We start from the raw sequence: 144,179 nt of genomic DNA, 5'->3' as shown, positions 1-144,179 counted from the left end.
AAGAGAGAGAGAGAGAGGGGGAGAGCTAGAGAGGGGGAGAGGTAAAGAGAGAGAGAGGGGGGGAGAGGTAAAGATAGATAGAGGGACAGATAGAGAGAGAGGGGGAGAGGTAAAGAGAGAGAGAGAGAGAGAGACAGAGAGAGAGAGAGGGACAGAGAGAGAGAGAGAGAGAGAGGGACAGAGAGAGGGGGGGTGAGAGAGAGAGGGGGTTGAGAGAGAGGGGGGGTGAGAGAGAGAGAGGGGGGTGAGAGAGAGAGGGACAGAGAAAGGGACAGAGAAAGAGAGAGACAGAGAGAGAGACAGAGAGACAGAGAGAGAGACAGAGAGACAGAGAGAGAGACAGAGAGACAGACAGACAGACAGACAGACACAGAGCGAGAGAGAGAGATAGAGAAACAGAGATAGGGGGGGCAGAGGGAGAGAGGGACAGAGAGAGAGGGACAGAGAGAGAGAGAGAGAGAGAGAGAGAGAGAGAGGAGAGAAAGGGGGAGAGAACAAAAGAGAATATGCAAAACATTAAAAAACATTGTACATTTAAAACATTTTTTATCATGGAATATAGATAAACCTAATTCCATTTGTCAGAGAGAGGGACGGGGGGAGAGAGGGATGGGGGAGAGAGAGAGAGAGAGGGATGAGGGGGAGGGAGAGAAAGGGGGGCAGAGAGAGAGGGACACAGAGAGCGGGACAGGGAGAGAGGGGGACAGAGAGAGAGAGGCACAGAGAGAGAGGGACAGAGAGAGAGAGAGAGGGAGGCACTGAGAGAGAGAGGGGGACAAAGAGAGAGACAGAGAGAGAGAGAGGGACAGAGAGAGAGGGACAGAGAGAGAGAGGGACAGAGAGAGAGGGACAGAGAGAGAGATAGAGAGAGAGAGAGAGAGAGAGAGAGAGAGAGGGGCACAGAGAGAGAGAGAGAGAGAGAGGCAGAGAGAGAGAGGGGGACTGAGAGAGAGAGAGGGACAGAGAGAGAGAGAGAGGGACAGAGAGAGGAACACACAGAGAGAGGGACAGAGAGAGAGGGACGCAGAGAGAGGGACAGAGAGAGAGAGGGGGAGAGAGAGAGAGAGAGAGACAGAGAGAGAGAGGGACGCAGAGAGAGAGAGGGACAGAGAGAGAGAGAGAGAGGGACAGAGAGAGAGGGACACAGAGAGCCAGAGAGAGAGAGACAGAGAGAGAGGGACACAGAGAGAGAGGGGGGACAGAGAGAGAGAGAGGGACAGAGAGAGGGACAGAGAGAGAGAGAGAGGGACAGAGAGAGAGAGAGGGACAGAGAGAGAGAGAGGGACACAGAGAGAGGAACAGAGAGGAACACAGAGACAGAAAGAGGAACAGAGAGGGAATTAGAGACAGGGAGAGGAACAGAGAGGGACACAGAGAGTGAGAGGAACATATAGGGACAGAGAGAGAGAGAGAGAGAGAGAGAGAGAGAGAGAGAGAGAGAGAGGCACAGAGAGGGAGAGAGGGGGACAGAGAGAGAGAGAGAGAGAGAGGGGGGGCAGAAAGAGAGGGACAGAGAGAGGGACACAGAGAGAGAGAGGGACAGAGAGAGAGAGCGAGAGAGAGAGATGGACAGAGAGAGAGAGAGGGACACAGAGAGAGAGAGGGACAGAGAGAGAGGGACACAGAAAGAGAGAGAGAGAGGGACACACAGAGAGAAGGGGACAGAGATAGAGGGACAGAGAGAGAGAGAGAGGGACAGAGAGAGTGAGAGAGAGGGACAGAGAGAGAGAGAGAGAGGGACACAGAGAGAGAGAGAGAGAGAGAGGGACACAGAGAGAGAGGGACACAGAGAGAGGAACAGAGAGGAACACAGAGACAGAGGAACAGAGAGGGACACAGAAAGAGAGAGAGAGGGACAGAGAGAGAGAGAGAGGGACACAGAGAGAGAGAGGGACACAGAGAGAGGAACACAGAGGAACACAGAGACAGAGGAACAGAGAGGGACTCAGAGACAGAGAGAGGAACATAGAGGGACACAGAGAGTGAGAGGAACATAGAGGGACAGAGAGAGAGAGAGAGAGAGACAAAGAGAGAGAGATAGAGAGAGAGGGGGGACAGAAAGGCGAGAGGGACAGAAAGGAGAGAGAGGGACAGAAAGGGGAGAGGGGGACAGAAAGGAGAGAGAGGTACAGAAAGGAGAGAGGGACAGAAAGGAGAGAGAGAGGGAAAGAGAGAGAGAGAGAGAGAGGAACACAGAGAGCGAGAGAGAGGGACACAGAGAGAGAGAGAGAGAGAGAGAGAGAGAGAGAGAGAGAGAGGGACACAGAGAGAGAGGGGGACACAGAGAGAGAGAGGGACACAGAGAGAGGAACACAGAGGAACACAGAGACAGAGGAACAGAGAGGGACTCAGAGACAGAGAGAGGAACATAGAGGGACACAGAGAGTGAGTGGAACATATAGAGACAGGGAGAGAGAGGGACAGAGAGAGAGTGGGGGGGACAGAAAGGAGAGAGGGACAGAAAGGAGAGAGGGGGACGGAAAGGAGAGAGGGGGACAGAAAGGAGAGAGGGACAGAAAGGAGAGAGAGGGACAGAAAGGAGAGAGAGGGACAGAAAGGAGAGAGGGACAGAAAGGAGAGAGGGACAGAAAGGAGATAGTGACAGAAAGGAGAGAGGGGGACAGAGAGAGGAACAGAGAGGGACAGAGAGATAGCAACAGAGAGGGACAGAGAGAGAGAGAGGATCAGAGAGGAGGATAAAGAGAGAGAGAGAGAGAGAGAGAGAGAGAGAGAGAGGGGAGAGAGGGGGAGAGAACAAAAGGGAGTATGCAAAACATTTAAAAACATTGTACATTTAAAATTTGTTTTTATCATGGAATATAGATAAACCTAATTCCATTTGTCAGAGAGAGGGACGGGGGGGGGAGAGAGAGAGAGAGAGACGGGGGGAGAGAGAGGGACAGGGGGGGAGACAGAAAGGGGGTCAGAGAGAGAGAGAAAGGGGGAGCAGAGAGAGAGGGGGGCAGAGAGAGAGAGAGAGGGGGCAGAGAAAGAGAGGGACAGGGAGAGAGAGGGACACAGAGAGGGACACAGAGAGAGAGAGGGACACAGAGAGAGGGGGAGAGACATATGGACACAGAGAGAGACAGAGAGAGAGAGAGGGACAGAGAGAGAGAGAGAGACAGAGAGAGAGAGGGGGGTGAGAGAGAGAGGGACAGAGAGAGAGGGACACAGAGAGGGACACAGAGAGAGAGAGGGGGAGAGAGAGATGGACACAGAGAGGGACAGAGAGAGAGAGGGGGACAGAGAGAGAGAGACAGAGAGAGAGAGGGGGGTGAGAGAGAGAGACAGAGAGAGAGGGACAGAGAGAGAGAGAGGGACACAGAGAGAAGGGCAGAGAGACAGAGAGGGACAGAGAGAGAGAGAGACACAGAGAGAGATCGGGGGCACAGAGAGAGAGAGAGAGAGGGACAGAGAGAGGGACAGAGAGAGAGAGAGAGAGAGAGAGGGACACAGGGAGAGAGAGAGGCGCAGAGAGAGAGAGAGAGGGGGGCAGAAAGAGAGAGGGGGCAGAAAGAGAGAGGGACAGAGAGAGAGAGAGAGAGGCACAGAGAGAGAGAGAGACAGAGAGACAGAGAGAGAGGAAAACAGAGCGAGAGGGACACAGAGAGAGGGAGAGAGAGAGAGGTACAGAGAGAGAGAGGGGGGCAGAGAGAGGGACAGAGAGAGAGAGGGACACAGAGAGAGAGAGGGACAGAGAGAGAGGGACAAAGAGAGAGAGAGGGACAGAGAGAGAGAGAGAGAGAGGTACAGAGAGAGAGAGGGGGCAGAGAGAGGGACAGAGAGAGAGAGGGACAGAGAGAGGGAGAGGGACAGAGAGAGAGGGACAAAGAGAGAGAGAGGGACAGAGAGAGAGAGAGGGACAGAGAGAGAGAGGGACATGGAGAGAGAGAGAGGGACACAGAGAGAGGGGGGAGAGAGGGGGGAGAGAGGGGGGAGAGAGGGGGGAGAGAGAGGGACACATAGAAGGACAGAGAGAGAGAGAGAGAGAGGGGGCAGAGAGAGACAGAGAGAGATAGGGGGAGAGAGAGAGGGGGACAGAGAGAGAGAGAGAGGGGGGGCACAGAGAGAAGGGCAGAGAGAGAGAGAGGGACAGAGAGAGAGAGAGGGACAGAGAGAGAGAGAGAGAGAGGGACAGAGAGAGAAAGACAGAGAGAGAGAGAGAGAGAGAGAGGGACAGAGAGAGAGGCAGAGAGAGAGAGAGACACAGAGAGAGAGAGAGAGAGAGGGGGGGGGGACAGAGAGAGAGAGAGAGAGAGAGAGAGAGAGAGGCACACAAAGAGAGAGAGAGAGAGAAAGAGTCTATGTAACCCTTTACAGAGACTTATGCCCATTCCCCTTTATATTACCCATTACCCTTCCCCCTTTTCCCTATACAAACTCAACTGCTTTGGCTATGCTAACATGTATTTGGTCCTGCCAATAAAGCTTATTTGAATTTGAATTTGAGAGGGGCACAGAGAGAGAGAGAGGGACACAGAGAGAGAGAGGGACACAGAGAGAGAGAGGGACACAGAGAGGGATAGAGGGACAGAGAGAGAGATAGAGGGACAGAGAGAGAGAGGGGCAGAGAGAGAGAGAGAGAGAGGGGGGGCAGAGAGAGAGTGAGGGACAGAGAGAGAGGGACAGAGAAAAAGAGAGGGGCAGAGAGAGAGAGAGATAGAGAGAGAGAGGGACACATAGAGAGGGAGAGAGAGAGGGAGAGAGAGAGAGAGGGACACAGAGAGAGGGACAGAGAGAGAGAGAGAGGGACACAGAGAGAGGGACAGAGACAGAGAGACAGAGAGAGAGGAAAACAGAGCGAGAGGGACACAGAGAGAGGGAGAGAGAGAGAGGGACACAGAGAGAGGGACAGAGAGAGAGAAGGGCACAGAGGATCACAGAGACAGAGAGAGGAACAGAGAGAGACACAGAGACAGAGAGGAAAAGAGAGGGACACAGAGAGTGAGAGAGAGAGGGACAGAGAGAGAGATAAAGAGAGAGAGGGACAGAGAGAGAGAGAGGGACAAAGAGAGAGGGGCAGAGAGAGGGCAGAGAGAAAGGAGAGAGGGGGACAGAGAGAGGAACAGAGAGGGACAGAGAGAGAGGGACAAAGAGAGAGAGAGGGACAGAGAGAGAGAGAGGGACAGAGAGAGAGAAGGACATGGAGAGAGAGAGAGAGGGACACAGAGAGAGGGGGGAGAGAGGGGGGGAGAGAGGGGGGAGAGAGAGGGACACAGAGAAGGACAGAGAGAGAGAGAGAGAGATGGGGCAGAGAGAGACAGAGAGAGATAGGGGGAGAGAGAGAGGGACACAGAGAGAGAGGGGGACAGAGAGAGAGGGGGGCACAGAGAGAAGGGCAGAGAGAGAGAGAGGGACAGAGAGAGAGGGACAGAGAGAGAGAGGGACAGAGAGAGGGGGACAGAGAGAGAGAGACAGAGAGAGAGAGAGAGAGAGAGAGAAAGGGACAGAGAGAGAGGCAGAGAGAGAGAGAGACAGAGAGAGAGAGAGAGAGAGAGAGAGAGAGAGAGAGGACAGAGAGAGAGAGGCACACAAAGAGAGAGAGAGAGAGAAAGAGAGAGTCTCTGTAACCCTTTACAGAGACTTATGCCCATTCCCCTTTATATTACCCATTACCCTTCCCCCTTTTCCCTATACAAACTCAACTGCTTTGGCTATGCTAACATGTATTTGGTCCTGCCAATAAAGCTTATTTGAATTTGAATTTGAGAGGGGCACAGAGAGAGAGAGAGGGACACAGAGAGAGAGAGGGACACAGAGAGAGAGAGGGACACAGAGAGAGATAGAGGGACAGAGAGAGATAGAGGGACAGAGAGAGAGGGGGGCAGAGAGAGAGAGGGACAGAGAGAGAGAGAGAGAGAGAGGGGGGGCAGAGAGAGAGTGAGGGACAGAGAGAGAGGGACAGAGAAAAAGAGAGGGACAGAGAGAGAGATAGAGAGAGAGAGGGACACATAGAGAGGGAGAGAGAGAGAGGGACACAGAGAGAGGGAGAGAGAGAGAGAGGGACACAGAGAGAGGGACAGAGAGAGAGAGGGACACAGAGAGAGAGACAGAGGGACACACAGAGAGAGAGAGACAGAGAGACAGAGAGAGAGGAAAACAGAGCGAGAGGGACACAGAGAGAGGGAGAGAGAGAGAGGGACACAGAGAGAGGGACAGAGAGAGAGAAGGGCACAGAGGATCACAGAGACAGAGAGAGGAACAGAGAGAGACACAGAGACAGAGAGGAAAAGAGAGGGACACAGAGAGTGAGAGAGAGAGGGACAGAGAGAGAGATAAAGAGAGAGAGGGATAGAGAGAGAGAGAGGGACAGAGAGAGAGGGGCAGAGAGAGGGCAGAGAGAAAGGAGAGAGGGGGACAGAGAGAGGAACAGAGAGGGACAGAGAGAGAGGGGCAGAGAGAGGGCAGAGAGAAAGGAGAGAGGGGGACAGAGAGAGGAACAGAGAGGGACAGAGAGAGACAGAGAGAGAGAGAGAGAGAGAGGGGGGGGGAGAGAGGGGGGAGAACAAAAGAGAGTATGCAAAACATTTAAAAACATTGTGCATTTAAAATATTTTATTATCATGGAATATAGATAAACCTAATTCCATTTGTCAGAGAGAGGGAAGGGGGGGCAGAGAGAGCGAGAGAGAGAGAGCGCAGAGAGAGGGGACAGAGAGAGAGAGAGAGAGAGAGAGAGGGGGAGAGAGAGAATGAGAGAGAGAGAGAGAACATTTACAAAATACAATGATCACGACAATTTTGAAATCTTCATAGATAATTCATGGTTTTGAAAAATCAAAGCCACTTGTCTTTGCAATCTATAGGAAACAAAAATAAAAATTAAATTTGAAATTTAAAATAAAATACATTTAATCAATGCATGTTGAGATAGTGTGGGAGGTTGTGTGCATGTGTGTGCATGTGTGTGCATGTGTGCATGTGTGTGCATGTGTGCATGTGTGTGTGTGCGTGTGTGTGCGTACACACACACACATACATAAATATAGATACACAATCTATTTAAAAAAAAAAAAAATTACCTGCAAATGAGCTGTACACTAACGCTCCGAGACGGATTTTTTAAAATATCTTCGGTAGGTCTATAACAAAAGAATATAACGTTAGAAACTAAAAATGAAAATATATAAAAAAAAAAACGAAATTACCTGCAACTCAGCTGTACACTAATGCTCCAAGACAGATTTTAGAAAATGTGTTCAATATATCTGTAACAAAATAATCTAAAATTAATAAATAAAATTAAGCATTATCAATAAAAACGATTGTAAAAAAAACAAAAAAAAAAACAAAAAGGGGGGGGGGATAAAAAATAGATTTGCAAATAAAATGCAGCGAGCAGTGTAATTGTACGTGTAGCATACTTTTAAAAAATCTAATATAAATATAAAACAAAAAATATTTTATTTTTTTAAATAAAATAAATAAATTCCTCCTACAATTTTAAAAAGTACACAACCAAAGGGTAAAAAAAAAATGATTATTAAAAACTAAAATATAAATAAGAATGTACTGAAATAAAAATAAATGCAAAAAAAAAAAACATTTCTAAAAAAGGCAATATTAAATTATATTTATTTTAACATTTGAGACACTAGTATAATATTTTAATAGAAATTGTTAAACTTACCTTGATTTAGCAGATTAGATGTTAGTTTCTTTGGAATGAAAACTGGCTCCTCGCGGTCCTCGATGTCCTCGTGCTCCTCGTTGTCCTCGTGCTCCTCGTTGTCCTGGTGCTCCTCATTGTCCTTGTGCTCCTCGTTGTCCTCGTTGTCCTCGTGCTGCGTCTGGTCTTCACAGGTAATACTGATTCAAATAGCGGTTTGTGAACCGCCCTCTGAACGTGGGTGCCGTCATGACGTCACTTCCCTTTTCTTCCTCGCGCAAGAACTCGAGCCTGGATGCCGCACAGACTCCTGGGAAATAGAAAAAACGATCCCAGGAGCCCGTGCGGCCAACGGGAAGCGCTGACCTGCCGCTGAAGCCCCGCCCATATCCACAGCAGCACCGCCCCTTTCCGGAAACTCCAGGAGCAGAAGATTTAAAAAAAGAAAAGAAGAGAAGATGATAGCAGCAAGGTAAGGGGGATATCCAGCGATTAGATAACCAGATAATCCCATAGGTATTGGAGTAGGAATTCGGGTGGAGCTCCGCTTTAAACAAACCCCAGCTCTTTCACCTCTCAAAAATGCCCCCCCCAGCTCTCTCTCCAATGCCCCCACCCTAGCTTTCTCAGCAATTCCCCCTGGCTCTTACAAATCCCCCCTGTTACTAATAACCCAAACCCCCAGCTCTCTCGCCAATTCTTCCATTCTCTCTTAGTAATGTGTGCAACACTCGGCATCACTGGGGGGGGTGGGGCAATGATGTCGGCAAGGTCAATTTGGCAACACCCAATGTTAGCTATGCTATGCTCACAGCATTACTTCTCTCCCTGGGGCACCCAAAGGTGTCCCAGGCCGGTAAAGTGTGTGGGTTTGGCTTGAAAAAAAGGTGGCAACCCTAGCCCAGCACCCCCACCAGCCAGGGCCGGATTAAGAGCATCATGTGTTTGGTGCTGAGGATTTTGGTGGGCCTTTTATGGGGCACCCTTCTGTGTTTCTAAGAGCCTGTGTTGGCATGAGCCCAAACTCTAAAGGGCACATGCAAACAAGGGAAGCCTGGCATTTGATTTGCCAGGTTGCCGTAAGGGCCATACATTGGCATGCACTCTGAGCTGAAAGAGTACAGCCGAGCAGGCCTAACACTATGGAAGCCCCATATTTCTGCAAGAGCCCTGCATTGGCATGCACCAGGCTTCCATTAGGACTGCTCATGAGGTGCCCATTATCAATCCAACCACCCTGCCCAGGTGGTGCATGCATAATGCAGGGCCCGTCAAGGGAGAACTCTGTTGGCCCATTGCTTTTCTTGAGCAGTGTGTTCTTTTTGGGTGGCTGGACCTATATTAAGGTAGGGGCCTGGAGCTGCAGCTCCAATAGCCCCTACGTTAATCCAGCCCTGCCACCAGCACAGTATGTAACCAAACCAAGGTGACACAGATTTACAGCAAAACCTGAACATGTTAAAGTTTTAAGTCTAAGTCTAAGTTCTAAGCAACCCTACCGGACCCATGGAGAGAGAGCAGAAGAGCTAGGGGTCAATGTGTACAGATAAGCATACGCTCACCCAAACCCAATACACAGGGAACAATGACACAGCACAGGAAAGAGAGAAGCCACTTACCTGCTATCACCCAGGTTCGTACAGGATCATCACCTGTTGGTAGAACAGGCAAGTCCTACTAGCACTCCAGTCCTCTCACGTGCAGTCATTGTATACAGACAGGAGGACATAAGGCGCATTTGTTCCCGAACCTAAAGTGTCTTATCCACACAGGACTTTCTGCGCCCCTTTGAAAGTTGCCTCAGCTGCCTCCCTCACTGCACTTACCTTCCACAAGCTACTGAGAGGCAGCATAGAGGCTGTTGGCACACAGGATCGGGGCCGCTAAGAGCCTGCATAGACGCCGCTGATCAGGCGGTATTGGGAGCCGAAGATGGGGAGGAGCTGAGAGGCCTGCAAATTATGTCATCGGTTGCTATGACACCGGCGGTCCTAACAACCAGTGACTGCATTGGGGGGGGGGGGGGATCAAAAATTGTGGCCAGCTTTTTTCTCAGGAATACTCAATGGGTGCTGTGTGTGAGAGCACACATTGCATCCATTGAGGATACCACTACTGACCGGAGCCCAGGGATGGAACAAGTTCCAGCTCTGGATTCCGGGACTTCAGCTCAGATCTGCGGGACCCTGGGACTTACTTCAAATCCGGGGCGGTTGGGAGGTATGGATAGGACAATCTGCAACTCCATACATGCTCCTTAAATTAGTCCTAATTAATTATATCTCCATAAAGATAAAAGTACAGCAGAGGTAGAAGCGCTTCAGCCACAACGGCCGTGTCCACAGCATTAACCACTAGGCGTCCACCCTATAGCCGAAAGACGGCTACAGTGCAGACTCCAATTGCTGGGAGGATGTCCTCCTGTTTACTTCCCCAATGCGTGCCGCCACGGGCGCACATTCGGAAAGTTCTGTGTTGGCCCTGTCCCTTGGACACAGCCAATCACAGATTGTGCTAAATGGCAATCACAGCGGCCATTTAGCACTCGATCGCAGTGTCCAATGAGAGATGATCTCATATGTAAACATATGAGATCATCTCTCATCGCCGGCTCTCCCTCCTCACACAGAGACCGCATGTGAGGAGGGAGAGCAAACGGCTGCAGCTTGTGAGTAAAAAAATTAAACAAGGGGAAAATAAAGTGCCTACAGCACATGTCAGTGCCATCTGTCTCCAGTGCCACCTGTCCCCACTTCCATCTGTCAGTGCCATCTGTCCCCAGTGCCACCTGTCTCCAGTGTCATCTGTGCCCAGTGCCACCTGTCCCCACTTCCATCTGTCAGTGTCATCTGTCTCCAGTGCCACCTGTCTCCAGTGCCATCTGTCCCCAGTGCCATGTGTACATGCCATCTGTCCCCAGTGCCATGTATAAGTGCCATCTGTCATCAGTGTCACGTGTCATTGGTGCCACCTATTAGTGTCATCTGTCATCAGTGTCATGTGTCATCAGTGCCACGTATCAGTGCCATCTGTCATCAGTGCCACCTGTCAGTGTCACGTGCCATCTGTTATCAGTGCCACATATCAGTGATACCTCTCATCAGTGTCATGTGTCATCAGTGCCACGTATTAGTGGCATCTGTCATCAGTGCCACGTATTAGTGCCATCTGTCATCAGTGTAACGTATTAGTGCCACGTGTCATCAGTGCCACATGTCAATGCCACATATTAGTACCATCTGTCATCAGTGTCACATGTCATCAGTGCCACATATTAGTGCCATCTGTCATCAGTGCCACATCAGTGTCATGTGTCACCAGTGCCATGTATCAGTGCCATCTGTCATCAGTGCCTCCAGTGTCACATGGCATTGTCCTGGTGCTCCAGGGCCTTCAAAAGTGCAATAGGTAGTCAACAAGTTAGAAGGCTTTCACACCAAGCCACCCATAGCATCGAAAGAAAGGGTTAAAACTGCCCTCAATGCACTGAAATAGTAGTGTATTACAGTGCTGCCCCATTGATTTCAATGGGGAGCAGTGGTGGAGGAGCGGTAAACACACCGCTCCTTCACCGCTCCAAAGAAGCTGCTGGCAGGACTTTTCCTTACGCCCTGCCAGCGCACCGCTCCAGTGTGAGAATCCTCGGGCTTTCACACTACAGACAATGGAGCAGCTGTTTGAGGGTGGATTGATGTGATTAATTTATGCTCCTAGAACACCTGATGGCGCTCCCTGCATGTTGGGCCTCTCTATGTGGCCAGGCTGTAGAAAAGTCCCACACATGTGGTATCATAATACTCAGGAGGAGTAGCAGAACGTGTTTTGGGGTGTCATTTGTGGTATACACATGCCATGTAAGAGAAATAACTTATTACAATGATAATTTTGTGGGAAAAAAATCATTTTGCAAAGAATTGTGGGAAACAATGACAACATCAAAAAAAATCACCATGCCTCTTACTAAATACCTTGGAATGTCTACTTTCCAAAAAGGGGTCATTTGGGGGGTATTTGTACTTTCCTGACTTGTTCGGGTCACAAGAAATGAGATCGGCCACCAGTACATCAGGTGTGATCAATTTTTGTATGATTTGCACCACAGCTTGTAGACTCTCTAACTTTCACAAAGACCAAATAATATCCACTAATTTGGGTTATTTTTACCAAAGACATGTAGCAGTATAAATTGTGGGCAAAACTCATGAAGAAAAATTATTAATTTGCAAAATTTTATTACAGAAACAAAGAAAAATGCGTTTTTTTTTCAAAATTCTCTGTCTTTTTTTATTTATAGCGCAAAAAATAAAAACACAGAGGTGATAAAATACCACCAAATGAAAGCTCTATTTGTGGGGAAAAAAGAGCAAAACATTAATTTGGCTACAGTGTTACATGACTAAGTAATTGTCATTCAAAGTGTGAGAGCACTGAAAGCTGGAAACTGGTCTGTTCATGGGGGGGGGGGGGGGGGGGTAAAGTGCCCAGTAGGCAAGTGGTTAAAGTACAAAACAGCACAAAATCTATACTTGTAATATTCATTGGTCACAGAGACTTCCAATTAGCCTCTTAATCCTCAAATTGATGCAATGAGACCAGAAGGAAAGGAGGATTGAAAGTTGTTCTTTAAGAAAGCAAAAAACAATAAAAAATAAATATAGAATATATGTAATTCATAATAATAATAATAATAATAATAATAATAACAGTAAATGATAAACAATAATGTAAATGGCCAAGGGGAAAACAAGATAGGACAACATAATATGAGAAGTGGTGGAAGAAAAAATGAACACAACTTGGCCCCCAGCTACATCACTAGCCAAGTCTCAGAATACCATCCTAATCATTCTCCGCATTCCTCCCGAGACCTCCTGCCCTCTAACCCCGTTGTCACCTCCTCCATGACTTCTCCCGAGCCTTTCCTGTCCTACGGAATGCCCCACCCCAGTCTATCCAACTATCTCCTACTCTGTCTACTTTTAGGCAATCCCTGAAGATCCTTCTCTTCGGAGAAGCCTATCCTTCCTCCACCTAATAGCTCTACATTTATGTTCTACATCAGCAAATAGGGTGACCACATTTCCAAACTGCCATTCAGGGACATTTTGGTGAAGGACCAGGGGGCTCGTGTTGAATGTAGTCTCGGGGTTGATGGGATTTCGTCAGCGAGTGATTTGTCAGACAAATGGCTGGTTTTAGCACTTATATCATCCCAACACCATGCTTGATATTTATTTATATTATTATAATTTAATAATAGACCCCCCCTCCCTTAGTACAGATCCCCCTCTCTCAGTATAGACCACCTCTCCACTAAATATAGATCCCCTTTCAGTACGGACCCCCCTCTCCACTAGGTATAGTTCCCCTCCCTCAGTATAGACCCCCTCCCTCAGTATGGACCCTCTTCCACTAAGTATATACCCCCTCAGTAAAGATCGCCCTCTCCACTAATTATAGCCTCCTCTCTCAGTACAAACCCCCCTCCCTCAATACAGACCCCCCCCACTAAGCACAGAGCCCTCTCTCTCAGTACAGACCCCCTACAGTACAGACCCCCTCAGAGTACTGACCCCCTTCCCTCAGTAAAGACCTCCCCAACAGTAATGACACCCCTCCCTCAGTACAGACCCCCCACAGAACTGACCCTCCTCCCTCAGTACAGACCCCCCACAGTACTGACCCCCCTACCTCAGTACAGACCCCCCACCATACTGACCCCCCTCCCTCAGTACAGACCCCCCCACCGTACTGACCCCCTCCCTTGGTACTGACCCCCCTACAGTAATGACCCCCCTCCCTCAGTACAAACCCCCACCATACTGATCCCCCTCCCTTGGTATTGTCCCCCTCCTTCGGTACTGACCCCCTCCACAGTACTGACCCCACTCCCTCAATACAGGCCCCCCTACAGTAATGACCCCCCTCCCTCAGTACAGACCCTCACACAGTACTGTCCTCCCTCCCTCAGTACAGACCCCCCCCACAGTATTAACCTCCCCTCCCTCAGTACAGACTCCCCCACGGTACTGACCCCTTCTTCCCTCAGTACTGCCCCCCCTCCCTCAGTACAGACCCCCCTACAGTAGTGACACCCCTCCCTCAGTTCAAACCCCCCACACACAGAACTGACCCCCCTCCCTCAGTACAGATCCCCCACAGAACTGACCCCCCTCCCTCAGTACATACCCCCCACAGTACTGACCCCCCTACCTCAGTACAGACCCCCCCACCATACTGACCCCCCTCCCTCAGTACAGACCCCCCACCGTACTGACCCCCCTCCCTTGGTACTGACCCCCCCACAGTACTAACCCCCCACCGTACTAACCCCCCTCCCTTGGTACTGACCGCCTCCTTCGGTACTGACCCCCTCCACAGTACTGACCCCCACTCCCTTAGTAAAGGCCCCCCTACAGTAATGACCCCCTTCCCTCAGTACAGACCCTCACACAGCACTGTCCTCCTTCCCTCAGTACAGACCCCCACAGTATTAACCTCCCCTCCCTCAGTACAGACCCCCCCACCGTACTGACCTCCCTCCCTTGGTACTGACCCCCCCACAGTACTGACCCCCACTCCCTCAGTACAGGCCCCCCTACAGTAATGACCCCCCTACCTCAGTACAAACCCCCCCACCGTACTGACCCCCCCTCCCTTGGTACTGACCCCCTCCTTCGGTACTGACCCCTCCACAGTACTGACCCCCACTCCCTCAGTACAGGCCCCCCTACAGTAATGACCCCCTTCCCTCAGTACAGACCCTCACACATACTGTCCTCCCTCTCTCTCTTTTTACCCTTTTCCTGATCACTGTCCCTGTCCCCCTCCTCTGTTTATCTACATACATATAATAATATAAGCTTAGAACAGACCTCAGATCAGCACCAGAAATGCACAGCGGTTTCCCCGCTTCGGCTCCTCTGTACATGAAAACAGCCAAGGAGGCGGAGGCAGCTTCAGTCCTCTCTGTGGGAAGAGGCAGGGATACAGCCAGAGGCAGAGCCAAGGAGATCCTAAAGCCCCGTACACACGACCGGACTTTTCAACATCCAAAGTCTGACGGAATGATTCCGGCAGACCATTCGATCGTGTGTGGGCTACAATGGACTTTTGATTCGCAAAAGTCTGACAGACTTTAGAAATGAACATGCTTCAAATTTTTCCGCCAGAACTCTGCCGGACCCAGTTCCTACCGAGAAATTCGCTCGTGTGTATGCTATTCCGACGGACTAAAACCGAAGCTAGGGCAGCTATTGGCTACTGGCTATGAACTTCCTTATTTGAGTCCAGTCGTACGTCATCACGTTCGAATCCATCGGAGTTTGGTGTGATTGTGTGTGGCCAAGTCCGCTCATTCGAAAAGTCCATCAGAACTCTGTCGGAACTCCGTCAGAACTCCGTCGAAAGTCTGTCAGACTTAATCCCTGGTCGTGTGTACGCGGCATAACCCAGACTGCAGCACCGGTGGATTTGTTTTTTTTGGGGCTGCCCCCGCTGACAGCCACATCCGGCATGGTGGAAAGTTAACTCCTCCTCCGCTTTGCTTGCTGGGCAGAGTCGCGGCTGTGACGTCACTGGTTGCTAGATTCCAGGCCAGTGGCCAGAGTCTCAGGTGGAGCTGGAGGCGGAGCAAGCTCCAGCACTATGGCGGAGTTTGTTCACTCTGTCAGTTCATTCCGGGACACTGTATTGTCTTCAGGAATGACGGTGCCCGGGACCCGGAACCCGGGACAGACAGGCTAATTGCAGGCTTGTCCCGGGAGATCCGTGACACGCGGGAACCCTATCAGCCCATCCCTTTTGTATCAATTTACAATCCCTCCTAGATTGTAAGCTCTAACGACCCGGGCCCTCTGATTCCTTCTGTATTGAATTGTATTGTAACCGTACTCTCTGCTCTCATGTTGTAAAGTGCTGTGCAAACTGTTGATGCTTTGAAAGTCCTGAATAGGGATGGCCAAACGGTTCGCCCGACGGTCGGTTCGCGGCGAATGTTTGCAGTCCCCCCGATCGGCGGACTATTGCCGCTGTTCGCCCGGCGGACTTCCGTGTTTACTGTGTAAAAGAACTTTGACCTATGATGACACATCCATCATGGGGTACAGGACAGCCAATTGAGACATTACAGCACATGGACACTTGGACATTCCCCCTAACTTAAATACACCCGATCCGGTGTCCATTTTACATTCTTTCGTATGTCACTATAGGGATAGGTTGCTGTGTGGAGCAGGGAGAGACTGCAGTGACCCAAATCGCTAGCTATTAGGTTCACAAAAGTTATTTTAAGGACTGGTATGGTATAGGTGTTAGGTGTAGTTCAGGATATAGGTTTGAGGCACTGCTATTCAAATCATTTTGCAGCAGCCTGTCTTTTGTCAGTGTAGAGAGAGGGACAGGATGCTGTGTGCAGCAGGGACAGTCAGTTTAATCATTAGCTGTTACTATTAGGTCCACAAAAGTCCTTTTCAGGACTGGTATTGTAAAGTAGTACAGGATATAGTTTTGAGTGCTATTCAAGTTATTGTTGCAGCAGCCTGTGTTTTGTCAGTTTAAATAGGGACAGGCAGGAAGCTGTGTGTGGCAGTGAAGGACAGTCAGTTTAATCAGTAGCTGTTACTATTAGGTCCACAAAGGTTCTTTTCAGGACTGGTATGGTAATAGGCTTGTACACGAATAATATTATTTCTTCCACATATAGAAAGAATATTATACTTGACTGCTGCCCTTCTGCTGCAGTAGTCCTTTATGAGTATAGGGACTGAGGTACAGTCTGCTAATCATAACCTACTAGTTACACAAAGGTCCTTATAAGGACTGGTAAGGTATAGTGTACTACAGTATATAGGGTTGAGTGAGGTACAGTCTGCTAATCCTTAAGGACTGGAATAGGTCCACAATATATAGGGTTGAGGTGCACTACTGCTGACTGCTGTCCAATTCTGCAGCAGTCCTTTATCAGTATAGGGACTGAGGTACAGTTTGCTAATCACAACCTACTAGTTCCACAAAGGTCCTTATAAGAACTGGTAAGGTATAGTGTACTACAGTATATAGGGTTGAGTGAGGTACAGTCTGCTAATCTTTAAGGACTGGTATTGGTCCACAATATATAGGGTTGAGGTGCACTACTGCTGACTGCTGCCCTATTCTGCAGCAGTCCTTTATCAGTATAGGGACTGAGGTACAGTCTGCTAATCACAACCTACTAGTTCCACAAAGGTCCTTATAAGGACTGGTAAGGTATAGTGTACTACAGTATATAGGGTTGAGTGAGGTACAGTCTGCTATTCCTTAAGGACTGGTATAGGTCCACAATATATAGGGTTGAGGTGCACTACTGCTGACTGCTGCCCTATTCTGCAGCAGTCCTTTATCAGTATAGGGACTGAGGTACAGTCTGCTAATCACAACCTACTAGTTGCACAAAGGTCCTTCTAAGGACTGGTAAGGTATAGCGTACTACAGTACATAGGGTTGAGTGAGGTACAGTCTGCTAATCCTTAAGGACTGGTATAGGTCCACAATATATAGGGTTGAGGTGCACTACTGCTGACTGCTGCCCTATTCTGCAGCAGTCCTTTATCAGTATAGGGACTGAGAGTTTTGTCAGAGGGTCATTTAAAAAATGACAGGTAGAGGAAGAGGCAGGCACTTCCGCAGGGGTGGTAGGGGTAGGGCAGGAGCAACAGGCTTAAGCCAAAGTGGGAAATTGCAGAAGGTGCGTGCGATTACGTCAAAGCAAGCACCAGAATTAATTGACTGGCTCACTCAGCCTTACTCTTCTGCACCCTGCTCATCCTCTCGATCTGCACCCTCTTCTTCACTCTCTGCTATGAGCACCCCCAAAGACACTACCACCAACAACAACACCACCACATACCTTCCGCTTGAGTCACAGGAATTATTTTCCGATCCATATCAAGACATTTCTGATGCGCAGCCACTCTTGGCATTGGATCAGGAAGATGAGGTAGCAACGTCCGCCACTCAGCAGTCTGATGACAGTACCCAGATCAGCCCAAGGAGGAGGTTGGTCCCCGGTGTTGCAGCCTACTCCGAGATCTCTACTTATAGCGGTGGGGAAGGTGACGTCGATGATGACCTGTCTAGTGATGTCACGTGGGTGCCCACAAGAGAGGAAGAGGAGGGGAGTTCAGAGGGAGATATGGACCAGCAGATAGGGAGGAGAAGCAGGAATAACTTACATTGCACAGGAGGGACAAAGCAGACTGCAAATGTATCAGGAGCGAGTCATCGACCATGTACGGTCACATCTGGCGCTCCCAGGACACTGGCACATGGCTCCACAGTGTGGGCTTTTTTTAACGTGTCCGCTGCTGACAATAGTGTTGCCATCTGCAATCTTTGCAGTCAACGCATTAGTCACGGTAAGCCCAACACTCACCTAGGGACGACCGCCTTAAGAAGGCACACAAAGCCACACTCCAGGCTCTCACCGTCCAGCCTCGTCTTCTACTTCTCCTTCTCCTCTCTCCTCACAATTGTCCTCCACTCCACCTTCCATCACGCCAAGCTCATGTTTTTCTGCAAAAAGGCAGGCTTCCGTGGGCCTAATGTTCGAGCGTAAAAAAATCATGACGCCGGATAACCCTCTTGCCCAATGGTTGACGGCTGGCTTGTCAGAACTGATAGCCCGCCAACTACTGCCATATAAACTGGTGGTCTCGGAGGCCTTTCGAAAATTTGTGGCCATTGAAACACCACAACGGAAGGTCCCAGGAAGGAAGTATTTCTCACAGAAGGGCATCCCACAGTGTCGGTGCCAAGATACATCTGACCACAGACACGTGGTCTAGCAAACACGGGCAGGGAAGGTATATCACTTTTACTTCCCACTGGGTGAACCTTCTGTCAAGCCGTCAAGCATGTAACCCGTGGCACCTGTGTAGATTTGGTTTTACCGCCACTGATTGCATGCAGGCCTGGCTCTTCTTCTCCTCCTCCTCCATTCTCCTCCCTCTCCTTCTCGGCTAACTCCTCCTTTTCCGCTGCTAGCATCTCTTCCACTGCGCTGCCCAAGATCCCCAGAACCTATTCGACATGCCAGGTGAGACGTTACCATGCCATGCTGCGTCTGTTGTGCCTGGAAGCCAAGAGCCACACTGGCCCGGCACTCCTTTCAGCTTTGCATTCACAGGCAGATCAGTGGCTAACACAGTTGGTAAAGTGGTGTGTGACAACGGTGCCAATCTGCTTAGCACAATTACAACAGGGCAAAATTACGCACGTGCCATGCATGGCACACGTCTTAATCTTGGTCGTGCAGCGATTCGTTGTCAAATACCCTGGGGTCCAGGACATCTTGCGGCAGGCAAGGAAAATCTCGGCCCATTTCAGAAGATCTTACACGACCATGGCTTGCCTTGCTGACATTCAGCGACAACACAATCTGCCGGTCAGACGTCTTATTTGCGATTGCCCGACGCGATGGAACTCAACCTTCTATATCCTTCATAGGCTGCTCCAGCAGAAACGTGCAGTTAACGTCTACCTGTATGAACTCTGCGGCAGAACCGGTTCTGGGGAGCTGTTTTTTTTTTCACTGCGCCAGTGGCTGCTCATGCGCGACGCATGCAGACTTTTGCTGACCAGTTTGGAGATCACCAAACTGGTCAGTCGCAGCCATGGCGCCATCAGTGACATGGTACCTTATGCCTTCTTTATGGAGCGTGCATTGCGTTGTGTCATTGATCAAGCTGTGGAGGAGCAGGAGCGGGAAGATGAGGAAGTCGCAATGCTGGATGAATTCCCAGGGGGGGCTACTCTATCTGAGACAAGGGAACAACAGGAGTCTGAAGAGGAGTCAGAGGAGGATGGTGCCGGGGCGGATGAGGAGGAGCAAGAAGAGCATGCTTTAAACCTTTCTGGAATCCCTGTTGTGCGTGGATGGGGAGAGGAGAATGAAGAGGACAACATTATCCTGGATGATGAGCAGGAGCCAGGCCACCACACCGCTTCCAGTTTAGTGCAAATGGGGGCCTTCATGCTCCAGTGTTTTAATAGGGACCCCCGTATAAAAAGCATAAGGGTCAAGGACCAGTACTGGGTGGCAACGTACTTAGACCCCCGGTACAAACACAAAATGGCGGAAATGTTACCGCCGTCACAGAGGGATGTCAGAATGGAGCACTTCCAGGCCTTGCTTCGAGAAATGCTGCATTCTGATTTTGCGTGCGCTGCCAGAGGAGCAATTTTCACACCCAGAGAAGGATTTGCGGGTACCAATCCAACAGTGCCTGCAAGAAGAGGCCGGTTTGAAGATGTGTTGGTGACTTCTGATATGAGGTCATTCTTTCAGCCGACCCATCGACAGGTGTCATCCGGATCCAGCATCAGGGAATGCCTAGACCGTCAGGTGTCCGACCACATCGGGTTAACGGCCGATGTGGATGCTCTGAGGAGTGATGAACCCCTGTACTACTGGGTGGGCAGGCTTGACCTCTGGCCAGAGCTTGCCCAATTTGCAATCGAACTGCTGGCTTGCCCCTCGTCCAGTGTCCTGTCCGAAAGGACGTTCAGCGCAGCAGGGGGGATCGTGACCGATAAGCGTACTCGCCTAGCTCACGACAGTGTTAACTACCTCACATTTCTAAAAATGAATGAGGCATGGATCTCGGAGGAATTCAACACGTGTGACCAGTAGACCATGTTTATGTCTATAAACAATTTTTTTAATCGAGCACACAGACCTTCTTTCTTCATTTGGCTCACTTCCTTGTCCAAAAAAAAACACACCGTACTATATGCCTGTACCCTCCTGTTTGAAGAGGTTGAGCAGTGTCATATTTCTACTGGGGCTGCTTATTATGAGGGGCTCCCACCATCCCTGTGCTGTGCTGACTTCCTCCTGGGGCTGCTTATTATGAGGGGCTCCCACCATCCCTGTGCTGTGCTGACTTCCTCCTGGGGCTGTACCTCTGCTGTGCATATTATGAGGGGCTCCCACCATCCCTGTGCTATGCTCATTATGAGGGGCTCCCACCATCCCTGTGCTATGCTGACTTCCTCCTGGGGCTGCTTATTATGAGGGACTCCCACCATCCCTGGGCTATGCTGACATCCTCCTGGGGCTGCTTATTATGAGGGGCTCCCACCATCCCTGTGCTGTGCTGACTTCCTCCTGGGGCTGTACCTCTGCTGTGCATATTATGAGGGGCTCCCACCATCCCTGTGCTATGCTCATTATGAGGGGCTCCCACCATCCCTGTGCTGTGTTGACTTCCTCTTGGGGCTACTTATTATGAGGAGCTCCTACCATCCCTGTGCTATGCTGACATCCTCCTGGGGCTGCTTATTATGAGGGGCTCCCACCATCCCTGTGCTGTGCTGACTTCCTCCTGGGGCTGTACCTCTGCTATGCATATTATGAGGGGCTCCCACCATCCCTGTGCTATGCTGACTTCCTCCTGGGGCTGCTTATTATGAGGGGCACCCACCATCCCTGTGCTATGCTGACTTACTCCTGGGGCTGTGCATATTATGAGGGGCTCCCACCATCCATGTGCTATGCTCATTATGAGGGGCTCCCACTATCCCTGTGCTATGCTGACTTCCTCCTGGGGCTGCTTATGGTGCAGGTGTCAGTGCTTTATATCACGGTGCTGGTGTCAGTGCTGTATATCACGGTGCTGGTGTCAGTACTTTATGTCACGCTGCTGATGTCAGTGCTCTGTATCACGGTGCTGGTGTCAGATCACTCTATCACAGTGCAGGTGTTATTGCTGTATGTCACGCTGCTGATGTCAGTGCTCTCTATCACGGTGCTGGTGTCAGATCACTCTAGCACGGTGAAGGTGTCATTGCTGTATGTCACGCTGCTGATGTTAGTGCTCTCTATCACGGTGCTGGTGTCAGATCACTCTATCACGGTGAAGGTGTCATTGCTTTATGTCACGCTGATGATGTCAGCGCTCTCTATCATGGTGCTGGTGTCAGATCACTCTATCACGGTGCAGGTGTCATTGCTGTATGTCACGCTGCTGATGTCAGTGCTCTCTATCACGGTGCTGGTGTCAGATCACTCTATCACGGTGCAGGTGTCATTGCTGTATGTCGCGCTGCTGATGTCAGTGCTCTCTATGACGGTGCTGGTGTCAGATCTCTCTATCATGGTGCAGGTGTCATTGCTGTATGTCACGCTGCTGGTAATCATCTCCTGCACCCTCTTCTTTGTCTACCCTGACCTTCCCTCTCCTCCATTGCCTTCATGCGCTCCACAGTCCTGAATTGTCACAACAATTTCCCAAATTCCCATATAAAAAAAGAATGCTTGTAGTTGTCAATCCCAGATTCACCTCATACATGTGTTATGTCATTGGCCATGTGGTGGGACTATGTTTGCACAGCTAGTAATTATTTTGTGGCTGCAAATTTGACCTGTAGGTTTGCAAAGTTCGCCTCCCATTGAAGTCAATGGGGCCCGCCACGAACGTTATATTGCAGCCATTTTCTAAAATCTTTTAAGTTCATTTTTTTTCCTCATTAATGTACACACAGCACCCCATATTGACAGAAAAACACAGAATTGTTGACATTTTTTGCAGATTTATTAAAAAATAAAAACTGAAACATCACATGGTCCTAAGTATTCAGACCCTTTGCTCAGTATTTAGTAGAAGCCCCCTTTTGATCTAATACAGCCATGAGTCTTTTTGGGAAAGATGCAACAAGTTTTTCACACCTGGATTTGGGGATCCTCTGTCATTCCTCCTGGCAGATCCTCTCCAGTTCTGTCAGGTTGGATGGTAAACGTTGGTGGACGGCCATTTTTAGGTCTCTCCGGAGATGCTCAATTGGGTTTAAGTCAGGGCTCTGGCTGGGCCATTCAAGAACAATCAAGGAGTTGTTGTGAAGCCACTCCTTCGTTATTTTACCACCATGCTTCACTGTTGGGACTGTATTGGACAGGTGATGAGCAGTGCCTGGTTTTCATCACACATACCGCTTAGAATTAAGGCCAAAAAGTTCTATCTTGGTCTCATCAGACCAGAGAATCGTATTTCTCACCATCTTGGAGTCCTTCGGGTGTTTTTTTAGCAAACTCCATGCGGCTTTCATGTGTCTTGCACCGAGGAGAGGCTTCCATCGGGTCACTCTGCCATAAAGCCCTGACTGGTGGAGGGCTGCAGTGATGGTTGACCTTCTATAACTTTCTCCCATCTCTCGACTGCATCACTGGAGCTCAGCCACAGTGATCTTTTGGTTCTTCTTTACCTCTCTCACCAAGGCTCTTCTCCCCAGATAGCTCAGTTTGGCCAGACGGCCAGCTCTAGGAAGGGTTCTGGGCCTCCCAAACGTCTTCCATTTAAGGATTATGGAGGCCACTGTGCTCTTAGGAACCTTAAGTGCAGCACAAATGTTTTTGTAACCTTGGCCAGATCTGTGCCTTGCCACAATTCTGTCTCTGAGCTCTTCAGGCCGTTCCTTTGACCTCATGATTCTCATTTGCTCTGACATGCACTGTGAACTGGAAGGTCTTATATAGACAGGTGTGCGGCTTTCCTAATCAAGCCCATTCAGTATAATCAAACACAGCTGGACTCAAATGAAGGTGTAGAACCATCTCAAGGATGATCAGAAGAAATGGACAGCACCTGAGTTAAATATATCAGTGTCACAGCAAAGGGTCTGAATACTGAGGACCATGTGATATTTCAGTTTTTCTTCTTTAACAAATCTGCAAAAATTTCAACAATTCTGTGTTTTTCTGTCAATATGGGGTGCTGTGTGTACATTAATGAGGGAAAAAATTAACTTAAATGATTTTAGCAAATGGCTGCAATATAACAAAGAGTGAAAAATTTAAGGTGCTCTGAATACTTTCCGTCCCCACTGCACCTGCTCTGTGTAGTGGTTTTGCACAGAGCAGCCCTGATCCTCCTCTTCTCGGGTCCCTTTTTGGCTCTTCCATCCCCTCCCTCCTGCTGAGTTCCCCCGCAGCCAGCAGCTTGCTATGGGGGTGCACCCGAGCTGAGCTGCAGCTCCATGTGTTCATTCAGACACGTAGCCAAGGTTAGGCCCCACCTCCTCTCTCTCCTCATTGGCTAGTTGATTTTAATTGCCAGCAGTGGGGACCAGTGGAGCTGCTGCTGTGTTTCAGCCAATCAGGAGGGAGAGTCCGGGGTGGCTGAGGCACTTGTGCACATCGGTGGATCGAGATGGGCCTCAGGTAAGTAATTAGGGGGGGGGGGCGCTGATAACACAGAAGGTTTTTTCTTCTTATCTTAATGCATAGAATGCACCTTCTGCCTTAGAATCACTTTAACCACTTGCCACAAAACGACGTACCTGTTCATCGCTCTGAGAAAGTGGTTGTCTCGGGGCGGTGCCGGCAGCTGCGTACTTAAGCTCGGCATTGTATTTTTAGAGCTGGCCATTGGCTTCCTGGTGATAATAACCGATGCGGCCATTATCACAAGGAGCGGCAGGGGACGTCCCACCCCGCCGCCTTCCACCGCTCTGCCCGGATCTCCTGTCCCACAGAGAGACTCGAGCGACCAGCTGGCACATCCGCTGGCTGGCCGGAGTCCCAAACAAAGCTGGAATCGGCTTGAATTGGGTCTCCAATGTAGTAACGTCACAGTGTCACTCAGGGCTGGTAAAATTTGATGGAGGGAGGGGGGCACAGGTGAAGTGCCCTCCCAAAGCCCAGTTGCCAATGATGCCCCTCCCGTGTGCGCTCCCCGTCAGCAAATGATAGGAGCCACGAGTGTGTCTGAGGAGGAGAAACTGCACTGCCCCCCTCCTATGTGCTTGAGGGGCCGCTGTCAGGAGAGGGCTCTTTTTCCTGCCCATTCCCTCTCCCTCCTTCGGTCAGCAGCGGGGAGAGGGGCTGTGTCTCTGTGTGGAGAGAGCAGCTGCTGGATCTTCTTCCCTCCCCCTCTCATGCTGCTGTACCCGGGAGCGGGAGCAGCGTCCTCTCCTTTCTGTTGGGCAGGAAAAAAAAATTGAAAAAGGAGCACAAAGGAGTATCATGGGACATGTAGTCCCGAGGACTGGCCCATTGCAATCCTAAGAGGGAGCCCCCAGCATGCTCAACTGATGGAAAGGAGAGAGAGCCAGGCTATGGATGGCAAGTGATACGTTTCATCTGGCAGCAGGTGACGGTGGTGACATGATTAATCTGGCAGCAGGTGACCGGGTGGGGTGCAGTCTGCCATCTTCGCCCTGGGCACCGAATGCCCTTTTTCTGACACTGGCGTCACTTCCGGTTTGCTCTGCTGCCAACAGTGCCAATTAAAAAAATTCCTAGTATTCAAAAATGCAGATTTTGTAAATCCCAGATCCCTTCATAAAGAGTACCTGTCACAACCTATTACTGTCACAAGGGATTCCTTGTGACAGCAATAAAAGTGATCAGAATTTTTAAAGAGGGACAGTGTAAAAAAAAATAAAAAAAAATAAATAAGAGATTTTTTTTTAAAAGCTACCCCATCCCTACGTTCTCGCGCACCAAAGAAAACGCGTACGTAAGTTGTGCCCGCGAATGTAAACTCTGTTCAAATCACACATGTGATGTATCGCTACCATCGTCAAAGCAAGAGCACTTATTCTTACAAAAGACCTCCTCTGTAACTCTAAACTGGTAACCGTTAAAAAAATGCTAAAATGTCACCTATGGAGATTTTTAAGCACCATTTTTTGTCGCTATTCCACGAGTTTGCGCAATTTTAAGATAACAAAAAACATTAAAATAAACCTATGGGTTCAGCGCTCTTTCCACTTTCCTCAACTAAGAGTGTGATAAAGGCAGCATTTTTTACGATCTTGATATCTTACTGGGACTTGCCAGTAGCCACTCGCCAAGTCAAGGGTAGAAATGTACTTGGCCTGCCCCAAAGCCATCAATAAATTCTCTACCTGAGGCAACGGTCGGGCAGCCCTGTGGGTGCCGGCATTTAACTTTTGATAGTCCACATAGAACCGTAGACATCCATCTTTATTTCTCACCAGAACCATGGGAGCAGCCCAAGGGCTGCAGTTTTCCTGAATTACTCCACTTTGTAGAGTGCTGTGAAGCAAGTACTTGACCTCCTGCCACAGAGCTGAGAGTACCACTCTGAGATTGATGTATCTTCCCCCCTGTAAGAACTGGGTGGTAAATGGCCTCTGTGTACCTGTAGTCCTCTGAGCTGGCAGCAAAGTCCAAAAGGTGCTTCTCTATCAGTGGGTATAGCCAGGGGTCAAGTCCTGGGAAAAAAAGTGTGGGAACTCCCACCCAAGATCCATTCCCCCACCAAAAAAAAAAAAAAAAAGGTACGCTCATATGCATATATACTTCACAGAAAATACAGTACAACATTTATTGTAAAGTGCCAGTTTACAAAAACAAAATAACGCGTCAAACAAAACAATCAACACAATGGGTGATGATCTTTCCCTCGCAGGGAATTTCTACCACAAATACACCCTGTTCCAAATTCTGTTACACAGCCCATTAGAAAATATCCCACAAACAGGAATAAGTATTGGCAGAGTATTGAAGAGTATTGGCAGGGTATTGCAGAGTATTGATAGGGTATGTATTGAAGAGTATTGGCAGAGTATTGCAGAGTATTGGCAGGGTATTGCAGAGTATGTATTGGCAGAGTATTGCAGAGCATCGGCAGGGTATTGCAGAGTATTGGCACAGTATTGCAGAGTATTGATAGGTTATTGCAGAGTATTGGCAGGTTATTGCAGAGTATTGGCGGGGTATGTATTGTAGAGTATTGGCAGAGTATTGTAGAGTATTGGCAGGGTATGTATTGGCAGGGTATTGCAGAGTATTGATAGGGTATTGCAGAGTATTGGCAGGGTATGTATTGCAGAGTATTGGCAGGGTATGTATTGTAGAGTATTGGCAGGGTATTGCAGACTATTGGCAGGGTATTGCAGAGTATTGGCAGGGTATGTATTGGCAGGGTATTGCAGAGTATTGATAGGGTATTGCAGAGTATTGGCAGGGTATTGCAGAGTATTGGCAGGGTATGTATTGCAGAGTATTGGCAGGGTATTGCAGAGTATTGATAGGGTATTTATTGCAGAGTATTGGCAGGGTATTGCAAAGTATTGATAGGGTATTGCAGAGTATTCGCAAAGTATTGCAGAGTATTGATACTGATAGGGTATTGCAGGGTATTGCAGAGTATTGATGAGTATTGGCAGGGTATTGCAGAGTATTGATAGGGTATTGCAGAGTATTGGCAGGGTATTGCAGAGTATTGGCAGGGTATTGCAGAGTATTGGCAGGGTATTGCAGAGTATTGATAGGGTATTGCAGAGTATTGATAGGGTATTGCAGAGTATTGATAGGGTATTGCAGAGTATTCACAGAGTATTGCAGAGTATTGATACTGATAGGGTATTGCAGAGTATTGGCAGGGTATTGCGTATTGCAGAGTATTGGCAGGGTATTGCAGAGTATTGGCAGGTTATTGCAGAGTATTGATAGGGTATTGCAGAGTATTCACAGAGTATTGCAGAGTATTGATACTGATAGGGTATTGCAGGGTATTGCAGAGTATTGATGAGTATTGGCAGGGTATTGCAGAGTATTGGCAGGGTATTGCAGAGTATTGGCAGGGTATTGCAGAGTATTGATAGGGTATTACAGAGTATTGATAGGGTATTGCAGAGTATTCGCAGAGTATTGCAGAGTATTGATACTGATAGGGTATTGCAGGGTATTGCAGAGTATTGATGAGTATTGGCAGGGTATTGCAGAGTATTGATAGGGTATTGCAGAGTATTGGCAGGGTATTGCAGAGTATTGATAGGGTATTGCAGAGTATTGATAGGGTATTGCAGAGTATTCGCAGAGTATTGCAGAGTATTGATACTGATAGGGTATTGCAGAGTATTGATGAGTATTGGCAGGGTATTGCAGAGTATTGATGAGTATTGGCAGGGTATTGCAGAGTATTGATGAGTATTGGCAGGGTATTGCAGAGTGCAACTTACACACTAGTGACTAACCTGGTATTCTCTTCCCTTCTGTTCTCCGGGGAGAAGTAACCTGGAAAAGTGCAGCGTGTGGCCCCAGGAGGCCAGGACTGACTGGCACTGGGTAGTGGGGAGGAGGGGGGGACAGTCCGGAACTCCGTATCCAAGCAGGCGCGCAGCGTGTGTCAGCCTGCCCACTGACTCGCGCCAGTGCGTGCCCACGTGCACGGCCGAAGTCATGTGACCGGTTGCTAGATGCGGAGCGGCCTCTGCCTAGCAACCAGTCACTCGGCGGCTGAGGAGCGGCGGTGAACTACGCGCTGCATAGCCTCAGCCCTCAGGCAGCTAATGGGAACGGCGTTCCCGCTGTGGGAATAGTACGGGAACGCCGTTCCCATGCGTTCCCGCAGGACTCGAGCCCTGGGTATAGCATCCTTTAGTGTGGCAGGGGATACTTCTGGAAATTAATGTCCAACTATTCCAGCAGTAACTTGTATTGTGACTCACCTCAGGGCCTCTACCCCAGGCTGTGCTTCTGAAATGCAGTAACGAGGAATTACGTACAGGTCCACTAATGTAGCATGGTTGGGGAGTGTAATAAGAGTTGTCCCCAGGTTGATAAGTACATGGACATTCCCCTTGTGAATCTTAGACAATGTGCGTGCAACCATCCATTCCCTGGGCGCCACTGAGTCTTTGCAGGGTTCTATGTTCATGATGACCCCTTGCAGTCTCTTGTGGGCCCATATGGGAAGGGACTAGACTATCTTTTAAGGGGGGCCAGTAGTATATTCTATTTAGGGGGTGAACGGACAATCCCAATTTGCTTGGAGTATTCCGTGGCCACCTCCTGTTGAGCTTCACAAGCTTGGATGATGTTGAGCCATGCCACTTTCAGTCCACAACCCTGTGCCTGCTGGCTAGAACATTCAAACATGGCCAGCAAGCAGGGCAAGTCCAAGTTCTTTAACATGTTTAAGCCCAAGCAGTGGCCACTTAAGAGCTGTCTGGGCCACAGGTCACTACCACTCCTACCCGATCCACCACCCAATTCTTGATCTGAATCTTCACCCAGGCCATGCCTTCCACCAGGATGGGCAAGTAATTGGTGTCTTAAGGTATACTAAAGGGGGCCAGTTGGTCTCGTATCCCGAACCGATATATATAGAAGTCATACTCCTTGACTGTGATTTCCAACCTGGGGTCAATCAGGCAATTTGTGATGAGATAGCCACTCTACAGAGACCTTCCCCACACTCCACCATGTCCAAAGGTACACACAATACTTCTCTCATTACTACAGTATAGATGAGGTTGCTAAACTTTTTTCTAATGCCCGTCTAAACAATCGCCCCCTGGACCCTGTTTCAGTCACCCTCTGACTCTATTCTACACTCTCTAACTCACATTTTCAATGTCTCTCTCTCTCTCCTCTGGCATCTTACTCTAAAACACGAACCGATCACCCACCAATACTTTAAAAGCCCTCATTAGATCCCACCACTCTTAACAGCATGTCTCATCTGCTTGCTCCCCTTTTCCTCCAAAGTCCTTTAACGTTTGGTCTATGACCGACTGAGCCTCCACCTCACTGAGAATAACCTTCTTGATCCCCTTCAGTCTGGATTTCACATTCAAAACTCCACAGAAACTGCTCTCCTAAAACACACAAATTATTTACTGATTGCGCAGTGAGACTAACGTGCCCACTGATTGGCTCAGAGATAAAGATTGTTACCCAATGCGTCCAAACAGACTGCATTCCATAGCCTCCCACAGGTGTACAACCCCACCTATGACCAGGCAGAACTTCTATACAGCCCAGCCAAACTGATACCAAAGTACAATTTAACACAATTAACCCCAACACTCACTACAGTTTTGGGCAAAAACGAAATTTAAACACATAGCGTGTACTCGTTAGGAGTACCGGCGCTACGCAAGCTATTCTCTGGAACTCCCTACCCAATCTGTGCAACTATCTGCTACTTTGTCTACTTCATAGGTGATCCCTGAAAATCCTTCTCTTCAGAGAGGCCTATCCTGTCTTTACCTAAGAACTGTACTTTTATTTTCTCCATCAGCTCACCCCCCACAGTTTTTACCTTTTTTATCAATTGACCCTCCCTCCTAGAGTGTAAGCTCTAATGAACAGGGCCCTTTGATTTCTCCTGTATTGAATTGTGTTGTATCTGTACTGTCTGCTGTACAACTGTATGTTGTACAGCGCTGCACAAACTGTTGGCAATATGAAAGTCCTGTACAATAATAATATAGTACAGTATAATATAATAATTTAATTTAAGTACAAAAGAACCTGCTCTGAAATGTACAGCTTGTAATGGAAAATACAAAAAAACACATTGTATGAATAATAGCACGCAGCTCGAGAAATGCAAAGTTTTCTACGTTGTAGTTACTTTCATTTCCTTAAACGTGTTTCTGAGTGACTTCCTATTCATATTATTATAGCTGTGAATAGAACAAGACGTGGAGATTGTGGGATAAGGAGGACTGAAGAATTCACAATGCACCCAGGTAAGTCGGGATGTAATCCAGGGGTGGACATGCCAGTTGTTGCAGAGAGGCCCTCTGAAGCCCTTGTACACACGGTCGGAGAATCTGTCGGAATGAGTCTTATCGGACCGTGTCGTCGGATAATCCGACTGTGTGTGGTATGCATCGGACTGATTCCGTCCGAATCTCCATCCGACCCAATTTTCCAACATGTTGGAAAGATTTCCCGACCAACTGGGCCGGACGGACCTAATCTGATCATGTGTAGAGCATTTTCATCGGACCAAGTGCCACGCATGCTCAGATCAAATTCCTACATCAAAGCTATTGGCTACTAGCCTGAATGTAGTCCCATCGTAACGAAATTACGCCATCACGTTCTGAATGATCGGATTTTTCACCAACTTGGCCCGACCGTGTGTATGCAACAGTTTCGGACACAATCCGTCAGACTAAATCCGACGGGCAAAATCCGACGGATTTGGTTGCCAAAATCTCCGACCGTGTGTACGTGGGCTGAGACTTAGTGCCGGTTACCACTACAGTGACCTGAAAGGCGGCACGACTTTGCCAGGCAACTTCGAGGCAACTTTGAGGCAACTTGGAAGGAACTTCAGGGAATTCCTGGGTAATCTTCCTGCAATGTCGGATCCAAATCACAATTTAGATAAGGATCCGACTTGGAGGCAACTTCCATTGAAATCTATGGGTACAAGTCGGCTGCATGTAGATTAGGGGCCTGACGCATGGATTGGGGAGGAGGTGCCCCTGTGCCCCATATGGATGGGCCGCCACTGCCTGTAGGGGCTTTTAAAATGTCACCAATGGAAAATGCAGAGCACTGAACATTATCGCCATTTCACGGACGTGTACATTTCTAAGCCTTGACATGTCCGTATTTTTTCATTAAAATTTAGCATTTCACAAGCCTTTAAGCTAATATTGTGTGATGTAAAAAAAAAAAGGGAACTTCCAGAATTGTATTCTTTAGGGTCTTTGACAGTTTAGGGGTTTTAACTAATCTTCAGGCATAAACTAACTTTATTATCATGTTTGCAAAAATGGCTTTGGCAGTAAAAAAGGCTAAAGCTGAACCTTTGTGCAGCCTGACGGAGGATTCAGGTGCTCACACTATAGATGGTTCCTGCATGTGTGTGGTCTACCTCCTCTCTCACAGCACTACAATACGTGGCGTTGGCGGGACATTGGCTGGCTGGCAGGTCCATCTCTCTACCATCTCTCATCCAGGGACCTTACCTCACTTCACCTACACGTGGTTATTGTATTTTCACTTCACAGTTCACTGCGATTCACTTTTGGTATCTGATATGCATGCCCACTGCTCGTGTTTTCTTTTCTTCTATACCAGGGATATGCAATTAGCGGACCTCCAGCTGTTGCAGAACTACAAGTCCCATGAGGCATAGCAAGACTCTGACAGCCACAAGCATGACACCCAGAGACAGAGGCATGATGGGACTTGTAGCTGGAGGTCCGCTAATTCCATATCCCTGTTCTATACCAATCTCAGTTTCTCCTTTCTCTGCACGGTGGGATCTAATCCTGCATTGCTCCATCACTCTTCATTATTCCCCATCTTACCCCCCTCCCCCGTAACCTTTTATATTATACTTACCTGTATATATTTTTTATATATTTACACAATATTATGTATTACAGCATACTCCTCGGGGTCATATTCACCCCTCATAATTTTGGAATGGGGGAGTCCACTTCTACACTTTTACACTATTCCTATGCCTGTTTGTGGTTTCGCCCTTCCGCCGCAGTGTCTACCGCCTCAGCTCCCGGGGGGGGGATGTTCATTCCCATCCCCCGATGTCCTCCATTATACGTATATTAACATACGCTATTTTATACCTTTACCAGATACCCATAGGTAAGAGTGTTAGGACCATCTTTTGGTGTTCCCTCTCTTTCCCATGCAAATGTTATCATTTATAATTAATTATATACATTATACTCCATTACAGGCATTCCCAGACTGTTTGCTCCTGATGAGTGGATATTACTCCACGAAACGCGTCGAGATTATACATTTGGTGATAGATCATGGTATCCATGTATATACTATGGGTTTTATTTCGGCTGAATCACTAAGAATTTTTCTCGAATCTGTATTGTTTTTACTTTTATATCTGTGCCTATCTTTGGGTATATTTTGATACGTATTGTACTATATGTTACATTGTCTACTATGCTATGAATTGTACATTGTTATGATGGTATAATTTAGTTTTGAATATGTACTGTATCTAATTATCTATCTGATTAAATTCTTTACCAAACTATTATAATATGCCCATGATAGCCACTTATTTAACCGGTTCCCGACCAGCGCACGCCGATGTACGTAGACTGAATGGCACGGGCAGGCATATTGGCGTACAGGTACGTCCACTCTTCAATGCCGCCCTGCCATCGGGAGCATACCGGCGGCGGCGCGCTGGTCGGGACCCCCGTGAGTCTGGTCACAGGACCCGCGGACTCGATCGCCGCGGGCATACCCGCGATCGTCTCACGGGACGGCTGAATGGAGGAAATGCCGTGTAAACAGCATTTCTCCATTCTGCCTAGCAACTAGTGACGCTGATCTCTGCTCCATGTGATTGGAGCAGAGATCAGTGTTCACTAAATGAAAGCCCAACCCCCCCACAGTTAGTAACACACCCCTAGGAACACTTAACCCCTACACTTCCACCCACTGGTTAACCCCTTCGCTGCCAGTGTCATTTACACAGGAATCACTGCATTTATATAGCACTGATTACTGTATAAATGACAATGGTCCCAAAAATTTGTCAAAAATGTCCGATGGGTCCCCCACAATGTCGCAGTCACAATAAAAATCGCTGATCGCCGCCATTACTAGTAAAAAAAAAAATAATAAAAAATTATTAATAAAAATGCTATAAAACTATCCCTATTTTGTAAATGCTATAACTTTTGCGCAAACCAATCAATAATCGCTTATTGTGATTTTTTTTACCAAAAATATTTGTGGGGAAAAAAGGACGTCAATTTTGTTTGGGAGCCACGTCGCACGACTGCGCAATTGTTAGTTAAAGCGACGCAGTGCCGAATCGCAAAAAGTGGTCTGGTCTTTGACCAGCAAAATGGTCCGGTCTGTAAGTGGTTAATTACATATACTATGTCTACTGTAATGTCTCATCCGACCTGAGTGGTGTGTTTCATATAAAGTCCCAAATTTCCCCCATTCCCCCTTTTTCCTTTTTATGTTTTTCATATAAACAGGGATGGAGACCTGTGTACCGGATGGTCATGGTCTCATACAAAGTCCCAACATTTCCTCCTTTATGCAAAGCTGAATTGTTAACACGTCTGCAATTTGACTACCAGAATTGTGTGGAAAACCTGATCTCATTCAAGGCTTGCATAATCCCCTTGGTACGGCATTTTCTATATATTATTTTATGTGCTTTTCTGCTCACAGATTGAAGTCTTCCCATAATTACACACACAGTGCCATTGTTTAGGTTGACCTCCGGCCTTCCCTTCAGTCTTTGATAGTTTTACTGGCACTTCTCCTGCACTGAAATGGCTTCCTCTGATATCACTTTACAATGTAAAAACTTTTTTTTTTTTTTTTAAAGCCTGTTCACTGGGTCATACATACACTATTTTACAAAAAGTATTGGGACGCCTGCCTTTTACATGCACATGAACTTTAATGGCATCCCAGTCTTAGTCCGTAGGGTTCAATATTGAGTTGGCCCACACTTTGCAGCTATAACAGCTTCAACTCTTCTGGGAAGGCCGTCCACAAGGTTTAGGTGTGTGTCTATGGGAATGTTTGACCATTCTTCCAGAAGAGCATTTGTGAGGTTGAAGGAGAAGGTCTGGCTCGCAGTCTCCACTCTAATTCATCCCAAAGGTGTTCCATGGGGTTGAGGTCAGGACTCTGTGTGGGCTAGTCAAGTTCCTCCACCCCAAACTCGCTCCTCCAGGTCTTTATAGACCTTGCTTTGTGCACTGGTTTGCAGTCATGTTGGAACAGGAAGGGGCCATCCCCAAACTGTTCCCACAAAGTTGGGAGCATGAAATTGTCCAAAATGTCTTGGTATGCTGACGCCGTAAGAGTTCCCTTTACTAGAACTAGAAGGGGCCAAGCTCAACCCCTGAAAAATAACCCCCACACCATAATACCCCCTTCCCCTCAAACCATAATCCCCCCTCCACCAAACAATTTGGACCAGCGCACAAAGCAAGGTCTATAAAGACATGGATGAGCGAGTTTGGGGTGGAGGAACTTGACTTGAGTCCTGACCTCAACCCAATAGAACACCTTTGGGATGAATTAGAGCGGAGACTGCGAGCCAGACCTTCCCGTCCAACATCAGTGCCTGACCTCACAAATGCTCTTCTGGAAGAATGGTCAAACATTCCCATAGACACACTCCTAAACCTTGTGGACGGCCTTCCCAGAAGAGTTGAAGCTGTTATAGCTGCAAAGGGGTTGGCCAAATCAATATTGAATGCTACAGACTTAGCCCCCATACACACGGTCGGAAATTCTGACGGAAAATGTCCGATCGGATTATATTGTCGGAAAATCCAATCGCGTGTGGGCTTTATCGGACTTTTTCTGTCACAAAATTCGGACGGAAAAAATTTGAGAGTAGGATCTCAAGTTTTCCAACAACAAAATCTGATCGTTTGTAGAGAATTCCGATCGGACAAAGTGCCACGCATGCTCAGATCAAATTGCGAGACCAAAGCTATTGACTACTGGCCTCTAGGTAGTCCCGTCGTAACGAACGAATGCCATCACGTTACCAACGATCGGATTTTCCGACAACTTTGTCCGACCGTGTGTATGCAACACCAGTTTCAGACAAAATCCGTCGTAAAAAATCAAAGGGGATTTTTTGGTCGGAATGTCCGACCGTGTGTACAAGGTCTAAGACTGGGATGCCATTAAAGTTTATGTGCGTGTAAAGGCAGGTGTCCCAATACTTTTGGTAATATAGTGTACATAGCACTAGTTAGGAACCTCTGGGAGAAAAAGTAGCATATCTGTTAATGTCCTTTGGTCTTAAATGGACTCTTGTATTGGATGGGCCCCATAACTGTACCCCACCATTCCCCCTTCTGCAGCCTTGATATTAGCAGCACTCTCTGGATATTTCTGTTTGTAAAAAAATTAATGTTAAGTTCTGCGTTTTTTTAGGGAGAATTCAGAATAATGTTTACGCAAATTCGAGGGATTTCAATGCACAGAGGATAGAGAAGAGGACCAAAGCCAAAGGTAAGGTGTAGGACATACTGTCTCCTTCCATTATGGATGAGGACACCTGTCTGTGTTTATTTGAGCTTCGCATTCTTCTACTATCATGTGTATTGTATAGTACTAGCCGTCAGGGCCAGGACAAGGGATAGGCAGAAGCGACAGCTGGCCTGGGCACTGTGGTATTATGGGAGGTGGGGGAGGCCTCGAGATGGGGGGGGGGGGAATCTGTGTTGGGATGGGGAGTTTGGAGAGTGGCAGGGGGTAAGAATTGTTCTAGGAGGGGAAATTATGGGTGTGTGCTAGGAATGGTAATTTGGGGGATTTTTTTGGGGGGTGGATTTGTGCTAGTAGGGGCGATTGGAAGATATTTATGCATAGCATGAATCTATCCATGGCCTCCGCTAACACCCCCTATCCAGGTGCCCGGCCCCTTTTTGGGCGCCTGAATTATAGACCATAGGCTCTAATAGGTGTCAAAAAAGGTGACCTGCGAGCGCCATGCTTGGTGCTCACAGTCCACCCAGGTGTGTTAGAAAAGTGAATGAATATTCGCTTTCCTAACACTGAACCGCCTCTCTGCCAATTAGGTGCTCGGGTCTGTTACTTGTCACCTGATTGGCTGAAATGGCAGGCACTGTGATTGGACGCCTATCAGGAGGAGAGGACAGGAGGAGACGCATGGAGGACACTGATCGCAGCCGTCACCCGCTGCCCCACTGAGACAGGGTAAGTGCCGGGCCAACAGCGAGCAGGCAGGGGATGTCACAGTGGCGGCATTTGCTGGAGCAGTGGCAGCATTTGGACACAGTGGCAGCAGTTGATTGGCACAGTGGCAGCAGTTGATTGGCACAGTGGCAGCAGTTGATGGGCACAGTGGCTGCGTTTTATGGGCACAGTGGCTGCGATTGATGGGCACATTGGCTGCAATTGATGGGCACAGTGGCTGCGATTGATGGGCACAGTGGTTGCAATTGATGGGCACAGTGGTTGCAATTGATGGGCACAGTGGCTGCAATTGATGGGCACAGTGGCTGCCCATCAATTGCCCCCATGTTGATGGGGACAAGGGCCTCGTCCCAGCAACCCCTTCTTGGTGGTTGTGGGGGTCTGCGGGCAGGAGGGGTTCTCGGAATCTGGAAGCCCCCTTTAACAAGGGGACCCTTAGATCCTGGCCTCCCCCCCACGTGAATTGGTAACGGGTACCCCTACCATTTCACAAAAAAAAAAAAAATGTCAAAAATAGTAAAAAACAGGATACATTTTGGGACAAGTCCTTTTATTAAAAGATAAAAAAATAAAAATGACCTGCGATGTAAATCTATCTCACGCCGCCAACGAGCTGAAAAAAGAAAGCCGCAACAGCTCCGCCTCCATGGGAGGCTCTCGCTGAGTGGTGCTTCTTCTCGGTGACAGCTTTTATATAGCTGAGGGCGGGGCCACCCAGTGACATAAATGGGTGACCCCACCCCCTCCCCCCGATGCCACGTGCCAAAGTGTCTCCTGTCTTTTTTACTATTTTTGACACATTTTGTGGGGAAATGGTAGGGGTACAATTTACCTGTTACCAATTCACATAGGGGGGAGACAGGGATCTGGGGGTCCCTTTTTAAAGGGGGCTTCCAGATTCCGATTAGCCCTCCGCCCGCAGACCCCCACAACCACCGGGCAAGGGTTGTGGGGATGAGGCCCTTGTCCCCATCAACATGGGGACAAGGTGCTTTGGGGGGATACTCAAAAGCACCCTCCCCATGTTGAGGGCATGTGGCCTGGTACGGTTCAGGAGGGGGGGCGCTCTCTCGTCCCCCCCTCTTTACCTGCCAGGTTGTGTGCTTGGATAAGGGCCTGGTATGGATTTTGGGGGGACCCTTACGTAATTTTTTTTTAAAATTTGGTGCAGGGTTCCTCATAATATCCATACCAGACCTGAAGTGCCTGGGGGGACCCCCCAAGCAATTTTTTTTTAATTCTTGGCCCCTTAATATTCATACCAGACCCAAATGGCCTTTTTTCCTTTAAAAATGTCATTTTACTGTGGTATTGTTCTAAACACAGGAAAACTGCGCCACTTTACAGGCATACTATAGACACCCCCCAGGTACAATATTTAAAGGAATATTTCATGTTTATTGTTTCACTTTAAGCATTATTAAAATCACTGCTCCTGAAAAAACAGTCGTTTAAAAAAAAAAAAATGTTGCATTGATACATGTCCCCTGGGGCAGGACCCGGGTCCCCAAACACTTTTTATGACAATAACTTGCATATAAGCCTTTAAAATTAGCACTTTTGATTTTTCATGTTTGTGTCCCATAGACTTTAACGGTGTTCGTCCAAATTTTTTGCCTGTTGACATGTTCTGGTGTGAACCGAATGGGGGGGGGGGGTGTTCGGCCCATCCCTACATACCAGATCATTCACGAACCCCTTCTGTCTATATTTATTATATTTATTTCAGAGCCTCCAGCTGCCAATAATCCCCAAGGTTGGGTTATCATCACCCTGGTTGTCCTCCTAATCTTGATATTTCTTATTTTGCTCATCTTCACAAGTCTCCTGTTTGTTTTCTGTAAGTATTATACTATTATATATATATACTATGGTTATATATATATTTTTTTTCTTTTCGTTGTTTTAGTATTGAAGAAAGGAAACATTAGCTTTACCCATTTAGCTTGCATCCAAAATTCATATTGTAAGATTTTTAACAGATTGTCAGATAGCTTTAAGGTAGACCTGATCTCAAAGTGAAAATTTGCACTTTAATAAGATACGGAATACTTTTTTAAAAATTGAACAAACTTTGGGCTCCTTGCCTCCATTTATTGCTCCTGCCTTCTTCCTCACCTGTGTGCCAATCTTTTTACTGGGTATTTTGCACCACACCTTTAGCATCCTCTAGAAGTGCTGGGTTTAGTGTAGGAAAATTTAAATTTAGCTCAGGGCTAAGCCTGAACTGTGAATCTGGGTCAGGGCTCAGTGACTCAGGGCTGGGTGACTCATCCTTGCAGCTTCTCTGGTACCTCCCCCTGTTTTCTGGGACATTGAAGAATGTTCTAGACATAGTGGGTGGAGGTTATGGGGATCTGCTTGGAATATTTGTGAAGGCCTCAGCCAATCCCCAGTAAAGGGCTGGCAGGGGGCAGGCCAACTCATAAATAGGCATGAGTCTTACCTGCTCCTCTGACCTAGCCATGGCTCTCCTCTTACTAAACTGTGAGCGTTGGCCCAAGAATCACCTCCCCTTCATGCTTCATTGCTTGACAGCTGCTAAAAAAATCTATCGCTTCCTGCTGGAAACAACAAGACCCTCCAGAGTTGACCTCCTTTTCGATGAACCTCAACATTCAGACCCAATTTGAACTTATGTTCTCCTTGAAAAATGGCAAAAGTCAACTCTTTAGTACACAGTGGTTGGCTTGGCTCCATCATTCATTATGTAGTGCTCATCTGTAATGGTGACAAGACAACCCCATCGGTTTCCCTTGGGACATCATCCTTGAAGTCTAGCCATTTTCCTTAATGTCTTTCACCTCCGTGTGAACAGAAAGATTGTCCAGATGGCTGCACTCCAAAAATAAATGCCTTTATTAAACAATGCTCTATACAAACATTGGATAAAATCAAACGCGTTTCACACCATTAGTGCCGGTGAATAGTCAAAGCTATGACTAAACACGGCACTAATGTTGTGAAACGCGTTCGTTTTTTATCCAATGTTTATACGGACCATTGTTTAACCACTTGCCGACCAGCCACCGTCATTATACTGCCGCAGGTGGGTCACGATCCTGCGAGCCGTCATAGCTGTACATCAGCTCCTTTAAGCAGGATAGCAGGTGCGCGCACCCTCTTCACTACGGGAGTGCTGATGCTCGTGACCGGTGGTCGTGATGACCACCGGCCAAGCAGGATCGTGGGCATGAGAGGCAGAACAGAGATGTGTGTATGTGGTAAACACACACGTCCCTGTTCTGTGAGGAGAGGAGAGACAAATCGTGAGTTCCTAATAGCTAGGAACGACAATCTGTCATCCCCTCTAGCCAGTCCCATCCCCCTACAGTTAGAACACAGTCAGGGAACACAGTTAACCCCTTGAGCACCCCCCTAGTGTTAACCCCTTCGCTGCCAGTGACATTTATACAGTAATCAGTGCATCTTTATAGCACTGATCGCTGTATAATTGTTAATTGTCCCAAAAATGTGTAAAAAGTGTCCGATGAGTCCGCCATAATGTTGCAGATTGCCGCCATTACTAGTTTAAAAAAAAATATTAATAAAAATGCCATAAATCTATCTCCTATTTTGTAGACGCTATAACTTTTGCACAAATCAATCAATATACGCATTTTTTTTTTCTACCAAAAATATGTAGAAGAATACACATCGACCTAAACTGTGAAAAAAAATGTTCTTTTTAAAAAAAAAAAAATTGGATATTTATTATAGCAAAATGTACAAAATATTGTGTTTTTTTTTTTTTTTACTCTTTTTTTGTTTATAGCAAAAAATAAAAACCGCACGGGGTGATCAAATACCACCAAAAGAAATCTCTATTTGTAGGAAAAAAAGGACGTCAATTTCGCTCGGGTACAGTGTCGCACGAAAGCGCAATTGTCAGTTAAAGCGATGCAGCGCCGAATCGCAAAAAAAATAAAAATGGCCTGCTCATCGAGCGGCCAAATCTTCCGGGGCTGAAGTGGTTAATCAAGGCGTTTATTTTTGGAGTGCGGCCGTGCAGGACAATCTTTCTGTCCTCATGTATTTGCAGACTGAGCCAGCACCCTTTTCTGCCGAGGGAGGTGATATTTTGGCTGTGTGACCTGGTGCGCTGTTGTTTGCCCGTCTTTCACCTCCAACCTTTTCTCCACCTAAGAGGTGTACCCAGCGAATGTTCTCTCGCTTGTATTCCTTGACATTTTATATTATATATATATATATATATATATATATATATATATATATATATATATATATATATATATATATATATATATATATATATATATATATATATATATATATATATATATATATATATATATATATATATATATATGTGTGTGTGTGTTATATATTTTATATATAACATTTGAATTACAATACTACGGCGATATGCAACCCTAATTAACGACAAAAATCCTATCATAATTAGCAAATACACCCATAAATGTGCAAATTTATACACAGAGATTAAACAAAAGGATCATGTACCAAAATAACAATAAGAATTAATTTAAATTAGAAATCATGATACAAAAAATATATATTTTTGTGATAAAAATATTATTAGTGCATTAAGTCCAACATGTAAATTCCGTGTAGTGTGTCCAATCAAGAACTAAAAAAAAATTCATGCAGAGGTGTCATTAAAGTTTCAGTGATGAAATCACAATCCCACCCTTGGAAAGTGCCGTGAAACAAAGCAAATACCACCACCAATAAGCTTGCTGGCCGCTTAGCAGAACTACCGGTCCCTGATTTATGGGACCCAAGAGCGCAAATGGTTAACCCCCAGGGCTGACGGTCAGGATGGCGAACAGGCAACCCCTCACTCTCAACAGCGGGATAACGAACAGCATAAAGCAATTTTCCATATATAGAAAAAAGAGAATGCTCGCATAGCATAAAACCTTTGAGATTTATTCATAAAAATGCATACAATAAAAGACTCACATATTCCGAATAAGAAATGGCCACAAAAACATACGAGCCGGCTGGCTCTCGACTACCACCCATTACTTTGCAGAACGCGGTGATGTCAGCACGCCGCTCCTCCCTACACGTTCCGTCACTCAAAGGATCCCGTGACCAAGCCCTTTGTTTACTGGCCCACTGTCGGTATCATGTGCTGTGACCAATCACGGCAGATCACAGGACAAATGTACACAATGGAAGGCTTCAATTTATGCCATTCGTTGTGTGCTATTGTGTTACATATTTACATAGTAGGTGAGATTGAAAAAAGACACAAGTCCATTAAGTCCAACCTATGTGTGTGATTATATGTCAGTATTGCATTGTATATCCCTGTATGTTGTGGTCGTTCAAGTGCTTAGCTAATAGTTTCTTGAAACTATCAATGCTCCCCCGCTGAGACCACCGCCTGTGGAAGGGAATTCCACATCCTTGCCACTCTTACAGTAAAGAACCCTCTATGTAGTTTAAGGTTAAACTTCTCTTCTTCTCATTTTAATGAGTGGCCGCGTGTCTTGTTAAACTCCCTTCCGCGAAAAAGTTTTATCCCTATTGCGGGGTGTTGATTTTATGGTACAGACAGGGCCAATCATAGCCCTATCTATACCATGTTATTAGCTGGGGCTAATCACAGCTGATCACAGTAGTAAACACTGATTTCATTCAGAAAAAAATGGTGGCTTATAACACTGAAATTCTCTGTTATAAGCAATCATAGTGTGCAAAAAAAAAAAGAATCCTATTCATCTTCCCAGAGTAGTACAGTGTTATGTAAAAAAATAAATTAAAAAAAACGTAAAAAATACATTTTTGAAAATAATATTACATTTTCATTTTTTATATATATATATATATATATATATATATATATATATGTATGTATGTATGTGTGTGTATATATATATATATATATATATATATATATATATATATGGTCACCAGTCAGTGTTCCTGATCAACGCCACACCAGTTATATGATCACACTGTACTGCACAGGCGACGGTATATAAAAAAGAAAAAAAATGTGAACATTTTTTTTCATCCAATAAATTGGGAGAAAAAATTACTACTTCAAAAAACTTGCCATGCTTCTAAGGACTGTCTACTTTTCAAAAAAGGGGTAATTTGGGGGGGGGGGGGGGGTATTTATAGTGTCCTGACATTTTCAGGCCTAAAAAAATAATAAGCCATCAGTACATCAGGATTGATCGATTTTCAGATATACTGTATATCCCATAGTTTGTAGTCTCTATAACGTTCCTAAAAACTAAATAATATACACAGATTTGAATTATTTTCACCAAAGAAATCTTACAAATTGCATTTTGGCCTAAATTTTTATAAAGAAAGATTTTTTTTATTTGCAACATTTTATGACCGAAACAAAGAAAAATGCATCTCTATTTTAAATTTTTTGTTTTTTAGCAAAAAATAAAAAACCCACTGGTGATTAACCACTTCAGCCCCAGAAGATTTTACCCCCTTCCTGACCAGAGCACTTTTTGTGATTCAGCACTGCGTCGCTTTAACTGACAATTGTGCAGTCGTGCGACGTGGCTCCCAAACAAAACTGACGTCCTTTTTTTCCCACAAATAGAACTTTCTTTTGGTGGTATTTGATCATCTCTGCGGTTTTTATTTTTTGCGCTATAAACAAAAAAAGAGCGATAATTTTGAAAAAAAACGCATTCTTTTTTACTTTTTGCTATAATAAATATCCCCCAAAAAAATATAATAAAACATTTTTTTTTCCTCAGTTGAGGCCGATGCATATTCTTCTACATATTTTTGGTAAAAAAAATTGCAATAAGCGATTATTGATTGGTTTGCGCAAAAGTTATAGCGTTTACGAAATAGGGGATAGTTTTATGGCATTTTTACTAATATATATATATATATATATATATATACATACATACATACATATATATATATATATATATATATATATATATATATATATATATATATATAATTTTTATTTTTTATTTTTATGATGGCGATCAGCAGTTTTTATCGTGACCGCGACATATGGCAGACACATTGGACATTTTTGACACATTTTTGGGATCATTGTCATTTATACAGCAATCAGTGCTATACAATTGCACTGATTCCTTTGTAAATGACACTGGCAGTGAAGCGGTTAACCACTAGGTGGCAGTGTAGGGGTTTAGTGTGTCCTAGGGTCATCTTTCTAACTGTGGGGGGAGTGGCTGTGTGTCACGTCACTGATCTCTGCTCCGATCACAGGGATCAGTGACACTGTCACTAGGCAGAACGGGGAAATGCTTGTTTACATTATCATCTCCCCGTTATTCCTCTCTGTGAGGTGATCACGGGAATCCCCGGGACAATCGAGTCCGCGGGACCCGCGACCTGACTCACGGAGCTTGGCACGGGCGCACGCTCCTACTGGCCGCCTCTTAAAGGGCCACGTACAGGTACGTTAGTTTGCCTGTACAAGCCATTCTGCCGCCATATATCGGCGTGAGGCGGTCGGCAAGCGGTTAAAGAAGAAAAAATTTGAAAATTCAAAAAAAAGAACAAAAATCCAAAAATAAGAACGGAAATTCGGAAAGAACGAAAATTGTAAAATCTGAAAGAACAAAGAACACTCTTATAATTAACCACTTCAGCCCCGGAAGGATTTACCACCCTTAACCCCTTGCTGACCGGCTCACGCTGATATACGTCGGCAAAATGATGCGTAGAGGCATACTAACGTGACACTGTTTCTAGGCAGAACGGAGAGATGCTTGTTTACATTAGCATCTCCCCCGTTCTTCCTCCCTGCCACCCGACTCACGAAGCTTGCCGCGGGCACACACTTGCACCCACTGGCCGCCTCTTAAAGGGCAACGTACAGGTACGTGATTCTGCCTGTACGAGCCCTTCTGCCAACGTATATTGGTGCGAGGTGGTCGAAAAGGGGTTAAATACCACCAAAAGAAAGCTCTATCTGTGTGAAAAAAATTACAGTGTAGCATGACCGCGCAATTGTCATTCAAAGTGTGACAGCGCTAAATGCTGAAAATTGGCTTGGGCAGGAAGGGGATGAAAGTGCCCGATATTGAAGTGGTTAAGGTGTTAAAAGTGTTCTAAGGAGACAATGGCATCAGGTAGCTCCTGGTGGTGGGCTGAGTTCTTTACGCTCCACTCTCAGTACTTTGTGCCATAATTACATTTTAAGGATATCATATTGGCGCAATGATTGTCACATTAAACAAGGTGCCAATGGGCTTTAATAGGCATCACCAATGCTTGACTTTTTTTGAAAGCCCGTCGAAGCTTAAATTTGAAAGCGTTTAAAGTGACAGCCAGAACTCTCTTTGCCCTTGTACACACGGTTGGACATTCTGACAACCAACTCCATTGGATTTTGTCCGACGGATTTTGTCCGAAACTGTTGCATACACACGGTCGGACAAAGTTGTCGGAAAATCTGATTGTACATAACGTGATGACGTTATTTCGTTACGACGGGACTACGTTCAGGCTAGTAGCCAATAGCTTTGTTCTAGGAATTTGGTCTGAGCATGCGTGGCACTTTGTCCGTCGGAGTAGGCCACACATGATCGGAGTATGTCCGATCGGAGCATTTTGTGGGAAAATTTTACCGGCAAGTTGGAAAACTTGGTCCGTCGGATATTCCGATGGAAACAGTCCGATGCAGACCACACACAGTCGGAATATCCGACAAAATGGTCCTATAGGAAACATTCCGTCGGAATCTCCGACCGTGTGTACAAGGGCTTAGAGATCTGTGGTTACCAGACTGGAACTGAAGGTTTCAACAAATCTGCTGGAAGCTTGCAGAAAGCTTTACAGATGGCTTGCCGTACACCCTGCTGTTCTGTAAATGAAAGCTTGTGTGTTCAAGGTCTAACAGTTTTGCTTTTTTAAGAAGAAGCCCCCCGCGGTGTAGAAGTATGTGTTCACTATAGAAGACCTTCTCAAAGAGTTATTCATTTAATTCATGATTCACTGGTCACTTATCTGAAAGAGATATATCTTTTTTTTTAATTTCTACATATATACTGCTCCATCTGTTAGGAAATGTCTTTATATTGTTTTCTGTTTCCTTCCCCAGATAAGAGTATCACGGAGGAGCAGTCCCGTCTGAACGACGATGGTATTTCCTTCCTCTATTTACAGCTGTATAAGTTTCAGTGTGAAAATCTGCGGTTTTCAGATATATGATAATGTTGCTGTACAGGAAGGGGGTGGGATGGTAGACACCGTCCCCAGTTCCTTCACCAATGATGGTTTTTGTGTAGGTTAACCACAGGAGGGGGGGGCGGCACCCGGGCGCCCCCCTATGGACGGGCCGCCGCTGGTCTCATGGAATGTCCGGGGACTTAATTCTAAAGTGAAACGCTCACTGATGTTTGAATATCTGGCAAGACATCACCCACCCGAATGTGATCCTCCTCCAGAAGAGAGCAAAAATTGCCTACGCTATACACTCCACATATTCCACATATGCCAGGGGCACATCAATCCTTATAGCTAAATCAACACCTATCAACATTAAACATATAAAAATTGACCCTAATGGTTGCTTTGTCATTGTTGTACTTGAACTCTAAGCCCTTGTACACATGGTCGGACATTCCAACAACCAAATCCGTTGGATTTTGTCCGAAACTGTTGTATACACACAGTCGGACAAAGTTGTCGGAAAATTCGATCGTTCAGAACGTGATGACGTTATTTCGTTATGACGGGACTACGTTCAGGCTAGTAGCCAATAGCTTTGATGTATTAATTTGATCTGAGCATGCGTGGCACTTTGTCCGATCGGAATTCTCTACACATGATCGGACAAGGTCCGATCGGATCATGTTGTCTGAATTTTTTTTAGCCAAGCTGGAAAACTTGGTCCGTCAGATATTCCGATGGAAACAGTCCGTCGGAATGTCTGACCGTGTGTACAAGGGCTTATGCCACGTACACACGACCAGACTTTTTGACAGCAAAAGCCAGACGAAACAGGTCCGACGGACAATTCGATCGTGTGTGGGCTCCATCAGACCTTTGCTTGCCAAAAATCCGGCGGACTTTAGAAATAGAACATGTTTTAAATTTTTCCACCGGAACTCCGCCGGACCGAGAAATTCATTCGTGTGGATGCTAGTCAGACAGACAAAAACCGACGCTAGGGCAGCTATTGGCTATGAACTTCCTCATTCTAGTCCGGTCGTACGTCATCACGTTCGAATCAGTCGGACTTTGATGTGATTGTGTGTGGCCAAGTCCGTTCATTTGGAAAGTTCGTCGGAACTCCGCCGATATTCAGTCGGAAAGACCGTCGGACCTAGTCCCTCTAAAAGTCCGGTCGTGTGTACGTGGCATTAGGCAAGCCCTACACCATTGATTCTCAACCAAGGTTCCATGGAACCTAAAGCCCCGTACACACGAGAGGACTTATGTCCGACAGACTTCCGAAGGAGTTCCGTCGGAGTTCCGACAGAGTTCTGACGGACTTTTCGGAGGAGCGGACTTGGCCACACACAATCACACTAAACTCCGACGGATTCGAACGTGATGACGTACGACTGGATTAGAATAAGGAAGTTCATAGCCAGTAGCCAATAGCTGCCCTAGCGTCGGTTTTAGTCCGTCGGAATAGCATACACACGAGCAAATTTTTCAAAGGGACCGGGTCCGGCGGAGTTCCTTCGGAAAAATTTGAAGCATGTTCCATATTCTAAAGTCCTTCGGACTTTGGCGAGTCAAAAGTCCGTTGCAGCCCACACACAATCGAATAGTCTGACGGAATCAGTCCGTCGGACTTTGGATGTTGAAAAGTCCGCTCGTGTGTACGGGGCATTAGGGTTCCTCTATAGGTTGCTAGGGGTTCCTTCAGCATTGGACAATTTCTGCCTCTCAGATAAGTTCCCACTGACACCATTGACCTTTTTAGCTATCTGTAAGGAAGTAATTCTTCCCAAAGCCCACAAGTGTAAGGACCATTCTTCCCACTGACCATCACACTAATGTATCACGAGTTGTAGAGTTCTAATTTTTTAGCAGCGGTTCCTCGAGACTGGAGAACTATTTGAAGGGTTCCTCTGTGTTGAAAATGTTGAGAAAGGCTGCCCTACACGTTAACTAGCTTATATGTCCCACCACCCTTCACTTGACTATTCTTTGTACGGGTGATGAGCTCTATACTGGCTCTTCATTGATAGCGGGTGACTTTAACGCAGTACTCGATAATTCCATTGATACAGTAGGTGGTGCCGATATTGTGTTTCTAGCACGATGGGATTGGAAATCACCCCTGCGAGCTGTGCTTCTCGCACTCCGGAACGGGAGGAGCGACATAGCTCGGCGCTGGCTCCCGCGACGGGGCTAGCGGGTGTCAATCTCGCTGCTAACAGCGGCGAGATTGACACAATATCGGCAGGACACCCACTGTAGGTTCAAATGCTCTACGATACCCCCTACACCGCTGTGTTCCTTTCTAACCCAATTCGATCTGGTGGAGGCCTGGAGGTGGAGGCATGCGGATGGGAGAGAGTACTTGCGTCAGTCTGAAACGCACGGTACTTTGTCCCGGACTGATCTGTGTCTGGTCTCATCTGACCTGCTAAACAGGGTGACTGGGGTTAAATACCTCCCTAGCGCAGTGTCTGATCATTCCCCTTTGATGGTGGACCTCGCCCTGGGACCCCCTCTCCACCTATCGGATGTGGCGACTAGGCCCGTTGTGGCTGGCTGATCAGGCCTTTGAGGGGACTGGTTCTGTATCTTATTGTCAGCTATTGCTGGACTACTGCAATTATGATCCCGTCATTGACTGCCTTTTTCAGACCCATATTGCCTGACCTGAATTCTCTCTCTTGCCTGCTGTCTGCCTTAACCTCGGCCTAGACCTGACCCCTTTCTTATCTGCCACCTTGTGACCATAGCTCTTTTTTGTTCGGGAACCCCCTTGGTGGGGTTGTAGGCAGGTGTAGTCTGCTTTCTCCACTGCAGGCGGCGCTCTTCCTCAGCGGCATTGCAGCTGGAGAGGAAGTCAAGGGGTACATGGATTTTTTATGGTATCCTGGGCCACCGAGGAAGCAACCAATTGGATGCTTCCACACCATGTGACTCTAGCAGCCACCTTTGGTCAACCAGAGCCTATTTATGGCCTTGACTCCTAGACTTGGCCCACCTTTTGCATGCAAGTGGGTAGAATAGGGACAGGTACTCTGCCTGTTAGGGAGAGTACTAGTGTTGGGGAAAGGTTCCTGACAAGGAGGGAAAGCGTAGGGCTTGCAGCTGCTTAGGCATGAGACGGCCAGGCCACATTTTCCCCTTTTCAATAGGTGCAGTAAGTTTGGCTGAAACCTGCTCTCTGCACACTGTGTTCCCGGTTGGGCTGTCTTCTCACTGGGTTTATTGTGAACTGTCTTTGCATTATTTCAATACAAGCTCTTTAATTGCAGTTGGATTGTGTATGTTATTTCCGCCGCACCACATTGCACCCCACCTACAGGGTGATCCTGATGGCCATTACCTGGTGCTACTTTTCAGCAAAAAATAAAAACAGTGGCCATTAGAGTTTCAGAGCCATGAAACCTTGATCTTCTGAAGAACAACAATTACTTTTTGCCTAAGGTGAGCCCACGTCGCTTGCCAATGAGTACTGTATTGCTGCGTACACACGATCTGCAATTTCCAACAACAAAATCCTGGATTTATTTCCGACGGATGTTGGCTCAAACTTGTCTTGCATACACACGGTCACACAAACGTTGTCGGAAATTCCGAACATCAAGAACGTGGTGACGTACACCATGGTCGACAAGCCAAGAAAAATAAAGTTCAATAGCCAGTGCGGCTCTTCTGCTTGATTCCGAGCATGCGTGGAATTTTGTGTGTCGGAATTGTGTACACACAATCGGAATTTCCAACAACGGATTTTGTTGTCGGAAAATTGGAGAACCAGCTCTCAAATTTTTGTTTTTGGAAATTCCGATAAAAAAAATGTCTGATGGAGCCTACACACAGTCGGAATTTCCAACAACAAGCTCCCATCGAACATTTGTTGTCGGAAATTCCAATCGTGTGTACACTGCATAACAGTAAAGCCGTGTTCTCACGGTCGGACTTTCCAGCAGTAAAGGTCTGACAGAATCATTCCATCGGATATTCCGATTGTGTGTGGGCTTCATCTGACTTTTTCTTTCAAAAATTTTGAAGGATCTAGAAATAGAACATGTTTTAAATCTTTCAGACGGACCCAATTCCTATCGGAAAACCGTTTCGTCTGTGTGCTTTTCCAATGGACCAAAAAGGGCAGCTATTGGCTACTGGCTATTGAACTTCCTTTTTCTAGTCCCGTCGTATAAAATTGCGTTCTAAACGATCGGACTTTCGTGTGTAGGCAAGTCCGTTTCAGCGAAATCCTATTGGAACTCCGTCGGAAAGACCGTCAGATTTTATTCTGACGGAAAAAACTGTCGTGTGTATGCGGCCACGTCAGTTGCCTGCTGGAGACAGAACACCTCATAAAGGGCACAGTGGGTATACAGACCTGTGAACTCAGCACAGGAATGGTGGGAACCCCTTATTAAGGGTACAGTGGCCAGCAGGTGTACAGACTGGGGAACTCAGCACAGGGATGGTGGGAACTCCTCATAATGGGAAAATCAGGTGTACAGACCCAGGAACTCAGCACAGGGATGGTGGGAAACTGCCATTCCTCTCCTTGACAGCGAGGTGAGAGGTTGCTAGTTCCTTTGCTCCTGTGCTTCCAGAGACCAGGGGCTAGAGTTACTCCTCTGCCCCAGGAAGGATGCTGGATCCTGGGGAGGACCCTGGCGGGGGCCCCCTGGATAGACCTCAACCTGTGGAAGATTCTGGGCCTGGCCCAAGGAAGGATGAATCTCTGTCTGCCTTTAGACGGAGGATTGTGGAAACGCTGAAGCGGATTGAGAAGGAAGAGGAGAAGTTGGGAGCTCTGAAATCTGAATTTAAAAAGAAAAAGCAGATTTGTGCTAAAGTCTTCAGCAAGAAGAGACCGGCTCTGAGGCCTGAATTGAAGGACCTGGAACAAGCTCTGCGGAAGCAGAAGGAATTGGTGAGTTCTCTGAAGGAGAATAGTGGAGCTTTTAAAGAGAAATATAAAAATGAGGAGCGATTTAACCAAATGAGGAAAGGAGCCTCTTCCTGCATGGAGAGCGAGGAGATGCAAGCAGAGAGTGAGAAAGTGGGCCCGGAGGATGAGCCCAGCTGTTCAACATCTCGGACACCTGCTGAGCCCTCAACGGCGGAGGCCTCTGTCCCCTTCCCTCCCCAGCAATGTGGAACATCTGAGCAGGAGGATGAAGGTTCTGACATGCTGGATCTGATCAATAAACTAGAGTCCAGTCCAGATTCAGCTCCCCAGGATGGTGAGGAGAAGATGGACACCGTTCCTATTCTTGTGGAGGAAAGACCTGTGGAGAGAGCAGGTGCAGGTACTGTGTGTGTGCAGGATGGTGGGATCTTTATTGACAATGGGCTTGCTGAGGGTTGTAGTACTACAGACAGTCAGCCCAGACCCATAGACAATGTACAACAAGCAATAACATCTGCTAATAACTGTCAGCTTCAGTCTGCAGAGAGGTCCATGGACAATACAGAGACTTTGCCTGGACCAGGCACAGAGACTGTTCCTGTGAATGGTGGAGGAGATGCTGGGAGCAGTAGTACTACAGCTCTCCAGGAGTCTACAGCAGCCAAGACTGTGATGGCTCCCAGGATTGAAGCTGAGTGTTCGGGGGAGGGGTTGGGTCCTGCTAATCAGAAGACTGCTATCCCAGCTGATTCACACTCTCTGCCAGCAGGTTTGAATATATCTGAGGACAAGACTGCAAAAGCTGGTGGTGGAAGAAAAACTTATGCTGGTGTTGCTGCCACAGGTTCTGGGAAGGGGGAACAAGCAGGGAAGGAGCATGGGGACGTTCTATCTTCCTCCCTGTTTAAAAGGAGGAATGGGAAGGTGATGGAAACCCCCCACATAGGAGGGTGGTGGTGGATAAAATCCCGCAGATGGGGTTTAGACCTGCAGATATCTTCGCCCTGATCAGTCCGGCAGGTTCCTATGAATATGATTTGTCCTTTATCCGTCCCGAGTCTCTGGACATATTTTGGGAGAAGTTTGAACACGTGTGTAGGGGCCTGCCGGACTGGAAAGGGCTCATCCCCAAACTTATATCACGCCAGCCCCTCATTAAAATGGTGACAATACTTGTGCGCAATGAATCTATACCACAAGGGGATCTGACTGTATGGTTGAGGTGGTATGGGGACGTCCTGAGCCCCCTGAGAAAGATTTTGGATGATCGGGGAATATGGACAGGGGGATGGTCTGTGCAGCTGAAACTAAAGGTTATTGACAATGTTGTCCAACATCTGCCATCCTCAGCTTTCCTGGGGAGGGACAGGCTGACCATCTTCTACCCGGGCCAGCCAAAGCTCTGCAATAAATGTGGAGATAAAGGGCATCTTGCATCCTCCTGTCCAGTGATGAAGTGCTCTCTGTGTCAGGGTATAGGACATTTGGCAAAAGACTGTAATATTATAAGGTGTAATCTGTGCAATGCAGTGGGACATCCTTACAGTCAGTGTCCTGAGGCAATGCACAATAAGCCTGAGCTCATGAGGGAGTTTTTCCGTTTGGACATGGAGGATGCACAGAGCTCAGCAGCTGGAGGGCCTGTGATTCCATCTGAGTCTGTGCCAATACCCAATGTGTCTCCCCAGTCTGTGCCAATACCCAATGTGTCTGTGTCTCCCCAGTCTGTGCCCATACCCAATGTGTCTGTGTCTGTGCCCATACCCAATGGGTCTGTGTCTCCCCAGTCTGTGTCCTCCCAGTCTGTGCGTGTACCTAGTGTGCCTGTGTCTTCCCAGCCTGTATGTAAAGTTTCAGTTGCCAAGAATGTGTCCAATCCTTCTGTGTCTTATCCTTCTGTGTCTTCTAAAATTGCAGAGGCAGCAAGAGGTGCTGAGGCTGGTGCATCAGGTGTGGTGCCAGTCCCCCTCCCCCGACGCTGCAGGGTTTCTATTGCAGATCGTGGGGGGCAGAGGAGTGGGGAAAATAGTGGGGAGGCTGGCCTGGTGGTAGATAAGGGAAGGGAGAGTGGGGGGGAGGGGGTTGAAGGGGAGGATAGGTGTAGGGAGGCTGGTTGTGGTTTATCCAAAGATGATATGGAGTGGTTGGAGGATAGATGGAGGAGGGGCAAAAGAAGGAAAAAAAGGGGTTCAGTTCCCTTCAAACCTGAAGTTTTGCCTTTGAAAAATAAGTTTAATGTCCTGTCGGACGATGATGATAATGGTGATGATGATGATGATTGGGACTCGTTCAGTTCACCGTCCTCTATGGACGATGAGTGCCAGGGCGCAACAAAGCGTGCTGGTTCTCCAGGGAGAGGAAGTAGTCAGGCTAAGAAACGTCTGCCTCAATTACCCTAATGGCAGTTCCCACTCCGATAAAAGTGGCAACCATTAATGTTGCCAGCTTAAGATCAGTAAGCGCTCGTCATATGGCCTTATTTTTGCTCAGCGAGTTTGATGCTGACATTTTGTTTTTACAAGAGACCCATCTGAATAGTCTGGCTGATATACATCTGGCAAAGAAGGAGTGGAGACGTGGTCCCTCATTTTGGTCTCTTGCAGCTGAGCCTTACAGCGGGGTTGCAGTCCTTTTTTCTGGTATGGTAACGTGCCGGCGGGTAATTGAGGTAGAGATTGGGAGATGCATGGTCTTGGACGTCTCTGTAAGGGGGCAGGACTTGCGCCTGATTAACATCTATGGTCCCCAGACGAAGTGGGACAGGAAATGCCTCTTTACAAAGATTAAGCCTTTTCTTTTTACGGCCCAGCAGGTTATCTTTGGAGGTGATTTTAACACCATTACTAGGTCTAAAGACAGGAGAGGTTTCAGAGATAAGCTGGGCTATGACACCCTTTTTCTCAATGCGATAGTTATGGAAGCAGGTCTGGTAGATGCGCACATTAAGCGTTGCCCAGACAGCACGGGGTTCACTTTTCAGAGAGGTAGTAGTCAGAGTAGGATAGATAGGTTTTTTTTTTATAGGGAGACTCTGCTTTTTCGGCACCTGTGTGTCGGGCAGTGGAGTTTTCTGATCACTGTATTTTATCTGTGACTCTGAATGCCTCAGACATGCCACCTAGGGGGAGGGGTATCTGGAGATTGAATTCGGCCCTCCTGGAAGACGAGAGAGTAAGACAATCCTTTGAGGACTTTTTTCAAGCACAGGTAACGATCCTAGACTTTTGCAACAGCAAGTCAGAATGGTGGGAGCTTGTAAAACAGCGGACTGTTAGACTTTTCAAGGCCATAGGAAGAAAGAAGCAGCAAGATAAGTATATCACCTACCAGCGTTTGCGGAGGAAACTTGACCGCCTTGTTTCGAATGGAGGAGATTGTGGGGCGATCTCTGAGGTGAAGCTCCTCCTTAGGAGACATGAATATGACCGGCACGCCTCTTTGGTTCAGGAGAGGGATTACGGGAAATACCATTCGCCTGACCCTTACCAGAACTGTAAACAGAGCGTAGCAGTTAAGACTGTCCATGGCCTGAAGGACAGTACGGGCTCTCTGACGAAGTCTAGGTCAGGGATCCTGGAGGTGGTCAGGTCATACTATGCCGATCTCCTGGGAGGAAGGAACCTTGATCGGACAAGGATGTTGGGTTTTTTGGACTCTACACCAGGACTGGAAAGTAATGTTCCTTTGATGAATTTGACAGATGAAATCACTGCAGATGAGGTAGTCCAGGCTATTGATAAACTGGCCATCAAGAAAACGCCAGGGCCAGATGGGTTGACAGCTGAGTTTTATAAATGTTTTAAGACGATCCTGGCTCCCTACCTTGCGGAGGTTTTTAATAGCTGTTTGTATGAGGGTTCTCTCCCTCCCTCCATGAGGCAATCTGCAGTGATCCTTCTGTCAAAGGGTAAAGATCCTTCGATGATTGAGAATTGGCGCCCCATTGGCCTTCTTTTTTTTTTTTTTCAAAAAAAATTTTATTCACATTTTTATCAAACGGTTACAAACATTGGTTACATATTGTGAGATAAGTCACTTTTGTAGTATAGAAATACAATTGGCTGTCATAGTTATAGTGAAAATGAAAAACTGTTGGAATACTTCGATGAGAAATCTAAGAGAATGAAGCGAGACACAATATAATAAGATCAGATAAACTAAAGTCAAATAAAGGAAAAATGAAATAAAATAAAATAAAATAAAATAAAATAGATTCTGTTGCAAATGTACAGAAGCCAAAGAAAGATACAAACGGTTATTCCCTCCTAATGTGAGGGTAGATATCACTGGGTCAAGTAGCATAGATAGGTTACAAAAGAAATCAGTACCTCAAAATGCATCAGTATTTAAGGAAAGAGCATGACATTAAGATTATAGTCTATACATCATTGAGTCTAATGTGCATAAGATCATCTCCGGACACCCCTACTGGGATCTGACTGTGACCGGCGACGGAATCGGTTAGGGATTCCTATAAGAGTGATTAACAACACCCAACTGTCAATGACAGCACGTTATGGTTAAGTCAAAAATTATACAGAACAGCTGTCCTCTGGAAGGGAGGAAAGAGAAAAGAGGGGGGGGGGGGGGAAGGGGATTCGAAAGAACCAAGGAGTTACGGGAGAGGCGAAGTGTGGTGCACATGAGGGGGAATGTGAGTTAGAGTAGGTTGGGTTAGTCCTGCTAGCCCAGAAGATCTAAAGTGTTTCCATACAGCCCAGTATACCGTGGATATAACATGTCTTTGAGGTTCAGTACTAGCACATAGGGATTCAAAGGGTGTAAGATCTCTATGCCATTGAGCACCAAGCTTCGAACTTTGGAAGAAGTGTCTCAACTGCAAGTATTTGAAGAATGGGATGTTGTAATCTGGGAAGGTGGAGACCATACTTTGATGTGAAAGGAGTACGCCCTTATGGAAAAAGTTAGAAGCTCTAGGTTTAGGGCTAGATGTATTAATGTGTGGTGAACGAAGAGGAATATCCGGTGGAAATTCAGGGTTTTGAGTCAGTGGGGTCAGTGGGCCATACGCAGGAGCCAGCTTTAGAGGTGAGCATGCTTGGTGAAACCGCAGAAGGGAAGCTTGTATACAGGGGTGATTGGAAAGCTCGCGTGGAATGTGGGATTTATGTATCCATGGTAGATTGTCTAAAGGGAGGCAAGAGAAGGCTTGCTCCAGTCCAACCCAGTCTTTGTGGGATACGTGGGAGTGCCAATCTAGAATTCTATTTAAGTGACATGCTAGATAATATTTATGTAGATCTGGGACTCCTAGGCCTCCAATGTTTTTGGGGAGCGTAAGTTTTTGCCAGCCAATTCTAGGGTGTCCAGACTTCCAAATAAAAAGTCTACACAAGTTATTGTAGGAACGAAAAAAGGAAGATGGCAAAGTAATAGGTATAGCTTGAAGCATGTAAAGAATCCTTGGTAAAATGTTCATTTTTAGAATGGCCAATCTTCCAAACCATGAGAAGGGACCAAGTTTCCATTTTTGTAGGTCAGCTTGAATAGAGAGAAGAAGAGGTTGAAAATTTTTAGTGTATAGGGAATGCAGGGTGGTTGGGATTTGTATGCCCAGGTAGGTAATGGATTCCCTTTCCCATTCAAAGGGAAAATTGCGAGTACATTGAGCCACCAAGGAGGGTGGTAATGAAATGTTGAGAGCTTTGGATTTATTGAAATTAATTTTTAAGTTAGAAAGGAATTGGAAATAATTAAAATCACTTAATAAGTTGGGAATAGAGGTAATGGGGTCCGACAGGAAAAGCAGGATGTCATCAGCATAAGCTGCTATTTTGTACGTTTTGTGTTTAATTGGTATCCCTTTTATGTCCGGATTGTCTCTGAGTTTATGGAGTAAAGGTTCCATCGTGAGAATGAAGATTAGGGGTGAGAGGGGGCATCCCTGGCGTGTACCGTTGAGGATGGAGAAGGCGTTCGACAGGCGGCCATTGATTTTAATTTTAGCTGTGGGGGACGAGTAGAGTACCATTATCATCCGCAGTAAATGTTGTGGGATTCCTATTGCCCTAAGGGATTCCTCCATGTAGTCCCAAGCCACCCTGTCGAACGCCTTCTCCGCGTCAAGGGAAAGCATAAAGCCAGGATTGGCCGTGGTGGTGAGCCAGTGGTGGATATTAATCGCTTTCGTGGTGTTGTCCCTCGCCTCTCTACCAGGGACAAAACCAACTTGATCCATATCGATTAGTTGAGGGATGTGGGGCAAAATACGATTGGCTAAAATTTTGGCGTATATTTTGAGATCCACGTTAAGTAAGGAGATAGGGCGATAATTATTAACTAATAAGGGGTCTTTGTTGGGTTTAGGTATGAGGGTGATATGAGCTTCTAAAAATTCTTTTGGTAAATCCTCGGTAGTTGGGAGGTGATTGAAGGTATTGGTCATATGAGGGAGTAAGTGTTCTTGAAAAGTTTTATAGTAGCCTAGAGGGAACCCATCGGGTCCTGGGCTCTTTCCGGGCTTCATTTGTGTCAGGGCATTTAAAGTTTCAGCGAAAGAGATTGGGGCATTCAAGGCTTCAGATTCCTCACTAGTGAGGGGGGTGGGAGCATATTGTTGCAAGAACGTGCGAATAGTAGTCTCTCGATCTGTCAAAGAACTAGGTTGATGGGGGAGGGGGAGGTGATATAGCTCTGAAAAATAATGGACAAATTTGTCCATAATATCTTCCGTCTTTGAGATTTTATCACCTATATTAGTTCTGAGTTCGTGTATAGTGTGAGTTGCCTTTTTAGCCTGGAGAGCTCTGGCTAACAGCTTTCCTGACTTATTACTGTGTTCGTAGAAGAACTTCTGGGAGAGGGCAAAATTTTTTTTCATTTTCTTGTGAAGCACCGTCAGAAGTTCTTCTCGTGTGTTGGTCAGTTCCGTTAAAACGTCCGCGGCCAGGGAAGCTTTGTGTTTTTTTTCCAGAGTGTGTATGCGTTTAGTTAGAGCTTCAATGTGAGCTTTTCTAAGTTTATTTCGTGAAGCGGACAAGGACATAAAGTCCCCCCTAATAACGCATTTATGAGCAGCCCATATTGTAGTTGGGGTGGAGTCTCCTCCAGAGTTCTCAATGAAGTAATTTGACAGGTTGTTGGAGATTGATTGGACAATTTCGGGATCTGTTAGTAATGAGTTATCTAGGCGCCAAATGCGAGTGTGTGCTTTGATATTCGGGAAATTCAGTGTCATGGATATTGGGTTATGATCTGAAATGATTTTGGGTTCAATGGTTGCTTTAGTCAAAAAAGACAATTCATTTTGGGATAGAAAGAAATAGTCCAATCTGGAATATTTGTTGTGAGGAGGTGAAAAAAAGGTGAAATCTTTCACGTTGGGATGTAGCGTTCGCCATGTATCATGAAGTAAAAGATCATGGAGTTGCAATTTTATCGCACGTAACGTTTTATAAGCTACTGTGGTGGTGCCAGAAGAGGAGTCAAGGGAGGGGTTAAGGGCAACATTGAGGTCTCCGCCTACAATGAGAGTACCGGATTTAAATAGGGAAAGGTGTTGGAAGGTGTCTCGAACGAAAGTAACTTGATGTGTATTAGGAGCATAGACATTAGCCAGGGTAATGGGCTCGTTGTGAAGCGAACCTTTTAGGAATAGAAACCTGCCCTGTTTATCTTTCAAGACGTCATCAACCTTGAATGGACAGTGTCTGGAGATTAGAATAGAGACACCCTTGGATTTGGCATCTAGGTTAGGAGCGTGAAAGGCCGTGGGAAAATGTTTGCTGAATAATTTGGGTATGTTATCTGCTCTAAAGTGAGTTTCCTGGACAAAAACAATCTGCGCTTTGGAGTGATGTATTGCTGAAAGGAATTTTGTACGCTTTTCAGGCGTATTGAGACCTTGGATGTTAATGAAATAGAGTGTGAGCTGTAGGTGGGAAGGGGTGTCTGGATGCAATGAAGAAGACGAGCTGGGGTTCATGTTAGCCATCAGTTGGGGTGCGGGGGGGAGTAGTGTGGTAAAGCTGCTTTAAAAATATTTCTAGAAGAAAAAAAAAAAAGGGGGGGGGGTAGAAGGTACCAAACCGATGAGACAATAAGGTTAGGGGCAACCCCTGTCTCGAAAAAATGAGGATCGGTAGATGTACAATGTGGCGACCGCAGATCCTCCCTAAACCGGTAGGACCTACAGTAGACACACACTGAGTGGGGGTTAGCACTAGTTTGACCAGAGAGATGGGCAGGAGAACAAAATAAAGAGAAGATATGAAAACAAATAGGGATATATGACACTGCTATGCTACCTCACAGTAATATTAGAGAATTATGGAAGAAAACCTTGCAAAACAATAAGAGGGGATACATAAGTATTAGTCAAGAGTACCCAGTTGTCAATCTATATCATAAGAAACTTCAAGGTATCACAGCGTTTCAATGTGAGATCTTCTGGGATGAAATTTCCAGCGAAAAACAATTGAAACCCACCGACCAATATATGGGCAACGCTAATCCCGCTTAAGCGGGAGTAGGAACAAGCCCAACTGAACAACAACTTGAGATAGAAAGAGTGCTCTGACGGGTACCAATAAAGCTATGTGATGCCTATACACCAGCACAATTGATCAGTATAACATATTGAGTACAGAAACAGTCTATGATCCCGTAAAGGGATATGTTGATTAAACCTATAACAGTTAAACTAGGATTGAAAACCAGAAAGACAAAATAGAAAGTAGTTATAGCCATTTCCTATAGCTGAAAACTAAATCTGAATAAATTGAACATAAGTGTGAGGAAACAGAGTTCAAAACAGAACCATCAAACAAAAATAAATAAAAAAGAGTCCTGCGCAAATAATACCACAAAAAATGAATAATGTATATAAATGTGAAAAAAACAAGAGTCAATGAAAATATTTCAAAATAAACACACCAATAGTGTAAGTGTGTAGTGAAAAAACACTGGAGAAAGAACAGGACCAAATGTTCCAAAAAATCAGGCTCCCAGAACTCTCACCTCAGAGATGGAATAATAAGGCAAAAGAAAATAATTCCAATGGACTTCTCCTTCACTTCTCTGTGCACAATCATCAAATGGTATAAACTTCTACCACTAGAGGGCCGATTCAACCTCTTATGAGTAATACTGCAGCATATGTATCCTCGTGGTGTGAAACTTAAAGAAAACACAGAGGGGAAGGGGGAAGGGAGAGAGAAAGGGGACTCCAATAGTGTAGTGGTTTCCAAAACTGAATACATTTATTTAAGAGAAAGCAATGGACTCTCACATTTAAAAAGAAAGTATCAAACAGAAAGAGATCTGGCGTGTACAGCCAGTCTTACGCTTGTTCCGGTATTCCTACGGCCACTCCCTACGCGTTACGTCACCACGTGACTTCTTCATGAAGAAGACAGGACGCATTGGTGTTTACGTCATTCGATATGAGCCAGTCATCCCGGTGCATGGAATTATGGGGATTGTAGTATCCGTCATATCATGAACATTGCCAAGCGTAGTGATATTGAAATACATGGGTATAGATAGAATGCAGAGGAATATAGAAATATCTTGGGTAATTGAACAGTTATCATACCTCCGTAGGTAAAGTCTCACCGAATGTAGAGGTGTATGATTTAAACGCTAAATAGAGGTAGAATATAACAGAAAACGAGCCAGAAGTGAAGTGAGCAACATAAGAGATAAACTGCAAGAATAGAATAAGACCTGCGAGGGATAATCCATGCTAGCAGGGAATTGACGGGCATCTGTTATCGCGATCAACGATCCCTTCTAGCTCTCCGAGCATTTGGGGTGGAGGTCGGGCTATGAGCACAGTGCGATCTTCTAGGTGAGTTGCGAGTATCCGTGGCTGATGGAGATCTGCGCCTCCGAGAGGAGCCTGATTGCGCATCCATTGGTTCGATTGACGGAGAGTAGTTTTGTACCGCCGAACGCCTGAAGTCTGCGAACCAATTCGGAACTTCAACCAAAGGGATGTTTAGGCTGTTGCAGAAGTGAGGTAAATCTTCGGGGACTCTCAGATTTGCAGAGCGGCCCTGTGCTGAGGCTGAAAGGCAAAATGGGAATTTCCATTTGTAGAGGATGTTATTTGCTCGAAGCACATCCAGTAGAGGTCTCAGGTCCCTCTGATGTTGCAGTGTAATGCTGGAAAGGTCCTGATATATTTGGATAGAAGAACCCTCATGAGTAATTTGCGGAGTCTCCCTGGCATTTTTGAGGATATCTTCTTTCAGCTTGAAATCTTGTACACAACAGATAATATCCCTTGGAGGATCTGTGGGTCTACCTTTAGGTTTTAAAGCACGATGGATTCTATCCATAGCAATGGGGGTAAGTGGCGGTCTGTTCAGTAAGTTATTAAAGATGCTGGTAACAGCCGTTACCATGTGTTCACCTTCAAATGTTTCTGGGAGACCCCGCACCATTAAATTATGGCGTCGTCCCTTGTTGTCGAGGTCTTCTATGCGGATATGAACCGATCGGAGTTGTAAAGTATGTGTGTCCACATGTCGTGTTGTTTTCCTAATTTGGGATGCTTGTTTAGAGAGATCGTCTTCCACGACTAGTACCCTATCAGTCAGGGAGCGAATATCCAGGTGGAGTTCCGAGATGGCCGCCGAAAGTGTGTCCTTGATGTCCGCAGCGATGGTTCTCAGATCATTTATGTTAAGTTGCGGTTGTGAGGATATTCCGGTCGGTTGAGAGATATCGGGATCTCCTCCCGGCGTAGAGAAGGGAGATCTTGGCGCGTTGCGGTGAGGAGACGGTTGCTCTCGCCTGAGGCCTTGGTGAGGCGTCGCCATGTTCCCCCTGTTCGCTCGGAACAAATCCGGAATAGTGTTCGTGGAAGCGCGTGAATTCCCTCGGGGAGAACGGGAACGTGAGGTCGAAGAGTTTCTCGAGGCAGTCCCCATCAGATAAGGCGTGAAAAGAGACGGTAACCTCCGGTAATCAGATAGCTTTTTCGTGAGGTAGCGGGAGCGCAGGGATTAAGCGTCCATCTTCCAGTCAGACCAGGCCACGCCCCCCCCATTAGCCTTCTTAATGTCGATAGAAAGATACTGGCAAAGATTTTTTTCTGGCGATTATCGCCAGTGGCAGGCAGTTTGTTATCCCACCACCAGCACTGTTCGGTCCAAGGTAGAAGCACTTTCTCAGCAGTGTTAGCTGTCCGGGAGGCCTTGGAGCGTTGTAGGGCTGCTGGTTGGGGTAAATTTTTGCTGACATTGGATCAGGCTAAGGCCTTTGATAGGGTTAATCATGAGTACTTATGGCTCGTTCTTGGCAGATATGGCCTGGAGGGGGGTTTCATTGATTGGCTCAAGATTTTGTACAAAGGGGCTGAAAGCTTTCCGCTGGTTAATGGTTGGGTCGGGCAACCCTTTGTGGTCGGCTCGGGTGTGCGTCAGGGGTGCCCATTGAGTCCTCTGTTATATGCATTTGCAATTGACCCCTTCATCAGAAGGCTGGAGAATGGGCCATTGTGTGGGGTACCTTTGGGCATCCCTGGTGAGCCTCCTTTGAAAGTTGTGGCCTATGCTGATGATGTTTCTGTTTTTGTCTCTGGGACTGGGGAGGCGCAGGAGGTGGTCTCAGTGATAACGCAGTATTCAGAGGCATCAGGTTCAAAGGTCAACCAGGACAAGTGTGAAGCTTTCTGGATGGGCGTGGAAGGTGAGAGCTTTGTTCTCCCGGATGACTTCCCGGAGCCCCAGCAAAAAATTTGAGTTCTAGGCATTGAATTTGGCCCAGGTGACTATGGTCATGCAAATTGGGTGAACAGGCTGGAGAATGCCGATGCCAAGGTGGCAAGCTGGAAAGGTTGGCAGCTTTCCTTGAGGGAAAAGGTTGATCTAATCAAGACTTACCTGATTCCGATTTTTCTATATGTCAGTTTTGTTTGCGTTTTGCCAGCTTCTCTCTATACCAGGGTCTATACTTGTTTCTTCCAGCTGTTATGGGGGAACAGAATAAACCTTGTCAAAAGGAATGTGACTTACCTTTCTAGGCGGGAGGGTGGTCTAGGGATGATCAACCCTGTAGTCTTTTTCTCTCTGATGTTTGTGAAGTACAATCTTGGTAACATGTTGGCAGAGAGACCGCCTGGGTGGGTTGGTATTTTCCAGTCCTGGTTTAGACCCTTTCTGCGAGACTGGGAAAATGGTGGGCCAGTGAAAAGCCTGAGGGTCAAGCATGATAAGCTCCCGGCTTATGTTGCCCCGTGTTTGAAAATACTTCGGCAGTGGCAAGTAACGGCAGGAGAAGTCAGATCTCTTCCAAGAAAACTTCTTGAGAAGCGGATCATGAGCTCTGCTTTTTGCGAGCCACTGGCCTTGAGGGATTGCCCAAGCCTGGTTTTGGTGGTGGGTTTGCGGTTGATTCATTTGGAGAGAATCCCAATGAAGTTTAGGGATCAGGCTTGGCTTGCCTTTCATGGAAAACTATATGTGAAGGGCAACTTGAAGTTTCTTTCCATGAGTGATCGGGGCTGCCCGAGAGTGGAGTGTGGAGGAGTGGTGGAGTCCATGGATCACTTTCTACTTCAGTGCCCTTTTAATATAGAGGTGTACAAGAGGGTGGGGAGGGCTCTGAGTATACCCTTCCTCCCCCATATGAGTTATGCAGAGTGGGTGTATGGGGCTTTCCAGACTCGTCGGGATTATGATTTGGAAACACTTTTTTTAGTTAGTTTAGTAGTCCGTTATTTCACGTGGAGCGTACGGTGTCAGGTATCCTTACGGGGTAAAATCCTCCCTGTGGAAGTGGTGGTGCAGAACATTCTGGGTGAGGTTGGGAAGATTTGGGGTCTTGAGAAAGACAGGTGGCGGCAGGAGGCCTGGATAAAGGCGTGGAGGAATATCAGGGCTCTGTAGCGGCTGCCTGTTGATCTCGGGGTGTGCGGCTTTCTTTGTATTCTTCTTTCACTCCCCTAGATTTTCAGATCAAATATGATTTTGATAAAAGGCTCCATGCATGGTGATGGTGATGTTCCTTAGTCTGGCTCTCCCATAGGGATTATGTAATGTGCAATTTGTTTTGCACCGTTTATTTTGTTCTTGTTCTTTCTGGTTTGTGTAATTATATTCATTTATTTTGTAAATATGTTTTATTTATTTATTATGTTTTTATTGTATATAAATTGTTGTTTGTAAGATTTTCAATAAACAAAATTAACCCCTTATAATGGGCACAGCGAGCGTACAGACCTGGGAACTCAGCACAGGGATGGTGAGAACCCCTCATAATGGGCACAGCAGCCAGCAGGTGTACAGGGATGGTAGGAACCCCTCATGATGGGCACAGCAGGTATACAGACCTGGGAAGTGCACAGGGATGGTTCTGGGTGGACTGACCCTTTAAGCTGAGATGCAGCATTTTCTGAATGTACTGATTCTGCGCAGCATCAGAATATTATATTTGTTTACACTCCACAGCACGGGTACGGGGACAGAACCTCATTTTTTTTCCTTGTGCACAACTTCCACTGTAGCAAACATTCCGTCATAGTCTGTCAGTTTTTTTTTTTCCACCGCGGCCTATTTTTAGGACTTGTGTGCGAATTTTGAGCACCAGCCACCACTGGACAGTTCTCTGCTTGATCAACTCTGCAAGCAGATTTCTATACAAGAGGTCCAGGAAGGGTATTTTCAGTTAAAGGTCTTCGCTCAATCACAGTCTATTCATTCCACGTTGTCTGCTGGTCTTTCAGCTATTCCCACCTTACCTTTGCCTTCCTCTCCTGAGCCCGAGGAACCTCTTCTGGATTGTTTCTCTATGACCACTGCCAGTTCAGGAACCGTTGCGGTGCTTTTTTCCTACCAAGACCATTGTTGACAAACAAACCAGAGTGGGCACCATAGTTTCCTTCCCTCAGGGGTAGCCTCAGGCACTGGTCAAACTTTAAGCCCTTGTACACACGGTCGGAGATTCCGACAACCAAATTCGATGGATTCTGTCTGTCAGATTTTGTCCGAAACTGTTGCATACACACGGTCGGACGAAGTTGTCGGAAAATCCAATCGTTCAGAACGTGATGACGTTATTTCGTTACGACGGGACTACGTTCAGGCTAGTAGCCAATAGCTTTGGTGTAGGAATTTGATCTGAGCATGCGTGGCACTTTGTCCGATCGGAATTCTCTACACATGATCGGAGTATGTCCAATCGGACCAGTTTGTCGGAAAATATTTCGAGCAAGTTGGAAAATTTGATCCGACGGATATTCCGACGGAAACAGTCCGATGCATACCACACACGGTCGGATTTTCCGACAAAATGGTCCGATAGGACACATTCCGACGGATTCTCCGACAGTGTGTACAAGGGCTAAGATGACACTGGCCGAACCGCCACTGCAGAGGCTTCTTTGTTGAGGTGTTTATCTCTGACTTTCGTAGATATATTGTGGACGCTCAGTGAAGGATATAATCTCAGAACAGTTAAAGTTTCAAATTAGCTAGGGTTGGAATCCCTGACACACTAAATGAGCTTTCCTGACTTTCTAGAAAGATCAACAGCCACCTCAGGGATCGAAGCATGAAAAGATGGAGGCGTACCCGTCCTCTTGCCAAAAAAGACAATGACTCCATCATTCTTGATGACTACAGATGTTCCTGACCCAATGCAATTGGGCATTGCCTGACCACCCTTGACCTAAACCAGTGCCTGCATCATCAATAGGCTAACGGTTGTCTCTACCTCGGTCTCTACCGTGAAGCCCAGATTCATTTTCTTCACAGTTACTCCATTAGGTCATCCGGTAGGCAAGCCACTGTCACCACCCAACCTACCCCAGTCCTCTTTCATCATCCTTTTCTCTGCAGACCACAAAAAGACCACTGAAGTTCAGGTCATCATTGATTGTAGTGTGTGTAACTGCTTTCTGAACATGTCCCTTACCCATCAGTTATCTCTGCATCTCTGCTTCAAGGCCAGTGCACTACCCATCTGGCAAACGGTTCCACCATTTAGTCTGGGCAAGTTAGACAAGAGACCTATGAACTCCTGGCCGCTGCTTCTCAGGGTCACCAGGAGTATCTCAACATTGACATCCCCCCTGTTCCCTGTAACCCCCGGGGTACCCTGGTTGCAGGCCTACACCACCATCATCAACTGAACCTTTGCTTTCACTTAGATTACTGCTGCCTGTTTTATTTATTCAACCCTGGAAGTCTCTTCTGCATTGATCTTCCATAGTTACATAGTAGGTGAGGTTGAAAAAAGACACAAGTCCATCAAGTCCCACCTAGGTGTGTGATTATATGTCCGTATTACATTGTATCCCCTGTATGTTGCGGTCGTTCAGGTGCTTATCGAATAGTTTTTTGAAACTATCAATGAGATATGTCTCTGCAGAGGAGACAGCCAGGTTTCTATACTCACAAGTCCTAAAGCAGCCAGCTCATACTGTAGTTGAAAATCACAAGATGTCCCAGAATGGTTAAATTCTTATAACTGGGAACCATGAGTCAACTCCAGAATGCCTTCTGTGTGCAGCAGCCCCTCTAATACTTACCTAAGCCCCCTATAGATCCAGCGATGTTGCAAAAGTGTATAAGCTGCTCAGGACTCCCCTCCTCATTGGCTGAGACAGCAGCACAGCTCCATTGGCTCCTGCTGCTGTCAATCAAAGCCAGTTAGCCAATGAGGAGAGAAAGGGGGCGTGGGCCACTGCTCTGTGTCTGAATGGACACAGGGAGGTGTGGCTCAGTTCGGGTGGCTCCCATAGCAAGCTGCTTTCTGTGGGGGCACTCAATAAGAGGGAGGGGCCAGGAGAGCCAAAGAGGGACCAAAGAAGGAGAGGATCGGAGTTGCTCTGTGCAAAACCACTTCACAGAGCAGGTAAGTATAACATGTTATTTTTATCACTTTAACGCTCAAATCTGCTACCATTTCTATTAAGCATAAATAAAAAGCAAGGTAAAGACCTGAAATATGACAGAATTATTGATAAAAGAGTGTTTTTACATGAAGCATTTACAGATGACAATTGTTGTTCATTGATTTAAGATTTAACACTTTATCTCGCTCTTCAAGAAAAAATTTACTTTTTTTGCAGTCAAAGAACTCAACTCACAACTAGAAAACAATGAACAGAAAACAAGTAAGTCCATGATATTTATCATTTTATTATATGTAACCATAGTTCTGATCCATATATCAAATGCTGATGCACAGGCTTGTAGGTAGGTACAGTCTACTTTCTCTATGACAGATGGCGCTCTTCTGGAACGCCACTGTTGGAGGAGGAAGTCAAGAGAAACAGGGCTCCTCTTCTCGGGACATTGGGGAAGCTATCCTATTGGATGCTGCCAACCCATGTGACTCTAGCAGCCATCTTGGGTCAGCCAGAGGCTATTTAAGGCCCTGGCTCCTGGGTTTGGCACCCTTTATGCTAGTGAGTAGTGCAGGGAAAGGTACCCTGCCTGTCAGGGACAGTACTAGTGGTAGGCAAAGGTTCCTGATGGGGTGTGAAAGCATAGGGTTGATGATTCCTTTGGAAATCTTCCCGTTTGGGTACAAGATGGCCAGGCCGAATTCTGCTCTCTTTCCAGATGCTGTCAGTCCTGCAGGGAATCACCACATCCTCATTTCTGTGAACGGTGAGTGTACGGATAGGCAGATTTCCCATCCCCCCTCATCCCCGGGTTCTTCTACTGCATTCTTCAATAAAAGTTCTTTATTGCACCCTTCTCTATGATCGCACCATGCTGCAACCCCAGCTACAGACTCCAAAGAGCATCTACCTGAATAAGCAGAACAATCTGAAATGCTGGGGAGTTGCATTTCTATAGGTGTGAAAATGTCATTGGTTATTTCCATCCAGATCTAAAAGCAGTCTTGTATGTCAAAGAAGCAGAATTAAAGTCACAGATTACAGATCTCTGTTTATAAGGTGGTCTGGACAAGTTAGAAGACCTGATTCTTTAATGAGGAGGCCTTGTCAGTAGGGATGAGCCGCCCCCCCTCCCCCCTTCCGTTCGCACCAGAACCTGCGAACGGACTGAAAATTTGCGCAAACTTTAGAACCCTGTTAAAGTCTATGGGTCTCAAATGTTCAAAATCAAAAGTGCTCAATTTAAAGGCTAATATGCAAGTTATTGTCCTAAAAAGTGTTTGGGGCCCTGGCTCCTGCCCCAGGGGACATGCATCAATGCAAATAAAAGTTTTAAAAACTTAGTTTTTTTTGGGAGCACTGAATTTAATGACACTTAAAGTGAAAAAAAAATGAAACATTCCTTTAAATGCTGGGGGGTGTCTATAGTATGCCTGTGAAGTGGCACGTGTTTCCCATGCTTAGAACAGTCCCTGCACAAAATTACATTTCTAACAGAAAAAAACGTCATTTAAAACTGCTTGCGTTTTTAACCACTTCGCGCCGGGTGGACATCCAGGGACGGCCTCGGTTTTCAGTGGTTATATCTGAATGATGCCTGAGGCCACAGACATCGTTCAGATATCGGCATTTTCAGCGATTCCCTGCAACATAAGAATGATCATAGCGGCTGCACCACCAAGTTAAGGACGTGAGCCAGACAGGTCACATGGGTCAGTTGTCCCTGTCGGAGGGCGGAGAGGAGGTTGGTTCCATTGTTGCAAACCACCATTCCTGGCTTAAGCGGGCGTTTCGTCAACCACCTCCCAGGCTGCCCCAGTGTGGCTCCTGTCCCCCAAGCACACCAGCGCAAGCAAGGCATGGCATCGTTTTGCCTGCGTACTTGCGTAGCCCATTGAATGCCTAAGGAGCACTGCTGGTTCCAAGGACAAAGCACAGGAAGAGGCCGTGGAGGAAGAAGAGGAGGAGGGGTGGAGGAGAGAGGTGTGTCAGAATCACCAGTAGTAGCATTTTGGAGGCGTGGTGGCGGAACAACCTAAAACACTACTGCACCTTGTCCTGCATCCTTCCCAGCTGCCAGAAGAGTCACGCAATGCGCCGTGAAAGACAGGTAACGTCCCTGTCCATGCCTGCTGGACCATGAGACAGCGGTAATATGCACCTTACCACTGATCGCCCTGTCAGCAAGGCCAAGACATTGCTTTCCATATGCCGGTAGAGAGCCGGAATTGCCTTCCGTGAGAAAAAGTGGCGTTTGGGAACCTGCCACTGAGGAACCGCACATTGTACAAACTCATGGAAGGGGGCCAAGTCTACCAATCCTGCACATGCGGAGCTCTGCAGTGTGATGCAGTCGGTGTGCTGCCCTTAAGCTGGCCCCTGGAGGGCACGCTGCCTCGTTGGAGATGTGCCTCCTCCTCCTCCTCTCTCCTATCAAGCACCCACGTGGAGTCAGTGACCTCATCGTCCCCTCCCTCCTCATCACTGGAGCAAACCTGGCAGTATGTTGCAGCTTGGGGAACATGACTGACAGATTGCTTTCCTTCTTGGACATCCCCTCTCTCTGGGCTCACGTTACTGCCTTCGCTTTCCTTCTTGGGCATCCCCTCTCTCTGGGCTTCATGCTACTGCCTTCCTCTAGCTGGGTATCATCATCAGAGCCTTCAAAACGCTGGACATCCTTATGGAGCATGTACCCAACACTGTGCTCAAACAGTTCTGGGGAGTCCTTAGGAGGAAATGGTGGGGCTAGGGAAGGAGTGACTGATGCCATTGAGCTGAAGGAAGAGGCCACGTTGGCAGCTGCTTTGCCAGTACCCTGAGCCTGGATGAGAGAGGATGAGGAGGATGAGGACAGCTTGGTCATCCACTCTACCAAGTCTTCAGCATGTTGCGGCTCAACACGTCCAGCTGCCGAAAATAAGGACAAGCGTGTCCCATGGCCACGTGCTGATGAGGATGCACCATGTCCATGACCAGCACTGTTGCCTCTAGCATCAGAGCCTGCTTGCCCTCTTTTATTGGCTTGTGACTGTCTGCCTCTCCTTGTTGGCCTTCCAGACATACTAATGGCCTGCAGGGAGATGTAGCTGTATAAAGCTGGGACGTATATACTGATATACTGCTAGCAGAATCATATGCCTACCTGTAGTATTATTAGTATGAGAACACCAGCAATTGGGGTAGCTTTATGTGCACACTGCAGAGTACACAGTACACCAACTGTAATTAACTGCAGATGCCTGCACTATAGGATTAGCAGAACACCAGCAATTGGGGTATCTTTAGGCACACACTGTGCAGATGACACAATACACCGACTGTAAATACTGCAGCTGCCTGTCTGTGGTATAGGATCAGAAGAACACCAGCAATTGGGGTAGCTTTATGTGCACACTGTGCAGATGATACAATACACCGACTGTAATTACTGCAGCTGCCTGTCTGTGGTATAGGATCAGAAGAACACCAGCAATAGGGGTAGCTTTAGGTACACACTGTGCAGATGGCACAATACACCGACTGTAATTGCTACAGCTGCCTGCGGTATAGGATCAGCAGAACACCAGCAATTGGGGTAGCTTTATGTGCACACTGTGCAGATGACACAATACACCGACTGCAACTACTGCAGCTGCCTGCCTGTGGTATAGGATCAGAAGAACACCAGCAATTGGGGTAGCTTTATGTGCACACTGTGCAGATGATACAATACACCGACTGTAATTACTGCAGCTGTCTGCGGTGTAGGATCAGCAGAACACCAGCAATTGGGGTAGCTTTAAGTGCACACTGTGCAGATGACACAATACACCAGTTGTAATTGCTACAACTGCCTGCGGTGTAGGATCAGCAGAACACCAGCAATTGGGGTAGCTTTAGGCGCACACTGTGCAGATGGCACAATACACCGACTGTAATTGCTACAGCTGCCTGGGGTATAGGATCAGCAGAACACCAGCAATTGGGGTAGCTTTATGTGCACACTGTGCAGATGACACAATACACCGACTGTAACTACTGCAGCTGCCTGCCTGTGGTATAGGATCAGAAGAACACCAGCAATTGGGGTAGCTTTATGTGCACACTGTGCAGATGATACAATACATCGACTGTAATTACTGCAGCTGCCTGCCTGTGGTATAGGATCAGAAGAATGCCAGCAATTGGGGTAGCTTTAAGTGTACACTGTGCAGATGAAACAGTACACTGACTGTAATTACTGCAGCTGCCTGCGGTATAGGATCAGCAGAATACCAGCAATTGGGGTAACTTTAGGTGCACACTGTGCAGATCGCACAATACACCCACTGTAATTGCTACAGCTGCCTGCAGATAGGATCAGCAGAACACCAGCAATTGAGGTGGCTTTAGGTTTACACTGTGCAGATGGCACAATTCACAGACTATAATTGCTACGGCTGCCTGCGGATAGGATCAGCAGAACACCAGCAATTGGGGTAGCTTTAGGTGTACACTGTGCAGATGGCACAATACACCGACTGTATTTGCAACAGCTTCAAATTAAATAAAATCACACTGTTTCGCTGCCTATCTCTCTCTGCTACTGCAACACACTACACAAGGCCGCCGCGCAGGCGGCCTTATATAGTGTGGGGCGTGTACTAAACCCCCTGAGCCATAATTGGCCAAAGACACCCTGGCTTTGGCCAATTACGGCTCTCCATTTTTTCTGCGATGTGATTGCCCAAAGCATGCGGGCCATAGTGCATGCTTGGCCAGTCATCAGCCAGCAATGCACTGCGATGCCGCAGTGAATTATGGGCCGTGACGCGCACCTCGAATGGTGGCATAATGTTCAGAATTCGCCGAACGGACGAACAGATGATGTTTGAGTCAAACATGGGTTCGACTCAAACACGAAGCTCATCCCTACTTGTCAGGATGCAGGTGGTCAGCACAATTGTAGGGAACCTAAAAAAGCTTGATTGATTGTTGGTTTCATAAATGGTCAGAAAAATGGTAGTTGCAGGAAGTATTGACCAGAATGAGCAACTGGAAATGGTCTAAAGAAAGGCCAGGATCAGCAGACAGATAGGTCAAAAATAGTCATCTTTAAGTAGTCCTTAAGGAACCAAATCAATAAACAGGATAAAGTCAGTAACCGTTCTAGGTTATGAGAAAAGCAAACACGAACGTTGAATCCGAAACTTGAGATCAGAGTCAAAGTCTTCACAACCTAAAGGCGTATTTCTTATATTTTTATTTTTCTTCCATAGATAACAACTTCACAATAGCAATATCACATCTGAGGAGCAATGGTAAGGGGTTTAGGAATCTGTATTGCTGTTCACATATTTATTTTTTCCTACTATATGAAGCAGAACCTGTGTCTGAAGGTTCAGTGTATGAGGCATATACTAGTGTATATATATATATATATATATATATATATATATATATATATATATATATATATATATATATATATATATATATATATATAAAGAAGAAAATTGCACTAAGTGTAAGTAAATATTGTTTTCAAGTGAATAAACCCAGTGAAAAAACAAGTGAAAAAAACAGCAGCACTCACACACATGTACACATCATAACAGAAAATACGCCATGAGCAATATATAGTCTGCACAGAAGTCCATCCATAGACATGTAGTGAAAAAGGGAAAAATAAATCCACAATTCCAACAAAGAGTCCATATAGTGAACTTAAAGAAGTGTCAATCCAATTTCGATCGGCGCAGACACCCGGTGCTCCCGAGTCCCCACAGGATAAATATGGTAAAATAGATTTGCTTACCAGATATTAAGACTTCTCAAGGTCTATAAGCACTTCAGTGAGCATTCACCCCTCACTACAGGTATAACCACTTTAGCTGTCCAGCCAACTTGATTGGATTCCAGAGAGATATCCCTCACAGTAATTACCATTCAAAGGAACTCCAGAGTCCGACCATTCCATAGACTCATTGCACAACAATCGTTTAAAAGGCACACACGAGTTTATTAAAAGTTCTACTTACAACAGATCCAATAACATAGGCTTATATGTAAACATTAGTTCATCCGGCACCCTCCACGGGTGTACCGAGGTCACCGCTTCTCCATGCCCAGCCTGACCTACGTTTCGTCCAATGGAACTTCTTCTGTGAGGGACTTATTCTGCCTCACAGAAGAAGTCCCATTGGACGAAATGTACATCAGGCGAGGCACAGAGCAGCAGTAGGGGACGGAAAGTATTCAGACCCCCTTAAATTTTTCACTATTTGTTATAATGCAGCCATGTGCCTCATTAATGTACACACAGCATCCCATATTGACAGAAACACACAGAATTGTTGAATTTTTTTTAGATTTATTAAAAAAAGAAAAACTGAAATATCACACGGTCCTAAGTATTCAGACCCTTTGCTCAGTATTTAGTAGAAGCCCCCTTTGGATCTAATACAGCCATGAGTCTTTTTGGGAAAGATGCAACAAGTTTTTCACACCTGGATTTGGGGATCCTCTGCCTTTCCTCCTTGCAGATCCTCTCCAGTTCTGTCAAGTTGGATGGTAAACGTTGGTGGGCAGACATTTTTAGGTCTCTCCAGAGATGCTCAATTGGGTTTAAGTCGGGGCTCTGACTGGGCCATTCCAGAACAGTCACGGAGTTGTTGTGAAGCCACTCCTTTCTTATTTTGGCTGTGTGCTTAGGGTCATTGTCTAGTTGGAAGGTAAACCTTCGGCCCAGTCTGAGGTCCTGAGCACTCTGGAGAAGATTTTTGTCCAGGATATCCCTCTACTTGGCCACATTCATCTTCCCCTCGATTGCAACCAGTCGTTCTGAATTCATTCCATGGTAATAGAGCTTTCCAGTGGGACCTGGCCAAAGTAAACAATTCCAGATAATAAACTCTTGCCCCAACGGGAGTTTCCACCTTTACTTCACATACAAATGAGAAAAGACATTAGCCTCCTGGCTCGCTCTTGCAGGACCGCAGCTCAGACCTCAAACGCAGACCTTTTTCTGGTCCCTCCAACCATTGCACAGCACTGCTGTGCTTGCGTACACCTCCGTACCTCTCACAGCTCCCTGCTGCACTCACTGGATTCACTTTGTGCTCTCATCCTGGTGTGGACAAGGGACCTCCTGTCTCCCAGGTGGCACCCTGAACTATGGCAAAGGTCCTAGGATTGACGTAAAGGCTGTGTACGCCTGCAAAAGCAGCCTGCTGGTCTATGGTAAGACCCAGACACAGGATTAGGGACTTCTTCCTTCCCAAAGCTCTTTGAAGCCTCTGGACTTTAGACCCCCGATCTGGCAGTCACAAAACCCAGAAAAACACAAAAAGATCAATTTTTCTCCACTCTGAACAGACCTTCTGGAGCCCTTCAATCTGTGTCCATGAGAACCCTGTGTCATTGTTGTCTATTCTAATATAATTCAACCCAATGGCAGGTCACGGCAATGTGTACTGTATGTATATATATTTTGGTTGTAAAGAATTGGATTAACTACATTGCCGCCCACGCTTTAGCTGAAAGACGGCTGCAGCACAGGCCTTAATTGCTGGGAGGGCGTCCATGGACCCTGCGGGTCTCGCGCGCCACGCTCTGTGATCAGCCGAGTCTATGAGACTAGCTGACCAGCCCCCAGGAAGGCTATGGCCTGGGGTGCGGATCCAACCGACTGTAATGCCTCAGGTCTGGCTAGCCCAGGGCAAGGAAACAAAAGGAGGATTCTGAGGTCGTTGGGTGCTGTCTCCGGTTTGGGAGAGACCCATTGTACTTTGAGCATTCCAAGGGAGGACTCTTTAGAAGAACACCATGTATGGGTTGGTTTTCTTAACAAGAGCCTGGAAGGGCTGAAGTTACCGAAATAATCCGTTCTTGTGGATGTCGCCAAGCAGGCTGAAAGATCCAGGAATCCTACAAGTGTTCTACAGTTTAGTTTCCCTACATGTTCTGCAACAAGCACCTTGTTGCAGAACAAGGCCTTGTGAGAGAGGGACTGTCCAACCTGAGTGATCATCCAGCTGTGAATGGCTATTCTCTGGATGCAGTCAAAGTAAGCAAGTTCTTTAAAGTTTTTGGACTTTGACTTTGAGAGAACCTGAACTTTCCTTTCCAACCCTCTGATCCCAAGTTGAAAGACTGTTCAATGGTTTCAGTTTTGCAAATAAAATCCATTCAAGTGGATCTATTGTCAGTCTCAAGTTACTGGGCCACCTACCACGGGACATCCCCTAGACATGCAACAAGGAGAACGGAAGGTAACGGTAAGCCCAAAAATAACCAGCAGCTCCTCCGGGGGTTAGTGCTACATATATATATATATATATATATATATATATATATATATATATATATATAGAAAAAAATTTCCCCATAAATAAAATATGATAGGAGTTTTGCATCCAAAAAGTAATGCTTAAGTGATTACTGAGCAATAGTGCTACAGTCTAGTTTGGCTGTGAAATGGCGCATCATATACCTGAAAATTCTTCTGACTTTTACTATATAATATTCTCTTCAAGTGTTCATTATTTATTATGTTATTTTTGTTAAATTATCAATTATTTCTTTCTTTTCCAGTCCAGGAACTCACTTCACAACTAAAACAATCTAAAGAGGAAACAGGTAAGTCAAAGATATGCAAATATCATAATTTAGCCAACACCTAAAAATTTTCACCACCGATTTTTTTTTTTTTCCCTTTTATTGGTTGAACTAGATGGACTTCAGCAAGACTAACTATGTAACTACATTATATTGTCAAAATATAGTGTATATCTTAAGGTCTGTCTCCATAGACCTTTTTTTTTTTTTTTTTTTATCACCACCATATGTATGTACCTAGAACTGCATAAAAAGCTTGAGATAGGCTGGTCTAACCCATTAATACTCTAACCAAAAAAAAACAGAGATGAAAACAATCAATCTGTCAATCAATCAAGTAGTAATATACATTTTACCACATAGTACGTACATTTTTTTTTTTTTTAAATAAGCCTGTAACTAGGGATGAGCCCACGGTTCGACTCAAACATAAGTTCGACTTGAACATTGGGTGTTTGCCCATTCCTCAAAACATTATTGAGCATTTGCAGGAAATTCGACCATATTGAATTCGTACCATAATGAACGGCGAGACCGTCAATGCACTGCGGGATCACAGTGCATTGACAGCTGCTGATTGGCCAAAGCATGCACCTGACCTGCATGCTTTGGTCAATCACAGTGCGCTCTGCTGTGAGAGCCATGAGTGGCCCCACGCTATGTAATGCTGCTTACACGGCAGCCGTAGATAGCGTAATGAATAAGAACAGCAACATTACATTTGTAAAGGAAAAAATGTAATTTAAAACTGCTCATGGCTGTAATGTGTTGTCGGGTCTCAGCAATATAGATGAAAATCATTGAAAAAAATAGCATGGGTTCCCCCCAGTCCATTACCATGCCTTTTTGCTCTGGTATGGATATTATATGGCAACCCCTCACCCATTTTTTTTTTTTTACAAATTGCTTAGGGGTCCCCTCCAAAATCTATACCAGGCCATTCAGGTCTGGTATGGATATTAAGGGGGACCTTGTGCCAAAATGTAAAAAAAAAAGGTGTGGGGTCCCCCCAAAATCCATATCAGACCCTTATCCAAGCAGGTAACCTGGCAGGCCGCAGGAAAAGGGGGGGGTGGTAAGATAGCGCCCCCCCCTCCTGAATGATACCAGGCCACATGCCTTCAACATGGGGAGGATGCTTTGGGGTCCCCCCAAAGCACCTTGTCCCCATGTTGATGGAAAGCTCTCATCTGTCTTTTGCTGGCCAAATTTCCGATCGCGTGTACGCGGCATTAGAGTCTGCAAGAGATTTTTAGACATGGACATGGATGCAAAGTCTTGCAGCTGTAATTGCAGAGAAAGGAGGTTCTACAAAGTACTGACTCACTTTTCACATATTTATTTGCAAAAAATATTGAAAACCATTTATCATTTTCTTTCCACTTCACAATTACAGTATGGGCCACTTTGTGTTGGTCTATCACATAAAATCCAAATAAAATTTCAAATAAAATACATTTACGTTTTTGGTTGTAACATGACAAAGTGTGGAAAATTTCAAGGGGTATGAATACTTTTTCAAGGGACTGTGTATATGTATATATATATATATATATATATATATATATATATATATATATATATATATATATATATATATATATATATATTCATAAAATTTGCAGGAGGAATGTCAGAAACATTTCAGAGAACCATATCACATTTTGGACAGTAGATGGAGCTGGAGCTGATGATCATAGAGATTAATCTATTAGATATATTACAGCCAAAATTCATGCAGTTTGCACTAACGTCTGTGAGTGACATTCATCCAACAGATGTTTTATAAAATTTTAATTTTAAACTTTCTATATATATATTTATGTATTTTTCTCCAGAGGTGGGGAGACATATGGGTGAAGTAAAAAGTTGTATCTTTCTTTGTTTATATTATGAAGCACTAACAAGTGAAATATTTTTGTAAATACATTTTGCATATGCATCTATTATAGATGGAGCTCTCTGCTTTACCATATCATTTTTGCAGGCTCTTGTTATCCGTTTTGCTGGGGGAAAAAAAAAACGTATTGTGTACGGAGTTCAATAGCCCAAGCTTAAATATACAATACATACCCAATGGAATGAGTTAGAGAAGTGACCCTTCCTTTTAGTAGCACTTTTTGAATCATGTTTTATGCTTTTAGATGGGTCGTGTTCTGGGTGTTCTGAGCAGTCGAATGTCTTCTGAGTAGTCCGATCACCCTTCCTGCCTCTGGAGGGACTTTTAGATTTATATTTACTTCTTTATTTTATTATAATTTTATTTTATGTTTTAGATTCTGAGCTGGAAGGGAGTGTGTCTGCTCTGAAGCAATCAGGTAACTATAGTAAATCTCATAAAAATATATGTGAATCAAAAGAAGGGCTTTTATGCAATACTTCATTCTGGGTGTGTCATTACAATGTTCATTCACTACAACTTTGTGTTTTTTCTTTCCAGTTGCCAGAATAACAGATGACCTAAAGAAGATAAAGAACGGTGATCATTGCAGATTATTCTGCATCCTTTATTTTTTTTTATAAAACAGAAGGCCTAGAAGTGACAGTTAGCTCCGCCCCCTCCCACTCACTTCCTGGTCTATCACAGAGCTGATGCTATGTGTAGTGTAAAATTAGGTACCAAGGAGTCATTGGACCATTTTAGTTCAACCATAAACCTTTATTAATGGGGGTCCTACAATGTACCTTTATTTATGGGGTCCCACTATGGTGCTTTGTTTATGTAGTCTAACCGTGGACCTTTATTTATGGGGTCCCACCATGGGCATTCAATTATGAGGTCCAACCATGGATCTTTATTTATGGGTTCCACCACTGATCTTTATCTATGAAGTCCAACCATGGACGTTTATTTATGTGGTCCCACCATGAAACTTTATTTATAGGGTCCCACTATGAACCTGTATTTTAAGGGTTCCATCATGGTCCTTTATTTATAGGGTGCCACAGTGAACATTTATTTTAGGCATTCCACCATAGACCTGTGTTTGTGGGATCGCAACATGGACCTTAATTTATACGGTCCCACTATGGACCTTTATTTCAGGTGTCCCACTATGGACCTTTATTTATAGGGTTCCACCAAAAACCTTTATTTCAGGTGTCCCACTATGGATCTTTTCCACCATAAACCTTTATTCCTGAGGTCACACCATGGACCTGTATTGAAAGAAAGTGTGTCTGTTCGGGTCACACCATGGCCCTTTATGGGGTCAAACCATAGCCCTTTATTTATTGGGTCCCACTAAAGACCTTTATTTATATGGTTCCACCATGAACCTTTATTTATGGGGTCAAACCATGGACCTTTATGTATAGGGTCCCACCATGAACCTTGATTTATAGGGTCTCACCATGAACCTTTATTTCATGTATCCCACAATGAACCTTTATTTATGGGGTCCCACCATGAACCTTTATTCATGGAGTCACACCATGGACCTTTATTTATTGTGTCCTACTAAAGACCTTTATTTATAGGATCCCATCATGAACCTTTATCTCAGGTGTCTCACCATGGACCTTTAAGGGGTTAACCATGAATCATCATGTATTGGGTCCCCCCAAAGACCTTTATTTATAGGGTCCCATCATAGACGCTTATTTCAGATTTTTCACCACGGACATTTAAGGGGTACACCATGAATCTTTATTTAAGGGGTACACCATGAACCTTTATTTATAGGGCCACACCATGAAGCTTTATTTCAGGTGTCCCACTAGGGATCTTTTTTTTTTATAGGGTCCCAGAATGAACCTTTATTCATAGGGTTACACCATGGCACCATGGATTTTTATTTATAGATTTTGCACTATGAATCTTTATTGATAGGGTCCCATCTTGCACCTTTATTTATCCTGGTTAAAATCCAGATTGCTAATATTGGAGTTGGAGTTGTTCCTCTCCATGCTTTGCACTCCTCTGGGATTGGTTCAGTTGTCACTGATGCTTTTATTTATGGGAGACCACCGAGGACCTTTACTTATAGGGACCACCATGGACCTTTATTTTCTAGGGACCACCATGGGCCTTTATTTATAGGGACCACCATGGACCTTTGGTTTTAGGGTCCCACCAAGAACCTTTATTCATGAGGCCACACCATGGACCTTTATGTACAGGTTTCCACCATGAACCTTTATTTATAAGGTCCCACCATGATGCTTTATTTCAGATGTCCCACTATGGATCTTTATTTATAGGGTCCCAGTATGAAACTTTATTCATAGGGTTACTCCATGGCACCATGGATTTTTATTTATAGATTTCCACTATGAATCTTTATTTATAGGGTCCCATCATGCACCTTTTTTTTATCCTGGTTAAAATCCAGATTGCTAATATTGGTTAAAGTTGGAGTTATTCCTCTCCGTGCTTTGCACTCCTCTGGGATTGGTTTAAGTGTCACTGACAAAGCTGTAGTGGTAGCAATACTGGACTTGTATAAGGTGTCCAAGGTGGCCAGGACAATAGATCTGGCAGGTGCCTTTACTTGTTAATGTTTGGGACTTGTTTATGCAGCTTTAAAATTCACCACACTGCACACATTCAGAAACCACAACTACAGCCAGGGAAGGGACAAACAATGTCCCCAGACTACAAACACCTAGTTACTTAAAGTGAAAGTAAACCCATGGATTTAAACAGTTAAAAAAAAGGCATGCCAGGAATGCTAACTGCACATTGGCTGTGCTCTCAGCCAAACTATCAAACCATCCAATGGCTGGTGTCATAACGAATCACATGTGCAGCACCATAGCAGTTGAAGATTAAACAGAGGCAAAGATGGCAGCTTCCTTGGCTGAAAACGATAGGGGAGTTTACATCCACTTTAAATTCACAGTTATTCCAACACACAAATAAAACATTGTCTGGATATCGCTGTTTCTATAGGGAAAAAGACTACAATGTATCGTCATTTAGAGTGTTAATTCACCATGTTGTGGGTTTCACTGAAAGTACTTATATACTTATAACTAGTTAGTCAAGAAGGCCTAATTCAAAAACACATAGTGCAGTACAGGAGATCAGACATGTAACACATACTAAAATTGTATGCTGAAACTGTCTCCATTTATTGGATGATTGACATGAGTATTTATAATAGAAATGATGGCAGTCATGTAGTCTATCCTCGTTGGTGATGGTGGTCAGATGCTGTTGGCGATTGAGGATAATTTTTGGAGAATTCTGGACTTTCCAACGTCTTAATTTTTTTACTTTTATGATGATTCAGCATCCCAAGATTTGGCACGGATCTTTTGTGGTCAGGGGTTTTCGACACTTGGACGTCTCAAGGGTATATGTGCATTGTACATAAAGAGAAGTAGAGTAAAGGTTAGTTTCAGAAGCTTTCTTGTAGTTATCATAACACCATCAGTCATTTTTTTTTTATAAAGTACATCTTGCCACCACAACCATCAGCCAGCTTCTATCAATATAACAGTTCCTTTTATTCATCAACACATCATTATTTATAGCAGTGGCCTCCAAACAATGGCCTGTGGGCCAGATGTGGTCTCCTGCTTGCCTTTATCCGGGACATTAACACACTATTCCTCTCTCCGACATTAACAATGAGGCGTCATTCCTTGCACTGACACCAAAAGTGAGAATAATACTATCCACTGACACCGATGATGGGGCACCATTTCTTAAAATGACACCAATGATATGATGGGTCATTATTCATCCTACTGATACCAATGATGGAGCACTATTTCCCCTACTAAAACCAATGAATGAGCACCATTCTTCCCATTGTCCCCAACAATGGGGCATCATTCCTTCCACTGACACCAAAGATCAGGAATTATTCCTCCGACTAACAACAACAATGGGTCACTGATCCTCCAACTAATATTAATGTATTAATGATGGGGGACAATTCCTCCTCCTACTGACCACTATGTATATATATATATATATATATAGAGAGAGTATCTCACAAAAGTGAGTACACCCCTCCCTATTTTATTCTATATTTTCATGTGACAACACTGAAGAAATGACATTTTGTGTAAAGTAGTGAGTGTACAGCTTGCATAAATTTACTGTCCCCTTCAAAATAACTCTACACACGACCTGACATAAATAGGAAGAGGAAAAACCTCAAACAAGCTCAATAGTTCTGGTGAGGCGGCACCCAACAGCAACTCAAAACGTAGAAATACAGAAAGGAGCGCCAGACCAATACCGGGTGAAAAAGTCCAAGATCATTTTAATTGGTGGTAAAAAAGTTATATAAAAACAGCCAATGTTTTTAGGAGGCATCACCATTCCCCCTTCATCGGGGATCAACACAGGATAAAACTTGGATTGACTGTCAGGAACATCATGTCAGGGGTCAGAGGGATGGTACCAGCCATAAAGCTCATACTGATGTTCATGCAAATGCACTCATGCACAAGAGCATGCACCTGGAACACTTGGAAACTTCTACCACAGATACTGGGGCCTAGTGGACTATAAAAACCTGGGCCCTGGATCAGGTATGGATGGTTCCTGAGACAGCTTCAACTCTTCTGGGAAGGCTGTCCACAAGGTTTAGCAGTGTGTCTATGGGAATATTTGACCATTCTTCCAGAAGTGCATTTGTGAGGTCAGGCACTGCTGTTGGATAAGAAGGCCTGGCTCGCTCTAGTTTATCCCAAAAGTTTTCTATTGGGTTGGGGTTAGGACTCTGGACAGGCCAGTCAAGTTCCTCCACCCCAAACTCACTCATTCACATTATATTGCTAAAAGTATTGGGCCACCCCTCCAAATCATTTGGTGGAGGGTGGATTATGGTGTGGGGTTGTTTTTCAGGGGTTGGGCTTGGCCCCTTAGTTCCAGTGAAGGGAACTCTTAAGGCGTCAGCATACCAAGACATTTTGGACAATTTCATGTTCCCAACTTTGTGGGAACAGTTTGGGGATGGCACCTTCCCGTTCCTACATGACTGTGCACCAATGTACAAACATGGTCCATGAAGACATGGATGAGTGAGTTTGCTGTGAAGGAACTTGACTGACCTCAACCCTATAGAACATCTTTGGGATGAATTGGAGTGCAGACTACAAGCCAGGTCTACTGGTCCAACATCAGTGCCTGACCTTACAAATGTGCTTCTGGAAGAACGGTCAAACATTCCCATAGACACACTACTAAACCTTGTGGACGGTCTTCCCTGAAGAGTTGAAGCTGTTATAGCTGAAAGGGTGGGCCAACTCAATATTAAACCCTACGGACTAAGACTGGGATGGCATTAAAGTGATTATAAAGACAGAAGGTGCATTCTATGCATTAAGATAAAAAGCCTTCTGTGTGCAGCAGCCCTCCCATTCCCCCATAATACTTACCTGAGCCCCATCTCTATCTGGGGATGTCCACGGGTAAATTGGCCGTCTGGGACTCTTCCGCCTGATTGGCTGAGACACTTTTAAACTATCCAAGAATATTGGCTCTTCTCCACCTGGGCATATAGTCATAGTCACGTCTCTGAAGTTCTCGTAAACACAGAGGTATAGTTTTCTTTAAAGTTGTCCTGTTTATTTGAAAAGAAACTGTGTCTACTCTGATCTGAGAATCCTTCAGCTTATATGAGGTCTCGATATCATCCAAGTGTATTTACTGGGAGTCAATAGTGTCTCTTTATCTCAACAAAAAGTCCTCTTCAGACATGGAAAGTTAGTCTTTCATTCTTCTTAGTACCAACTGAGAGAACTGGCTGAGTGGTGAGAGCTGACCAAAAAGAGGATCAATGGATTCTTCAGGGGCCTAGCAAATAGTAAACAGTTTAATAAAAACATGACCTACCAAGGTTTATGGAGGAAGCTGGATATTCTTGTCTCGAGAGGAGGAGATCCTGGGGCAATCTACAAAGTGAAACTCCTTCTCAGGAAGTGTCAATATGACCGCCATGCCTCTTTGTTTCTAGAGGGACTATGGGAAGTTCCACTCGCCTAACCCTTACCAGAACTGCAAACAAGGTGTAGCTGTTAAAACGGTTGTTGGCCTTAAGGACAGTACAGGTTCCTTGACAAAGTCCAGGTCAGGGATCCTGGAGATTGTGAGGTCCTTTTATGCTGACCTTCTTGGGAGGAAAGAGCTTGACCGTGACAAGATGGACAGCTTTTTGGACTCTACTCCAGGTCTAAATGGTGGAGATGTTCCATTGATGAATTTGACAGAAGAGATCACAATTGAAGAGGTGATGAGGGCAACTGAACAGCTTGCCATCAAAAAGTCACCTGGACCGGATGGCTTGATGGCTGAGATTTACAAAGCCTTTAAGTCTATTCTGGCCCCACATTTGGTAGAGGTTTTTAACAGATGCCTTGCTGGGGGAGTGCTTTCCCGTTCCATGAGGCACTCGGCTGTGATTCTTTTTTCAAAGAGTAAAGATCCTTCGATGATTGAGAATCAGCCTTCTTAACGTCGATAGAAAGATACTGGCAAAGATTCTTTTCTGGTGCCTATAATTAGAAGCAGAGTCTTTGCTTTCTCACCATCAGCACTGTTCGGTCCAGGGTAGAAGCACCTTCACAGCAGTTTTAGCTGTCCAGGGGGCCTTGGAGCGGTGCAGGGCTGCAGGCTGGGGAAAGTATTTGCTGACGTTGGATCAGGCAAAGGCTTTTGATCGTGTTAACCATGAGTACCTGTGGCTGCTCCTTAGTAAGTACAGTATGCCGGGTGGTTTTGTCGATTGGTTAAAAGTCTTGTATAAGGGGGCAGAAAGCTTTCCTCTTGTTAATGGTTGGGTTGGGCAGTCCTTTGAGGTTGGCTCCGGGGTGCCCTAGGATTTTCCCCTGAGCCCCCTGCTCTATGTATTAGCAATACATGGACCCCTTCATCAGGATGTTAGAGAGCGGCATGTTGTGTGGGGTGCCAGTGGGGCTCCCAGGTGAGCCGCCTTTGAGGGTTGTTGCCTATGCAGGCGATGTGTCGGTGATTGTCACTGGGGCAGATGAAGCAGAGGAGGTGGTCTCTCTGACATCACGGTATTCTGAAGCATCAGGCTCCAAGATCAATCAGGAAAAGAGTGAAGTTCTGGATGGGAAAGGAAGGGAAGAGGTTTGATCTCCCGGACACCTTTCCAGTGTCCCAGGAAAGAATTAGGATTCTAGGCATTGAAGTTGGACCCGGCAATTATGGCCTCAAAAACTGGGAAGGCAGATTGGAAATTGCCAATACTAAGGTGGTCAGCTGGAAGAGATGGAAGTTATCTCTGAGGGAAAGGGTTGATCTGATTAAGACTTACCTGATTCCGATCTTCTTGTGTGTCATCTTTGTCTGCATCTTGCCAGTGTCTCTCTATGCTAGGGTCAGTAGTGTGTTCTTCCAGATGCTGTGGGGGAACAGACTGAACCCCATCAAGAGGAATGTCACCTATCTATCCAGGAGGGAGGGTGGCTTAGGTATGGTCAACCCAGTTCTTTTCGTTTCACTGCTATTTCTCAAATTTAACATTGGTAATATGCTTGCAGTGGAACCTCCTGGATGGGTAGGCATATCTAGATCTTGGTTTAGGCCTTTTCTACGACTTTGGGAGGAAGTTGGCCAAGTGAAGAATCTCAGGGGTCATCGTGGTCAGCTACCAGCCTATTTCGCTCTGTGCCTGAAGTTACTGCGGCAGTGCGATTGTCAGCTGAAGATCTCAGATCGGTTCTGAAGAAAGTCCTTATGATTCGAGTCTTGAGCGAAGTCTTTCATGACCCACTGGCCTTAGAGGATTGCCCAGGCCCAGTTTTGTGGTCAGGGTTAAGACTGATTAATTTGGACAGAGTACCCCCTAAATTTAGGGATATGGCCTGGTTGTGCTTCCATGGGAGGCTCTATGTTCGGGGCAATTTGAAATTCCGCAGTGAGATGGATTATAGCTGTCCTCAAGAGGAGTGTGCGGATTCAGGAGGAGACTATGGACCATTTTCTGCTTCGTTGCCCCTTTAACATAGAGGTGTACAAACAGGTGGGGCGGGCCCTCTGTGTTCCTTTCCTCTCCAGGCTGGTTTATGCTGAGTGGGCGTACGGAGCATTCAATACTGGTGGGGTTTTTTGTTTTGGATAGACTTTTTTTTTTAGTTAGCCTTTCACCTGGAACGCACGGTGTCGGGTCTGCACTCGGCATAAAATCCTTCCTGTTGAGGTGGTGGTGTATGCAATTCTGCATGAGGTGGAGAAGATTCGGGTGCTTGAGAGGGACAAGCGGAGTCGGGGGGCTTGGTTGAAGGTGTGGAGGGGGTTCAAGCCTCTCTGACTGCCAGGAGTCTGTTTCCCGGGTGTGGCTGTCTGTCTCTTATCACCCTAGATTATTATTTGTATTAATGTTTGATAAATGGCTGTGTACTTAGGTGATGGGTTGTGCCTCTTAGGCCCTTTCTGCTGCTTTATTTAACCACTTTCAGACCGGACCATTTTGCTGGTAAATGACCAGAGGTCTTTTTACACTTTGGCACTGCGCTGCTTTAACTGGTAATTGCGCGGTCATGCAATGTTGTACCCAAACAAAATTTGCGTCCTTTTCTTCCCACAAATAGAGCTTTCTTTTGATGGTATTTGATTGCCTCTGCGATTTTTATTTTTTGCGATATAAACGTAAAAAGACCGCAAATTTTGAAAAAAAAATGATATTTTCTACTTTTTGTTATTAGAAAAATCCAATAAACTCAATTTTAGTCATACATTTAGGCCAAAATGTATTCAGCCACATGTCTTTGGTAAAAAAAAGTCAATAATTGTATATTTATTGGTTTGCGCAAAAGTTGTCACATCTACAAACTAAGGTACGTTTTCTGGAATTTACGCAGCTTTTAGTTTACGACTGCCTATCTCATTTCTTGAGGTGCTAAAATGGCAGGGCAGTACAAAACCCCCCCAAATGACCCCATTTTGGAAAGTAGACACCCTGAGGAAATTGATAAGTGGCATGTTGAGCCCATTGAATATTTTATTTTTTTGCCTCAAGCGATTGAATAATGACAAAAAAAATATTTTTTTTTTTTTTTACACAAAGTTGTCACTAAATGATATATTGCTCACACATGCTATGGGCATATATGAAATGACACCCCAAAATAAATTCTGCTGCTTCTCCTGAGTATGAGGATACCACATATGTGGGACTTTTTGGGAGCCTAGCCGCGTACGGGGCCCCGAAAACCAAGCACCGCCTTCAGGCTTTCTAAGGGCGTAAATTTTTGATTTCACGCCTCACTACCTATTACAGTTTTGAAGGCCATAAAATGCCAAGATGGCACAAAACCCCCACAAATGACCCCATTTTAGAAAGTAGACACCCCAAGCTATTTGCTGAGAGGCATTTTGAGTCCATGGAATATTTTATATTTTGCCACAAGTTGCGGGAAAATTACAAACTTTAATTTTTTTTTATTTTTTTTTCACAAAGTTGTCACTAAATGATATATTGCTCACACATGCTATGGGCATATGTGAAATGACACCCCAAAATAAATTCTGCTGCTTCTCCTGAGTACGGGGATACCACATATGTGGGACTTTTTGGGAGCCTAGCCGTGTACGGGGCCCCGAAAGCCAAGAACCGCCTTCAGGTTTTCTAAGGGCGTAAATATTTGACTTCACTCCTCACTACCTATTACAGTTTTGAAGGCCATAAAATGCCAAGATGGCACAAAACCCCCACAAATGACCCCATTTTAGAAAGTAGACACCCCAAGCTATTTGCTGAGAGGCATGTTGAGTCCATGGAATATTTTATATTTTGCCACAAGTTGCGGGAAAATTACAAACTTTTTTTTTTTTTCACAAAGTTGTCACTAAATGATATATTGCTCACGCATGCCATGGGCATATGTGAAATGACACCCCAAAATAAATTCTGCTGCTTCTCCTGAGTACGGGGATACCACATATGTGGGACTTTTTGGGAGCCTAGCCGCGTACGGGGCCCCGAAAACCAAGCACCGCCTTCAGGCTTTCTAAGGGCGTTACAGTTTTGAAGGCCATAAAATGCCAAGATGGCACAAACCCCCCCCCCAAATGACCTCATTTTGGAAAGTAGACACCCCTAAATTTAGGGGTACACTAGTGAGACTAGGTAATAAATGGCGGGTGCCCTGAAACTATAAAAAAAATAACTAACCAACCAGCGTCACCTGTAACAGTTATATGGTGATCACAGGTGAAAGGGTTAACTAGGGGGCAATCAGGGGGCTTTATGCGGTAATATATGGGGGTCCCTGGCGCTATAAAAAGCTGCGGCGAACCTAAATACCTACCTGCCTAACTAGCGTCACCTGTGACACTAATACAGCGATCAGAAAAACGATCGCTTATTAGGCTGGGTTCACACTGGAGCGATGCGGGAACGCCACGAATCCGCGGCGGGTTCCCGCATCACATGCCTCCCGGCGGCAGTTCACACTGCCCTATGCGAACTGCTGGGAGTGTCAGTGAGATGTTAATGACACCCCCAGATCAGTTCGCATATCGCAGTGCGATCTGCAAACTCGGATCGCATGGTGTGAACACCCATGCGATCCGATTCTGCTGCGGACCAAAAAAAGGGTCCCGTGCGAGTTTGCGGCGGGTGCGGCGGGTGCGACACAAATTCAGCCATACTATCTGTATAGCTGAACTCAAATCGCACAGAGATCGGATGTGATTTGCACTGCAGTGCGGTGCGAATCACATTCGTTCTCATAAACCGCTGCAATGTGAACCCAGCCTTAGTGACACTGGCGACGGGGGGTGATCACGGGGTTAAACCTTTATTGGGGGGGTTAGGGGGGCACATTAGAACTAAAGGGGGCTAACCCTAACTGCCCTAACAGTTATTACAGTCACAAATGACACCAATGCAAAAAAAAAAAAAAAAAAAAAGCAATTGGTGTCACTGTGACTGGGGGGGCAGGGGTAATTGGGGGGTGATCGGGGGGTAAAGGGGGGGTGTGAGTGTGCCTGGCATGTTCTACTGTGTAGTGTAGTGCTTGTGCAACTCACCGATGCTCTCTCCTCGGTGCCGGAACGAAAACTACCGACACGGAGGAGAGAATACATCACTTCCTCTCCTGTGTTTACATTACAGGAGAGGAAGTGATGTCACCGGACAATTTCATTCGCCGGGAGCGATCGCGAGGGGGTGGCCATGAATAAATGGCCGTCCCCTCGTCCGGGATCGCTCCCGAACGAATACCGACCGCCGCAGGCACCGGGCGGGGGCCCGATCGGGCCCCCGACCCGCGGGAGGCAAGGGACGTACATGTAAGCCCTTATGCCTGCCCGTGCCATTCTGCCGATGTACATCGGCGTGCGGCTGTCGGCAAGTGGTTAAATAGTTTTCTAAAAATGTTTTGGTAGTGGACTATGTATATATTGTATATATTCTGAACATGGATGTGTATTCCTTTGTTTTCTGTTGAAGTTTTTTACTTTGTATAAAATTGGTTGCTTGATTCTTTTCCAAAAAAGATCAATAGTGCCCCATCATTGGTATCAATGGATGAAAATTCATCAATTCATTCATTCATTCAACTCACGGGCTGGATGAAAGCAGGCAAAGGGCCTCATTTGGCCCCCCCCGGGGCCACAGTTTGGTGACCACTGCTCTAGACGTATGAGATTCGGGGAAAGTTACTTTCTAGCTGTGTTTGGTAAAAGCCTCACTTTTTTTTCCCCCCAGCCTTGTTTGGGGGGTTTGAGATCTCGGAAGTGACTTCATTGTGTTCTCCTCTCTTCCCCAGGGAACATCCGGGATTCCTGCACCAGCTGCCCCAGTGGATGGCAACTAATTCAATCCAACTGCTACTATTTCCAGGCCAATGGAGAAACCTGGGAGAGGAGTCGGGTGGAATGTGAAAAGCTTAATGGCGACATTCTGATCCTGAAGGACAAAGCTGAGCTGGTAAGTGTCACACCTACCTTTGGATGGGAGAGAGAGAGTCCACCATTCACCACCAGTAATCAATCAGTTGCACCATTTCTCCGAGGCAGGCTAGTGAAATAATGCTCCACCATGAACTCCTATACATTTATATATATTTTTATATATATATATATATATATATATATATATATATATATATATATATATATATATATATATATATATATATATATATATATATATATATATATATATATATATTATATATATATATATATATATATATTTTTATATATATATATATATTTTTATATATATATATATATATATATATATATATATATATATATATATATATATATTTATATATATATATATATATATATATATATATATATATATATATATATATATATATATATAAAATATATGTTCGTAAATTAAACTTGTACAGCAGGGTTCGGAAAAAAGTGCACCGCAATTTTCAGGCACTGACTAGACCAGTGCGGTTTGTTTTGTTCCAAAATTCAGAAACAAACATTATCGTTATTCTGATGCATTCAAATTTCCTGATTACAACAGTAACAGATTTAGAGAAAGACAAAAATAAGGAAACAAAATTTTTGTCTAAAAGTCAAATCAAATTCGAAAAAAAACTAAATAAAATTCAAAAAACAAATTTAAAATATAAACATATTGTTGACTGCTGCTGTTGAAGGACTACTGTGTGTGTGTGTATTACCGTTAGAATATAGCCATCTTCCAAAACTTGAATTTAGAATAGAATAAAACAGAATAGAAAAGAATAGAATAGGGTAAAACAGAATAGAAAATAAAAGAATAGAATAAAATAGAATAGAAAGTAAAGGAATATAATAGAAAATAAAGTAATAGAATAGAACATAGCCATCTTCTGAAATTTTAATTTAAAAAATAATAGAATTTAACAGAATAGAATGGAAAAGAATAGGTTAAACAGAATAGAAAATAAAAGAATAGAATAGAATAGAATAGAAAATAAAGGAATATAATAGAAAATAAAGTAATAGAATATAGCCATCTTCTGAAATTCTAATTTAAAAAATAATAGAATTTAACAGACTAGAATAGAAAAGAATAGCATAAAACAGAAAAAATAAAAGAATATAATAAAATATAATAGAAAATAAAGGAATATAATAGAAAAGACTAGAGTATTATAAAATATAAAAGAAAAAAATAGAGTAGAATAGAATAGAAAATAATAGAATAGAAAATAAAGGCGTATAATAGAAAATAAAGTAATAGAATAAAATAACGTCATCTTCTGAAATTCTAATTTCAAAAAATAATAGAATTTAATAGAATAGAATAGAAAAGAATAGGATAAAATAGAATAGAAAATAAAGGAATATCATAGAAAATAAAGTAATAGAATATCGCCATCTTCTGAAATTCTAATTTAAAAAATAATAGATTTTAACAGAATAGAATTGAAAAGAATAGGGTAAAACAGAATAGAAAATAAAAGAATAGAATAAAATAGAACAGAAAATAAAGGGATATAATAGAAAATAAAGTAATAGAATATCGCCATCTTCTGAAATTCTAATTTAAAAAATAATAAAATTTAACAGAATAGAATAGAAAAGAATAGGGTTAAACAGAATAGAAAATAAAAGAATAGAATAAAATAGAATAGAAAATAAAGGAATATAATAGAAAATAGCCATCTTCTGAAATTCTAATTAAACAAATAATAATACAATTTAACAGAATAGAATAGAAAAGAATAGGGTAAAACAGAATAGAAAATAAAAGAATAGAATAAAATAGAATAGAAATTAAAGGAATATATTAGAAAAGACTAGAGTATTATAAAATATAAAAGAAAATAATAGAGTAGAATAGAATATAAAATAATAGAATAGAAAATAAAGGAATATAATAGAAAATAAAATAATAGAATATCGCCATCTTCTAAAATTCTAATTTAAAAAAAATAATAGAATTTAACAGAATAGAATAGAAAAGAATAGGGTAAACAGAATAGAAAATAAAGGAATATAATAGAAAAGAAGAGAGTATTATAGAATATAAAAATAAAGAATGGAGTAGAATAAAATAGAAAAGAATATAATAGAAAATAAAGGAATATAATAGAAAATAAAGGAATATAATAGAAAATAAAGGAATAGAATAGAATATAGTCATCTTCTGAAATTTGATTCTCAAAAAAGAATTGAATTTAACAGAATAGAAAATAAAATAATACAATAATAGAATAGAAAACAAAAGAATAAAATAGAATAGAAAATAAAGGACTAGAATATAAATGAATAGAATAAAATAAAATATAAAATAATAGACTATAGTAATATAGAACAGAGAATAGAAGAGGAAACTATTTAACAGAATAAAATAGGAAGAATATAGTCATCTTCCAAAATTAGAATTTTGATAAGAAAAGAACAGAAAATAAAGGAATATAATAGAAAATAAAGGAATTGAATAGAAAAGAATATAGCTGTCTCCTGAAATTCTAACAAAAATAATGTAATAAAACTAAATAGAATAGAAAAGAATAGAATAAAGCACAATATAAAATAATAGAATAAAATAGAACAGAAAATAAAGGAATAGAGAAGAATAGAACATAAAAGAATAGAGTAAAACAGAACAGGATAGAAGAGAATAGAAAAAATAGAATAGAATAAAATAGAAAAAATATAGCGGTCTTCCCAAATTTGATTTGTGCCCTTTTTTTTTATTTAGCAAAAAATAAAAACCTCAGCGGTGATTAAATACCACCAAAAGGAAGCTCTATTTGTGTGAAAAACACGATAAAAAGTTAATTTGGGTACAGCGTCACATGACCGAGCAATCGACCAGATAACCGCTTGCCGACCAGCCGCCGTCATTATACTGCGGCAGGTCGGCACGATCCTGTGAGCCGTTGTTGCTGTACATCGGTTCCTTTAAGCAGAATAACAGGCGCACGTGCCCGCTAACCCTGCGGTGGTGCTGATGCGCGTGGCCAGCGGTCACGATGACTGCCAGCCACATGTGGTCGTGGGCACGAGAGGCAGAACAGGGACGTGTGTGTGTGTGTGTGTGTGAGTGTAAACACGCACATCCCTGTTCTGTGAGGAGAGGAGAGAGATTGTGAGTTCCTATTAGCTAGGAACCACGATCTGTCATCTCCTATGGTCAGTCCCCTCCCCCCTACAGTTAGAACACACAGTCAGGGAACACATTTAACCCCTTGATCGCCCCCTAGTGTTAACCCCTCCCCTTCCAGTGACATTTTTACAGTAATCAGTCCTTTTTTATATCACCGATCACTGTATAATTGTCAATCGTCCCAAAAATGTGTCAAAATTGTCTGATGTGTCCGCCATAATGTCGCAGTCCTGATAAAAATTGCAGATCGGCGCCATTACTAGTAAAAAAAAAATAATAATAATAAAAATGTCATAAATGTATCCCCAATTTTGTAGACGCTATAACTTTTGCGTAAACCAATCAATATATACGCTTATTGCGATTTTTATTACCAAAAATATGTAGAAGAATACGTATTGGCCCAAACTGAGGAAAACTATATATATATACATATATATATATATATGTATATATATATATATATATCTATATATATATATAGATATATAGATATATATATATATATATAGATATATATATATAGATATATATATATAGATATATATATAGATATATATATATAGATATATATATAGATATATATAGATATATATATATAGATATATATATCTATATCTATCTATCTATATATATATATATATATATATATATATATATATATATATATATATATATATATATATATAATTTTATTTTATTTTTTTTTGGGGGGGGGGATATTTATTATAGCAAAATGTAAAAAATAATGCATTTTTTTTTTTCAAAATTGTCGCTCTTTATTTTTTTGCGCTATAAACAAAAAAAAAAAAAAAAAAACCCCAGAGGCGATTAAATACCATCAAAAGAAAGCTCTATTTGTGGGGGAAAAAAAGGACGTCGATTTTGTTTGGGCGCCGCGTCGCACGACCGCGCAATTGTCAGTTAAAAGTGACGCAGTGCCAAATCGCAAAAAAATAAAAATAAAAATGGCCTGAGCAGCCAAATCTTCCGGGGGCTGAAGTGGTTAAAGTAGCGCAGTGCTGAATAGCAAAAAATGCCCCAGTCATAAAGGGGGGGGGGGGGGGGTAAAAAAAAACTTCTGGAAGTCAAGCAGTTAAAGCTTAGCTATAGTGAGAGTAGTTTATAATCACGGAATAAAATATTTCAACAAATTGAAAAAGTTACAATAGGATTATTGCGGGTGTTGCTTAAAAAGACTTTTTATGAAATGAATAGGAGGGCACAAGAGGAGATAAAGGAGCATTATATGTTCTACATTATGGTGACCTGTCCACTTCCTTCTGGTATACGTCTTCTTTATATTTCTGATGAGCATTTCTTTCTTTGTTGGTCCAGGACTCTCTGCTGCCGACCATAGCATATGGGAGATACTGGATAGGACTGAGGAGAGACAATAACAACATCCATAATTGGCTGTGGGCAGATGGGAGCCGTCTAACCTTCAGGTGAGGTCATCCAGGTGTGATGGAAACCCTACATAAGCTTACACCTTCAGAAACCAGGAAAATCTTCGCACAACCGGTCACTGTAAATATCTGTTCTCATTGAAACCATGAACGCATGCCGAGAGCCCTTTATGAGAGCCAGTGACTCTGATACACAGGATCCCACTACTCCCAACCGAATTGGAACCAACGTCCAGGGGAACTTGTACAAAGACGTGGAGGAATTCCAGATCCTTTCCTATTGTGGTCTGCGTTCTTGAATCTGTCCTTCAGCTTACTGCGTTTGTAAACCTGGAAAGGCATATACCGCTAGAACACTAAATCTAATAAAGAACAAGGGCACAAATCATTTGTACACAGTGGCGTCACTAGGGTTGGTGTCACCTGGTGCGGAAAACATTGGTGTCACCCCCTCCTCCACCAACTATTGTCCCCCCCAGTACAGACCCCTCCCTCAGTACGGACACCCCCGTTAGTATAGAATCCCCCCTTAGTGCAGACCCCCCATCAGTATAGAATCCCCCCTTAGTGCAGACCCTCATCAGTATATAATCCCCCCTTAATGCAGACCCCCCATCAGTATAGAATACCCCTTAGTGCAGACCCCCACAGTATAGACACCCCCCTTAGTGCAGACCCCCATCAGTAAAGAACCCCCTTAGTGCAGACCCCCCATTCAGTATAGAATCCCCCCTTAGTGCAGACCCCCATCAGTATAGAATCCCCCCTTAGTGCAGACCCCACATCAGTATAGAATCCCCCCTTACTGCAGACCTCCTCAGTATAGAATCCCCCCTTAATGCAGACCCCCCATCAGTACAGAATCCCCCCTTAGTGAAGACCCCCCATCAGTATAGAATCCCCCTTTAGTGCAGACCCCCCATCAGTATAGAATCCCCCTTAGTGCAGACCCCCTAATCAGTATAGAACCCCCCTTAGTGCAGACCCCCCATCGGTATAGAACCCCCCTTAGTGCAGACCCCCCATCAGTATAGAATCCCCCCTCAGTGCAGACCCCCCATCAGTATAGAATCCCCCCTCAGTGCAGACCCCCCATCAGTATAGAATCCCCCCTTAGTGCAGACCCCCCATCAGTATAGAATCCCCCCTTACTGCAGACCTCCTCAGTATAGAATCCCCCCTTAATGCAGACCCTCCCCATTAGTATAGAATACCCCTTAGTGCAGACCCCCACAGTATAGACACCCCCCATCAGTATAGACACCCCCTTAATACAGACCCCCCATCAGTATAGACACCCCCTTAGTGCAAACCCCCACAGTATAGACACCCCCATTTAGTGCAGCCCCCCATCTGTATAGAATCCCCCCCTTAGTGCAGACCCCCCATCAGTATAGAATCCCCCCTTAGTGAAGACCCCCATCAGTATAAAATCCCCCTTTAGTGCAGACCACCCATCAGTATAGAATCCCCACTTAGTGCAGACCCCCACAGTATAGACACCCCCCATCAGTATAGACACCCCCCTTAATACAGACCCCCCCCATCAGTATAGACACCCCCCTTAGTGCAAACCCCCGCAATATAGACACCCCCATTTAGTGCAGACCCCCATCAGTATAGAATCCCTCACTTAGTTCAGACCCCCCATCAGTATAGACACCCCCTTAGTGCAAACCCCCACAGTATAGACACCCCCATTTAGTGCAGACCCCCCATCTGTATAGAATATCCCCCTTAGTGCAGACCCCCCATCAGTATAGAATCCCCCCTTAGTGAAGACCCCCATCAGTATAGAATTCCCCTTTAGTGCAGACCCCCCCATCAGTATAGAATCCCCACTTAGTGCAGACCCCCACAGTATAGACACCCCCATCAGTATAGACACCCCCCTTAATACAGACCCCCCCCCCATCAGTATAGACACCCCCCTTAGTGCAAACCCCCGCAATATAGACACCCCCATTTAGTGCAGACCCCCATCAGTATAGAATCCCTCACTTAGTTCAGACCACCCATCAGTATAGAACCCCCTTAGTGCAGACCCCCATCAGTATAGAATCCCCCTTAGTGCAGACCCCCCATCAGTATAGAATTCCCCCTTAGTGCAGACCCCCCATCAGTATAGAATCCCCACTTAGTGCAGACCCCCATCAGTATAGAATCCCCCCTTAGTGAAGACCCCCCATCAGTATAGAACCCCCTTTAGTGCAGACCCCCCATCAGTATAGAATCCCCCTTAATGCAGACCCCTGCAGTATAGACACCCCCATTTAGTGCAGACCCCCATCAGTATAGAATCCCCCCTTAGTGCAGATCCCGCCATCAGTATAAAATCCCCCTTATTGCAGAACCCCCATCAGCATAAACACCCCCATAATACAAACCCACCCATCAGTATAGACACCCCCTTAGTGCAAACCTCCGCAGTATAGACACCCCTAATTTATGGCAGGCCCCCTCAGTATAGAAAAGACACCCCCCTTAGTGCAGGTCCCCCCATCAGTATAGAATTCCCCCTTAGTGCAGACCCCCCCATCAGCATAGTCACCCCTCTTCCTTCCCATAGCGCCGCCCCCTCACACACATCCATCTACTTATAAGTAGACATATAAATGTAGAGTACAGACCTCAGAACAGCGCGGTCACAGACATACACACAGTGTGTGTGTCCCTCGGGCTCCTCCTCCTCACTGGATGTAAACAGAGAGGAGGAGGAGGCGGCTTCAGTCCGCTCCACTGGGGACACAGCGAGGCGCAGATCATCAGGGCAGCGGCGGTGTTAGTGGTCCCGCAATCCACGGGTGTCACCCCTCTGGCAGGTGCCACCCACCTAGCAACGCTACTGTTTGTACATAGTATGGCTGGTAGAAGAACAGCCTGTCATCTGTAATTCTCCCCGCTGCACTGATTAAAAAGAAAAAATGACACCACGACTCCCTTCTTGGCACTATATTATCAAAAGTATTGGGGCGCCTGCCTTTACATGCATATGAACTTTAATGGCATCCCCGTCTTGCTCCGTAGGGTTCAATATTGAGTTGGTGCACCCTTCAAACTTTAATGGCATCTCAGTCTTAGTCCGTAGGGTTCAATATTGAGTTGGCCCACCCTTCAAACTTTAATGACATCCCTGTCTTGCTCCGTAGGGTTCAATATTGAGTTGGCCCACCCTTCGAACGTTAATGACATCCCCGTCTTGCTCCGTAGGGTTCAACATCGAGTTGGCCCACCCTTCAAACTTTAATGGCATCCCAGTCTTAGTCTGTAGGGTTCAATATTGAGTTGGCCCACTCTTCGAACGTTAATTACATCCCCGTCTTGCTCCGTAGGGTTCAATATCGAGTTGGCCCACCCTTCAAACTTTAATGGCATCCCAGTCTTAGTCCGTAGGGTTCAATATTGAGTTGGCCCACCCTTTGAACTTTAATGACATCCCTGTCTTGCTCCGTAGGGTTCAATATTGAGTTGGCCCACCCTTCGAACTTTAATGACATCCCCGTTTTGCTCCGTAGGGTTCAATATCGAGTTGGCCCACCCTTCAAACTTTAATGGCATCCCAGTCTTAGTCCGTAGGGTTCAATATTGAGTTGGCCCACCCTTCGAACTTTAATGACATCCCTGTCTTGCTCCCGGTGCTCCGTAGGGTTCAATATTGAGTTGGCCCACCCTTCGAACTTTAATGGCATCCCAGTCTTAGTCCGTAGGGTTCAATATTGAGTTGGCCCACCCTTCGAACTTTAATGACATCCCTGTCTTGCTCCGTAGGGTTCAATATCGAGTTAGCCCACCCTTCGAACTTTAATGGCATCCCAGTCTTGCTCCATAGGGTTCAATATTGAGTTGGCCCACCCTTCGAACTTTAATGACATCCCTGTCTTGCTCCGTAGGGTTCAATATCGAGTTGGCCCACCCTTCAAACTTTAATGGCATCCCAGTCTTAGTCCGTAGGGTTCAATATTGAGTTGGCCCACCCTTCGAACTTTAATGACATCCCCGTATTGCTCCCGGTGCTGCGTAGGGTTCAATATTGAGTTGGCCCACCCTTCGAACTTTAATTGCATCCCTGTCTTAGTCTGTAGGGTTCAATATTAAGTTGGCCCACCCTTCGAACTTTAATGACATCCCTGTCTTGCTCTGTAGGGTTCAATATCGAGTTGGCCCACCCTTCGAACTTTAATGACATCCCTGTCTTGCTCAGTAGGGTTCAATATTGAGTTGGCCCACCCTTCGAACGTTAATGACATCCCAGTCCTAGTCCGTAGGGTTCAATATTGAGTTGGCTCACCCTTCGAACTTTAATGGCATCCCAGTCCTAGTCCGTAGGGTTCAACATTGAGTTGGCCCACCCTTCAAACTTTATGGACATCCCCGTCTTGCTCCGTAGGGTTCAATATTGAGTTAGCCCACCCTTTGCAGCTACAACAGCTTCAACTCTTCTGGGAAGGCTGTGGACAAGGTTTAGGTGTGTGTCTATGGGAATTAAATAAAAAAAAAATGACACCATCGACTCCCTTCTAGGCACTTTATTATCAAAAATATTGGGACGCCTGCATTTACACGCACATGAACTTTAATGGCATCCCAGTCTTAGTCCATAGGGTTCAATATTGAGTTGGCCCACCCTTCGAACTTTAATGGCATCCCAGTCTTAGTCCGTAGGGTTCAATATTGGCCCACCAGTTGCAGCTATAACAGCTTCAACTCTTCTGGGAAAGCTGTCTACAATTCCCATAGACACACTCCTAAACCTTGTGAACAGCCTTCCCAGAAGAGTTGAAGCTGTTATAGCTGCAAAGGGTGGGCCAACTCAATAATGAACCCTACGGACTAAGACTGGGATGCTAAAGATCATGTGTGTGTAAAGGCAGGAGTCCCAACACTAACTCCACCCATTACATCACTACAGGAAGGCTTTTTTTTAAAGGTGACCTAACACCCTCTTATATAATTCCCTGCTGCCACACTATTTTGGGGCAGAGCCACCTAGTGGCGGACTAGCTAACTGCACCTGCTTACACACTACTTTTATTTACTACTTTTTACTTCTGTCAGTCTTGGAGGCTCGGCATCACGTGTGGGTATTACCTAGGCCGCTCTGCAGGCAAATGCAGCCTACATAGGAATTGCAATCCCTCCAGACTGTCACCCACCCATCAAGGCATTTTTCCTTCCAAGATCCAGCCCACTACTTGCAACGGGGATGAGGACTCTTGAGAGGAGTAATAAGGCAGGGTGCTATGATTTTATCAGGAAGCTATGCACAGCAACCTGCTGACATCTTCTCACTGGCCATGTACTGTTTGCATCGTATAGAGAAGCACAGGCACCCAGTGAAGATATCCCATTGGTCTCATTGGGGGTTGTTAAAAACGCAGCTGTTGGTCCCTGCAAGAACCTCCAAATTTTTACCCAACTATGCCTCTGTGTGTTTTAGTGATTGCGGGGAGGCAGGTACACTTGTTCATATTTGGTAACATGTCTGGTTGTGTGGCAGTTTTGGGCAGAGATTTTCAAGATGGCCTCAACCCTGGCTAATCAGTCTTTAGACCCTGACCCAAGCACTTGCTTTATTGAATCACTGTGCCCTCGATTTTTACCAGAGCCCAGTTGAAACTCCTATTGCAAGTTATGACCACCTCCACACAAATTATTGCTAGGGCCTGGAAGATCCCGTCACTTTGTACTATTGAGACTAAAAACAGGGTGACCCAAGCTATGGTACATAGTAAAACAGGGGCCACCATACAAGATACGATTCCTAAGCACCGTAAAATATGGCAGCCTTGGGTAGACCATTTTCTTCCACCTGGTTTTGACTCTTCCCTCCTTGAACCTCGACAACCCGCTTTGTATCAAGGTTGTGTATTGCGGCCCTGGTCTGACTCAACGTCACCTCCGTTTCTCCTCCTTTTTCTTCTTTTCTTCCTTCCTCCTTTTTCACGTTTTTCCTCATATGATACTTGGTTATATTGTAGGACTTTCCATCCTGGTTAACCTGTTGGTATTGTATTTCCTGTTTGTTGGACTGATATGATGTGTGTTTTTGGAGGCTTTTTGCCCTAGACTTTTTCAGCAACAACCAATTGTTGGATCACCTTTTTTCATTACTGTCAGATTTGTTAAACCCATTGTCACAACCTTTGTATATTTTCGCTGTGTATCACTCATGCCGCGTACACACAATCGAATTGCGTTACGCCGGACAATTTGATCGTGTGTGGGCTCCAGCGGACTTTTTCATCGTAAAGTCCGGTGGACTTAGAAAGTAGTTTTGACTCAAAATTTGTCCGCTGGACTTGGCTTTCAGCGGACAATCCGTTCGTCAGTGTGCTAGTCCGGTGGACTAAGAATGACGCATGCTCAGAAGCAAGTACGAGAGGGAAGCTATTGGCTACTGGCTATTGAACTTCCTTTTTCTAATCCCGTCATACGTGCTGTATTTCCCCGTGTTAGAAATCGTGTCCGTGTGTGGCCAAGTCCGTTTGTTAGAAAGTCAGGCGGATTGTTTTCTGGATTGTTTGCCGGTCCAAGTCCGCCAGACAATTCGATCGTGTGTACGCGGCATTATATTCACTTTCGTCTATGGCATTATTGTTTATGTATCCATTATAATAGCTTCAATAAAAATATTTAACAAGAAAAACATGGCTGAACCATCCAGTTCCATCCAGCCGCAGCATCATTCAGGCACTCAAATGCCTCATAAACACGATCGGAAATTCGGCCAGCAAAAGACCATTGAGAGCTTTTGGTCAGAAAATGCGACCGTGTGTATGCTCCATCGGACTTTTGCTGGGCAATTTCCAGCCAGCAAAAGTTTGAGAGCAGGCTCTCTATTTTTCGGTCGGAAAAATTTCCGATCGGAAATTCTGATGGCCTGTACAAATTCTGACGCGCAAAATTCTTACGCATGCTCGGAAACAATTTGACGCATGCTCGGAAGCATTGAAATTCATTTTCTCGACTTGTCGTAGTTTTGTACATCAGCGCGTTCTTGATGGTCGAAAGTTCCGAGAACTTTTGTGTGACCGTGTGTATGCAAGCCAAGCTTGAGCGGAATTCCATCGGGAAATCATTTAAGTTCTTTCTGACGGAAAAATCCGCTCGTGTGTACGGGGCAATAGAGTTATGAAGGCTGCCGGCGGCAGGGTTAGAAGGTGCCTTTTGCCCACATAAGAATGCCAGAATCTCATGAACAGTGGCTGAACCATCCAGTTCCATCCAGCCGCTGCAGCATTCAGCCACTCATAGCCCTTGTAAACGCAGTTGGACATTCCGACGGAAAATGTCAGATCGGACCGTGTTGTTGGATAATCCGACCATGTGTGGGCTCCATCGGACTGTTTTCGTCGGAATAACCGACCGACAACGTTTTAGAGCTGGGCTATAAAATTTTCCGACAACATGATCCGATCGGACTTTGTCCGATCGTTTGTAGAGAATTCCGATCGGACAAAGTGCCACGCATGCTCAGATCAAATTCCTAGACCAAAGCTATTGGCTACTAGCCTGAACGTAGTCCCGTCGTAACGAAATAACGTCATCACATTCTGAATGATCGGATTTTCCGACAACTTTGTCCGACCGTGTGTATGCAACACCAGTTTCGGACAAAATCCGTCAGACAAAATCCGACAGATATTGTTGTCGGAATGTCCGACCGTGTGTACAAGGGCATAGAGTTTTGAAGGCTGCGGGTGGCGGGTCTGGACGGTGTTGAATGCCAGAATCTCATGAACAGTGGCTGAATGACCAGTGAGCTTGTGGCTTTATGCACTTAAATGCGCCCACCTCTGGGTCCATCAGACTGAATGGAAAAAATGTGTGTTTGAGTCCACTTTTACTAAATGGACCTGTGGTTGGTGGAAATAGGTGGACAGAAGTCAACTTACTGTACATCCATCCACCCACTTATAGGGATTACATGGGTCTGTTTCTCCATGGAGGAAACATCTGAATGGACATGAGTGTCACATATGTGGCACTGGCATCCATACCGTTCTGATCCAACTCGGCAATGGATCAGTCTAGGCTGAACAGACACTACCTGTGTGAAAGGGGCCTTATAGTGGAGAGGTTCCTTTTCATAGTGGAGAGGTTCCTTTTCATAGTGGAGAGGATCCTTTTCATAGTGGAGAGGTTCCTTTTCATAGTGGAGAGGATCCTTTTCATAGTGGAGAGGTTCCTTTTCATAGTGGAGAGGATCCTTTTCATAGTGCAGAGGTTCCTTTGCATAGTGGAGCGGTTCCTTTTCATAGTGGAGAGGTTCATTTTCATAGTGGAGAGGTTCATTTTCATAGTGCAGAGGTTCCTTTTCCTAGTGCAGAGGTTCCTTTTCATAGTGGAGAGGTTCCTTTTCATAGTGGAGAGGATCCTTTTCATAGTGCAGAGGTTCCTTTTCATAGTGGAGAGGTTCCTTTTCATAGTGGAGAGGATCCTTTTCATAGTGCAGAGGTTCCTTTTCATAGTGGAGAGGTTCCTTTTCATAGTGGAGAGGTTCCTTTTCATAGTGGAGAGGTTCATTTTCATAGTGCAGAGGTTCCTTTTCATAGTGGAGAGGTTCCTTTTCATAGTGGAGAGGTTCCTTTTCATAGTGGAGAGGTTCCTTTTCCTAGTGGAGAGGTTCCTTTTCATAGTGGAGAGATTCCTTTTCATAGTGGAGAGGTTCCTTTTCATAGTGGAGAGGTTCCTTTTCATAGTGGAGAGGTTCCTTTTCCTAGTGGAGAGGTTCCTTTTCATAGTGGAGGGGTTCCTTTTCATAGTGGAGAGGTTCCTTTTCATAGTGGAGAGGTTCCTTTTCATAGTGGAGAGGTTCCTTTTCATAGTGGAGAGGTTCCTTTTCATAGTGGAGAGGTTCCTTTTCATAGTGGAGAGGATCCTTTTCATAGTGGAGAGGATCCTTTTCATAGTGGAGAGGTTCCTTTTCATAGTGGAGAGGTTCCTTTTCATAGTGGAGAGGTTCCTTTTCATAGTGGAGAGGTTCCTTTTCATAGTGGAGAGGTTCCTTTTCATAGTGGAGAGGTTCCTTTTCATAGTGGAGAGGTTCCTTTTCATAGTGGAGAGGTTCCTTTCCATAGTGGAGAGGTTCCTTTTCTAAGTGGAGAGGTTCCTTTTCCTAGTGGAGAGGTTCCTTTTCATAGTGGAACTCTAGCAAGACCCTTCTTTAGGTTTCGAAAAGGACATTGGGTGCTGGATTATCCCAGAAGACTTCTTGAGATGACCCAACCTCCACACCAAGGCTATTGCAAAGCTATTGAAGAGATTTTGGTTGATCTTGGTGTGCTTTCCATAATCTAAAAAAATACACATTTTTAAATCAAGGGCAATAGTGACCAATCTTATAAAAAATATGTTCTTATAGGGTATTGCTTTTGTTTTCACAGTGCCTGGAACACGGGAGAACCCAATAATGATCATAAAAAGGAACACTGTGCAGAGATCCTGGGTGGACCCAAATCCATGAATGACCGGGACTGTGAGGACAAGATTGGCTACATATGTAAAAGCGCATGGACCTGCTGAGATACACAGCCTACTATGACATACCTGTGAAACAGTTCAAGATCAAACCAAACGGCAGCTCTCCTCTGTTTATTGTCTAACCCAGTGATTCTCAACCAGGGTTCCTCCAGAGGTTGTAGGGGTTCCTTCAGCATTGGGCCATTTCTGCCTCTCGGATAAGTTCCCGCTGACACCATTGATCTGTTTAGCTCTCTGTAAGGAGGTAATTCTTCCCAATGACCACAAGTGTAAGGACCATTCTTCCCACCGACCATCACACTAATTTATCATGAGTTGTACATTTCAAATTTTTAGAAGGGGTTCTATTTTCTAAAGAGAACTATTTCAAGGGTTCCTCTGTGTTGAAAAGGTTGAGAAAGTCTGGTCTAACCTGTCTCATCTGTAGGGATGAGCTGAACACCCCCCTGTTCGGTTCGCACCAGAACCTGTGAACAGACCTAAACTTCATGTGAACTTTAGAACCCTATTAAAGTCTATGGGACTCGAACGTTCACAATCTAAAGTGCTAATTTTAAAGGGTAATATGCAAGTTACAGTCCTAAAAAGTGTTTGGGGACCCGGGTCCTGCCCCAGGGGACATGGATCAATGCAAAAAAAAGTTTTAAAAATGGCCGTTTTTTCAGGAGCAGTGATTTTAATAATTATTAAAGTGAAACAATAAAAGTGTAATATTCCTTTAAATTTCATACCTGGGGGGTGTCTATAGTATGCCTGTGAAGGAGCGCATGTTTCCCGTGCTTAGAACTGTCCCTGCACAAAGTGTCATTTCTGCAGGAAAAAAAGTCTTTTAAAATCGCGGCTAAATTGTCGGGTCTCCGTAATACAGAGAACACTCAATGATTGTTCTCTGTATTAGCCAACAATTCATTCATTCATTGATAAAAAAAAAAAAAAAGCGTGGGGGTTCCCCTAAATTCAATTACCAGGCCCTTCAGGTCTGACATGGATATTAAGGGGAACCCCGTGTCAAATTTTTAAAAAAAATTTACGTGGGGGTCCCCCTAAAAATCCATACCAGACCCTTTATCCGAGCACGCAACCTGGCAGGCCGCAGGAAAAGAGGGGGGGACGAGAGAGCGGCCCCCCCTCCCTCCTGAACCGTACCAGGCCACATACCCTCAACATTGGGAGGATGCTTTGGGGGTCTGTGACCCCTCAAAGCACCTTGTCCCCATGTTGATGAGGACAAGGGCCTCATCTTCACAACCCTGGCCGGTGGTTGTGAGGGTCTGCGGGCGGGGGGCTTATCAGAATCTGGAAGCCCCCTTTAACAAGGGGACCCCCAGATCCCCGCCCCCTCCCTGTTTGAAATGGTAAGGGGGTACAAAGATACCCCTACCATTTCACAAAGAAAGTGTAAAAATGGTTAAATAAGACAAACACACTTTTGAAAAATTCCTTTATTAAAAATAAAAAAAATTAAAAAAAGATTCCAGCGGTGCTAATCCACTCTTGCTATCCAGCGACGGGTCTCCGGGGTCCAGCAATGGATGATCATATCCAGCGACGGGGGATCTCTCAGTCCAGCGCTGTCCATACATCCTTCTTCTGTCTCCAGTGCAGAGACACTGCGGGATCCCAGCACTGACGTTTCTTATATTAGGAGGGTGGGGCCACCCGTCTCCTGACCCCGCCCCTCTGACGCTGAAGAGGGAAGCCAGGGGTTCCCCAGTGACGTGTGGGTGACCCCGCCCCCTCTGATGTAACGCAGGTTTCCATTAATGGAGTGGAAAATTAACTGCCATTGGTGGGATTTAACCACTTTCAGACCGGACCATTTTGCTGGTAAATGACCAGAGGTCTTTTTACAATTTGGCACTGCGCTGTTTTAACTGGTAATTGTGCGGTCATGCAATGTTGTACCCAAACAAAATTTGTGTCCTTTTCTTCCCACAAATAGAGCTTTCTTTTGATGGTATTTGATTGCCTCTGCAATTTTTATTTTTTGCGATATAAACGTAAAAAGACCGCAAATTTTGAAAAAAATGATATTTTCTACTTTTTGTTATTAGAAAAATCCAATAAACTCAATTTTAGTCATACATTTAGGCCAAAATGTATTCAGCCACATGTCTTTGGTAAAAAAAAAAGTCAATAACTGTATATTTATTGGTTTGCGCAAAAGTTGTCACATCTACAAACTAAGGTACGTTTTCTGGAATTTACGCAGCTTTTAGTTTACGACTGCCTATCTCATTTCTTGAGTTGATAAAATGGCAGGGCAGTACAAAACCCCCCCAAATGACCCCATTTTGGAAAGTAGACCCCCTAAGGAAATTGATAAGAGGCATGTTGAGCCCATTGAATATTTTATTTTTTTGCCTCAAGCGATTGAATAATGACAAAAAAAAATATATTTTTTTTTTTTACACAAAGTTGTCACTAAATGATATATTGCTCACACATGCTATGGGCATATGTGAAATGACACCCCAAAATAAATTCTGCTGCTTCTCCTGAGTACGGGGATACCACATATGTGGGACTTTTTGGGAGCCTAGCCGCGTACGGGGCCCCGAAAACCAAGCACCGCCTTCAGGCTTTCTAAGGGCGTAAATTTTTGATTTCACTTCTCACTACCTATTACAGTTTTGAAGGCCATAAAATGCCAAGATGGCACAAAACTCCCACAAATGACCCCATTTTAGAAAGTAGACACCCCAAGCTATTTGCTGAGAGGCATGTTGAGTCCATGGAATATTTTATATTTTGCCACAAGTTGCGGGAAAATTACAAACTTTTTTTTTTTTTTTTTTCACAAAGTTGTCACTAAATAATATATATCTCACGCATGCCATGGACATATGTGAAATGACACCCCAAAATAAATTCTGCTGCTTCTCCTGAGTACGGGGATACCACATATGTGGGACTTTTTGGGAGCCTAGCCGCGTACGGGGCCCCGAAAACCAAGCACCGCCTTCAGGCTTTCTAAGGGCGTTACAGTTTTGAAGGCCATAAAATGCCAAGATGGCACAAACCCCCCCCAAATGACCCCATTTTGGAAAGTAGACACCCCTAAATTTAGGGGTACACTAGTGAGACTAGGTAATAAATGGCGGGTGCCCTGAAACTATAAAAAAATAACTAACCAACCAGCGTCACCTGTAACAGTTATATGGTGATCACTGGTGAAAGGGTTAACTAGGGGGCAATCAGGAGGCTTTATGCGGTAGTATATGGGGGTCCCTGGCGCTATAAAAAGCTGCGGCGAACCTAAATACCTACCTGCCTAACTAGCGTCACCTGTGACACTAATACAGCGATCAGAAAAACGATCGCTTATTAGGCTGGGTTCACACTGGAGTGATGCGGGAACGCCACGAATCCGCGGCGGGTTCCCGCATCGCATGCCTCCCGGCGGCAGATCACACTGCCCTATGCGAACTGCTGGGAGTGTCAGTGAAATGTTAATGACACCCCCAGATCAGTTCGCATATCGCAGTGCGATCTGCAAACTCGGATCGCATGGTGTGAACACCCATGCGATCCGATTCTGCTGCGGGCCAAAAAAAGGGTCCCGTGCGAATTTGCGGCGGGTGCGACACAAATTCAGCCATACTATCTGTATGGCTGAACTCGAATCGCACAGAGATCGGATGTGATTTGCACTGCAGTGCGGTGCGAATCACATCCGTTCTCATAAACCGCTGCAATGTGAACCCAGCCTTAGTGACACTGGCGACGGGGGGTGATCACGGGGTTAAACCTTTATTGGGGGGGTTAGGGGGGTACCTTAGAACTAAAGGGGGCTAACCCTAACTGCCCTAACAGTAATTACAGTCACAAATGACACCCGCCGGGTGATCAGGGGGTTAAACCTTTATAAGGTAATAAATGGCGGGTGCCCTGAAACTATAAAAAAATAACTAACCAACCAGCGTCACCTGTAACAGTTATATGGTGATCACTGGTGAAAGGGTTAACTAGGGGGCAATCAGGGGGCTTTATGTGGTAGTATATGGGGGTCCCTGGCGCTATAAAAAGCTGCGGCGAACCTAAATACCTACCTGCCTAACTAGCGTCACCTGTGACACTAATACAGCGATCAGAAAAATGATCGCTTATTAGGCTGGGTTCACACTGGAGCGATGCGGGAACGCCACGAATCCGCGGCGGGTTCCCACATCACATGCCTCCCGGCGGCAGTTCACACTGCCCTATGCGAACTGCTGGGAGTGTCAGTGAAATGTTACTGACACCCCCAGATCAGTTCGCATATCGCAGTGCGATCTGCAAACTCGGATCGCATGGTGTGAACACCCATGCGATCCGATTCTGCTGCGGGCCAAAAAAAGGGTCCCGTGCGAATTTGCGGCGGGTGCGGCGGGTGTGGCGGGTGCGGCGGGTGCGGCGAATGGCTGAACTCGAATCGCACAGAGATCGGATGTGATTTGCACTGCAGTGCGGTGCGAATCACATTCGTTCTCATAAACCGCTGCAATGTGAACCCAGCCTTAGTGACACTGGCGACGGGGGGTGATCACGGGGTTAAACCTTTATTGGGGGGGTTAGGGGGGTACATTAGAACTAAAGGGGGCTAACCCTAACTGCCCTAACAGTTATTACAGTCACAAATGACACCAATGCAAAAAAAAAAAAATGACATTGGTGTCACTGTGACTGGGGGGGCAGGGGTAATTGGGGGGGTGATCGGGGGGGTGTGAGTGTGCCTGGCATGTTCTACTGTGTAGTGTAGTGTTGGTGCAACTCACCGATCCTCTCTCCTCGGTGTCGGAACGAAAAATACCGACACGGAGGAGAGATTACATCACTTCCTCTCCTGTGTTTACATTACAGGAGAGGAAGTGATATGACGAAGGATTTCTATTCGTCGGGAGCGATCGCGAGGGGGTGGCCATGAATGAATGGCCGTCCCCTTATCCGGGATCGCTCCCAAACGAATACCGACCGCCGCAGGCACCGGGCGGGGGCCCGATCGGGCCCCCGACCCGCGGGAAGGCAAGGACGTACATGTAAGCCCTTATGCCTGCCCGTGCCATTCTGTCGACGTACATCGTCGTGCGGCGGTCGGGAAGTGGTTAAAAATGGCATAGGCTTGGTGGTCAGTGGGAGTAATAAAATTGAATCATTGGTATCAGTGGGAGGAATAGTGCCCCATCATTGTTATCAGTGGGAGGAATAGTGCCCCATCATTGCTATCAGTATGAGGAATAGTGCCCCATCATTGGTATCAGTGGGAGGAATAGTGCCCCATCATTGGTATCAGTGGGAGGAATAGTGCCCCATCATTTGTGTCAGTGTGAGGTATTATGCCCCATCATTGGTATCAGGGGGAGGAATAACTTTGATTGTAACTTTATTGCAGTCAGAGTGCATATCCAGTAATAAATATGCCCTTTATTTTATGTATTTTTGAATGCTAAGGAGTTTAGAATACAGAGCTAACAGCACACCAGAGAGCCGGACCGCTGCTCTCACACACAGCTCACCGGTCTGGGTCTCCAGCAGCCCGACACACCCCCTGCACTGTGCTCCAATCACAAGCGCTGATCGGGGACTGAGTGCTGCTGATTGGTTTGCTGTGGAAGGGGCATGTCAGACGGCTTCCGCCAGACCACTGGTGGCACACAAGGCTTGGTGGGATGGAGGCCTTCAACATTTGATCGATGGGGCAGTTCAATTGAAACCCGATGTGAGCATTTGGTTATATGAATTATAAAATGTGAAATGATGTAAATTGTTATATGTATGACGTGATATCTGTATAATACTTACCTTGTTTCATCGATGACGTGATTGCTGCTTTCTTTGAGCTCCTGATAAAGTGGGTCTGGTTACCCACAAAATGCATTGATTTTGCCCCGACCCCACCATGTGACCAGCACCTTTTTGTTGAAATCAGTATTTTTTGCTAGAAAATTACTTAGAACCTCCAAACTTTATGTGTGTGTGTGTATATATATATATATATATATATTAGCAGAGACCCTAGAGAATAAAATGGGGATTGTTGCATTTTTTTAATGCCACATGGTATTTGCGCAGCATTTTTTCAAACACAATTTTTGGAGGAAAAATACACTTTTTTAAATATTTAGCAAAAAAAAACACAATACATAACCAATCTTTTCGGGTAAAATATTAAAAAAATGATGCTACGGCGAGTAAATAGATACCTAACATGTCGCACTTTAGGCCTCACACCCACAGGGCATTTTAAAAAAACGAGCTGTAAAGTTAGTACTGACGTTAGGAGGAAAAAAAAAAAAAGCGACGTTAAAAAAGCAATCTTATCTGCGTTTTAATTGGCGTCGATGAGCGTTTAGCAGCACTGGCTTTCAGCCACGTTTCTCTTTCTCTATTCAAAATCGTTGGTTCCCTACCGGCGTCCATTGATTTGAAGAGCTTTGATTTGCTATTTTGCCAGGTCTTCCCACTCTTTTCCTGGGTCTTCTCGCTCTTTTGCCGGGTTTTCTCACTCTTTTCCTGGGTCTTCTCCGCTGTCTTCCCACTATTTTGCCGGGTCTTCTCCTGTCTTCTCTCTCTTTTTCCGGGTCTTCCCACTATTTTGCCGGGTCTTCTCCTCTGTCTTCTCTCTCTTTTTCCAGGTCTTCCCACTCTTTTGCTGGGTCTTCTCCACTGTCTTCTCACTCTTTTGCCAGGTCTTCTCACTCTTTTGCTGGGTCTTCTCCGCTGTCTTCTTGCTCTCTTGGTGGGCCTTTTTCTCTTTTGCCGGGTCTTCTCCGCTGTCTTCTCACTCTTTTGCCAGGTCTTCTCACTCTTTTGCTGGGTCTTCTCCGCTGTCTTGTCGCTCTTTTGCTGGGTCTTCTCTGCTGTCTTGTCGCTCTTTTGCTGGGTCTTCTCCACTGTCTTCTTGCTCTCTTGGTGGGCCTTTTTCTCTTTTGCCGGGTCTTCTCCGCTGTCTTCTCACTCTTTTGCTGAGTCTTCTCACTCTTTTGCTGGGTCTTCTCTGCTGTCTTCTTGCTCTTTTGCTGGGTCTTCTCACTCTTTTGCTAGGTCTTCTCTGCTGTCTTCTCGCTCTTTTGCTGGGTCTTCTCCGCTGTCTTCTTGCTCTCTTGGTGGGCCTTTTTCTCTTTTGCCGGGTCTTCTCCGCTGTCTTCTCGCTCTTTTGCTGAGTCTTCTCACTCTATTGCTGGGTCTTCTCCACTGTCTTCTCGCTCTTTTGCCGGGTCTTCTCGCTCTATTGCTGGGTCTTCTCTTCTGTCTTCTCGCTCTTTTGCTGGGTCTTCTCACTCTTTTACTGGGTCTTCTCTTCTGTCTTCTCGCTCTTTTGCTGGGTCTTCTCCGCTGTCTTCTCACTCTTTTGCTGAGTCTTCTCACTCTTTTACTGGGTCTTCTCTTCTGTCTTCTCACTCTTTTACTGGGTCTTCTCTTCTGTCTTCTCACTCTTTTACTGGGTCTTCTCTTCTGTCTTCTCACTCTTTTGCTGGGTCTTCTCCGCTGTCTCCTCGCTCTTTTGCTGGGTCTTCTCCACTGTCTCCTCGCTCTTTTGCCAGGTCTTCTCACTCTTTTGCTGGGTCTTCTCCACTGTCTTCTCGCTCTTTTCCCGGGTCTTCTCGCTCTATTGCTGGGTCTTCTCCACTGTCTTCTCGCTCTTTTGCCGGGTCTTCTCGCTCTATTGCTGGGTCTTCTCCACTGTCTTCTCACTCTTTTGCCAGGTCTTCTCACTTTTTTGCTGGGTCTTCTCCGCTGTCTTCTCGCTCTTTTGCTGGGTCTTCTCCGCTGTCTTCTTGCTCTCTTGGTGGGCCTTTTTCTCTTTTGCCGGGTCTTCTCCGCTGTCTTCTCACTCTTTTGCTGAGTCTTCTTACTCTTTTACTGGGTCTTCTCTTCTGTCTTCTCGCTCTTTTGCTGGGTCTTCTCCGCTGTCTTCTCACTCTTTTGCTGAGTCTTCTCACTCTTTTACTGGGTCTTCTCTTCTGTCTTCTCACTCTTTTACTGGGTCTTCTCTTCTGTCTTCTCACTCTTTTGCTGGGTCTTCTCCGCTGTCTCCTCGCTCTTTTGCTGGGTCTTCTCCACTGTCTCCTCGCTCTTTTGCCAGGTCTTCTCACTCTTTTGCTGGGTCTTCTCCACTGTCTTCTCGCTCTTTTGCCGGGTCTTCTCGCTCTATTGCTGGGTCTTCTCCACTGTCTTCTCGCTCTTTTGCCGGGTCTTCTCGCTCTATTGCTGGGTCTTCTCCACTGTCTTCTCGCTCTTTTGCCAGGTCTTCTCACTTTTTTGCTGGGTCTTCTCCGCTGTCTTCTCGCTCTTTTGCTGGGTCTTCTCCGCTGTCTTCTTGCTCTCTTGGTGGGCCTTTTTCTCTTTTGCTGGGTCTTCTCCGCTGTCTTCTCACTCTTTTGCTGAGTCTTCTCACTCTTTTGCTGGGTCTTCTCTTCTGTCTTCTCGCTCTTTTGCTGGGTCTTCTCCGCTGTCTTCTCACTCTTTTGCTGAGTCTTCTCACTCTTTTACTGGGTCTTCTCTTCTGTCTTCTCACTCTTTTACTGGGTCTTCTCTTCTGTCTTCTCACTCTTTTGCTGGGTCTTCTCCGCTGTCTCCTCGCTCTTTTGCTGGGTCTTCTCCACTGTCTCCTCGCTCTTTTGCCAGGTCTTCTCACTCTTTTGCTGGGTCTTCTCCACTGTCTTCTCGCTCTTTTGCCGGGTCTTCTCGCTCTATTGCTGGGTCTTCTCCACTGTCTTCTCGCTCTTTTGCCGGGTCTTTTCGCTCTATTGCTGGGTCTTCTCCACTGTCTTCTCGCTCTTTTGCCAGGTCTTCTCACTTTTTTGCTGGGTCTTCTCCGCTGTCTTCTCGCTCTTTTTCTGGGTCTTCTCCGCTGTCTTCTTGCTCTCTTGGTGGGCCTTTTTCTCTTTTGCTGGGTCTTCTCCGCTGTCTTCTCACTCTTTTGCTGAGTCTTCTCACTCTTTTGCTGGGTCTTCTCTTCTGTCTTCTCGCTCTTTTGCTGGGTCTTCTCCGCTGTCTTCTCACTCTTTTGCTGAGTCTTCTCACTCTTTTACTGGGTCTTCTCTTCTGTCTTCTCACTCTTTTACTGGGTCTTCTCTTCTGTCTTCTCACTCTTTTGCTGGGTCTTCTCCGCTGTCTCCTCGCTCTTTTGCTGGGTCTTCTTCACTGTCTTCTCGCTCTTTTGCCGGGTCTTCTAACTATTTTGCTGAGTCTTCTCCGCTGTCTTCTCGCTCTTTTGCTGGGTCTTCTCCACTGTCTTCTCGCTCTTTTGCTGGGTCTTCTCCACTGTCTCCTAGCTCTTTTGCTGGGTCTTCTCCCTCTGTTCTTCTTCCAGTGTTGACTCAGCACGATCTGCCAGTGTAATTCTGGGTCTGCTGTGTGCAATGACATATATTGGCATAGAGCGTGGCCTCCCGATGACATCATTTGGAGGCCGGGCCCCTTGTGACGTCATCACCCCATCGGGGCATCAACATCCCTTGTAATAGAAATAAGGATGACAGGTCCTCTTTATGGAGAGATCTGGGATGTATAAGACCTCAAATCTCTCCTCTACCTTTAAAAGCAAAAGTCCTTTCACCTCACTTTCTTCTATTGTTATAACACACGAGGACTATATTAGTGATCTGAAGTGATGATGAATATTCTAATTTTACACAAACATGAAACGTGGAGTTCTATGGACACGTAGATTATGGGGTCTCATGTCACATGTGGTCACATTTAGGTTGTTGAGGATCAATATGTTCTTATTCCACACATTATACAAAACGGTTTTCTGTCCCTGACCTGCGTTTTCTATCATGTAGGGTCCCCATGTACATGTGTGTATACATCCGTGTGCGTGTCTATTATCATCATGTACATGTGTGCATACATCCGTGTGTCTATTATAACCATGTACATGTGTGTATACATCTGCGCGTCTATTATCACCTTGTACATGTGTGTATACATCCGTGTGTCTATTATCACCTTGTACATGTGTGTATACATCTGCGCGTCTATTATCACCTTGTACATGTGTGTATACATCCGTGTGTCTATTATCACCTTGTACATGTGTGTATACATCCGTGCGTCTATTATCACCTTGTACATGTGTGTATACATCCGTGCGTCTATTATCACCTTGTACGTGTGTGTATACATCTGTGTGTGTGTCTATTATCACTATGTACATGTGTGTATACATCCGTGCGTCTATTATCACCTTGTACGTGTGTGTATACATCCGTGCGTCTATTATCACCTTGTACATGTGTGTATACATCCGTGCGTCTATTATCACCTTGTACGTGTGTGTATACATCTGTGTGTGTGTCTATTATCACCATGTACATGTGTGTATACATCTGTGTGTGTGTCTATTATCACCTTGTACATGTGTGTATACATCCGTGTGTCTATTATCACCTTGTACATGTGTGTATACATCCGTGCATCTATTATCACCTTGTACATGTGTGTATACATCCGTGTGTCTATTATCACCTTGTACATGTGTGTATACATCCGTGTGTCTATTATCACCTTGTACATGTGTGTATACATCCGTGTGTCTATTATCACCTTGTACATGTGTGTATACATCCGTGTGTCTATTATCACCTTGTACGTGTGTGTATACATCCGTGCGTCTATTTTTACCTTGTACGTGTGTGTATACATCTGTGTGTGTGTCTATTATCACCATTTACATGTGTGTATATATCCGTGTGTGTGTCTATTATCACCTTGTACATGTGTGTATACATCCGTGTGTGTCTTTTATCGCCATGTACATGTGTGTATACATCCGTGTGTGTGTCTATTATCGCCATGTACATGTGTGTATACATCCGTGTGTGTGTCTATTATCACCATGTACATGTGTGTATACATCCGTGTGCGTGTGTCTATTATCACCTTGTACATGTGTGTATACATCCGTGTGTGTGTCTATTATCACTATGTACATGTGTGTATACATCTGTGTGTGTGTCTATTATCACCATGTACATGTGTGTATACATCCGTGTGTGTGTCTATTATCACTATGTACATGTGTGTATACATCTGTGTGTGTGTCTATTATCACCGTGTACATGTGTGTATACATCCGTGTGTGTGTCTATTATCACTATGTACATGTGTGTATACATCTGTGTGTGTGTCTATTATCACCTTGTACATGTGTGTATACATCTGTGTGTGTGTCTATTATCACCATGTACATGTGTGTATACATCCGTGTGTGTGTCTATTATCACTATGTACATGTGTGTATACATCCGTGTGTGTGTCTATTATCACCGTGTACATGTGTGTATACATCCGTGTGCGTGTGTCTATTATCACCTTATTTCATGGGTGAAGCATCTCGCTTTCATCTGAACATCGGATATGGATATCCAGCCACATACACGGAACGACATGTATGCGCACATTTATAGAATCTTCTAACACATTTTATATGACATGTTTTGTCACTTATGGGTTTTATTGGGTATTTGTCAGACACATGAATATCATATGTTATGTATGTGATATAGAAATATATTATATGTACGGAGTGCCAAGGAGACGACCTGCTGCAGCCCATTAATCTAACCCGGAATTTATAAGGTCATCCGATATATCTTTATTATTTAGCTCCTTTTTCTTTTATGGGATCGATCACCTCCTTGATCGCTCCTCCCCCACATGTGTGAAAGGTTTCTGCAGGACCACAGCTGATCGCTATCTGGATTGGATACAATCGGTCAGGTGACCACCATATATTATTCTGTGTATAAAAAACAGATTATAGTCCTACAGCTATGATTAAGCGTCTTTAATGGTGCGAAACGCGTCAGTTATCACCTGGACCTGTGTCTCTGATTGATGCATGGATTAAGCTTTATTCAATAAGGGAATTATTTTGGAGCACGGCCGTCCTTTTTCATTTTCTGACATTATTTATCCTCATGCTGTCAGCGTGAGGGGAAAAAAAATCCGATCACCGGCTTCTGTCAGGGGGACATCGGTCCCTCACACAGAAAGCTGCAGCTGCATTTTCTGTACCCACCAGTGTCAGCTGCCAGTACCCACTGTGCCACCCACCAGTGCCACCTATCAGTACCCACCAGGGCAACCTACCAGTGCCCACAGTGCCACCTACCAGTGCCCATAGTGCCTCCCATCAATGCCCACCAGTGCTGCCAATCAATGCCCATCAGTGTCTCATAATCGGTGCCACAGATCAGTGCTGCCTATCAGTGTAACTAGTGCCTACCAGTGCCACCCATCAGTGATCATCAGTGCCACCCATCAGTGATCATCAGTGCCACCCATCAGTGCCAACCATCAGTGCCATCTCTCAGAGCCACCTATCAGCTATCAGTGCTGCCTCATCAGTGCTCATCAGTGGCACCTATTGGTGTCCATTAGTGACGATACCCACGATCGTCTCAAGGGGAGGCTGAACAGGGAGATACCGATGTAAACAGCATCTCCCCATTCTGCCTAGCAACAAGTGACACTGATCTCTGGTCCCTGTGATTGGAGCACAGATCAGTGTTCACTAACACAAAGCCCAGCCCCCCACAGTTAGTAACACACCCCTAGGAAACACTTAACCCCCTACACTGCCAACCCCCTGGTTAACCCCTTCACTGCCAGTGTCATTTACACAGGAATCAGTACATTTGTATAGCAGTGATTGCTGTATAAATGACAATGGTCCCAAAAATGTGTCAAAAATGTCCGATGTGTCCGCCATAATGTCGCAGTCACAATAAAAATCGCTGATCGCCGCCATTACTAGTAAAAAAAAAAATATATTAATAAAAAATGCCATAAAACTATCCCCTATTTTGTGAACGCTATAACTTTTGTGCAAACCAATCAATAATCGCTTATTGCGATTTTTTTTTTTTTACCACGAATATGTAGAAGAATACGTATCGGCCTAAACTGAGCAAAAACAAAGTTTTTTATATATTTTTGGGGGATATTTATTATAATAAAAAGTTAAAAATAATGTTATTTTTTTCTAAATTGTTGCTCTATTTTTGTTTATATAGCGCAAAAAATAAAAAACGCAGAGGTGATCAAATACCACCAAAAGAAAGCTCTATTTGTGGAAAAAAAAAACTACGCCAATTTTGTTTGGGAGCAACGTCGCACGACCGCGCAATTGTCAATTAAATCGACGCAGTGCCGAATCGCAAAAAGTGGTCTGGTCTTAAGCCAGCAAAATGGTCCGGTCTGAAAGTGGTTAATGCAAGTGTAGCACCCTCTAGTGTGCTACTGGTGTAAGAGTAGATAAAACATATTCTCACAGTTAAACCCCGTGAGTCGTAATCTGTGTCAAGGATAGTAGAGTTCAGGGCCGCAAGACTCATACAGACAGCTCTCTGGTGCCTCCCCCTGGTTCTGGAAAGTTGGAACTAGAGGGCAGAGGCTAAGAGAGTTGTTCTGCATATTTAGGGGAGCTTAGCCAATTTCCAGGAAGGGGGTCCTGGCAAGGGACTAAGTGAGTCCATAAATAGGAATGAGTCATGCTGGGGAGGGAGTTGGGTAGAAGATGGAGATGCAGTGTTGGGGAGACTGTCTGTGGCCCATGAGGTGAACCCCCTAGACTGAGAGGTGGGTGCTCTGCCTCAGGTCAGGGATCTGGTGCTGACCTTGGAGGTTCCTGACCACAGGAGAAGCTTGGAAGGTGGCAGTAGGAGCAAGGAGGGCAGTGTGGATGCAGCAGGATGGTGCAGGAACTTAGAAGTGGAGAGACTGCCACATATAGCAGGACTCTCTTCAAGACAGCGGTGTGCTTTGGACTTCTTTAGCCTTGCCCTGGGAGATCTCCAGAGAGTCAGTTGGGTAGACTGGTGAAGAGGAGCAGTCAGGTGGGCTGGGGAAGAGGCAGCCAGGTTGGCTAGAATGTTCTTGCAGTGGTAGACCTGGCACACGTGTCTACAGGGGGAGTTGGAGGTGCTTCAGCATGCAGTTTCTAGTTTTCAGGGCTGGACTCTTAGCAGCTCTCTTCTCTATGTTCAGGCTGCTTTGCTGTCAGATAATTGTCAGCACTCATTGATTCCTCAGTGGCTCACATGGTTATCAATATCTGCTTACCAGTTCCCCCTACAGCCAACCACTGGCTATTTAACCACTTGACCACTGGGCACTTAAACACCCTTAATAACCAGACCAATTTTCAGCTTTCGGTGCTCTCACATTTTGAATGACAATTACTCAGTCATGCAACACTGGACCTATATGAAATTTTTGTCCTTTTTTTCACACAAAATAGAGCTTTTTTTTGGTGGTATTTAATCACCTCTCAGTTTTTTATTTTTTGTGCTATAAAAGAAAAAAAGACAGAAAATTCTGTAAAAAAATGAATTTTTCTTCGTTTCTGTTATAAAATTTAGCAGATTAGTCATTTTTTCTTCATAAATTTTGGCCAAAATTTATACCACTAAATATCTTTGGTAAAAATAAGTACAAATTGGTGGATATTATTTGGTCTTTGTGAAAGTTATAGAGTCCACAAGCTATGGTGTCAATATCTGAAAATTGATCACACCTGAAGTACTGACGGCCTATTTCAATTCTTGAGACCCTAACATACCATAAAAGTACAAATACCCCCCAAATGACCCCTTTTTGGAAAGAAGACTTTCCAAGGTATTTAGTAAGAGGCATGATGAGTTTTTTGAAGTTGTCATTTTTTCCCACAATTCTTTGCAAAATCGAGATTTTTTTTCCTTTTTTTTTTCCACAAAATTGTCATATTATCAGGTTATTTCTCACACACATCATATGCATACCACAAATTACACCCCAAAACACATTCTACTATTACTCCCGAGTACGGCGATACCACATGTGTGAGACTTTTACACAGCGTGGCCACATACAGAGGCCCAACATGCAGGGAGCGCCATCAGGCGTTCTGGGTCACTCAGGCCAATTCTGACATTTCTCTCCTACATGTAAAAATCATCATTTATTTGCTAGAAAATTACAGAGAACCCCAAAACATTATATATTTTTTTTTAGCAAAGACCCTGGAGAATACAATGGTGGTCGTTGCAAATTTTTATCTCACACGGTATTTGCGCAGCAATTTTTCAAACGCGTTTTTTTGGGGGAAAAAACTGTTTTGTGCTTAAAAAAAACAAAAAAACAGTAAAGTTAGCCCAAATATTGCATAAAGTGAAAGATGAAGTTATGCTGAGTAAATAGATATCGAACATGTCACTCTTCAAAATTGCACACGCTCGTGGAATGGCGCCAAACGTCGCTACTTAAAAAATCCCCATAGGCGACGCTTTAAATTTTTTTTACTGGTTATATGTTTTGAGTTGCAGAGGAGGTCTAGGGCTAGAATTATTGTTCTCGCTCTAACGTTCGCGGCGATACCTCACATGTGTGGTTTTAACACCGTTTTCATATGTGGGCGGGGCTTGCGTATGCGTTCGCTTCTGCATGCGAGCACATGGGGACAGGGGCGCTTTCATTTTTTTTTTTTTTTTTTTTTTATTGTTCATTTTACTTTATTTGTTTTAGTTTGACATTTTTTTCCCCAAAAACTAATTTTTGATCACTTTTATTCCTATTACAAGGAATGTAAACATCCCTTGTAATAGGAATATGGGGTGACAGGTCCTCTTTACAGTGAAATCTGGGGGTCAATATGACCCCACATCTCACCTCTAGGCTGGGAAGCCTGAAATAAAAAATAAAAAAGATTCTGGCTTTGATCGTACTGGCGAGTTGGTAGAAGCACCGGAGGGCGGTGAGGGGTGGGAGGGCGTCTATGGCTGGGTATTGCAGGGTATCTCTGAGTATGGCTGGGTATCTCCGAGTATGGCTGGGTATGGCAATTTATGGCAGGGTACTGGCGGAGTATTGGGGGTATTGCAGAGTATTGGGGGCATTGCAGAGTATTGGGGGCATTGCAGAGTATGGGGGGTACTGCAGAGTAATGGCAGGGTACTGCAGAGTATTGGAGGGTACTGCAGAGTAATGGGGGGTACTGCAGAGTAATGGCAGGGTACTGCAGAGTATTGGGGGGTACTGCAGAGTAATGGCAGGGTACTGCAGAGTATTGGGGGGTACTGCAGAGTAATGGCAGGGTACTGCAGAGTATTGGGGGGTACTGCAGAGTAATGGCGGGGTACTGCAGAGTAATGGGGGGTACTGCAGAGTAATGGGGGTACTGCAGAGTAATGGCGGGTACTGCAGAGTATTGGGGGGTACTGCAGAGTATTGGGGGGTACTGCAGAGTAATGGCAGGGTACTGCAGAGTATTGGGGGGTACTGCAGAGTAATGGGGGGTACTGCAGAGTAATGGCAGGGTACTGCAGAGTAATGGGGGATACTGCAGAGTAATGGCAGGGTACTGCAGAGTATTGGGGGGTACTGCAGAGTAATGGCAGGGTACTGCAGAGTATTGGGGGGTACTGCAGAGTAATGGCGGGGTACTGCAGAGTAATGGGGGGTACTGCAGAGTAATGGGGGTACTGCAGAGTAATGGCGGGTACTGCAGAGTATTGGGGGGTACTGCAGAGTATTGGGGGGTACTGCAGAGTAATGGGGGGTACTGCAGAGTAATGGGGGTACTGCAGAGTAATGGTGGGTACTGCAGAGTATTGGGGGGTACTGCAGAGTATTGGGGGGTACTGCAGAGTAATGGCAGGGTACTGCAGAGTAATGGGGGGTACTGCAGAGTAATGGCAGGGTATTGCAGAGTAATGGGGGTACTGCAGAGTAATGGCAGGGTACTGCAGAGTATTGCAGGGTATTGCAGAGTATTGGCAGGGAATTGAGCAGTTAAATTCGGTGAGCAGCGATGTGGGCACTGCAGATGCAGCCCACAGCGCTGCTAACACCGATCTCTTTCCCCTCCACTGTACCGATCGGTACAGAGAGGGGGAGGGAGGAACCGGCGTCATAACATGACGCCAGTTTGTTTACAAGTGATCACTCCGTCATTTGACGGAGCGATCATGTGGTGAACGGCCGCGACAAGCGGCCGTTTACCGCGATCCGTGATGCGTCGGGTCCACTGGACCCGGCGGTCACGGATGATCTCGTGTGTTTATTAACGGCCTCTCAGAGTTAAACAACCGCCCTGAAGCCGTTAATTGGCAATGGGCGGTTGTTAAATGGTTAAACTGCTTTGTTCATTCCTCCCCTGCCTTCGCCTGGTCAACATATCTAGAGTTTCTCTGCTGTGTTCCTGTGAAAGACTTTGCCGGCTTACATCCCCGCTGGTTCTTGATCCTGTTACATAGTTAGTCAGGTTGAAAAAAGACATCAGTCCATCTAGTTCAACCACAAAAAAAATAAAAAATAAAATAATATCATACAATCCCATATACCAGATTCTATACCCACGGTTGATCCAGAGGAAGGCAAAAAAAAAACAGCAGAGCATGATCCAATTTGCTAAAGCAGGGGAAAAATGCCTTCCTGATCCCCCGAGAGGCAATCGGATTTTCCCCGGATCCACTGTTCTACTTCCTCGTGCACTGATCTCTGGTTTGCTGATTACTGGCTTGTCTGACTATCCACTTTTGTTTTCGACCGTGGCTTATGTTTTGACCACGTTTACTGATCTTGTACCATTTTTACCATTATATTAAAAGGTGGGATTTTTACGGCATTTCTGTCTCAGTCTGATTCATGGTTCCTGACAACAACACATTGTGCTACTTTCTAAAAGGACTGAGAGTTTCAAGCTTGTAAGGGGCTGTTGCTGATCTAACAGAAACAGTAATGCCCTGTATACACGACTGGTTTTCCCATTCTGAATAAACTCTGAAGGTTTTTTTCCGACGGAATTCCGCTCAACCTGTCTTGCATACACGCGGTCTCACCAAATTCCGACCGTCAAGAACGCGGTGGCGTACAACGCGTACAACAGCACTATAAAAAGGAAGTTCAATAGACACTGCGCCACCCTTTGGGCTCCTTCTGCTGATCTCGTGTTTATCTCATGTCATGCCGCGTACACACGATCGGACTATCCGGTGGACTTAGTCCGGTGGACAAACCTCCATGCTTCGAAGCGGAGGTCTGCCAGACTTTCTGATCGAGCGGACCTGCCCACACACGACCGGACCTTTCTGGCGGACTAGGTGTGGCGGACAAACCGCCGGACTTTTGAAATGAACGGACTTGCCCACACACTGAGGAAAGTCCGTTCATTTTGAACGCGGCTCCAGGTAGACTAGCGAAGGAAGTCAATGTCGCCGCCTTTGGGGGCCGTGTGACATCACCCGGTGCCCCCACCCATTGTCCCTATATAAGTCTATAAGTCGCCACACAACGCGTCCCTGTCATTGCGGCCAGAGACAGCGTCGAGTCAACATCTCAAGGATGAAGAGAAGAAGAGAAGGCGGCGACAACAAAAGACCGGGCCACCGCTAGTAAAAGCGCTGGAAGAAGGAAGTGGAGGCCCGACAAGAAGAACCAAAGAGGGGGACAAGACCCCCCGAAGTCGGAAGAAGAGGCGCCGGCGACAGAAGACCAGGCCACCGCTACTAAAAGAGCTGGAAGAAGGAAGCGGAGGCCCGACAAGAAGAACCAAAAAGGGTGACAAGACCCCCGATGTCGGAAGAAGAGGCGGCGACGACAGAAGACTGGGCCACCGCTAGTAAAAGAGCTGGAAGAAGGAAGTGGAGGCCCGGCAAGAAGAACTGAAGGGGGGAACAAGACCCTCGAAGTCGGAAGAAGAGGCGGCAGAGACAGAAGACCGGGCCACTGCTAGTAAAAGAGCTGGGAGAAGAAATCGGAGGCACGGCAAGAAGAACCGAAGAGGAGGACAAGACCCCAGAAGTCGGAAGAAGAGGCGGCGGAGACAGAAGACTGGGCCACCGCTAGTAAAAGAGCTGGAAGAAGGAAGTGGAGGCCCGGCAAGAAGAACTGAAGGGGGGAACAAGACCCTCGAAGTCGGAAGAAGAGGCGGCAGAGACAGAAGACCGGGCCACTGCTAGTAAAAGAGCTGGGAGAAGAAATCGGAGGCACGGCAAGAAGAACCGAAGAGGAGGACAAGACCCCAGAAGTCGGAAGAAGAGGCGGCGGAGACAGAAGACTGGGCCACCGCTAGTAAAAGAGCTGGAAGAAGGAAGCGGAGGCCCGGTAAGAAGAACCGAAGAGGAGGACAAGACTCCCGCAGTCAGGAGGACAATTTTGAGTCAAAACTTCTTTCTAAGTCCACCGGACTTTTGGGGGAAAAAAGTCCGCCGGAGCCCACACACGGGCGGATTGTCCGGCGGACTTTGGTCCGCCGGACCAAGTCCGCCTGATAGTCCATCATGTGTACGGGGCATCAGTAGAAGTTTGGTGAGAGATGATTGGCGCTTTTCAAATAAAAGGTTATTCAGAAGATCACGAGAAATAATAAAGAAATCCGTTTTTCAGAACTCTGTGTGAATATCAGCAGCAAAACAACTTCATTATTCTAGCATTATAAGGCACAAAAGAATGTGCTGCATTAAAAGATCACAGAATTTGCAGCGTGAGGAATGTGCTGTCTCCATTACGAACGCTAGTTTTACCAGACCGAGCGCTTCCGTCTCGCACTTGATTTTCTGAGCATGTGTGGTTTTTGGTGCGTCCGAACAGACGAGCGTTTTTTCCCGATAGGAATTTTTTCCTTTGGAAAAATACAGAACATGTTTGCAATCTAAGTCCGTCTGAACTTTCGATGGGAAAAAGTCCGATGGGGCCATACGCACGGTCGGAATATACGATGAAAAGCTCCCTTCGGACTTTTTCTGTCGGAAATTCCATTAGCTATTAACCACTTCAGCCCAGAAAGATTTGGCTGCTCAATAAACAGAGCATTTGTTGCGATTCGGCACTGCGTCGCTTTAACTGACAATTGCGCGGTCGTGCGACGTGGCTCCCAAACAAAATTGACGTCCTTTTTTCCCCACAAATAAAGCTTTCTTTTGGTGGTATTTGATCACCTCTGCGTTTTTTATTTTTAGCACTATAAACAAAAAAATAGCGACAATTTTGAAAAAAAACACAATATTTTGTACTTTTTGCTATAATAAATATCCCCTTTTTTTCAAAAAAAAAAAAAAAACGAATTTTTTCCCCAGTTTACGTATTCTTCTACATATTTTTGGTAATAAAAATTGCAATAAGCGTTTATTGATTGGTTTGCGCAAAAGTTATAGCGTATACAAAATAGTGGATAGATTTATGGCATTTTTATTATTATTATTTTTTTCACTAGTAATTGCGGCGATCTGCGATTTTTATCGGGACTGCGACATTATGGCAGACACGTCGGACAATTTTTGACACATTTTTGGGACGATTGACAATTATACAGCGATCAGTGCTAGAAAAATTAACTGATTACAGTGTAAATGTCACTGGCAGGGAAGGGGTTAACACTAGGGGGCGATCAAGGGGTTAACTGTGTTCCCTAGTGTGTGTTCTAATTGTGGGGGGAGGGGACTGAGTATAGGAGATGACAGATTGTGGTTCCTAGCTAGTAGGAACTCATGATCTGCCTTTCCTCTTCTCACAGAACAGGGATTTGCGTGTTTACACTCACACACGTCCCTGTTCTGCCTCTCGTGCCCGCGATCACGAGGGGCGCGGCGGTGATTGCGACCGCTGGCCAGGAGCATCAGCACTCCCGCAGTGCAGCGGGCGCACCCGTTACCCCGCTTAAAGGAAATCCTATGTCCCAGCACAAATCATTGTCCCCATTCCCCTTCCCAGCTCCAAACCTAGCTCTCCCCAGATCTCTCCTCCTAGCATGAATCCCCTCTGCCCAAATCACCCATTATAGAACAAGTACTCTCCCCCTCAACATTTCCCTCTGAACACAAATCCTTCTCCAGCACAACCCCCCCCCCCCACCCCTCCAAATGCCAATTCATATCACCTATCCTCCCAACATTTTCCCGCAGCCACAAATCTTTTCCCATATAACCAATCCCGCAGGTCATCCCTACTAGCACCCCCCCAAATCCCCCTTCCTAATAAAAGTACCACTTCCTAGCACAAATCCCCTCCCTCCCAACACAATAAATTCCCCATGAGCACAAATCCAGACATGTACGTAGCTGTAGTGCAACGTAAGCGTAGGGCATACATGACAGGGTGCAAGGCTTACGCAAGGGAATGATGCAAGGGGTTAAGAAAGTTACAAGGCTTACCTGATTGGAGGATGGAGTAAGAGTGGGTGGAGTAGAGTTGATGGGAAGGCACGTGAGGGTAGGAAGGTCAGCAGTCTGGAGCAGCAGGTCAGGAGGAACGTTCAGGATCACCGCCCTAGAACAGAAGAGTGGGTTAGAACAGCTTTGGGAGCAGCTTAGATGGGCAGCTGAGCAGCATGGCGCAGGCTGGCTGCAAAGCCAAATTGCGGCCACCGTACAGGGGGTAGGGCAGGGACCATCTACGGATAGGGCAACCCCGACACGGGCAAGGAGGTCATGGCCTCCTGTGCGCCTTAGCCCTGATATTGCCCCCCGGACTCAACGCCGGCTTGGGAGCCCCAGCTGGGCCCCTTCAGGTCCCCCTGCCAGGCAGACACCCCAGTCGGCTAGCGGGGGGGGGCCTGGAAGGAATCTCTGTCCACGGCAGAGTCCCAGAGGGAGGGGGTCACTTACCGGGACAGGTCTCAGGCCACCTCCAGGACCGTTCGATCGTTGGTGGTACCAGTGGTTCCGCCTGGTGAAGCTCCGGTCGGGGGGGGGCTGCCCGACGGGGGAGAGCGGGGTCCTCGGGTGCCGGCCTTGTCTCTGAGGTGGCCGGGGGCCTGCCACGTGTGGGCGCCATTTTAGCTTCCGGGGGAGGCCCAGCAGGGATTGCAGAGTGGCAGTCGGGTGGCCACGCCTCCGGGCACATCTCAGTGCCTGGGAGGGATGGCCGGAGGAGGAGCGGCGCGCACATGAGCGGTGCGGCGCACGTTGATTACGTCAGCGGATATGACGTCGGCGCGACCGGAAGTTCGTCACGGGTAAACAAAGAAAATGGCGGCCGCCAGGATACGGACACAGGAAACGGTCGGGGGCGGCCTGGGCCGTCCGGTACACCAGCCCGGAGGCCCCCGCTGGGGCCTGAGAGTGCACCGGAGGGCAGCACGAAAGCGGGGGAGTTGCACGAAGGGGAGGATGACACGCCAGTGACAGTGGGGCCAGCGGCTGGAGGGTCTTCTAGCCTGCAGCAGCCCGGTAAGTCCTTGGGGTATGTCGGGGGGTTTGACCGCTGGGGTTAGAGGGGGGGGAGGCAGGGTCGGGGGGCACAGGGGGGAGCGGTGTGGGGGGGTAGTGAAGTATTAAATGCCCTGTTGAGTTACTACGCCGCTTGGAGGGCAGCGCGGGGCCGGCGTCCGCCTTCGATTAACCCTTGGGTGGCGCCTCCTGGTGCGACGCGGGGGGTAAGGGGGACGGCAGTCCCCTCTGTACTGGGGATGGCAGGGGGTGGGGTGTCGGCGGAGACGTGGACGGCAAAGCAGACGGAGACATGGTCGGACGGCGAGGGACGGTTGGTGCTTCAGTAGGAAAAGATAATGACGCAGAGAAGATTCGGCAAAGTATATGTGTGCTTAGAGGGACCGTTAAGGGCGCATTTGAAGAAAGAGGTGGGGGAGAAGATTTGGAGGGACGAGTTCGTAGAAATTTTCTCATTGTTACCGTTAAAAATAAAAATAAAAAATTAATTTAGACAGGGTCATGCCGGATGAGAGCAAGAATTAAGAGGAGGAGGTATAGGCTTATTCCGCTCACGTTTGCAAATTGGTTGCAAGCGTTTGCGATTTTAGCTAGCGTGATTAGGAAGAGGCGCCGGAGAATTGTTCGGCGTTGTTCTGCTATTTGGAGGCCATTAGCGAGGCGAAGAGGGTGTATGGGGGTTTTGGCCTGGCTCTGATATGACAGACAGTTTCGCCAACGAAAAGCGGTGCGCCCGACCATTAGATGGGACCATAAGGATATCAGCCGGTGGATGAAGTTGATGACTTCGTCCAGGGCCCCGGGCCAGTTTTTTCCAGGGGGGGCTGGCGGCGCTGAGGATCGCTGGCCCCAAAACAGAAAGGGGTTTGCTGGCAATTTAATGACGGGACGTGCAAGCTTGGGAACACATGTCGCTACTAGCACAAGCGTTTGGGATGTAGTGGAGGGCACCCCTTCACGCGTTGCTTCAGGCAAGGACGAGGTCGCACTGGGGACTTCGCTGGATGAAGGGATGATGCCGGTGAGGCGGAAAAGGATGTTGCCTTTCCAGAGTAGGTATCCTGATCGGGCCGCTGGGCCGGATGGCCGGCCCGTTTCTTACCCCACCGATGGGGGATCTGGTGGTCTCGCCTTTGGGGGTGGTTCCGGAGAAGAAACCGGGGCAATTTAGGATGATTCACCGCCTGTCTTACCCCCGGGGCGGTTCGGTAAATGACGGTATTGACCCGCAAGCTTGTGCGGTTACCTATACGTCATTTGACGCGGCGATTGCGTGGGTAAGGAAGTATGGCAGGGGGGCTCTGATGGTGCAAACGGATGGGGAGGCAGCGTTTCTTTTGTCGCTAGTGCATCCAGGGAGTATGCACTTGTTGGGTTGTTGCTGGCAGGGATCTTATTTTGTTGATCGCTGCTTGCCCATGGGATGTTCTCCCTCATGTGCTCTTTTTAAGATGCTCAGTTCATTTTTTGAGTGGGCTGGGATGGAGACGGCTAGGGTCAACTAGGTTATCTCTTACCTGGATGACTTCCTGTGGGTGAGTCTGCGGCTGCGGGATACTGCTGGGGACGGTGCAGCATCTGGCAGAACGGTTTGGGGTTCCCTTAGCGAAGGAGAAGATGGAAGGTACCACATCGGAGATAGTGTTTTTAGGAATCGCGATTGATTCCTTGGCCATGGAATGTAGATTGCCGGAGGAGAAGGTGGTGGCGCTGAGGCAGGAGGTGAGCGCGGAGCGAGGCAGGCAAACAAAAACTCAGGTTGCGGGAATTGCAATCGCTCATGGGCAAATTGAATTTTGCTTGCAGGATCATGCCCATGGGGCAGAATTTTTGCAGGAGGCTGGCGGCGGCTACAGCAGGGGTGAGGGTGCCATTCACTTCGTTCGGTTGTTCAGAGAGTTATGGGACGATCTGGGAGTGTGGGGGTGTTCCCGGATGAGGATAATGGGAGAGCGATAGTGCAGGTGGGACAGGTCAGCGACGCTGATTTAGTGTTGTTTACCAACGCGGCAGGTTCGGTGGGTTACGGAGCTTATTGCCACGGGCAATGGAGTGCGGAACCTTGGCCGGAATCTTGGAGAGAGGTGTGGTTCTTGGAATATCTGGCACTGCTGGAGCTTTTTCCCATTGTTCTGGCTGTGGACTTGTGGGGGGACAAGCTCAGGGATAAAAAAAGTATGATTCAATTGTGACAACATGGGGGTGGTGGTGGCCATAAACAATATCTCGGCTTCCTCGCCCCCGGTGGTTAGGTTGTTAAGGAGGTTGGGGCGCAGTTGTTTGCGGATTAAGGAGTTTGTTTATGCGGTGCACATCCCTGGGATTGAGAATAAGTGGGCGGATGCTCTGTCTCGTTTCCAGTGGGAGGATTTTTCGCAGACTGGTGCCGGACGCAAACAGACGCGGGTACCCGTGCCCTCGGGAGTTGGGGGAGGATTGCGTTGGACTCATCGGAGGATTGATTCAACAGTTGTTGGGTGATGATACTCGAACGGCTTATCAGGCAGTGTGGAGGGAATGGTCGACCTGGTTGGGTGAGGTTGTGGGGTCAGACGGCCCTGCAGAACTGCTGATGTGGGTGCTAGGTTTTATCTGTTATAGTTATGTGTCCGGGGTGTCTGGGTCAGCAGTCAGCAAAAAACATGTCGGCTTTGGCCTTTTGGTTTCAAGGTAAAGGGTTAGTGGATGTGACTAAGAATTTTTTAGTTAAAAAGGCGTTGAGGGGTTTTTAGAAAGGGGGCGGCGAGAAGGGACTCTCGGGGCACGATTTCTCTTGCTGTTTTGGGCATTTTGTTGCGCCACATAGGGGAAGTGTGTTCTATAGTTTTTGAACGAAAAAATTTCCGAGCTGCTTTCTTGTTGGTATTTTTTGGGGCGTTTCGGATAGGTGAATTAGTATCACCTTCCAAGAATGCTTCGGGGGGGGGTTTGGGGAGAGGGGATGTTTACTGGGCCCCTTCTTCTGTGGTAATTTTGATTAGGAAGTCCAAAAATGGTTCAGTTAGGTAGAGGAGTATGGGTAGAGTTGTTTTCGGGGTGCAGACCCCAGTTTTTGCCCTGTGGAGGCTTTAAGGGTTTATTTGGAGGTACGCCGGGGGGGGACGGGGCCTTATTCATTCATGAAGATGGTTCGTGCCTTTCTCGGTTCCAATTTCCGGCGGTGTTTGAGGAAGTGTTTGCAGAGCGGGGGTTTGTCTCTGGGGGATCATGCTGCTCATTCCTTCAGGATTGGGGCGGCCATGGAGGCATCTAGATGAGGCTTGCCGGAGGAGGTTATTAAGAAAATTGGGAGGTGGGAGTCTCGGAGATATCTGCTCTATGTAAGGCTGCACTTTCTGTTAAAGTGGGGTAGGGGAAGTTATGGTTCCTTAGTTCGGGCGACTGTATGTTTGTTTGTTTTTTGGGTCGTGTTGGTTAATTTTTGTTCTGTCATTACAGAACCGGGATGTCTCATTTGAATTTTGGGACATTCTTATGGGTTCTGGGCTTCTGGACGGGCGGACGTCTAGCCGGATGACAGGCAACTCAGACTGTCAGGGGAGGAAGGTCGAGTTCGGTGGATAGGCATTCTGGGCATGAGGTGGCACAAGAAGTAGTGTTAGAGGTCAATCGGTATGCGGGCCTGGATTGGGCACCGAATGTACTGGTCCTCCATGTTGGAGGTAGTGATCTGGTCGTCAGGCCAATGCGCAACATTATTAAGGACTATTAAGGATTTTTAAGGACAATGGGTCTGCCTCAGGATTCGTACTGCCTTCCCGGACATGATCGTTGTGTGGTCTGATATTGTGGCCCGCATGTCTTGGAGGGGGGCCCGGTCTTGGGAGAAGATGGGTACGACAAGGATTACAGTGCACAAGGAGGTGGGGAGGTTTGTGGCACGTAATGGGGGTATTGTGGTGAGGCATTGGGAGTTGGAAGTGGATACGTGGAGGTACTTCAGGGGAGAGGGTGTCCACCTTAACATGGTCGGGATTGACCTGTGAGCCTTGGGTCTAGAGGATGGTATTGGCAGGGCTTTGCAGGTGTGGCGGCAGGCACAAGGGTGAGGTGTCACTCTTGTGCTGCTGTGGCGGTAGGGTCCTTGACGGCTGGTATACAATTTATACTGTTTAAGATGAGGTTTTGGAAAAGGTTAGGACCCATCATAGGTATGGAGTCCTCTCGGGTGGTCTGGCGGCTGGCCAGACTGACGGGCTAATAAGTTGGGGGTCTGTGGTCAATTGGTAAGTCCCCGAGGCAAGTTGGCGGCTGGGGACGAATGCCATAAAATTTGGGATTACAGGCTCAAGAAGAAAATGGGGCCGTCAGGGATCAACAACTGTTTATCTGATGAGCTGGTTTTGGTTATAAGAAAATAGATGGTAAAATAAAATGGTTTACAGAAGTTTGAATGAAAGTTTATTTTGGTTTATTCTTAAAATAAAGGCCTGAAAGGCCATTTACATCCAGCAGGTGTCGGTGTCATTATTAATAGAATAAGTATTAAAGGGGTGTACATGTATGGATTGGTGTAGTAAGGTATCTGGCTACCCTTGTCAAGACATGTACGTAGCTGTAGTGCAACGTAAGCGTAGGGCATACATGACAGGGTGCAAGGCTTACGCAAGGGAATGATGCAAGGGTTTAAGAAAGTTACAAGGCTTACCTGATTGGAGGATGGAGTAAGAGTGGGTGGAGTAGAGTTGATGGGAAGGCACGTGAGGGTAGGAAGGTCAGCAGTCTGGAGCAGCAGGTCAGGAGGAACGTTCCCGCCCGCCCGCCCTTAATAGGGATAGTTTGGGATATATTTGTTCATAAAGGGTGAGGGTGGCGGTAGGGTCCTTGACGGCTGGTATACAATTTATACTGTTTAAGATGAGGTTTTGGAAAAGGTTAGGACCCATCATAGGTATGGAGTCCTCTCGGGTGGTCTGGCGGCTGGCCAGACTGACGGGCTAATAAGTTGGGGGTCTGTGGTCAATTGGTAAGTCCCTGAGGCAAGTTGGCGGCTGGGGACGAATGCCATAAAATTTGGGATTACAGGCTCAAGAAGAAAATGGGGCCGTCAGGGATCAACAACTGTTTATCTGATGAGCTGGTTTTGGTTATAAGAAAATAGATGGTAAAATAAAATGGTTTACAGAAGTTTGAATGAAAGTTTATTTTGGTTTATTCTTAAAATAAAGGCCTGAAAGGCCATTTACATCCAGCAGGTGTCGGTGTCATTATTAATAGAATAAGTATTAAAGGGGTGTACATGTATGGATTGGTGTAGTAAGGTATCTGGCTACCCTTGTCATGCCCCCAGCATAAATCCCCCTAACACAAACCCCCACCAAAAAAAAATCCCTTCCTGGTACATTTCCCCCCCAAATCCTCCCTTCCAGAAAAATCCCCCCTTAAATCCCACCCCCTAGCACAAAATCCCCCCCAATCCCTCCTCCTAACACAAATGCCCCCAAATCCTCCCCCCAGCACGAATTTCCCCAAATCCCCCTTCCTAACACAAAGTCCCAAAAAAATCCCTTCCTAGTACATAGCATTCCCCCCCCCCCCCCAAATCCTCCCTCCCAGAAAAATCCCCCCTCTCAAATCCCTCCTCCTGGCACAAATCCCCCCAAATCTTCCCACCCAGAACCCCCCCCCCCTCAAATCCCTTCTCCTAGCACAAATCCCCCATCCCAGCACAAATTTCCCCCAAATCCCTCCTCCTAACACAAATCCCCCAAATCTTCCCACCAGCACAAATTTCCCCAAACCCCGCTTCCTAGCCCAAATCCCCCCTACTAGCACAATTACCCCATCCTTCCAAATTTCCTGTCCTAGCACATATATCCCCCAATTATCCCTAATAGCACAGATTATTCCCTCCTAATCCTCCCTTACTAACACAAATCCCCCCTTCAAGCACAACCCCCCCAAAATCACCCTTCCTAGCAGCCCCCCAATTCACCACTTACACATAGCCACTCCCCCTCCAAACACATGTCCCCCCTTCCCCCAACCTCTCAGTTGCCCTCTTCTCCGCCCCCTCCTAGCACAATGTCATCTCAATTTTCTTACTTTGCTCCCCTCCTCCCATATCCGCGGCGTAATTCTCCCCTCCTCCACACAGACCTCAGCATGTCAGGTGGCCGTGTCATGTCCTTCCCACCAGGCTCCTCCTCACCTTGGCACACCAGAGTAGAGAGGAAGCCCAGGGCAAGCGGATACTCAACACTTCTGCCAAGCAGCCAGCGGGGCAGAGATTCCAGCTCTTGTGTGGTATGGAATCATGGAAGGGGACACCACTGACTGTCAGATCAGAACGTCACAGGTTTGCAAATCCTGCACAGGCCGATGCAGGAGCAGGGGGAGGAGCTAAGGGCAGAGAGAGCACAGCCCGCTCCTCTGCCTGGATCTCTTCTGTCACTACTACACTTGTCAGCTTCTAGCACCAGGAACTCTCCAAGTGGTGCCCCCCCCCACCTCAAATGACACCTGTGCCTGGGGCAACTGTCCCTCCTGCCCCCCTCCCAGTCCTGGCACTGGGACCCTGTGGAATTTACCAGCTGATGAGAGAAAATACCAAGATCCACTAAGTACAATTCAGGGAAGGAAAGGGGAGTGTGTGCTGGATGTGGTTTTGTAATGGAGGATGGGAGAGTTGTATTGGGGTGAGAGGCAAATATTAGCTTGGGAGACACTTACTTTAGACATCTGCACTCCGTGCCTTTACTCACTCAGGGCCGTTTTTAAGGCAGGGCTACTGCAAAGGCCCCAGTAAAAAGTGTTATCAGAAGTAGTTTTTAAGTACAGAGTGCAGAATCTACAGAGAGTAACAGAGGAAATCATTTTCATAGGAGAGTCCTTACTAGAAGTTTTGAGGTTTTATTTTTACACCCCCTACTGTCTACAATGTAGCGGACAAAGTAGAGTAAGAAACTAGAAAACTTTTGCCTGAATTTTTTCTTATATTTTATCAAGCCCGTAGGGGGATGTTGGACTCTCTCCCTATGGCAGTGATGGCGAACCTTGGCACCCCAGATGTTTTGGAACTACATTTCCCATGATGCTCCACTACACTGCAGAGTGCATGAGCATCATGGGAAATGTAGTTCCAAAACATCTGGAGTGCCAAGGTTCTCCATCACTGCCCTATGGGATTTGGTTTGGGAGTGTGTTACTCACTTGCTTATATTTTGTCCCAGCAGCTGAAGTCCTCCATTCGGATCTCACAGAGAATGTTGCTGATCTTTTAAGGTTTTTGACAAACTCATTTATGTGTTTTCTCCCCAATTCCAGATCCTAAAAGTTTGGAAGGATCTAAAACTAAAGCCAGGTGACTTGTGGATTGTTAAGAGACATTTATATATAAGGAAATGTTTGGAGACTCAATACAGCATCTATTTCATGTACAGTTTTGCAAAACTTGAAGGAAAAGTCACCTGGATCCACACCAGACACTGTAATATGACTAAATTAAAGAAATCTCGGTGTTTGATTTGTTTCCCTCTTGCGATCACAGTCTAGGGTACTTTTTGATTCAATTACTTTAATTGTAAAGCCGCGTACACACGGGCGGATTGTATGGCCTACTTAGTCCGTCATACTATCCGACAGACAGTCCGTCATACTTTCGAATGAACGGACTTGACCACACACGATGCACAAACAGTCCGTCGAAAGTTTGCGCGATGACGTGTACAGCACGTACGACGGGACTAGAAATAGGAAGTCCAATACACAGCAATGCAACCTTCCGCCGTGTAAATTCTTTCTGAGCATGCGCCATTCTTAGTCCGTCGAACTAGCCTACTCACGAGCGGACTGTCCGCTGAAATGTGTTTCGACTGACTAAGTTGGCCATACAGTCCGCCCGTGTGTACGCGGCTTAAGGGATATATATATTTGAAATGTAGTTTAGCCATGTTGAAGTCATATTTGTCTTTTGTACCTCTTCCATTTTATGTAGAATTGTCTGTGTTTACATGTGCTGATAAGTCAGCATACCAGCAATTAAGCTAGAAGGCCATTCTGACCCGAGGAGTGTACATCCAGTACTCTGTAAATATGTCTTATCAATTATTTGTTTTTCACAGTGAAAAGTCATTCTGTAATGAAAAAAGCTGCTCAGCTATTATTTTCTCCACAATGGAGTTTTTGCCTCTTTGGCCAGGACTACCTCCACCTAAGCGTGTGGAGGTTCCAGGTTAAAGGTGATAGCAGGTATGGTTAGTGATCAAAATATTGATCAAAAGAGAGGAGACTGTAATGGAAATTTGTAGCTTCTGTATATAATTGTATTCTATTTTATATGTATTGCACAATGCCCTCACTGTGCACACGGCACTAATAATGTTTTCAGTACATGTTTTGCATTCTTTCGAGTTCTGATTAGAATTAGCCTGCCTATGTTACGCCCCTTGTTACCATAAACGTACAATTGTAATATTAATGTTATACCTACGTAATCATGTGTATAAAAACCTTCACATGCGTCATAATAAAGGAGAACGGTTATTTGGAAAGATGCTGAGCGTATCTTTTGTGTCTGTTCCCTACTGCAGTAGTTATTAATTTGGAACCACTAATCAATATGAGGATAGGAGTTGCCTATCATCAAAATATCCATTTCACCAGGTTATAGGTTCTGACATTTGGGAGACTGATACCCCCTTAGCTACTGGGAAGGTACAATTTTTTCAGTGCTATGCGAGGTCTCTTGTTGTGCCAAAGGAATTTGGAGATGGCTGAGTTAAGAAGTTTAACATCTTTGTGTTTTAAAATTAAAGGAACGGTTTGTATTGGATATATTAGTCTTGCAAAACGTATATACCCATACCTTATATAACAATTATATTGGTTGCTCTTGTCTTGCATTTGTTCAGTGACCTGCGCCTGATATAGTTCCTCTTCCACACTGGATAGGCGATGCTCTAGGTCATTCAATCTGGTGGAGTGTTCCCTTAGCTGGGCCTTGAATGGTTTCATCCTTGCATTAACTGCTTTTTCCACAGATGCAGCAATCATGGGGGACAGGAGGGCAGCCACTGCCTGGGCTATGCGGTCTGTGTTGCTGTTCCCTGCAAGCTGGCAGGCAGGATCATGTGCAGACATGGCCAGGGGAGCTGAGGCAGGAGCAGATGCTGCTTGTGAGGAGGAGGCATGAGCAGTGGGTTGGGAGTCCAAACATCCGCTTACCTCCATGTCCGCCGCATGAAGTCCGCCATGTGCTCCGAGTAGGCCGAGACCGGGGGCTTGATTTGCGGCCAGTCCGGTGGCGCCGTCGGGGCCATGAGCATGCGGGAGCGTTTTTTTCTATGAATCGGTCCATTGGCGGAGGGGGGCACGCGGAGATGGAGGGAGGGTGTGCTGGGTGGCTCAAGTGGGTTTTTCAGGCCGGTTTTAGGTGCTGCTGCAGGAGCCAAGAAGAGGCGCAGCTAGTCCAGCTGCCAAAAAAACAAAATGCATCCGTGAGATTATAATAAAAATGTCATGGACAGGGGTGCAGGGGCAAGAGGCTGATCAATAAGTGAGGCATCCATTGCATGTCCTCAAACTTGATCAGCATACTGACAGATTGTCAGGAGAACACAGTTCTCCAATCCAGACACAGGCAACACCCATAGAACATCATGCACACGTTAATCTTCCACCACTGCCACCAGATGTTAAGGACGCATGCCCATGCTGACTCTAACTGGAGTAAGGTCGTTGTTTGGTGAAGAAGGTGTGAGGAGAGAACTTGACTTTGGAAGTTATAACCAGCTGTGAAACATTATGAAAGATTGTAGTACCAGGGCGAGAGGCTTAAGTCAAGTGGAGGCAGCCTGAGAGGCTTGGTTTTCAGAACTGGGGCCATGATTAAGAGGGACTGCTGGGGGCATTCATATTGTGCCACTAGAGGTGATGTCACTAGAGGGGGACCACTCAAATCTGGCTGTCTGGCCACACACGGGCAGATACAATCTGGTGTACAATGAGGGTTGTGGAGCAGCCAAGTGATTCAACCACACATTTCTGAGATTCCCCTAAACTAAAAGTTAGTTAATGCATTCTACCTCATGGTAAGAATCAGTTATCACTTTCCTACTGCCCACCCACAGCATATACGCACCCACTCTTAGGGGTCTATTTATAAAAAAAAAAAAATAAGGCACTTGAATGTCACAAACATTTCCCCAGTCATCTTGAATAATTACAGAAATGTGCCTCATACTTTAATTTCTATGATTGTAAGCTCCCTCTAGTGGCCATAATGTGGCATTTTCCTGATTGAGGTATTGTAGGAATTATGGCCATAAATTATGGCCATATAATTAAGCTAGGAGTCTCCAGTATAATGTTCTGTTGATGCTAGCTTATACAAAGACATTGGATACAATTGTGCTCTTCCAACGTGGTGGTAACAGTTTGGTGAAGACCCTTTTCTGTTCCAGCATGACTGTGCCCCTGTGTACAAAGCCAGCTCCATAAAGACATGGTGTGACCAGTTTGGTGTGGAGGAACTCAAATGTCCTTTACAGAGCCCTGACCTCAACCCTACTCAACACCTTTTGTGGTGGATAAGAAGGGCAATTGTGAGCCAGGTGTTGTCATCCAACATCAGTACCTGACCTCACAAATGTTCTTTTGGCTGATTGGACACACTTTCCCACAGACACCCTCCAATATTTTGTGATAAACTATCCCAGAAAAGTGGAGCCAGCTCCCTAAAGACATGGTTTGACCAGTCTGTTTTGGAGAAACTTGTGTCCTGCACATAGCACTGACTTCAACCCTACTATACACCTTTGGGGGAATTGGAAGGCCAATTGCAAGCCAGGTCTTTTCATTCAACATCAGTATATGACTTCACAAATGGCACAAACTCCCACAGACACTGTCACGTACCTTAAGGCAGAGCCCGGAATGCAGGGAGCGGCCTCTCGTAGACCTCTGACTCGGGAGGCCCTGGTAGTGATGACAGGGGCTCGGGAGCACAGAGGAGCACAAGTGCCTGACTGGATGGTTGATGTAGGAAGCAGCAGACCGTTGATGGTGGGAGGTGTCCTGTAGTCCAGCAGCGGAGTGCAGGTGATGACAAGGTACAGCAGACAGCGGGAGGATTCCTGTAGTCCGACAGCAGAGTGCAAATGGCCGCAGGATACAACGGACAACGGGAGGAGTTCTGTAGTCCAACAGCGGGTGCTGGTGCAAACAGGATATAGCGGGTAGTGGAAGAAGTCCTGTAGTCCGCAGCAAGAGATAAGAGGCAACAGGGCACAGAGGAGACAACAGCCGGGTACGGTGGTGGACTGGGAGGTGTCCTGTAGTCCAGCAGCGGTAAACAGGAAACTGGCAGGTAACGGAGTAGTACAACGGTCCAGGTCAGGCACAGGCGAGCAGATCAGGTACAGAAACAAAATCCAGAAGAGTAGTCGGGTACAAAGCCAAAAGTCGGAGGCAGGCAGCAAACAGCAAAGTCAGGAACAAGCCGGGTTCAATACGGATCAGGATACGGATCAGGTGAATTCAGATACAGGATACCAGAGTACACGGGAACGCTGTTGATCAGGCAGCAAGGCAGTAAAGCAAGAATCCATTTTAAATAGCGCTATTGGCACCAATTGCATCAAACTGCCGCGCACGCGGGAGCGTGCGCGGCAGTTTGATGCAATTGGTGCCAATAGCGCTATTTAAAATGGATTCTTGCTTTACTGGTGCCAATAGCGCTGGACTTACCCAGACTGTTAAATCCCTACAAGAGGGCTATTCCCGGTTGGAAGAGCGTGTCCAGGTCTTATCTACCACAGGCCCTACCGTGCCGGGAACGTCTTCTGCACCGCCGACCGCGATAACGCTCTTCTTACCGCACAGAAGATCTTCTGCATCTTACGCCGCTCGGATGCTGGTGAGAAGGATCTTCCTGACATTGGCCCCCTCCAGTGGGCAGCCTCCAGATGCCCAACTGGGACATCTTACCCGGGTGAGATCTCTTGAAGGCCAGAACCAACCTCTTGGCGTGGATACTCTTCTGGCCCATACCCCTTCCACTTCACCAGATATTGGACTTGGTTGCATCTCTTTCTGCAATCTAAAATCGCTTCAACCTCGAATTCTTCCTCACCGTTAATAAGCACAGGTTCAGGGGGACCAACGTTCCGATTGGTGAAGGGATCCTGGATTGAGGGTTTTAGAAGGGCCACATGGAACACTGGGTGGATACGATACGACTCCGGTAGTTTCAGTTCATAGGCCACGTTATTAATTTTCCTGGTTACTGGGAAGGGACCCACACATTTTGGGCCCAGATTTCTGAATGGGCATGCCAATTTCAAATTCAGGGTAGACAGCCAGACTAAATCCCCGGGTTTTAGATCGAGCTCCCCTCTCCTCTTTTTGTCAAAAACCGCCTTGTTGCGTTCTTGGGTCCTTGCCATCGTCTCTTGAAGCAGCTTGTTATTGGTGCAGAAAAAGTTCAAAGTTTCCTGAGCCGCCGGAACCGTACATTCTGGAATGTTGTTTGATAAGAACAGAGGGTGAAAACCATAGTTCGCAAAAAAAGGGGGATTGATTCGTTGCAGAATGAACGGAGTTGTTGTAGGCGAACTCGGAAAGTGGTAAAAGGGATACCCAATCGTCTTGCGAAAAGGAAGAATAACATCGCAAATATTGCTTGAGGGTCTGGTTTGTTCGTTCGGTCTGGCCATTGGTCTGGGGGTGGTAGGCAGAAGAGAACGAAAGGTCAATCTTCAGGGACTCACACAAAGCTCTCCAAAAATTAGATGTAAATTGCACCCCAAGATCGGAAACAATGTTTGCAGGTATACCGTGGAGCCTTACTATTTCCTTAATGAAGATCCTTGCGGTCTCAGAGACAGAAGGTGTACCCTTCATGGGCAGAAAGTGAGCCATCTTGGAGAATCTGTCAACCACCACAAAGATAGTGGTGTGGGCTTCTGACGGTGGTAATTCAACAATAAAGTCCATGGAAATCATTCTCCAAGGTCTTTCCGGAATAGGGAGTGGTTTCAGAAACCCCCAGGCTTTGGTCTTGCTACCCTTGTTCTGGGTACAGGTGATGCATGATTCAACATAAAGCTTGCAATCTCTTAGCAGCTGAGGCCACCAGAAGGTGCTTTGGAGGAGTTCGGCGGTCTTGTGTACCCCAAAATGGCCGGCCAATTTGTGGTCGTGGCAAGATTTAAGAACAGCAACCCGTAGTTGTTGAGGCACGTAGATCTTATTTTCATGCCACAACAAATCATTGCTGGAGTGTAGGGTGGTGTTTGATGGGTGCGAAGCCGATGATGAGGCCTGCTTGAGTTGGGACAATAGATCTTCCTGGAGCATAAGGAAGTTTCCGGGTGCAAGGATGGTATCTGTTGGTTGAAAGACTTTGGGTTCGCTGAACATCCGAGACAGCGCGTTGGGTTTGGTGTTTTTTGACCCGGGCCTATAGGTAATGTGGAAGGAAAATCTCGTAAAGAAAAGTGCCCATCTGGCCTGACGCCGCTTCAGCCTCTTAGCAGTCTTCAAGTATTCTAAGTTCTTTTGGTCAGTGTATACCAGAATGGGATGAGCTGCTCCCTCCAGAAGATAGCGCCATTCTTCAAGTGCAGCTTTAATAGCGAGTAGCTCCCTGTCCCCGACGTCATAATTCCTCTCCGCTTCAGACAATTTGCGCGAGAAGAACGCCACCGGATGCAATAAGGCCTTGGGGCCCTGTCTCTGAGAGAGTACTGCCCCCACTGCAATCTCGGATGCATCCACCTCTAGGATATAGGGTAGTGCAGAATTAGGGTGCTTCAAGACAGATGCTGACACAAATTGTTCTTTAAGGGAGGTGAAAGCAGTCTGAGCTTCCGGAGTCCATTGGAACTTGATACCCTGTCTGGTCAATCTTGTGATCGAGGCGATGATAGTAGAGAAACCTTTGATGAACTTGCGATAAAAATTCGCAAACCCCACAAAACGTTGGATTCCTCTCTTGTCTGTAGGAGCTGGCCAATCCAGGATGGCGGAAACTTTTTGTGGATCCATCTTGATTCCATCCACTGAAATAATCAGCCCCAGAAACTGAATGCTGCGATGTTCAAACTCGCACTTCTCAGGTTTCACGTACAAGCCGTGTTGACGAAGCCGAGTAAGAACCTTTCTAACGTGTTCCCTGTGAACGGGCAGAGAGGGGGAGAAGATCAAGATGTCGTCCAGATATACTATGACAAACAGGTTGAGATAGTCTCTGAAAATATCATTCACAAAATGCTGGAAGGTCGCAGGAGCGTTGCATAGCCCAAAGGGCATTACGAGATATTCAAAGTGTCCGAAGCGGGTGAGGAAGGCAGTCTTCCATTCGTCCCCGCTTCGGATACGGACCAAATTGTAGGCTCTGCGAAGATCCAGTTTTCTGAAGATAACGGCTGATCCGAGTCGCTGAAATAATTTGGGCACCAAAGGCAATGGGTACCGGTTTTTGACTGTAACTTTATTTAAGTCCCGATAGTCAACACAAGGGCGCAGGGAATGGTCCTTCTTTTCTACAAAAAAGATTCCTGCTCCTGCTGGGGAGGTAGAAGGGCGTATAAACCCCTTTTTCAGATTGTCATCAATGTAAGTCCTGAGAGTCTCCAGTTCCACTTCCGTTAAGGGGAAAATCCTCCCGAAAGGGATTTCAGCTCCGGGGAAGATCTCAATCGGACAATCATAGGGTCTATGAGGGGGAAGTGTTTCCGCCCCCTTCTTGCTGAACACGTCCAAGAAACTATGGTAGGCCTCTGGAACACACTGGCGAGTTTCAACATCGATCTCCATACACATTAAGTGGGGCGAGACCTTAATTGCTTCTTGCAGACAATGCTGACGGCAATAGGGAGAAGTAAAGTTAATGTCCCCGGTGGACCAGTCAATTTGCGGGTTGTGTGCCCGAAGCCAGGGCATGCCCAGTATAATAGGGAAAAGGGGAGACTCAATAATGTCCAGGCAGATTAGTTCCTGATGGTTACCGGAAATAGAGGCAGTCAAAGGAAGCGTCTCTTGTGTCACCGGCCCGGATTTGATAGCCGATCCGTCGGCAAGGTGTACAGTCAATCCCTTCACCCTGGGCCGTAGGGGGACTCGGAATTTTCGGGCAAAAGACAAGTCCATGAACCCACTGCATGCTCCTGAATCAATTATCGCGGTGACTTGAGTATTCCCTCCTGGAAGCTGAAGAGAGACGGGAATAGCCAGGTGAGTGGCATTACTAAGCACAGCAGGTAAAACAGTAGTAGACAAAGAAGAGTGCTGACGGAGTTTGGCGGGACAGGATCTCACGTAGTGTCCGGACTCCCCACAATATAGACACAGATTGTTGAGCTGCCGGCATTGTCGTTCTTCGGTAGTGAGAGTAGGTCTAAGTAAGCCCAGATGCATGGGCTCAGGAGTGTCAGCTGCGGAATGTGCAGGAGGGTTGGGAACACGGGGTAACATCCAGACCGGTCGGGAAGGACCGGCAGTGCGTTCTGCTCTCCATTCTTTCAGGCGTCTGTCAATCTGGATGGACAGATTAATAAGGGCTCCAAGCATTGCTGGAATACCAACCCGGGCCAATTCATCCTTTAAGGGTTCAGAGAGTCCCATGCGAAACTGATAACGTAGAGTGGCATCGTTCCAGGTAGTATCGGAACTCCAGCGCCGGATTCGGACGCATAGTCCTCTGCCGCTCTACGGCCTTGCTGAAGTGAATATAACGCTGCTTCCGCAGTGGCCGCTTGTTGTGGATCCTCATAGAGCAAACCCATCGCTTGGAAGAAGGTACTCAGGTTGTTAAGGCATGTGTCCTTTTGCTCCAAGAGGCGGTGGGCCCATGCCTGGGGCTCACCCAGTAGGAGGGACAAAACCCACCTTAGTGGATTCAAGGGAGAAAGTTCTGGGTTGGAGTGCAAAAAATAGTTCACAGGCATTGCGGAAAGCTCTATACTTGCTGCGATTTCCCGAAAACCTCTCCGGAGTTGGGACCTTAGGCTCAGGGGGCATCATAACCACTGATGGTGCAGAAGAAGTTCCCGGCACGGTAGGGCCTGTGGTAGATAAGACCTGGACACGCTCTTCCAATCGGGAATAGCCCTCTTGTAGGGATTTAACAGTCTGGGTAAGTCCAGCAAGATGACGGCATAAATCATCCATAGCAGAATCTCCCTGCGTGGGCTCAGACATGGCTGCCCGATACTGTCACGTACCTTAAGGCAGAGCCCGGAATGCAGGGAGCGGCCTCTCATAGACCTCTGACTCGGGAGGCCCTGGTAGTGATGACAGGGGCTCGGGAGCACAGAGGAGCACAAGTGCCTGACTGGATGGTTGATGTAGGAAGCAGCAGACCGTTGATGGTGCGAGGTGTCCTGTAGTCCAGCAGCGGAGTGCAGGTGATGGCAAGGTACAGCAGACAGCGGAAGGATTCCTGTAGTCCGACAGCAGAGTGCAAATGGCTGCAGGATACAACGGACAACGTGAGGAGTTCTGTAGTCCAACAGCGGGTGCTGGTGCAAACAGGATATAGCGGGTAGTGGCAGAATTTCTGTAGTCCGCAGCAAGAGATAAGAGGCAACAGGGCACAGAGGAGACAACAGCCGGGTACGGTGGTGGACTGGGAGGTGTCCTGTAGTCCAGCAGCGGTAAACAGGAAACTGGCAGGTAACGGAGTAGTACAACGGTCCAGGTCAGGCACAGGCGAGCAGATCAGGTACAGAAACAAAATCCAGAAGAGTAGTCGGGTACAAGACGGATCTTCCTGACAGACACCCTCCAAAACATTCTGGGAACCCTTTCCATAAGAATGGAGCCACCTCCATAAATACATAGTTTGACCAGTTTGGTGTGGAGGAAATCGAGTGTCTTGACAAGAACCCTGACCTTGGGATGAATTGGAATGTCAGCTGGAAGACAGCTTGTCTGTTAGTGTTGGTGCCCAACGTGGGGGAACTGAACAGCTTTGGCATAGATTGGAAGGCCAATTGTGAGCCAGGTCTTCTCATCCAACATCACTACCTGCCCTCAAAAATGTTCAGAAATTTCCAGACACAATCCAAAATATTGTGATGTAAAAAGTTTTCCAAGAAGAGTGGAGGCTGTTTTAGCTGCAAAGGGGCAGAGCCCCATATTAATGGCCTTGGGGGTAGGGTGACAACCCCATATAAATGTCCATGAGGGTTGCAGGTCAACTCCTTTATTATTGGCTGTAGTTTTCGAATGGGATGTTCAAAAATGACCAAATAGATGTAATGGACAGGGGTCCAAACATCTTTGTCTATATAGAGTATGTAAAAATGTATCCAATGTCTATAAAAAGGATTTGGTAAACAAAATGTTAACCACCCCAAATGTTTGCAAAAGAATGTGGCCCATCCTAAATATGGAGGAAAGATGACTTGACTACCAGTGTAGGAAGTTCTTTGTGGGAATTGTTGAACAAAGAAATCATTTTAAAATCTACTAGAGAGTCTTAAAGTGGTTGTAAACCCTTACAAACCACTTTGACCTACAGGTAAGCCTAGATTAAGGCTTACCTGTAGGTCCAAGCAATATCTCCTAAACCTATATGGTTTAGGAGATATTTGCCCGAAAACGGGCACCGCTGTCTACGGCGCATGTGCCGTAGACAGTGGCGCGCAGTCGCACTGAGCGCGGCATTCTCAGCGACGGAGCTGCCGCGCGTGTCGGCTCCCGTGCGCATGCGCGGGAGTGACGTCATCGCGGCTTTGCCGAATGACAGCGGCGCAGCTGCGAGACCCCACCAACAAGATGGATGCGGCGGACTACAGGGGACAGCGGCGACTTCGCTGGCTCCTGTGTCAGGTAAGTGACACATAATGGACTACTATGCGATGCATAGTAGTCCATTATGCTTTGCCTTTGCAGGGAATGAAAGAGGAAGTAAACTCATCAGGGTTTACTTCCTCTTTAAGGATGAATTGCACCCAAAGGTATAATTGAGGAAGGATAGTGTTGGAGAATTTCCATCCAAGGAGCTGCTCGCTCTGTCACTGAATGAATGAATGAATGAAATACTTGTATAGCGCACAATGCAAACTGAATCGCCTCTAGGCGCTGTGGCGAGCTTTGATCATCTGCTAAAAGAGGAAGGTCTTGAGTTTTTTCCTAAAAGCCAGGTGATTTTCTTCCAGGCGGATGTTGATTGGTAGAGCATTCCATAGCCGAGGCCCTTGGACAGCGAATCTCCGATCCCCCTTGGATTTATACCCGGCTTTGGGCACGAGGAGGAGGTTTTTGTTGGCTGATCGAAGACTGCGGTTTGGTGTGTAATGATTTATTTTCTCCATTAGATATTGTGGAGCTTCTCTATGCACGCATTTGTGGGTGAGGCACAGGGTCTTGAACGTGATCCTATTTTTTACGGTTAGCCAATGTAAGCTCCTCAGTGAAGGAGAAATGGATTCCCAGGGTTTTTTTCCTGTTATCAGCCTTGCCGCCGTGTTTTGGATCAGTTGTAATCGCGCAAGTTGATATTGTGGTAATCCTATGTAAAGCGAGTTTGCGTAGTCCAGTCGTGAATTAATGATTGTTCCAACTACCACTGCTTTTTCATTCTTTGGGATAAAAGGGATGAGTCTGCGAAGCATGCGCAGCAGATGGTGAGATCGACTGACTACAGATCCTATTTGCGCATCCATTGACATTTGTGCGTCTAAAATAACCCAGAGACTCTTCGCTTTGGTCTTTGGGGAGATAGTCTGCCCAAAGACGGTTGGTGGAGACCAGGAGGTTTTGGTTGCGGGCTTATGATTTGGATGTAAGATAAGAAGCTCTGTCTTTGATTGGTTCAGCTGGAGGGAGTTGGTGGTCATCCAGTCCTCTATTGATTTGAGGCAGTTTTCAAGTTGTTGTTGGTGATCTTTTTTTCCATTGATCCGGAAATAAAGTTGCGTGTCGTCAGCGTAAGAGTGGAAGCAGAGATCTGAGCATCTGATGATTTGAAGGAGTGGGCGAATGTAAATGTTGAAGAGAACGGGTGACAACGGAGAGCCTTGAGGGACTCCGCAGATGACTGCCCGAGTTTCGGAGAGGAATTTTCCTAGTTTCACTGTCTGTGACCGATTTCCTAGGAAGGACGCGAACCAATGAAGATCTATTTTTTGTACTCCAGCTACTTCTGTGAGGCGGTCTAGTAGAGTATTGTGATCTACTGTATCAAACGCTGCACTTAGGTCTAGCAGTACGAGGAGACACGGCTCTCCGTCATCTGCTGCTTCGAGGGCGTCATCCCAAATCTTGAGGAGAGCTGTTTCTGTTCCATGACCCGGGCGGAAGCCTGATTGCAGCGGGTCCAGGAGTTTCTGAGTATCCAGGTGAAGTTGTAGCTGATGTACTACAGCTTTCTCCATGATCTTAGAAATGGTGTTGAGGCTCGTAATTGGCCTACGGTTGTTTGGATCCTGAGGGTCCAGGTTTGGTTTCTTGAGTAGAGGTTTGACGATGCCTTGTTTGAGGATGCTGGGAACAATCCCTTCGTGGAATGATCAGTTTATGAGGTGGGTTATGGTTGGAGCCACGATGTCGGAGCATTCTTTCAGGAGGAACGTAAACCTGCGTTACATCAGAGGGGGTGGGGGTCACCCACACGTCACTGGGGAACCCCTGGCTTCCCTCTCCAGCGTCAGAGGGGCGGGGTCAGGTGACGGGTGGCCCCGCCCTCCTAATATAA

At 46.0% G+C, this 144,179-nt stretch overlaps 1 protein-coding gene across 1 annotated transcript; it reads left to right on the top strand.

The window, feature by feature from the left end:
- The first annotated feature begins 30,001 nt into the window (after positions 1-30,001).
- Positions 30,002-103,109, top strand: LOC143961700 (uncharacterized). Its single transcript, XM_077471019.1, has 12 exons — positions 30,002-30,097; positions 35,289-35,366; positions 37,804-37,914; positions 45,136-45,177; positions 66,143-66,187; positions 71,161-71,202; positions 74,477-74,521; positions 76,777-76,818; positions 76,941-76,979; positions 88,202-88,362; positions 92,845-92,954; positions 102,302-103,109. Exons 1-12 carry the CDS (start codon positions 30,088-30,090, stop codon positions 102,438-102,440), a joined length of 864 nt encoding a protein of 287 aa, XP_077327145.1. The 5' UTR covers positions 30,002-30,087; the 3' UTR covers positions 102,441-103,109.
- Positions 103,110-144,179: the final 41,070 nt, after the last annotated feature.

This window comes from Lithobates pipiens, unplaced genomic scaffold, assembly GCF_037356315.1.
Source record: "Lithobates pipiens isolate NorthernLeopardFrog02 unplaced genomic scaffold, aLitPip1_a1.2 Scaffold_8, whole genome shotgun sequence".
Classification (NCBI taxonomy): domain Eukaryota; kingdom Metazoa; phylum Chordata; class Amphibia; order Anura; family Ranidae; genus Lithobates; species Lithobates pipiens.
Note: the sequence above shows the minus strand (reverse complement) of the source record. Positions and strands in the feature narration are given on the sequence as shown.

Coding starts and splice junctions, on each gene's coding strand:
- LOC143961700 (XM_077471019.1), top strand. Junction 37,915..45,135: donor AAGTCTCCTGTTTGTTTTCT/GTAAGTATTATA, acceptor TTCCTTCCCCAG/ATAAGAGTATCACGGAGGAG. Junction 45,178..66,142: donor GTCCCGTCTGAACGACGATG/GTATTTCCTTCC, acceptor CTTTTTTTGCAG/TCAAAGAACTCAACTCACAA.